Below are 137390 nucleotides of genomic sequence, written 5' to 3'. Positions count from 1 at the left end.
AGGAAGGCAGAAAGAGATTCTGTCATTGTCTGGCAGTAAATAAACATGTGGTCTGTCACGGGATCCAATGCGCACAGACCCTCAAGTCTCTGAGACTGGGGCTTTATAACACAGCCCTTAGGGGGACACTTAAGACCCAAGTTCTATGGCTCTATTGAGAGTCATAAATGACTTTCTGAGTCTCAGAAAGTCAGGAGTCACCCGGACCATGGACACAGCCACCCGGACCATGGACACAGTCACCTGGACCATGGACACAGTCACCCGGACCATGGACACAGCCACGTGGACCATGGACACAGCCACGCGGACCATGGACACAGCCACGCGGACCATGGACACAGTCACCCGGACCATGGACACAGTCACCTGGACCATGGACACAGCCACGCGGACCATGGACACAGCCACCCGGACCATGGACACAGCCACCCAGACCATGGACACAGCCACCCGGACCATGGACATGGCTTCCTGGCTGTTCTAATTTCTAAACTACAAAGCAGTTTCTTTCTTCCTATGCTGGAGATCAAACCCAGAGCAAGTACACAACGGGATAACAGGCAAGTACCCTACCACCCCAATCCCAGGGGAAAAAAAAAAGACCATCTCACTGTGGGATGCAGGCTAGCCTCAAATCCATGGTCCTCCTGCCTCCACTTCCAGAGTGCTGGGAATAGAGGTGTGGGCCACCATGCCTGGCTTCTTTACGGAACTTGACAAGGGCTAGAGTTGATGGTGCACACCTGGAACCTGAGCCTTACCTATTATCCCCACGCTTAGGAGTCTGAGGCAGGAAAACTGAAAGTCCAGGGACAACCTGGGCTACAGAACAAGATCTTGTCTCAAATAAAAGCCTAACGGTCACAATAAAACCCATCTACAATTTTTTCCCCTTTCTTGGTTTTTCAAGACGGGGCTTCTCTGTGTAGCTCTGGCTGTCCTTGGTTTTTCAAGACAGGGTTTCTCTGTGAGCTCGAGGCTATCCTGATCAACATGTCGAGCTCCAGCAAAGCCAGGGCTATGTTGAGGGATCCTGCTTCAGAAAGAGACAGAGAAACAGCGATTTTAAGGTGTCTGAAGATGGCAGAAAGGCAAGGGCACTCGCCATCAGGCCTGACCATCCAACAGCTTGATCCACGGAGCAGGCACAGCAGAAAGAGATCCGACTGCTGCAAACTATCCGCTGGCCTCCACACGCGAGTCATGGCACACATACACCTGCCCCTCCCACACAAACACAACACAGAAAAGAGTACTTATTTATTTTGTGTATGTGTGTTTATGCCTGATTGTATGTGCGTGGACGACACACATGCAGGAGACCGAGGGAGGGCAGAGTGGATCCCCTGGACCAGGAACACAGACTGGGGTCACCCCAAATACCATGTCCAGACTTAGTGTCAGTCTCATGGTGTTTCTGTAGAAGAGAGCAGAGAAATCCATACATCAAGAGCCCTGTAAAATGCAGTGGTGGAGACATGAGGTAGGCAGGTTGGAGGGAAGCTGGAGACCTCTGCTGTAGGGCTGGCTCTCTTGCTGCCTGGCTTCTCTGACTTCGTATTGGCAGAAGATAGGGGTCTGCCGGTACACACCGAAACCAGCGACAAGGCTGTTAGTCCACGGCTGTAAGCAACCATCGGCTATTTGGGGATTGGAGAAAATTCAAGATGATTTGTTTCTGGTCCTGCAACACTCCATCCAGCTCTCCTCCGCGAGCAAGAAAGTTTACTAAGCCAACGGGTCGAGGGTGAGGGGTGTGATGTCACCCTTGGGTGCCGGTTGGGGGCGTGGTCTATGCAGATGAGGGTCGCGCAGGGGCTGCTGGGTCCGCATCGGCTGCGGAAACGCCAACGATTTCTAGGATCTCTAGTGGCGTGGAAAGAAGGAAGCGCGGGTCCGCGGGTGGCATCAGGGCGCAAGAATTGGATGCGCGTCCGGGGAGAGCGTGGAGCAGGCATGGTTAAGTGACCGTGTGTTAAGAGTGCAGGGTCGGTGGGGCTGAGTGGGGGTTGTGATGAGGAAAAGCATACTTACCTGGCAGGGGAGATACCATGATCACGTAGGTGGTTTTCCCAGGGCGAGGCTCACCCATTGCACTTGGGGTGTGTTGACCCCTGCGATTTCCCCAAATGCGGGAAACTCGACTGCATAATTTTTGTTAGTGGGGGACTGCGTTCGCGCTCTCCCCTGGTATCCCTGGTGAAAAATAGCAGATTGGACTTTTCATACACACTTAGTTTATCTGAAGCAACTGTTTCTACCTACTATGAAACAGTTTGAAATAAGTAGTGAAGATCAAGATTTTTAGTTTAGGATCCTATTTCTCAGTCTTATTCTACTTGTAAAAACTGAGCAAGTAGGCTCTGTATGTACAGTGAAATATTTCAAGAGCTCAAGATTTTGTTAAGGTTGCCCCAACTGTCAAGAAAATTAAGACATTGGTTGGGCTTAGAAAGGAGTTTTACTCCTTGTAAACCATATTTCAACAACTTTACCAGCAAGACAAGTCAAATGACATAAACTAGAGTTGTCTGAAGAAGACTTGAGAAAATACGTATTGGTGTGGGGTGGTGCCACCTCTGGGCAGGTAGTCCCAAAACGTAAGGAAGCAGGCTGAGCAAACCTTGAATACGGAGAAATAAGCTTTATTTTTCCATATAAATACTGTGCAGGATCAGCAGAAGGGTACACAGATCCTAAAACAGGTTGATGACAGAGGCCTACAAGGAGAATCAACATAGGTCTCCGTGGAGAACATGGTTTGGTTTGGTTTCTGGTTTTTTCCCCCATGGTAATGCTATTTTTATTTCCATGTTAGCAATACAGATATTTGGTAATATTTTACACTTGACTTCAGTGCTCCCAGAGTCCTCTGTTTCTTTCAGCCTCTATGTATGTATCTGGTGGCGCAGGCCAGTAGGATTTGCTGATGGAGGCAGAGCCAGGAGAGTCTGGAGTTCCTTCCTTTCTTTCTTTCTTTCTTTCTTTCTTTCTTTCTTTCTTTCTTTCTTTCTTTCTTTCTTTCTTTCTTTCGGTTTTTCAAGACAGGGTTTCCCTGTAGCTTTTGAAGCCTGTCCTGGAACTAGCTCTTGTAGACCAGGCTGGCCTCGAACTCACAGAGATTCGCCTGCCTCTGCCTCCCGAGGCTGGGATTAAAGGTGTGTGCCACCACTGCCCAGTTTATCTTTCTGATTCTTAAAAGTTTCAAATTATAAAAATTATCCCCTGACTTCCAAAGAATCATTCCCTATGCCCTTTATCTTAAGTGTAGGAATTTAAAAATTAATCTTTTTGCCCTGTTCAAACTTCCTTTGTCTTCATTCACTGATCTCATTGTTTTCCTACCACTCAGAACCTCGCTCACTCTGAGCCTCCTCCGTATCTTCCTGTAAACTAGCAGGGAGGTTTGTGTAGCGTGTGTATTCCTAGGAACTTCTTCAGTCTCTAGTGAGCATTCTGCATGCTGTGAGGACACTCACCCCTCAGAGATGGGTGGGAATGGGGGTAGAGACTCACATGGATTGAATGATATATTTTTATTAAATTCTTGAAGCAAATTCACCAATCACGAAGTCTGTTCATTTAGTTCTTCAACTGAGGCTTCATTGATAAGTATTTCAGAATATAAGCAGCTTGAGTAAATTGCCAACTACTGTGTACTTTGTAAGTGCAGAATCAGGATTTATCCGGATTGTACCCCCGCCCCCCACAGAAACTGGACTTGAACTCCTGATGCGGAAGAGAAACACCAGCACACCGAGCTATAAGATGGCTTTTATTTCTATCTCTAGGGAAAGTCCATTAAATTAATGCTTGGTTTTCAACAAATATATATAAATATTTATGAAATGTTTTCTGTGACAGGCATTGTGTAAACACGCAGGTTATGAGGTAAACACGGAAGCCCTTCTTTTCAAACAAAGATACTCGGCACTATGTAAACATCTCATTGTCATTGTGTTCATTACTTGACAACTAAGAATAAACAATAAGCCTAAATAATGGTGCCCAGAATAATGAATAGGTCCTAGCTAAGACTCAGGGAGTACCTCAAAGTCAGACCAACGAGACACACAGCAATACAGTATTATATCGGGAGTGTCCACAAGTGGCAGAGGGTGTTGTCTTGTCTGGGACACACCTCACAACTGACGTGAAGATGTGCCTGCCTCTGCAAGGTCATGGTACGGAAGCTACACTAAGGGTGGGGGACCGGGGCATTAACCAGGGTGAGAAGGGTGGACCTTGGAGACCTAAGATCCCCCCACATCTTAAAGGAATCTGAAGGATGCAGGAACTGAGACAGCCAGGATAGAAAGCTGCATCAATGTTTGGCTCCAGGGCCCTCAACTGATCCAAGCTTCCCTCTCTCCACGATGCACCCGGCGCTCTTGCAGTCCTGGGCGCCCATTCTCCTCGAGTTTCTGTGAGAATCTAAGGCGCTGCTGCTGTTGTCCTCGGGGCATTTTCCATCAAGTGTGTAGATCTTTGTCCCCACAATCCCTCCGTTCGTGAACTCTAACTTTGAGCAAAAGCTTTAACTGGAGTCTAAATTGACCTTGGAAGCGGTTGAATTGGTGTTTTCTTTGAAATTCTGGCTCTGTTCCCTAGAACCAGCAAGGGGAAGGACAGAGGTCCATCCAAGCGGCTCCTCTCTGGAGCAGAACTGCATACAGCTGCCGTTTCAGCCCGCAAGCTCACCAAGTCTACGGAACATGAAGGGCCAGGTGTTGAAGTGGGAGCCTCTGGCAGTCTGTGATCTCCGGGCCCACCTCCCTTCCAGCTTAGGTAACAGAATGGGCATCTGCCACCTGTCTTGTCTTTGTTGGACCCCAAAGGACCTAGACGGGACCGAAGAGGAGACCTCTCTAGGTGGAAGTGGGTGTGGGGAGACAAACTATGAAGGGTAGGAGAGAAAAGTCCCTCTAGATTTCTCCATTTAAAGCTACCAGGAAGTTTCTTTGGGTACAGAGGAAAACAGGATTGGAGAAACTGGAGCGAGATGGACACATTGATTAATCTTCTCAGCTCGGCCTCTCTTTCCCTCTACTGGCAGCAGTTGCTGTAAGGTGAACTGTACTGGGTTAAAATTCTCATTTTATTCATAACCAGTTGAACGGGAAAATAACAAAATAGTAAATCAAAACAAGCAAACAAAAGGTGCTTCCAATTTTGTAAAGAATAAATTAAAGCTGTCATCGGAAAAAGAACCTCAAGACCAATTAAGTTCTGAAGTTGGCCTTAGGGATCCCAAAGTCTCCCAGTGACCTGGAGGCGGGATCCTAAAACCAGTACAATCCAGGCTGCAGACGCCTGGCTTGACCTGGCCTGGTGGTTGGCATTAAAATATATTTCTTAACTTGTAAGGTGATTGATTGAGTACTGGATTTTGAGTTGCACCGACTAAATGACCGCAACCGGAACCCAAGTGGGTCGCTAGGTGGAGGCACTAAAAGTTAAATTCGGACTTGAGAGTGTGGGGTCAGGCCACTCGAGTCAGGGGAGAGAGTGTGGGGTCAGGCCACTCGAGTCAGGGGAGAGAGCAGGGCCAGAGGAAGAATCCTACCGCTTCTGGGTGGAACGAACGCATCGATCTTAGCTCGAGAGTCAAGAACATTTATTGCTTGCTGGCGCCGTGAAAAAACGAACAAACGAAAGAACGAACGAACAAACAAACAAACAAATAAATAAACCACCCTGTAGCCGCCGGCTTCTCAGGAGCGGGAGATAGTGAAGTGCCCAGAAGCTGCGACACACCCAAATGCCCGGGCTCCACAGCTTCTGAGAGCTTCCGAGTCCACCCGGAGAATAACACCTATTTTCAGTCCATGAACGTGAACCCTGGTGAGCCGCAGTATTCCGACCCACAGTGTGCGGCCCCAAGGCCTGCGCCCTCGGCGTGGGCAGACTTTGAAGACAGAGCTGCTGGTAGGCTGCTGTCTGCCTGTCTGAGGGATTGCTGGTGTGAGCTGGCTGCTTCCATTAAAATTTAAAATGCCTAATCCTGCCTTGAAAAAACAAACAGACAAGAAATTTGAAATGCCTTTGGATTTCATCTGTTAGAAACTGATGGAGATAGCATGTACACCGTTTTCACGAAGTCTCTAAGGACCTTTCTCATGTGCAGTTTCCGTAGTGTAGTGGTTATCACGTTCGCCTCACACGCGAAAGGTCCCCGGTTCGAAACCGGGCGGAAACAGGTGGTTATTTTTAACAGGCTTAAATTGCAACCCTTTCATATAGTGAACAATACACAAAAGCTGGCCCACCACAGTAGGGAAAGCCCCCGCTAGGCTCTTTCTTGTGCAGCTTCTAAGTACTGGATGTTTTCTGGCGCCTTCAGTGTCCCTAAATGAGGAAAACCGCGGGAGCTGTCTCTCCCTCCCTGGGGTGGTCTTCCTATTGGGAATAGGAACCACAGCTAGTGTAAAAGCAGCCATTGCAGTTGTTTAAAGTGTAGCCTTTGGTATTTTGTTACGATAACCTGAGCTGAAAATCCGCTGTTCTCTAGAAAACCCGCTGGCGTGGCCCTATGGAAAGTTCGGGTCTCCAGTGGATTTCGGTACTGCTGAGAGGCTAAGACTGGGCCTGGGAAGAGGAAGGACGCCGTTGCTGGTGCACAGTTGGGGTATGCAAATGAGAGGGTCCCGGAGCTTAGCGTCCCGAGCCTCAGCTAAAACGTGGTCTGCTTGTCTGGACAGTGCGACATCACGTGAATGTCATGGAGTCTCCTGCACAGAGCGACCTGAAGCTATAATGACATTCGGATTGGAGGGAGAGTCGTGATCTTCAGGGAACATGACGATAGACGAGGCTTTAAAAGTGTCCCCAAGAGCTCTACTTACCTGGCTGGGGAATTCCACAATCAACAAGGTTGTTCTCCCCGGCGAAACCCGCACCTCTGTAACTCCGGAGGCACTGATCCATGCGGCTTCACCACATAAGGGAATCTCGGCTGCCTAATTTACGGTATTGGCGGACTGCAACAATACACTTTGAAGATCCACTCTGGCTGTGCTCCCCCCCACACACCCCAAACCAACTTGGTCAGGTATTGTCAGGTCTGTGTGGATGACTTGGGGGTTGAGGGGAGCGGGGAGTGGCGCTGCTCTGCAGGCTTCTGCAGGTCAAGTCGCTCTAGCTCTGGTCCAGTAGGGTGCAGCAAAGTACTGCCTGGAAATATCTGGGCGCATCGTGATCTCCCCAGTTCTGTGCCAGTGAGTTTAGTCCCAAGTGTCTATTCAAAAGTCTGTAGACTGGCCCAGGGCCCAGTGCACCAAACTGAGGCTCTCACCCAGTGTGGGGGTCTCCATCCTGCAGGCTCTGGCTGCTGGTACCAGAAAACAAGGCGCACGCTAGTCTGGGCATACTGGTTCATTCCCTTAGTTCTAGCACTCTGGAAGCAGTGTCGGTGAGTTCAAAGATAACCAAAAGAAAACAAACAAACAAAATCTACGCGGGGCAGTTCAGCTTTTTCCCACGTCTCTCCTCATTTTCTTATAGTCTCCCGACTTTAAGCCCGATACCACTTAATGAGGCTGTTTTCTTCCTTCTCACCACCGCATCCTCAACCCCCTTCCCTGTGCTCTTCCTTTTGTCTCAGAAGAGCAAAGCAGGCGCAGTTTCTCAAGAGTGCTCCTTTCTCCCCGCTCTCTATTCAGAAGCCAGAACAAGAGAGCTGGTGCAGTACTTGTTGCTATTTTCTACTTAAAGGAGACACACAGAGAAAATCCAAGGTTTCTCCCCACCAGAACCCTGACATGCGCGCGCACACACACACACACACACACCCTCCCGTCCTCCAGCCCTTTTCGGCTGCGACCAGTGGTGTGACGGGAGCTGGAAAAAGGCGAGAGGGGTAAAGGGGAGTCGAGAAGAGATGGGGGAAAGTAGGTCAGAGGCACCGACCAGGTTCAGAGAAATGAGTTCGGATGAGAAGAAGAAAAGGGAGATGTAAAACTTTAAGACAATTTTGAAGCCATTTCTGACAATTCTGAACCCTCTCAGCCTCCGTGCCATAGTGCTTCCCCTCCTCCCCTGGGAACCAAGGACCTAACAGCTACACATGCATGTATGTTCTCCAGAAATTGGGGCAAGATAACCTTTAAGATGTTGACTCAGTTCCTGAACACATACACATAGTATGTTTTGGTTCGGTCCCCTGGGAAACGGGGTCAAAATGTCCTCTTACCTCATCTGATCTGGCAACAGCTCTCCAGCCAATTATTGGTAATAGCCCTTTTGAATAAGCCAATCAGAATAGTCAAAGAACCGTGGCCTTCTCCTTTAAAAGTAGCCTGTACCCGCTATTCGAGGTCTCTCGGCTTCTGGCTTCCCGAATGCTGAGGGACCCTGTCATGACAGAATTAATAAAATCCCCATGCTTTTCCATCAGCTGTGGTGTGAGGGTGGTCTCTGGGGGTGACTCCTCCTCGGTGTTTGGACTGTAGGGTCCAACAGGAGATACCAGAGAAAATTGAGGCTCTCCATCTATAACATAGTAAAGTAGATTTTTTAAAGTATAAATTAAGTCTGGTGGTGGTGGCGGCACACGGCTTTAATCCCAGCACTTGGAAGGCAGAGGCAGGTGGATCTCTGTGAGTCTACAAGAGCTACGGCCACATCGATTCTGATCTGAGACCTGGTAGTGCCATATCCTCTCTTTGGCCCACTGGGGCTAACTCGGTATCTTTTGGTTTTCGTTCAGTCCACACGGCAGTCAGAGAGAGAGAGAGAGAGAGAGAGAGAGAGAGAGAGAGAGAGAGAGAGAGAATACTTTACCTCCTGCTGCCAAAATCCTAGCAAGAGCAGCAGGGCATGTGCAGGGAGAAAAGGCGGAGCCCAGCCGGAGGCAGGTGACCTGCTTCTTCAACAGTAGAACCTAGTACTCCCTGTCGCAATTGGTCAGCGAGTTTGGCCCATAACCAAAAGGTTGGTAGTTCGAGTTCACCTGGGGTCTCACTATTGAGAGGAGGAAAGTCTTGAGTACTTCTGGGAAGAGAGAGTACTTCTCTCCCTTAAAGCTTCCTTCTTTCTGGATGCCACCCTATTTTCCAAGTACAAACGCCTTTCAGGTCCTTAAAAACTAAGTTCTGTGGGTAGGCAGAACCAAAACTATAAGATTTCCTTCCTATTGTTTTGCATCTAATATCTCTTCCATGGACTTTTGACATTTGGTCTCGTGTTTCATTGTTATAAATCACGATAACAGCCATTCTTGTGCACACGCTTTGGTAAGGCAGTCCTGGAGAGCAATGCTAGTGGGTGGATTAAGACAAACAAACAAGCAATTATCTCTTCTGTTGCCTCAATAGCTGAGGCTCTTCTTTTCTTTTCCGAGGCAGGGTTTCTCTGTGGAGCTTTGGAGCTTGTCTGTAGGTAAACCAGGCTGTCCTGGAACTCACTCTGTAGACCAGGCTGGCCTCAAACTCAGAGATCCACCTGCCTCTCCCTCTCAAGTGCTGGGATTACAGGCGTCACCACCACTGCTCAGCTTCTTTCTCCATTTTTATTGTGTCCTTAATGACTCAATTGGATTTAGTCATTTTGAACTTATCTTAGTCGACCTTCAAGTGCTATTGCGTTGTGTATTTTTTCTTTAAAGATGCTGCAAGCCATCTTTTTATTACTTTTGTTTAGGGTTGCCAATGTTTAAGGGGATGGAAATAGCTAGACTAGAGATGCTATGCTCACCATTTTATTTGCATCGGTGTCCAACATGGAGACCATTTACATTGTTCCTCATTCTTAGTGTGCATACAGAGTCCCAGCTAGTGGCGGCTCCTGTCAGCTGGAAGACTCGGTTCTAGTGTGTAGAGCAGGAGGGCTGTCGCCCTTGACTCCCTCTCCCAGTCCTTTAAAGGTGAACCACTGATCTTTGTGCTTCGTGTATGTACCATCGCTTATCCCTCTGACTCATTTTGAGATTTTTTTTCCCTTTACCAATAAGTTTTAACCATTTAATTCTATGTGCTCAGATGTGGTTTTCCTTGAGTGTCTAGTGAGTAGGGTTGTTCAAATTCTTAGGTTGGTGAATCAATAATTCTCATTACAATTGGAAAATTTTCAATCACTGTTTCTAAAATTTTTTTGTCTTCTCCTTTGGTCCATTTAAGAGTCTTAGTTACTGGTTTTTAGGCCTCTTATACTGCTCTAATGTTCATTAATGCTCTTTCATAGACCATTCTCTCTCTCTCTCTCTCTCTCTCTCTCTCTCTCTCTCTCTCTTTTCTTTTCTTTTCTTTTGGTTTTCTGGGACAGGGTTTCTCTGTGCTGGAACTCACTTTGTAGACCAGGCTGGCCTCAGTCTCACAGATTCGCCAGCCTCCAAGTGAACTCCACTTGAACTGCAGAGAAACTAAAATCAACTGAATTCTGCAAAGTGGCAAGCCCATTTTTAAGGAGAGAGAGAGTGGTGGCGCATGCCTTTAATCCCAACACTTGGAAGGCAGAGGCAGGCAAATCTCTGTGAGTTCAAGGCCAGCCTGGTCTACAGAGCTAGTTCCAGGACAGGATCCAAAGCTACAGAGAAACCCTACCTTGAAAAACAAAACAAAACAAAACAAAGCAAAACAAAAAGGTCTGTTCCCTGGTCTAGAGGCCAGGATTTGGCACTTTCACCACTGTGACTCAAGTCTGGTTCCTAGTCAAGGGTGTGTGTTTTGTAAACTTAGTCCTGGGGAGTGTTAAAAATTTAGACAATTGAGACACCATCCATCTTTCAGGAAAGAAGAAATGGACCTGTTCCAAGAGACGGCCTTACTTCAAGCCCCTCTAGGTGCTATTATTCTCTGTTAAGCCTTTCCTGCTTCTGAATTCTAACTTTGTCTAACGGCCTCCTTCCCTTTCCGTCTCCCAGGATACTGGCTGAAACCCACGTATATGTGCCCTGACACATTGAACATTCTTTCTCGGTGTCTGCCCTTTTTCCATTCCCTTCTTGCCCCGTTCAGGCTTTCACAGCTTGGCAAGTATTCGCGAGGCTCTGGGTTAATTCTACATAATGAAAGGGAATACAAAGGGAAATATAACGGTAATCTATTTTAAAACAGGAAATCTTGGAGACAGGAACAATGAGGAACTAAATGCTCAGTCTGGAAGAATGTTCCAGACTTGATTACACGATGGAAATGACAGGAAGTTAATGCACTTGGGAGAAATAGAAATCACAGACACGAAGCAGAGAGGGGACTGGGACAACTTTCCTAAAAATTAACAAAACTTAGGGACCTGTGGGAGTGATAGCAAAAGTTTCAACATTCAGGAAGATGAAGGAAATGTGGAAAAATCGTTGCTCACTACCACATTAGTAGAGACCAGCTATTGGCTAGCGCCTCCAGAGTACCTTGTTCCAGGAGAGGGTGTATGACCACAAACAACTGCAGCCTTCACACAGTGGAGAACATGTGTCATGGGCCTCGCCTTTCCGGTGTCTGAAGGATCGCCTTCAGTCACGGCGTAATCTACACATAATCAAGTTGATGAGGTCGAATTTGAATATAAAGCCACATCAATCCGTGAATGACAGGGATGTGCAATAGAGCTGGAATAACTGCCGCACCAGGAGGCTGTGGTGACGGGATTTAGCAAAACCATTCAGAGAATATGCGAGCCCCAGGGAACTGCAAAAGTGTTCTAACAGGAGGAGGGCCATCTTCCCAGGGCTGTTCCTGCCTGGTCCCAGGTGAGTCTGGGAAAGGAGTTGCCTCTTCCTGGAACACAATTGACCTAGGGCTGTATTCTTCCAGAGCCCCACCCCAACTCACTGAAGAGAACTTAGTACTTTCTAGTCTTTGGGAACCTGCAGAACGCCTGGAAGGAGCAGCTAAACTCAGATCTTGCATGAACACAGAAATGAAATGAAGAAAAGGGAAGAGGTCCCACCGAGATTTGAACTCGGATCGCTGGATTCAGAGTCCAGAGTGCTAACCATTACACCATGGAACCTGCATATGTGGTATCTCTGTATCATCCTCTTGGTTGTGTGAGATAACATTTGTCCATTTTCTTATTTGTTTTGTGTATTTTATTTCATCTGTACCTCAGGAAATAAGGAACTAAAGTCAAGTCTCATATGGTCTTAAAACCAAACAAGAGCCCCCGTCAAAAGCAACAGGTTCTCCCTTCATTTACCACACTCTGTCCTGAGATGAAATTTCCGAAAACCAAGATGTTTATTTCCTTTGCCTGTCATTCTCTCCCTCTTCCTCCTCCAAGGATGCTGAGACGAAAGGGTGTGATCTGGGACTTCCTTCCTTCTTCTTTGGACAACTGGCCCTATTGATTCCATTCCAATTTCCTTATCAGAACTAAAAAATTTCATTAAAGTAGATACTATCCAAAGGTACCCAAATCCCTCACTGGAGAGCCAAAGGCTATATGTATCCAAGGCGTCATAGAACACATAGATAAAAATCAAAGTATCTCAAAAAAGTACTGTGCGCATATTGCAGGAACAGCCTCCAGGCGCCCTTGGATTGTTAAAGATAAGCCTGTGTTTGTTAAGGTTTTAAATAAAAACCCTTCCATCACTCACTTATCTTTAATCTGAGCAGAATGAGGCAATTTTGTGCTTTTCAGGGAGAGGAAAGAGAGGAGAGAGTGATCATGAGAAACAAAGCAAAATAAAAAATTATGCTTGATTGGTCAGAGTGGAAGCCACCTAGTTAGTCCTTTATGATGGAGAAAGTCCCTGCTTTTGTTTATATCTGGTCTGAACTGTCTGGTTTGGAGCTAGGCAGCTTCCACCTCCCAGCCCTCCTGCCTCAGCCACCAGTGTACTGGGATTGCTGACACGCACAATCAACTCTCGCTGTTTATCCTGGGCTTCCGTGAGCTTATGCAGGATCCCAGAGATCAAGGCTTTCTTTCACACCTACCACACTTGCTTTCTACATTGTGTGTGCGCACGCACACGAGTGCAGGCACCCATGGAAGGCCAGAGGCATTGGATCCCCTGGAGCTGGAATTATTAAGGGTTGTGAGCAGCTTGCCTGAATGCTGGGAACCCAAACTCTGGAAGAGCACTCAATAGATTCTTATTATTTATTTATATTGTATACATAATAAATAAATACAATGCAATATTCTGTGCTGGGATTAAAGGTGTGTGCCACCACTGCCCAGCCAGGAGAGTTTTAACAGTCACACTTTGACTGTCTCTGGTCATGACACGGGACAATCTCTGGATGGCCCATACAGTAGACCTAAAGAGTGTCCTCCACCTTTGTAATACAATTTCCAGACCCGTCTTGTGATGTTTCAGGAACTGGGAAGATTATAGTATATATCAAAATTGTAAGGCTCCTGGGCTGGACCAGAGCCTGGTATTTCCAGAGTGTACCTAGAAATACATCATCCACTGAGCCGTATTTTTTTTTCTAAAGTTGCCTAAATTTTTATTATGTGACATCAGAAATAATCTTTGCATGCAAAAATTGGGCTAGTGTTTATACAAGTACAGCAAGAAAATGATGGCCTGACAGGGCATGGGGGTACACACCTTTAATCCCGGTACCCAGGAGACAGAGGCAGAAGGCCTGGTCTAGACAGAGAGCTTTGGGAAAGCCAAAGCTACATAGTGAGGCCTTGTCTCAAAACAAAAGCAAAACAAACAAAACCAAAAGTTGATGGACTTTTGGCTCTTTTTCAATGACCTTTGATTTCTTTTTTTCTTTTGAGATGGGTCTTGCTGTGCGGCATAGGTGTGTGTGGTGGCTTGGATGAGGACGGTTCCCCACAGGCACACGTAATTTTGAATGTTTGTTTGCCAGTTGGTTAGAAATGCCTGGACCTGCTCTCTGCAGGCCCGAGAGACTGGAGAGGAGGTGCGGCACCGGTGCAGCTGGGCACACCCACAAGAGACTTTGCTTAATTCTTCGTTTTCTTTTCCTTTCTTCTGCTGTTCCTCCTCTCTTCTGTTTTTCTATCCTGTTGCGTCAGACACTGAGTTCTGAGAAACAAACCCATACGAGCAGTTTTTATTCCTCAAGAGCCGGATGTGGCATCTGTACCATGGAGCACAGCAAACACTGAGCTGTTTCCTAATTGCATTCGTATGTGCCTTGGTCTTATGGCTTGTTCCCCTCATAAGCTCCCAAAGGGGAAGGACCTGACATCTTACTCTTTTTCCATTATACTATACCATTCTGATTCCTTCAGTGTTTGCTTCTGTAATGGCAGAGGGGGATCAAGTCAGCCCAACTTCTTAACAGAATCTGTTCCTCGTGGGGTATACCAGATCTTGCCATTCATCCAGTAAGCCACTAGTCCTGGGCACTTTTCTATACTTTCTAACTGAATTCTTGCCCTTAATGGCCTCTGGTTCTGGAAAGCTTCGTCAGTATAAACAGAACCAGTATTTCCTGTAACACCCGATTTTGTGTTACCCCCTCGGTACAGTTCGCACGCCACTGTACCGTAGGTGAGTTGGGCAAGGGCCTGGAGATTGAAAGAACACACAAAGAGACCTGGGTCATTCGAAGGAGATCAGCCGAATGCCGTTTATTCAACCTTGGGGAAATCCTTATATACCTAGCTGCTGCACAAGGATTTCTGCCCAGGCAGGTGGGAAATTACCATGCCAAAGATGGAGTCAACAATGCCCTACAGCTAATCACCAGGCGGGGCAGAGGGAGCACAGGAACAAGCAGAATGCTTTAGTTAGCTGACCAGAAACTGTCCTCAAGAAGAACCCCAGGAACAAGGGTAGGCCTGGGCCCTACAATTTCCAGGTATGTTTTGTTACATTTACTTATTTGTGTGTACACCAGTGTGTTGTTCCCATGTTGAAAAGTCAGACGTGGTGGCCGAAGGCTGTAATCCTAGCACTCCGAAGATGAGATGCAAGGCAGAAGCTGGCCAGCGTGGGGCAGCAATAATGAGAAAGATTACAAGAAAGTTGCCCTCTGACCTTTACATGAATGTTGTAGCATGCATACCTATGAGTGTGCATACACTCTCTCACACACAAAAATAAATAAACAAATCAATATTTGTTCCCAAAGTTTATCCTTATATTTGGAGAACATGACATTAGAACAAAGTTTGAAACAAACACTACTCAAATGAATAATACTTCATCCAAAAAATTGGAAAAACCACTAATTATATTTCATCAGTTCATTTAGTCTCAGAGAATTTTTGTCCCATTTGATGTTGACTTAACAGATTTATGAACTATCTATCAATCCTGAAACCTTACCTGTCAAATGGTATGACATTTTCAAATGATTTATTTTACTTTATTTTATTTGTATGGTGTTTTGCATGCATGTATGTCTGTGTACTCTGTTCATGCTTGGTGCCCACGTTGGCCAGAAGAGGGTGTGACGTCATCTCTCCTGGAACTGCAGGTACAGATCATTGCTAACCTACTTGTGAGTTCTGGGAATCGAACCCTGGTCCTCTAGAAAGAGCTGCCAGTGCTCCTAACTGCTAAATAGTCTCTCCAGCCCCAAGCAGTATGATTTTAACTCTTAAAAAAAAATGCGTGTCAATCCATTCCATGAACTTCTTGTAAGAAGAAAGAGTTTACGTTGATAGATGCTTGGGAAAGCAACTGAACAAATCAATGAACTCTGTGGAAAAGATGACGTAACAGGGCCACGGCTAAAGATCTGGTGAGAATCCGTTACCGTGACAGTCCAGCTAACAAGAAAATTAGATTATTTCTGTGTCACACACTAGGTGAAGGTAATAGACTATGACTCTGTTATACCAAGACATAGTGGGTTTCTGAGGGATCACAGCAGTTCACAGAACCTGGTCACTAACGTGTTTGTTTGTGAGTATAACCCAAAGACAGTAAAATGCCATTTATTCTTCTGTGCTGAAGATGAACCCAAGGCTTCATGCAGGCTAGGAATTTAATCTACCATCAAAATATTTCACTAGGGGCTGGGCGATGGTGGCGCCTTTAATCCCGGCACTCGGGAGGCAGAGGCAGGCGGATCTCTGTGAGTTCGAGACCAGCCTGGTCTACAGAGCTAGTTCCAGGACAGGCTCCAAAAAGCACAGAGAAACCCTGTCTTGAAAAAACAACAAAAAAAAAACCCAAAAAAAAAATTTCACTAGGCCACACACCATGTCTTATCTAATACCACTTCCTATACAAATTAAATATAGCACGTAAGCATTATTTAGTGACTATTTTTATAAAGAAAAAGAATCATTTTTTGTTTGTTTGAGACAGTGTGTAGCTCTGATTGGGCTGGAGCTCACTGAGATCCTCCTGTCTCCGCCTTTAGTGATGGAATTAAAGGTGCGTGCCCCAAGCCTTTTGAAATTGTAACACATTTTTAGATCATTTGTGGACTCTTTAGAAATCCTCAAAATTAGTTAGATATCAGATTTCACTTAGAGTTTGATGTTAGGAAATTTGTCCAAAATATTAACAACCTTCCTCTGCCTCACTTTCTGTGCCCATGAAAACCCATTGTTCTGTCTGTGCAGCCCAGGCTGAGAGCTGAGAGCTGCCGAGGATCCAGCCACATCTGGGGTGGCCAGTACCTCGCTGTGCCTGCTCCGGGTCTTCGAAGGACCCAGCACTTGGACTCCTTCTCCAAGTCCTGCTGGGCGCCCTGGCTGTAACCAGGTCAGCTTAAATCCTGGGAATCTCTGGAGACAGCAGGATCCAGTAGCATCCGGGAGGTGCCGTCTAGTCTGTGGTGCGCACACCCTCTGTAAGAGTACAGCCCTGCAGAGGACGGTTAATCGAAATGTTCAAAGTTCACACCTACCTCGGGACATCTACTGTCATTTTAAACAGCTTTTTTTCCCCTCTATCAAGGTCTGACAGATAAACACAATCGTCAGTTACAGATGGATAAACACGAAAAATGATACCTTCCTAAGGTTCGGGCCACCTAACCCTGCTGGTGGGATATCCATGTTAAACCTGTGAGACTCACAAATTCCTGAAACTGCTGCCCTTCTGCCCAGTTCTAGATCAACAGATCTTTATCTCTTTGCTAAGCCTCAGACCCCTAAGGCATGTGCCCCCCCCCCCTTCATCTGCAAAATGAGGTGGTGGACAGAGACATTCCAAGAGTAGCAAGGTACCTGAATTTTAAGTGATTGCTCTGGCAACGATGTTACCAGCACAGAGAACATCAGCATGACCACTCAACTGCACAGTGCTACAGTACTGCCACATTTTATGTTAGATTTTGTGAATCCCACACTGGTCCGGAACTCAATTTTTCTTTCTTTCTTTCTTTTTTTTTTTTAAAGATTTATTTATCTACTATGTATACAGTATTCTGCTTGCATGTATGCCTGAAGAGGGCACCAGATCCCATTATAGATGGTTGTGAGCCACCATGTGGTTGCTGGGAATTGAACTCAGGACCTTTGGAAGAGCAGCCAGTGCTCTTAACCACTGAGCCATCTCTCCAGCCCTGGAGCTCAATTTTTCGACTTAGTCTCCGGGCCTACAAGTGTGGGCCACCACACCACGCCCCACTTTATTGCTTGGGAAAAGAGCACATCTTACTTAGTTTGCGCACTATGTTGCTTACACTGTTCCAAATTTTTTAAAAAACCGGATTGTTTTCCTGGTTATTTGGTGGCTTCCACAGATGTTTATTTCTATAGTGGAGATGCCTGCACCATAGCCACATGGTAGGGTTTATGTTACGGCTTGGCTGTACTCACACCAAGGGTCATTTCCAGCCTTTTGGACACTGCAGAAGAGCCATGGAGAGAGGGTCTAGGAGACAGTGCCTGTGAAATGACCAGGGGCATTTCTTCTTCCGTCTTCATCTTCCGTCTTAGTTGGTCCTCTCTTCACAACTGCTCCTGAACCAGCCTGGTTCCATCCTAGGCTCGAGAGCCATTGTACAGCAGAAAACAAACTCGGTTCATCCCTGTTTACAGTTATCCCTATTTCTCTAGGACGGGGCTACGCCCCACTGTAAGCTTAATTACAAATTGTTCTGGGCTGCCTGCTTCAGGAAATGACAGCCATACCTTTGCTTCAAAAAGTTATGACCACCTGTTACGACTACGTTGTAACCATGTCTTTGTTTCAGGAGGTTATTATGACCAACCTCTGTGACCCTACCTGTTTGGGACCCCCTACTTCTGAACTATAAAATCCCTTATCTTCCCCATGTCTCGTGCTGAACTCTTGAACCCTGTCTTTAGGGAGAAACAGCCCGTGTCCACAAATTTTAAAAGACTTCTAATTAATTTGGCCATGACTTGCTTTAGTGGTCTTTCTCCTCTAATCTACGGGATTTTCACGTGAGTACCCAGGCTTTCTAAAGGAGGGTGGGGCAGGGCTTCTGGTGTAAATGCTGTCTCACCAGGCTGCTGTGCTTGAGCTCTCTGCACATTGCTTCTCGTCCCCTTCCTCGCTGGAGAGACTGTGGCCAGGTCTGGAGTCACTGTGAATCTCCGGCATACTCTCCCACTGTCAAGCAGGATGTTGCTGCAGAAGGACCAGGAACCACAGTGGCACGTCTACTTTAATGGCAGCCAGAGTGCACACGGTGGAGGTTCAGTTTCATGGATGAATCCTCGAGGGATAGTGTGGGCTTTTTCTCCTGGTCCCCTCAATTTTTTTCCTAACACTTGAAAAATTCCTGAGAGGCACATGCTTGCTTTCCCTTCAGTAATGTTTACTTTAAAACAATTTTCTAAACGAAGAGACAGAGGAAAAGGGGACAGAGAAAAAGAAAGAGGAGGAAGAAAGGGGTGTGTGGGGAGGAGGAGAAAATGACAGACCCTCGGTAGCGGTGAAGCGAGCAGAAAAGGAATGACTATGGGCTCCCCACCCTCTGTGGCCCTGAAAGCACCACGATTAACTTCCGTCGCCCGCTGTGCTGTGCTGTGCATTGGGGCACAGCAGGAAGGACACATCCCTTGGCATTAGATCCAGGAATCTGCAGTTTTCATCTTCCCAAGTCGCCCAAAGTGTCTAGTGTCTAAAAACCAGAAAGGTTTTTTTTTTTTTCTGCTGAAACCCATTTGCTTTCTTCTTTCCCTAAGCGCAACCGCAGAGCATCTACTCAGGAAATCTCAAGATGACTAGCTGCTGTCATGACTGAGATGTTCAGAGAAGAAATGGAACTAGCATGCCAGTTGTTCCCTTGAGTCCGTTACCACATAAGGAACCTGAAAGACCGTGTTCACTAACACCCGAATTGTTGAGTCCCATCCAGGAATCCAAGGCGTCAAAGGTCCGGACGAGGAGCGAGGCGTTTTCTTGAGAGTCGAAGCCGTCGGTGGAGTTAGAGCGAAGTGAGAACTATGAAAATTAGGGGTGCATGTGGTGCCGTGTCCGCACTCACTTTGGAAGCGCGAGGAAATTCGCACGGTGTGGGAGAGAGCGTGGTTCGGTGGGTGACAGAGGAGCGCAGGAGAAGCGTGTGTGAGCGGGGAGGTCCGCTGGCTTGCGGGGCAAAGCGTCAGTGCGTTCAGAGGGCAGGGCTCGTGGGGTGAGTCGGGGCTGGGGATGGAAACAGAATACTCACTCGGTGGGGAAAGCACTGTTATCCCGAAGGGGATTTTCCTGGAGACTCAGTGCCATTGGCGTGTGCTGATACCTGAGACTTCCACAAAAGCGGGGAAGTCGGCTGCATAACTCATAGTATATTTGGAGCTGCGTTCAGGCTTTCTTCTTATCATTTGTCACGAAAGGTAGCTGATAGGAAAATAACTGATAGGAGTTCGGAAGGGTTTTGATGAGCTCGCGTGGCTGTTTGGGTCGTCACGCGGAGCTACAGGAAAGAGAGGAGATCGAGAATCTTTCTGTGGTTGCTGAGCATCAAACCTGGATTCTTCGAACAGTTCTCAGTCTGAACGCCCCCTCCTCCCGCTCCTTATTAGAGAATTTCTTGATGGAATTTAATCTGGGCTGTTGTCCTCGCCCAGAAGAATTTTTGCGCTGGTGAGACATTGGAACCCTTATCCAAAACTTCTTACTTAAAAGCTACAGTTCAGTAATACCGAAACCTCAGGACAGGATCCCTAGGGATGAAAACCTTTCTGGTTGTTTTTTTGAGATAGGACCGTACTATTTAGCTCTGGCTGGCCTAAATCAGGCTGATTTAGAACTCACAGAGATTCTCCTGTCTCTGACTCCAGAATGCTGGGGTTAAAGGCTTGTTTGTGTTGGTTTTAACTCCCACAAACCTGGTAGGAACCCCCTTCCCTGTTACGGTTTAAAAGAGATAGGCGGAAGCCTCTGAATAAAAATGTTTGAATGCCTTCTACCTGCCCGTCTTATCCTCTTTTTCCTGCCTAGAATGTCGGTGTGTGGGCATTTTCTGCCATGAGAATAAAAACCTCAGCTAAGGTATCTGAACGGAAACAGGAAGAACTTGAAAGCAATGAAAACAGCTGTGGTGGTGATATTCGATATTCTGTATCTGTAAGCTTGTGCCTGGACTCTGATACACAGAAGACATTACTTACCAGCTTGAGCCACTATTAGTCAAATTCGCTGCTAACGTTTCAGCCAAAAGCAGTCTGAAAGAATGGAACTGGGTCCTAGTCCTGTTTTCTCTGCTCACACCAGAAAACCTTGCAGGTGGGTGGTAGGCAGAAGGGAAAGAAGAAAAGATCTAGACTGCATTGGCCGGGAATCGAACCCGGATCTCCCGCGTGGGAGGCGAGAATTCTACCATTGAACCACCAATGCATCCTCCAGAGTACTTTGTAACAGCACATTGAGAAAAAGTAAGAGAAGCCATACATTTCAGTGAATTTCTACTGAAAAACAATGTAAACCAAGGATCCTTTAACTGAGTTTTCCAGTGTTAAGAAAAAAACACAGGTCCTTCTGCATGCTAGGCTGTGATAAACCACACCCCACAAACAGCCTCGCTGGCGCCAAGAAAACACCCTGGTGATAGGCCAAAAGGGGAAAGAAAGTGTTACACTGCATTGGCCGGGAATCGAACCCGGGTCTCCCGCGTGGGAGGCGAGAATTCTACCACTGAACCACCAATGCACCCTGCTGATGGTGCTTGACAGCACAATAAACAAAAGAATCCATCCCATCCATCTCCATTTTCACTGACAGCAATGCAAACCACTATCTCCATACGTAAACTGTAAATACAGTATCTTGTGTATTTCCCAGTGTTCAGGAGGAGGAAATGGCCTCCTACATGCTAGGCAATGAAAAAGCCCAAGTCCTCTCCACTATCAGTCTGGGCCAGGTTTGCCCCTCAAGGAGTTTTGGCGCTTGTCCTACTGAATTCCTTCAAATTCTGCCTGTCATGACCCTGAAGTTTCAGCTCCTTAGACGGGAAATGCTAATTCCAGTTCAAACTCGTGGCTCTGAAAAGCCTCCCTGGAAGTTTACCAGACCTAAGTAAGGATACCACTCAAGTCAGTGTTACAGGAGTGTGGGAAAGGGGTGACGGCTCATGAAAGCTAGAAGCCTTTCCTCTCCCTGTAGAGCGTCCTGTGTCTTAAGGAGTCCTCACCCCATGCCAGCCAGCATGGAATGTTTCTACCAGGAAGAAGTTGCTACATCCCTCAGAATGCAGCTGAGTGCACAGCGCAGCTGCCTGCAGGTAGCAACGCTGCATGTTTTGAGCAGAAACTAACAGGCACTTCGGAGCCCTCCTACAATCGCAATTGCTTTCTGGGGCGTCCTACACTAAGCTCCAAGGAAGCCTGGCCAGAGAGACCTCTTAGATTTCTGCCATGCTGCTTGTTCAGGGAGAAGAAAATCCAGCCGCCCGTCCTTACGAAGCCTGCTTTCCTTTCCAGTAGTTGAGAATAATCCAAGGCCAGGGTTTGCTTCCCTGCCGTGAGTAGGGTGGGAATCAGGATCTGGTTAGTGCCACTGCCCCATTCCTCTTCATCTACAGCGCTACCGGTTGACAGGAGTTCAGGGTCTCAGAACCAAGCAGTTCCTAAGGAAGCCCATTCAGCTCAGGCTCCCCCACAGCACAGCTTCAGAGAACAGAGAAACCAGACAGAAACAACCTAAGGAAAAGGACCCTAATTCTACACCTCGACTTTAGGAAGACGCACGAGGCATTCTTGAGTGGGGAACCACATTCTCAAACTCCCCTGGTTTTCCAGTTTACTTGCCTCTTATTAAACCTCTTATTATATATGTTGTGATCTAGCTGCCCTCACTCCCCCTGACCAACAGCGGAACTTCTTTGTGGTCCGTAATTGACAAGGATATTTCTGTTCTTTCTGGCGGTGGTTTTCCACAGAAGCAGTAGAGGTATGAAAGGCTGGGGCAAAATAAAGATAGCTGTTCTTTCACCTGAAAAGAAGCCTCCGTGTCTCAATCCCAGCACACACACACACACACACACACACACACACACACACACACACACACACGCCCCGCCAGTCTTGGCATCCAGGCTGCGCTGGCGTGGCAATTATACATACTCCTATTTCAAAGAGAAAGAAAAGGGCTGTGAGAGCAAGCCTTGAGTATGCAGTCCCTCTTAAACCTACAGTTAGCTAATCGCTGGGTAGCTCCAAATCAAAAGACTGCACGAGTGTACTAGACTCCCATGCTGCCTGTCCACTGGGTGATATAGGAATTACAGTGCATATCCCTATCCTACAGGAAAGTTCTAAGGGCCTGTACTTGAGTTCCAAAGATTCTGGTTGCATTTAAATAAATGCACTCTGCAGACGACTGTAGAAGCCACTCCTCCATTCGATACATTTCTAGGCAGCACCTTTTCACTTTTGGGAATAAACTGCTCACAGTCTGCACCCCATGGGAGGTGGCGGGGGGGGCACCTTTTCACTTTTGGGAATAAACTGCTCACAGTCTGCACCCTACGGGAGGTGGCGGGGGATGGTGATATTCCCTACACAACACACATCAGGAGTCCTGCCGCTTCATCTGTACCAAAAGCGAAAGCCACATTAGGTCCCTGATTTCATTTGCTTAAATAACAGAAGCATGCGTCTGCAGGTGACTCCCTGGTTGGTGCCCCCTCTTTCCCCTCACCCCCCAATTTATGTTTGTACTTTTGTTAGTTACAACAGACTTTTGGATACCTTGCTTTTTGTTTTAAAACGGAAACAAAATTGCCAGGCTGCCTCTGAGGGCTGAGATTAAAGGTGGACACCAGCCCACTCTTCCCAAGAAATTTCTTACCACATGTGCCATAGTTCAACGTGGTCTCATTTAATATGTTGTGGCTTTTGCCAACTCCCTGTTAAGATTTTAACAGCGATAACACTACAGCAGTGGTCTCAACCTTCCTAACGCTGGGACCCTTTAATACAGTTCCTCATGTTGTGGTGACTCCAGCCATACAATTATTTTCCTTACTACTTCATAATTGTAATTTTGCTACTGTTATGAATCGCAATGTAATTTTCGCTGTTTCCCGATGGTCGTAGGCGACCACTTAAGGGGTTGCGACCCACACGTTGAGAACCACTTCTCTGCAGGCTAAGATGTTGTGTTGCAGATTCTCTCCCAACTGCCTGACATAGGCGACTATTTAGGGGTTTGAGATAATTCAAGATGATTTGTCTCTGGGTCTTCAACACTCCAGCTCTCCGCAAGCAGACAAGTTCAACAAGGCAATGGAGTGAAGAGGAGGGGCATGGCATCTCCCCTGGGTCGGTGATGGGCGTCATCTATACAGATTAGGTACCAGAAGGAGCCGAGCAAGAGGACGTCGTTACCTCCCAGGTGGCGGATACGTTTGTTGGCCAGGGACAGGGATGACTTCCTTCTTGAGGCCACGAATGTGGGCGGAGCCTATGCAGATAAGGGTCGCGCAGGGGCTGCGGGGTCCCCACCGACTGCGAAAACGCGAACGATGTTTAGGATCTCTACTGGCGTGGAAGCCAAGAAGCGCGGGTCCGCGGGTGGGAGCGGGTCGCAAGAATCGAGTAGGCGTCCGGGGAGACCATGGAGCAGGCACGGTTAAGTGACCGTGTGTTAAGAGTGCAGGGTCGGTGGGGCTGAGTGGGGGTTGCGAAGGACGAAAGCATACTTACCTGGCAGGGGAGATACCATGATCACGTAGGTGGTTTTCCCAGGGCGAGGCTCACCCATTGCACTTAGGGTGTGTTGACCCCTGCGATTTCCCCAAATGCGGGAAACTCGACTGCGTAATTTCTGTTAGTGGGGGACTGCGTCCGCGCTCTCCCCCGGCAAATAGACTGTTATTGGGCACTACAAAGTTAAGTGTCCAGCGACGGAAAAGATTAGTTTCTCATTCCCTCTTACCCACACACAAGCCGCACCCATAAAAAGCACGCACAGACGTAAACTCAGAGAAGTCTACTCCGCGCAGCAACTCCATCGAAGGGCCTCCTGTGCCAAGATGGCTCTTCCTCGCAGGTCCCGCACTGGCCCCTGGCCTTCTGAGACCTAGACTCATGCAGGCTGCTCATTGGCAAGACGTCTGTCCAGGGAGCTTCCCTATCCGGGCCCAATCGACCGGTAAGGCTCAAAGCCTTCCCCAGCGAGCTCAGGGTGTCCAGATTCTGTGTTGCGCACCTTCTCCGGTCTCCCAAGCCTAGGACCGTGTGTCCCTTCCTTCTTTTTTGTCTAAAGAGAACCCAGGAACAGAACCAAGTGGGGCTCTTCAATTGACTCTTGTTGGCAGTCACAGCTCAAACAAGGTAGCCGAGCAAGAGAGACCCAACGTGGTGGCTTGGAAATGGGGTTTTTACCCTGGCTGCTGCTGCTGCTGCTGCTGCTGCTGGTGGTGGTGGTGGTGGTGGTTTTGAGGTATGGAAGCGTTGGGTTAAGGGGCGTTGGAAATGGATGGGAGCAGAGACAGCCTGATCTCCACTAGCAGGTCCTGAGACCATCTGCTGTGTTTCCTGCACATTTATTTCTGAGTAGGGATCTGGATCCCGTCATATTCTGATCAAATGTGTGACTTAGAGAAACCTTGAGGCCGGGCGGTGGTGGCGCACGCCTTTAATCCCAGTACTCGGGAGGCAGAGACAGGCGGATCTCTGTGAGTTCGAGTCCAGCCTGGTGTACAAAGTGAGTTCCAGGACAGGCTCCAAAGCTACAGAGAAACCCTGTCTCGAAAAACCAAAAAGAAAAAAAAAAGAAACCTTGAGGTGAGACGGTTTTATTTCTTCCTAGGAGTCCTTAATGCCACACTGGTGGAAGTGGGGATGGGTGGGGAAGGTGGGGCTGGAGTTCATGGGCATTAGGGGACAAGAGTTTGAGGTTTGGGGCTTATAAGCAGGGTGGGCTGAGAGACCTAGAGGCAGGAATTGGAGCAGAGGACTAGCATGAGGGCTGCTTACTGGCTCTCTTATCCGGTGCGAGACAAAAACACCTCCTTCCCTTCATGTGCCCTCCCACACCACTTGTGAATCAAGACAATACCCTACATGTTCGACTAAAGACCCATCATCTTTTAACAAGGAAGCAAAAAAAAAAATCAAATGGAAAAAGAAAGCATATTTAACAAATGGTGCTGGCATAACTGGATATCAACATGTACAAAAATGAAAATAAACCCCTATCTATCACCATGCACAAAACTCAAGTCCAAATGGATCAAAGACCTCAACATGAAGCCGGCCACACTGAACCTTATAGAAGAAAACGTGGGAAGTACACTTGAACGCATTGGCACAGGGAACCACTTCCTAAATAGAACCCCAGCAGCACAGACACTGAGAGAAACAATTAATAAATGGGACCTCCTGAAACTGAAAAGCTTCTGTAAAGCAAGGGACACGGTCAACAAGACAAAACGACAGCCTACAGAATGGGAAAAGATCTCCACTAGCCCCACATCAGACAGAGATCTGACCTCCAAAATATACAAAGGACTCAAGAAACTGGACACCACCGGGCGGTGGTGGCGCACGCCTTTAATCCCAGCACTCAGGAGGCAGAGGCAGGTGGATCTCTGTGAGTTCAAGGCCAGCCTAGTCTACAAGAGCTAGTTCCAGGACAGGCTCCAAAGCCACAGAGAAACCCTGTCTCGAAAAACCAAAAGAAATTGGACACCAAAACAACACATAACCCAATTAAAAAAAAAAAGGAATAAAGACATAAACAGAGAACTCTCAACAGAGGAATCTAAAATGGCTGAAAGACACTTAAGGAAATGCTCAACATCCTTAGTCATCAGAGAAATGCAAATCAAAACAACTCTGAGATTCCATCTTACACCTGTAAGAATGACTAAGATCAAAAACACTGATGACAACTTATGCTGGAGAGGTTGTGGGGAAAAGAGAACACTTGTGCATTGCTGGTGGGTACAACGCTTTGGATGTCAGTGTGGCGATTTCTCAGAAAATTAGGAAACAACCTTCCCCAAGACCCAGTAATACCACTTTTGGGTATATGTCCAAAAGATGCTCAATCGTGCCACAAGGACATGTGCTCAACTATGTTCATAGTAGCTTTGTTTGTCATAGCCAGAACCTGGAAACAACCTAAATGCCCCTCGACTGAAAAATGGGTAAGGAAAATGTGGTACATTTACACAATGGAGTACTACACAGCAGAAAGAAAAAAAAAACCCAACAGCTTGAATTTTGCAGGAAAATGGATGGAGCTAGAAAATGTAATTGAGAGTGAGGTAACCCAGACAAGAAAGCTTATCACATGTACTCACTCATAGGTGGTTTTTAAACATAAAGCAAAGAAAGCCAGCCTACAAACCACAGTCCCAGAGACCTTAGACAACAATGAGGACACTAAGAGAGACGTACATAGATCTAATCTATATGGGAAGTAGAGAGTAGAAAAAGACAAGACCTCCTGAGTAAATTGGGAGCATGGGGACCTTGGGGGAGGGCTGAAGGGGGGAAGGGAGAGGCAGAGAGGAGAGCAGAGAAAAATGCAGAGCTCACTGAATATCAATTTTAAAAAAGGAAAAAAAAAGACCACTCATCAGCTCAATTGAGAGTCTCTCTTCCCAGATGAGTGCAGGGTTTTGTTAAGTTCTCCAGAAACAAGCAGCACGGTTGACCCTGCCCCAACGTGGCACAGAAGCTGGCGGTTTTGTTTTGTTTTGTTTTTGTTTTTTCGAGACAGGGTTTCTCTGTAGCTTCGGAGCCTGTCCTGAAACTCCCTTTGTAGACCAGGCTGGCCTCGAACTCTCAGAGATCCGCCTGCCTCTGCCTCCCGAGTGCTGGGATTAAAGGCGTGCGCCACCACCGCCCGGCAAGCCGGCGTTTTTTGAACCATAACCATTCCTTTCTTGTTCATCCCCAAGAACTCCTTTTATTCCCGAAAGCACGGGATCGGCTCTGTCCCAGCAATACCCCACTCCTGGTACCTATTTCAGTCTGAGTCAGGCTTGGGATTGTTGCCATCAAACGCCACGACCAAAAGCAGCTTGAGCGGAGAAGTGTTGGTTTCTTGGGCTCCTAAGTTCCCGGTAGGAAAGCAGAGGCAGGACCTGATGCGGTAGGTAGCTGTCGGTGGGGGAGGTGCTCCCACCTGGCTTGCTCAGCCTGCTGCCCTACACCTCAGGACCACGTGCCCAAGGATGGCACGCCCCTGGCCACAACCACCCCGGCTCTGCCCCTGCACCCCAACCACCATCCCTACCGCCTGTCTGCTGTCTGTCCCACAGCAATCATTCGATCGTTCATCGCAGGCACATGCTAGAAAGACCTCTTCTCCAAGCAGAGTCCCTCTTTCCAGCCGGAAGGGCCGAGCTGAGGAGAAACCAGGGAGCACAGAGGCAAGCGTGGATCCTTGCCTTTGGCATGCGACGGCCCCATTCGGACACCTGCCAGCGTAGGCTTCTCCGATGTCTTTTTTCCCCATAGCCTTTTCATGGGAGCCAAACAACTGGCCCGGCAGCTTGCTGGACAGACCCTTCCCAGATCCAGCCCGACACGGGTATCTCTCCGTGTCCTCCATTGGGAAGGCTTCAGGGCGGGACTGGGTTGAGGTCGGGTGGGAAAAAGGCGTGTCTGCCCCCCCCCCACACACCCGGGTGGGCACAGACTATGCCTCCCATCGAGGCGGAGCTGAACCCAGCGGTAAGTACACCACCATCTGTCTCCGTGCCCCGGACCTGCTGACAGGGTCACGAACGAGGGGACCCACCCGGCAACGGACCCAAAACCTATTTGGGCAGAGGTTCCGCTCCAATTTCCCGACTCACACAGGTACCTGCACCGCTTGCCCGCGCACACAAGGAGCCGCAGAAACAGCTGCTTAAAACAGCCAGGCTTGGCCTCAGCTCCCCCAAGCCGCTCTGGGGGCTTTCGAGGAAATCGGGCCTAGGGTCGAGCACTGTCCGCCCTGCGGCGATGCGGAAGCTTAGTAACCACACCAGGTGCTTTCCGCATTCACCCTGTCTGTTATCAGCACGGAATCAACACCACCCCACAGAGCACCCCCACCCACGGACGGACACGCGCTCTCCTCCCGATCCCATATCAACACTGCCACCATAAACGATCACTTAGAGACCCTGGAGTTTTGTAAGATACGCATGCATGCATGCATACATATATACATGCCTACGCTCACACACATACACACAGAGGACAGAGAGAGACAGACATATTTACACACACACACACACACACACACACACATACACACACACTGTAGACTGGAACGAATCACTGCATTTGCTTGAAATCCGTGCTCAGTTGTGAAGAGCAGAGGAAAGGTCCCAGGGAGCGTGTGATGCAGGTGTGGCAGGTAGGGCAAGCAAGACTGTTTCTTGGAGACCTAAGAGCAGGCGATAGAGTGAGGTGGAGACTCAGTGGGCTCCATGAGTGGGTCGGAAGCTTGCGCGGGAGCGCTGCGTGTCGGGTGTTTGTGTGTCGTCGGCGTGATAATGGCAGTGTGTAGGCTGGGTGTGTCGGGCCGCAGCAGGGCTTAGCTGGACAGGCCCTGAGGATTTGGTGTGTGCAGGAAAAGACGGTGGGCGTGAGTGGGAAGCAAGGAAAAGGGTGGTGAGTGTGCGGGTAGAAAGCGCCGGTGAGGCTGCAGGCTGTTGGGTTGCAAGGGTGGGTGTACGTACGTACGAGTGGAGCGGAGCAGCAGGGACTGGCGGCGACGCTGTTGGGCAAAAGGTAAGAGAGGTGATGTGGGGGTAGTGCCTCCTCCCGTGCAGGGCAGGGCAGGGCAGGACAAGTGTCAAGAAGGGGGCGAGGTGGCGAGGTGGCGAGGTGTCCGGAAGCAAAGATGCCAGCAGGGTGTCGCGGCGACGCTGTTGGGCAAAAGGTTGAGGTGGGGGCCGGACAGGTGTCAAGAAGTGGGAGAGTTACAGAGTGGAAGAAAAGAAGCTTCCCTGACCGGGAATCGAACCCGGGCCGCGGCGGTGAGAGCGCCGAATCCTAACCACTAGACCACCAGGGAGCGACGGGCAGATTCTGACGGTGCGCGCCTCTCGTGGGCAGCCAGAATCTTAGCCAGTCTGCCAAGATGACTACCAGCCGCTCCCCCCAGCCGCCCTCCCGCCCGCCCGCCCGGCGATACGCGGCTGGCATTGGGCACCCATGCGATCGATCGGCGCCTGCCCGTGCCCCCTGGCCCTGCCCGTCCCCTCCCTGCCCTGTCTAGTGCCCGGTGCCCTCTGTCGCTTCTCCGGCAAGCCGGGCGCCACTTCCCGCTAAGACGCCACCCTCTCAAAAGGTCTAGAACCTCCTCCCATTGTGTGGTCGTTCGGCCCGCCACGGCGCAGTGCAGAGAGTCGCCGGAGAACAGGGCCACTGTCGGCCCTGAACCTTGGCAAAAGGCGGGCTCTGTGCGTTGGCCGGGAGTCGAACCCGGGTCAACTGCTTGGAAGGCAGCTATGCTCACCACTATACCACCAACGCCATACCGACGCAATGACACACACACACACACACACACACACACACACACACACACACACACACACACACACACACACACACACACACACACACACACACACACACACACACACACACACACACGATGCAAGGACTACCACCAGCCAGTGGACAGCGACGATGTGACGATGTCGCGGTCGCCTACCAGGTCTTCCCACCCTGCCCCAACCTCAAAGTCAAAGCCGAAGCCGACACCGACAGCCACGCCAACCCCAACCGGGCCTCCGCCGCCGAGCACGCGTTGTTCCTCACCGTCCCATGCCACCCGCGCTTCTCGCACGCACACACCTGTGCTGCGCGGCGCTCTCGCCTCCTGACTGCAGCAACCGGGCCAGGGCAGCGCACGCAACAAGGGCCACAGGAGCCAGGGAACAGCCGGGACAACACCGAGCGGGCACGTCACCACCCAGAGCCGCCTGGCACAGGGGTGGCTCAGGCACCGAGTGTCGCACGCCGTGTGTGTGTGTGTTTGTGTGTGTGTGTGTAAGTCGCCTCCCCAGGCGTCAGAGCCCTGGGCCAAGCGCCAGGCTAGGGACCCGCCGGCCGAGAGGCTTGTGGGCCAGCCTGGCAGTGGGCGGCCCGAGCCCGGCTCTTGGGCCAGAGGACCACTGTCCTGGTATTGGGTCGAGGGACCAAGCAAGCAAGGATGGCCAACGGGCCAAGGGCAGCCGTCTGGCTAAAAAGGATGTTGTGTCTCCCCGTCGGGGAATCGAACCCCGGTCTCCCGCGTGACAGGCGGGGATACTCACCACTATACTAACGAGGACGACGACGATGCTGTTGCCACCGAGACAGTCGGCCATCTCCAACGCGCTTCGAAGGCCCGCCACCCTCCCTCCCTCCGAAGCACCACCAACCTCCGCACTCATCCCCCAAGTCTCCCCGACGCGGCCAAACGCCCCTCCCACCAGGACGCAGACCCGCAGCCACTTGCGAACACCGCGTCCCAGCCCCCTGGTCCCGCCCATGCCCGCGGGAGATGCTTGTCCCGTTCCTGGGTGGTCCCGCCTGAGCTGGGGTGGTGTGGGGAGCCAAACCGGAAACGGGACAGGGACCGGGACAGGGAGCGACTTTGGCGCCTAGTAACGTCTCGACGTGGACCCGGTGGACACCGCTCCACGCCCGCAGCTTGATCACCCAGACCCGCACCAGCCCGGGAGCCCCGACACGACAGATCCGCCGCGTGCTCACACCCGTAGTCAGGATGGCCGAGCGGTCTAAGGCGCTGCGTTCAGGTCGCAGTCTCCTCTGGAGGCGTGGGTTCGAATCCCACTCCTGACAACCTTTCCTTTTTGCCCCACCCCACCAAACCCGTGACTGCCTCCTTCCACCGCCTCTCAGACGCCGCCCAAACTCCCCTCACGCCCGAAACCTTCTCTCATACGCCTGGGCCTGGAGGAGCGCCCTGCTCTGAATACCCGACACTTACTGGAGGGCAGCGGCAGCGGCGCGTGCTGGATGCCTTGCTAAATTAGCCACCTCCGGGGGGTGCGGAGGGAGAGGCTCGATTCCTTGAGGGCGCCGGTCCTGAGCACCCCGCCAGCCCAGCCGGCCTGCCCGGTGCCAACAGAGGACCTCATCCATCCCTACCTGACACCCGACACCCGCACTTCTTGGCCCGGCCCTCGAGCTCACCACCCCGTTCCCGCTCGTTCCTGCTCCTCCAGCTCCTGCGGGAGAAGCCCACCGCGCCCATCCTCTCGGGCTGTGCTCGTCCAGGCTTCTTCTGTGCGCAGGTGGCCGTCGCCAGCGCACACCTGCCGACACTTGCTGCGCGCACCACCGGCCCGCAAGCTCGCTGGCTCGCTAGCTCCTCGGCTGGCAGCAGGGAGAAGCAGGGTTGACGTGGGACCTAGGCGGCCCGGAGAGGGGAGAGTCGCGGCTCAGCCGCGAAACCTCAGTCTGGTCCCGGGACTCTCTTGTCCGTGGCCCTTGTGTTTGCCTGCTTGGTCCATGGGGCCAAGTCCCGGCATCTAGGTGTCAGGGGGAAAAGAGGAGCTAGCTGGCCCTGGAAACCAGGTGATAGACCAGGCCACGGCATGGGTGGTTCAGTGGTAGAATTCTCGCCTGCCACGCGGGAGGCCCGGGTTCGATTCCCGGCCCATGCAGAGTCTGGTCCCTTTTGGTCCTCATGCACGCACTGCCAAGTCCCCAATGCCCAGGGTGCCTACCCAGCAGCCTAGTCCTCTCTCCTCATCTGGGACGCCATCACCCGCCCTAACCATCGCTCTGCTACAGCTGCCTTACCACTCCACTTCAAAGCTCCTGACTCACCCTCCCAGGTCCACACAGTCGCAGCCGCCATCCAGCGCCTCCACCTTTCTTATAACTCCACCCCGCGGCACTCACACCCCACACCTCCAGCCTCCCACTCCACAGTGCCGTCCACGCACAGCCTGGCTCTCCCACAATCGACACTTACTTGGTGAACCTCTCTTGGCCAGGACCTCAAAAACCTCCCTAGCCCCAGACCCTGTTCTGCCTCCGTTGCCAAGGGACAGTCATGCAGGGGACCAGGTGCCTTCTCTCCCCTAATTCTTCGCCAACAGCAACTCTTGAAGAGCCCAGAGAGCTTCAGAGCTCCCGGGCGACGGCAGCCGGCAGGAGGTCTCTCTGAGGTCTCTCTCTCTCTCTCTCAAGAGTTACTTTTTTTTGCCGGGCGGTGGTGGCGCACACCTTTAATCCCAGCACTCGGGAGGCAGAGGCAGGCGGATCTCTGGGAGTCCGAGGCCAGCCTGGTCTACAAGAGCTAGTTCCAGGACAGGCACCAAAGCTACAGAGAAACCCTGTCTCGAAAAACCAAAAAAAAAAAAAATTGCTTCTTTTATCCTATGTGAAGTGAGTTTTTCTTGCATGTATGTTCCTGTACTACATGCTTGCCAGTATCTCCATGAAATTTGGAGTTCCAGAAGGTTGTGGTCACCATTTCCTCTGCAAACCGAGGTTCTCTGCAGGAACAACAAACCCTCTTAACTCTCTTGCCTCCCCTCTCTAGCTTTTCCGCTAGTTTTCTGTCTCCTGCTTTCTGGACCTTGAAGGGGGGGCAGAGCCCCCATTTTCTGGGTCTGACTCTGAGTCTCTTTTTCTTGGTGTCTGCTCACCACTCTCTGAGTGTAACCGCTGTACACCCTGTCTCTGTAGAGCCTAGACTGGTGGTCACTGGTTCCAGCACCGACTATGGCAAGGGAGGGAGGTGGGGAGAGGAATCAGGATGAAGACATCAAAGAAGACAGTGGCCAGAAAGTCTGGGAGCTCCTAACCACAGGCTGCATGTGAAGCAAAGGCCAGTGATGGCACAGGATATACAAATGTTGAAAACGGTAGGCTTCATAAGTTACACATGAACTCATGGCTCACGTGACTCTTGTGACCTTCTGTGATAGAGCTGGGAAGTGCTTTTAATAAATTCTTTTTTTCTGGTTCACACTGACTTGGGAATCCCAGCAGATGCTCTTTGAACTCCTAATTCATGCCTCTAACAGGACTCTGCTCCTTCCCAGTGCAGATTCTGCTCTCCCGCTGCTTAGGACCATATGCTGAGATGGCTGAGAACAAAACAGAGCAGGCTGTCACCTGTCAGATGTACCTGTTCTGTCCCTACTGATCCCCCTCTCCCGCAATCTCTCTGTCCTCTTTGACCACTACTGATCCCCCTCTCCCGCAATCTCTCTGTCCTCTTTGACCACTACTGATCCCCCTCTCCCGCAATCTCTCTGTCCTCTTTGACCACTACTGATCCCCCCTCTCCCGCAATCCCTCTGTCCACTTTGACCACTACTGATCCCCCTCTCCCGCAATCTCTCTGTCCTCTTTGACCACTGTTGCCTGTGCACACAACAGCTGCTGGTGCCGTGGCTTCCTGTCTCCCCACTGACACCCGCCCCTTCTGTCCATCCCCTTCCTCTTTCCTCTGCCCTCCTCCAACATCCCGGCTGCCATCCTGTGTGGATCCCTGTTCTCTACGAATATCCACACTCCTCTCTCTGCATCTCTGTGACTGCTCCTTTGGGGTCTTCCTCCCTGCCTCACATTAGCCAACCATACATACTTCCTCTTCTTCCCTGTCTCCTTAATTCTCTTAGCTGTGGACAGATCTCTTCCTGTGCAGGCGTTTCTTGGGGCCCGTCTTTCCTTGTTCCTCTAACATTTAAAGAAGCGTGCTGACAAGCCACTGTCCTATTGAAACCCCTGCTTGCCTCTGTACAAACTGGGAAACTTCATCGGCCCTATTTCCCCAACGCCTCCCACTCTGAGAAAACTGAACAAAGGAATGGTCCTAAAAACCCAGTTCTGAATTTCTGGCAGTAGATGGAATCCACCTTTTTGACGGAGCCAGTCCACCCAAGTGCCCGCCCAGCAGCTTAGCTTTTGAACATACTTGGGCACAGTCCCAGCTCCTGGCCGGCATATCACCCCTTGCCTATGATCTATAAAACCTCGCTGCCTTATCCCAGGCACTCGACTTCCCTAGTGCCATTCTCTGGGACTGGTGAACCTGCCTGGGAGCAATGTCCAATAAATCTGCATTTATCCGGTTTTAATTTGGTCTGATCTGGCCATTTGTGCTGGCAGAAACCTATCAACCTGTCGTAAGGAAGAAACGAATGAATGCACCCACAGCTCCTCAGCAGTGGCAGGCACCTGGCGTACTTACTGCATGGACTTGTTGAATGGGAACGTTCCTACTTAAGGCACGACGTCAGAGACAAGACATTATAAAAACTGATGGCATTTAGGTTACATCCTCAGTACTTAACCGTGTGGCAGACCCTGTGACACTTGTCCTTCCTGTTCTGCAGCCATTCCTGGGCTAGGGGAGTTCCAGAACCCAAGTCCCCAGCAGGTCTATCTGCTCTCATTATATCCCATCCCCCTCCCACCTTGTTCCTTTTTCCTGTCTTTGTCTCTTTATTATTGTTTTCTATGTGCATTGGTGTTTTGTCTGCATGTCTGTCTGTGTGAGGAGACCCCGGAACTGGAGCTACAGACAGTTGTGAGCTGCCATGTGGTTGCTGAGAGAAGTGAGCCGGGCCATCTCTCCAGCCTGCCCTGTCTTTATCTCTTATTCCCTGCCCTTTGTCCCTCTGGGGCAAATAATTATCCTCTGTTCTGAGAACTTACTCTTGGGGTGTCCTGTGCCAAATACCGGTCCCTTCAGTTGGCTCTGGGCTGAAGCGATGAAAATGGCTGGGGGTGCTGAGTGGCCCAGCCCAGTTCATTATCACAACAGAAGGGTCTCCGTCTCAGGAAGGAAGCAGGTGAAGCAGAGGATTCAGACAAGGGCTCTGATGAAGAGCAGACCGTGGGGAAGAAATATGACAGGGCCAGAGGTCTGTGACACACAGCTAACACTCAGGGAAACTCGACCAGGCTGGCGACTCCCTCCTGTGTTCCTGTCTTCAGGTCCTTGCTGTGTGACTCTCATCACCCCACAGAGTAAACCTACTCATCTCAGTCAGGGGACGGAGAGTAAAACAAAGCAGGGACACCACCAAGACCACAGGGCAAGCAGTGGACTTCACTGGGGATGCTTACAGAAGCAGAAACTGCTCAAAAGACAGCGGCAACCCAAAAGGCCATCACGGCAAGGATGACACTTCACAAAAGCGGGGAACCTGGAGTGCAGGAGCCTGCGGGCAGCTCAGGTGGTTTGAAAGTGTCTCTCTGCAGCCCTTACAGCTTGGTTGGATGCTTGTGGAGTGAGGGCCCTCGTGAATCTGCTCAGTTTCAGGGACTTCCTGAAGCGATTGGGCTGTTTACTCTTGAACTTCCTTGCAGGGATTTCCTTCCTTCACTGCCTTTTAACACCCTGTTTTAAGTTCCCCTTAGAACACCCACTGTTTCACTTCCCTTTTAAGTCCTATCTCTTAATCAAGTCCCTGCAACACTGAAGGTTTTAACAGCTACACAACAGCTCCTCTCCCTGGAGCCTTGGCACCTGCTTGGAGTGGGGAAAGGGGATGTGGGGGAGGAGTGAGTGCACTTCCAGCTTCTGCTTAATGTGATTAATGTATCAAGGTGCCATGCTTAGGGCCCGTGTGTCCCAAACCCAGCATACCTAAGGTGCAAACCCTAGAATCCAAAACAGCAATATAAGTCTCTGAAAAGATTAATTCAAGTGCTTACATTTATACAAAGGAATGAGTTTGTATTTACTATACATTCTTTTCTCTCAAGTTTATGCGTTCAGCCGGGCGGTGGTGGCGCTCGCCTTTAATCCCAGCACTCGGGAGGCAGAGACAGGCGGATCTTTGTGAGTTCGAGGCCAGCCTGGTCTACAAGAGCTAGTTCCAGGACAGGCTCCGTAGCTACAGAGAAACCCTGTCTAGAAAAAAAAAAAAGTTTATGCGTCCAAATCTTATTATGAAAACAGCAGTCCCCTGAACACTTGAACACGTCCCCTAAGAGATGCTGTTATCCAAGAGTGCAGTCGTCATGTTGTTTGGTATTCATCTCATCTCTGAAAACTATTGTTTTTTTCTTGGGCCTGCAGAGGTAACTTGGGAGTTTGTGGGTTCCCTCCCTAGGCCGTGCCAAGGGAGCCAGCAAGGAGTCTACTGCATGGAAACCTCTGAGCCCCGGCCAAGTGAGGAGGCTTTCGAGGCAAAAGCCGTTGACACATGCCTAGGTGGTTGGTTCCAGAGGACCGCTGGGCCATAGCCGCTCAGCTCTTCTCCCAGCACTACCCGAAAACAGTTAGTAAACCAAGATACAGGACAATATAAACAGACTGCAGAAAGGCAGCCACAGTCTCTGCTCCCGCTTGAACCGCAGCAAAACCTGCTCCTGGGCATCCAAGGACTCAAGAGCTTTGCAGGGAACCCAGGATCTCCTCATTTAAATGAAAGAAAACTTTTCTCCCAAGGCAAACATAAAGGTCCCACCGAGATTTGAACTCGGATCGCTGGATTCAGAGTCCAGAGTGCTCACCATTACACCATGGAACCCACACACTGTGACCTTTCCCTGTCTAACATTTCCTGGGTTGTGGAATGGATTGTCGACCATCCAATCTTTCCTGCTGACTGCCCTACTGTATTTCATCTGCACCTGGGAAAAGATGGGGACCCCCTCAGCTCAGAGCTGGGAAGGAGTTCTTCCAGCCTGCATCATCTGTCTTAGATTGCCACTCCCTCCCATCGGCCTGACATCTGCAATAAATGGTGTGAGTCTCGTTGTTTGCCTTTTCCCCTCCACCCAGGAACACCAAGAGCAAGATTTGGAAGTTCCTGCCTTGCTTGGTCACCTAGGAGCTACAGTGGTCCTCCGCCACTTCCTATAATCTGTAAAAGTGGGTCAGAAGTGGAGGGAGAGTTGGGACACGGGGAGCTTCTTATTTTTTGTTATATATACACATGTATACACATTTGCGTACCTTTGGGTTTTGTGTTTTCTACAACAAATGTTTAAAAAAACAAAGTTAAACACAAGCAGTTACATAAAGCATTCAAGATAGCGTTAATCCCAAAAAAAGTGAGGAGAAAGACCACCTACTTAAATCATCATGGCCAAATGAATTAAAGCATGCAATTAATCAAAGCAAGCTTTTTTGATTATTTATGCCTTCTGCCTCCCTCGAATGTGGGCTTCAAGAGGTCAGCATTGGACATGAGGAAGACAAGGATTTTATAGTTTGGGGGGTTTACAAATGGGGGATTTGGGGGCAAAATAGGTGGCGTTATAGAAATAGAACTTAACAAGGTGTCCATAACAACCTTGAAACAAAGACAGGGTTGCAAGATGGGCATTCCATTCCAGCGTTTTGAAGCAAAGGCATGGCTTCTGTTTCCTGGAACAGACAGCACAGGACCACTTGTTAAGGTGGGGCATCGCCCAGTCCTTGAGAAACAGAGGGTTAATCACGAACAGGAATGAACCTAGTTCGCCTTTACTATAAGATGGCTCTAAGAGACCAGTATTGGCTCAGGAGCCCAAAGACCAACTTCCCAGCACAAAAGAGATTTATTTGCCCCAGAAAAAGGGAAGGGAACAAGGGAAAGGAGAGAAAAGGGCAAGGGAGAGGGGGCAGGAATATTTGTCCCAGAGGGACAAAGGACCGTCTCTGGATAGACAGGAGATGGACATGGCCCACAGGCAAATGGTAGTTTATAAAGGTAAAAGGGGAATGCCCATGTCAGGGTGAAGAGTTTAATTTTAATTGGGTATGTTAATTAGGTGAGTCAAATAGGGATTTTGATTGGTGGACTTTAATACTTTGATAGCTGGACCTTGGTAGTCAGCCTCAGGAGGAGGAGGAAGTGGCCAAATAAGGGACCAGACAGACCTTGGTGGCTAGCTTTAGGAATGTAATCTAAAGGTTTTTTTAGCAAGGCAGAGGGAATGGGGGAGAAGAGCAAGGCCTGCCAGAGCCATCGGCTCAAGGGGGCTGGTTTCCTTCCAATGGCACGAGATGGAGGCACGAGATGATGGAGGCACGAGATGGAGGCGCGAGATGATGGAGGCACGAGATGATGGAGGCGCGAGATGATGGAGGCGCGAGATGATGGAGGCACGAGATGATGGAGGCACGAGATGATGGAGGCACGAGATGGAGGCATGAGATGATGGAGGCAGGCTGGCTCATCATCAGTCCATACTTGCCCGTGTTAAAACACCATATGTCAAACTGGAAAGGCTGACTATTATTTTCTGACTTACTTTTAATAATTGATTATAAACCTAGTGTGGAGGCATTTACCTTTTATCCCAGTACTTGGGAGGCAGAAGCAGGCAGATCTCTACAGAATCAATTCCAGGTCAGCCTGAGCTACATGGCTAGATATTCTCTCAAAATAACATAAATAAATTCAAAATTATTACATTGTAGTGTATTTGCTCATGCTTTGCAAAAAAAAACCATTTTTCAATAACAATACACACATTCGTCTCTTGAACAAATAGCTGTGTGACTCGCTGTGCGAGACAAAGGCCTGCTCACTCCCGGGTCTCCACAGGTCCTCACTCCTGACTGCTGGGAGCCACGCTGCCTAGTTTCAGACCAGTATATGAGTGTTTGTCCAACAGGTCTCCGGATGAGGCAAAGCCCCCGGGGACAGTCTCCCTCAGCAAGGACCAGTGGACTTCGGGACAGCGCAGAAGGCTGCTGGGACCACGCGGCCTGTACGCTGTTCTCTCTTACAAGGATTGGTGATTCTTTTGGCGGTTCTGGTATCATTTTGTTAATCACGCATGGGACAGACATGATCATTTCTGGAAACCTCAGTTTTTCTCTAATATCTTCCCCTAATATTCCTTGGGAGTTGATGCTTCCCCGGGTTCTTGTCTGGAGGTGTCAGTTGTCACTGCAGCCCCCAGCAGCTGTTCTAATTCAGGGCTGACAGATGGGAGGCAGAGCACCCCGTTTGCTGTAAATGTGTTTTGAACGGCACTGTTATTCTTGAAAATGTGTGCCTATGTCAATCACCAGTTTTGTAAAGACAGGATGTACCTGGCTCCATATTCGGCCAAACTAACAAAATTTTTGGTTTAAAGATGTTTTGATGTAAAAGTTGGAAGAAAACATATTTCGCATATTTCTCTTGGTTTTTCGAGACAGGGCTTAATCTGTAGCTTTGGAGCCTCTCCTGGCACTAGCTCTTGTAGACCAGGCTGGCCTCGAACTCCCAGAGATCCACCTGCCACTGCCTCCCAAGTGCTGGCATTAAAGGAATGCGCCATCAACCTCCCGGTTTGCATATCCTTTTTCTGCGGGAGATTAACGTTGGAGGATGGGGAAATTTGTTAATGTGGAAAAACATGCTTGTTTTGATGTATAAATAAAGACGGCTAAAGTTATTCGGGGCCAGCCACTGTGTGAAACTCATATGGCAGTCGGACAATTTATTTCTCGCGCCGAGCCCCTTTCTGACTCAGGACCTGAACCCAGGTTGGACCGCGGCACCTGTTCTCCACTTCCTACCACCCATGGCCTTTCCTACGCTTGCCTCCCAGGCCCAAGCCCTGGACAGTGCAGTGACTCAGACACACGCTCTGAATGACCAGCCCCAGGGAACGATCGATCCTAAAGCGTACGGGGGCATCTTCACCCCGACAGCGTGGGGCCCCCCAGACTCCCGAGTGGCGGCGCGACCCCAGCATCGGAAGGTGCGGGCAGGACATGCGGGGTTCATGACGTCCGGGTGAGCTCGGGAAGCAGGCGGGGCTGCGTCCCAACTGCTGCAACGCAGCGAGCACCGCGAGCCTCTACTGAGGACCGAATTCTCTCCTGTGATCATCCCAAGGCGTGGTGGACTTGGTGACGCATCACTCAGCATCCTGTCAACCTACCCTTCTCCTTCAGTGTCTCTGTGGCGCAATCGGTTAGCGCGTTCGGCTGTTAACCGAGAGGTTGGTGGTTCAAGCCCACCCAGGGACGGCTACACCTAGTTTTAATACATTCCTTAACTGACTGAAGCACTTAGGGTCAACAGAACATAACACTTCTCATCTACACAAAGGAAGTTTACAGAAGTATCCAGGGCAGGGTTTAGACTGTGGGGGAGTGTTCATTGCTTACACTGTTCCTGTCCATTTTATTTAGTTTCTTTTAGACAGGGCTGGAAATTTCTCACCAGGCTTTCTCAAGTCGCTGATGCCTCCACCGCAGCAGATGTGATTAGAGGCAGGAAACATCACACCTGACAGAGACCTACTGTGAACCAGTTATTCCCCTGGTATTGTGCCCAGATTACGACCCCCAGAGAGAGACCACCAGATAGGTCCAGACTGTAACTAATGTGTGTTACATTTGTGTGTTACTAATGTGTGTTACATTTGTTTATGTTGTGTGTCACTAATGTGTGTTACATTTGTTTATGTTGTGTGTTACTAATGTGTGTCACTAATGTGTGTTACATTTGTTTATGTTGTGTGTTACTAATGTGTGTCACTAATGTGTGTTACATTTGTTTATGTTGTGTTACTAATGTGTGTCACTAATGTGTGTTACATTTGTTTATGTTGTGTGTTACTAATGTGTGTCACTAATGTGTGTTATATTTGTTTATGTTGTGTTACTAATGTGTGTCACTAATGTGTGTTACCTTTGTTTATGTTGTGTGTTACTAATGTGTGTTACATTTGTTTACGTTGTATTTCTTTAATTTTGAAAAGAAGTGTTGCTGTTTCACCTTGCCTGCCTAAGGCTATTGTAATAAAAAGCAGACTGGCCATGGCTAGGTGGGAGAAAAGATAGGAAGGACTGGCAGCAGAGAGAATTAGCAGGAGAATGAGAGAGACAGAGGGAGATTCCTAGGGCTAGAAGTCAGGCAGGCCAGCCAGCCAGACGGAGAGCAGTGCTAGCAAGATACACAGGAAGAAAGGAAAGAAAGGTGAAAAGCCCCAAGGCAAAACATAGATAACGAGAAACAGATCAGAATAAGAGCTAAGTTAGACGGAGCATTCATTTTTTATTTTTATTTGTTTTATTTTATTATTTGGTTTATCGAGACAGCCAGTTCTGGAACTAGCAAATGTAGATTAGGCTGGCCTTGAACTCACAGAGATCTGCCTGCGTCTGCCTCCCCGAGTGCTGGAATTAAAAGGCGTGCACCACCACTGCCAGCAACCGAGCATTCGTAACAAATAAAAAATCTCCATGTCAGGATTTGGGAGCTGGGTGGTGACCCAAAAGAAAAAGCTTCTGGGTGATTCTCCTTTTTCTGCCTCCACCCTGCTGCAGGAGTGCTTTGATCACATGCGTGCCGCCACATCAAGCCTTTTAAGCTGGGGACATAGTCAGGTCTAGATCTGCAGGGCAAGTACTTTTACCTTCTCTTTCTCCCCCCCTTCTCTCTCATTTTATGGACAATTTTATTGCGTTTATTTATTTACTAACTGGGGTTGGGGTGGGGGACACAGCAGGGCTATGGAGGTTAAAAAACAGCTTGCAGCAGGGAGGTGGTGGCCGGCACCTTTAATCCCAGCACTCGGGAGAGGCGAGTGGATCTCTGAGTTCAAGGCCAGGCTGGTCTACAGAGTGGCTCCAGGACAAAGAATCAGCCCTCTCCTCCACCAGTCCAGGGCAGGAAACTCTGCTCATCAGACTTTGCTTTGCTTCTTTCCTACTGCGATCCCGTGTGATGACAGAAGCAAAACGAGGGAGGGAAGGCTGACTCTGGCTCACAGTTCAAGGTCCATCATGGTGGGGAAGCCTGAGACAGGGACTTGAAGCAGCTGGCCCTGTCAGGAAACAAAGAGGAATGAGTGCCTGCGGTCACCCAGCTCCTCCCTTCTCTCGTGTAGTCCAGGACCCCAGGCAGGGACTGGTGTCACACACAGTGAGCTGGTCTCATCATCCCAGCACAATCACAATAACCTCCATATATATTTCCTAGATTATCATAGATTGTGCCAAGTGACAATCATCCCTGTCCATCACAGACATCGACACAGGAGCCTCAGCTCAGCCCTCCAAGATATTAAGCAGCTTGTAAATGGTGGAGGACATTCCTGGGAGGTTTGCCCCTTGTGTATGTATTTCTGTATGTTTCAGGGATCCTTCTGCTGTCTCTTCCTGTTGGGGGCTGCAGACCCTTAGACCCTTGACTTTCTCTGCCTGCCCCAGAACCCTTTGCCTGCCGGAGTGAACGGCTTGTTTTCCTGTGCCTGCAGCTGCTCTGAGCACGAGACCCTCATGGGTTCCTGATGGCAGGGGAGTGGTTTCTGGTGGGTTTACAGCTGAAAATCCCAAGAGCTGGGGTTAAGGATCCATATATGTTTCCCTGGAGCACAATAAAGTTGGCATTCTTGTTTCAAGGATGACCCTTGTTTCTGTCTGTGTGTGTATGTGTTTCAATCTCCAGCCCCTTGCCTGGCTCACGAACTGTCCAGTAGTCTGGGCGCTGCAACTTTCTATTTAGAGCACTTTCAGCCAATCCTTTGGGCTAGAGGTAGAGCCCCTGATTTTCCTAATTCCAAGAATCCTTTGATTTTTCTTTGGTTTTTGAAAACTGTTTTTGCTGAATCCATGAATTTGCGGTGATGATGTTGGGTCGGGGAGGGTCACACAAATGATTGAGGGACAGTCCACCGAGTCTGTTACATCAGGAGCAAACTTTACCCAGAAAAAGAAAAAAAATCTCCACGGACACACAAAATGTATCAGCTATAGCTGTGACCACAGCCAGAGATGGGTTTGCATGGCTGTGGCAATGGGTGGTTTCCGAACTCCGCTTTTTATAGCAAGAAGCAAGCATTCGGCGTGAACAAATGAATTCCTACAATCTCGAGGTAATACTCAGATACAAATTGCTTTTTGTACCACGTTCACTAACAGGGTTTTCAGTTAAACTGTGTTTGTATCTAGCCCATTGTTTCTCTCTGGCCGTAATGGCCTGGGGTGGGGAGGAATCTATAAAAGCTGACCCTCAGTTTGCCCAAATCCCCAAAGTGTAATTGGATATTATTCATAAGCCAGAGCTGTGGGAATCTCTGTGGACCAAGGGCTAGAGCTCTTCAGGCCGCGGATGTGAGGAGGAGAACCGGGTCTGAGGTTCTCACTGCTGGAAGCGATCATCCCAGGAAAAGCTCCAGGACGCCCGCGGCCGCAGTTCTCACCTGGTCCCCCTCCGCCGAGGAACCCAAACTGGTCCACTGTCATTGGCGGCCGCCATTACCCTGGGTTCGGAAGTGGGGCCCGGCGGTTCAAGTAAGCGGTGCAAGCTTGGTGCAAGCGTGTGACCACTTCGTTGTGGAACGGGAAACATTCTTGACAGTCGGGACCGCAGGCCAGAGCGGGAGTTCCTAGATACGGTCTTGCGAGGAGGAGGAAGGGCGGTCTCTCCTGGGTGGGTTCCTCCGGTGCCGGCCCGGGGTCCATCGGGTCCCCAGTCTCCTGGTCTGGAAAGATTGTCAGGCACCTGGCGCACGCTTCAGCTGGAGAGCACCTGCTCTATCGAACCTGGACACGAAGTGGCAGGAGCTTTGCGGGCAGCCAGAGTTGCACTGGGTACAACACAAGACTTTCCTGGCGACAAATTCACCAGGGACAGCGTCGGCTTGTTCTCCTGACCCCTTAGCAGTTTCCATACATGCCAAACAGGACCTTGTTCGCTATCCCACAGACACAGTCGCTCAAAAAACGACTTTGTGGGACTCGATGGGGGACACGACCCTCGGGAGGCAGAGGAAGGCGGAGCTGGGTGAGCTGGAGGTCCAACCTGGTCTAAAGGGGCGTTCTAGACCAGTCAGAGTTACGAGGTGAGATCTGTCTCAAAAACAGAAAAGAATAATTTTCTAAAAGAGACTGAGAAAGATAGAAGAGGCAGGAAGATGAGGGAGTGGAAAGGAATGTGAAGATTAATGAACATTGCGACACCGACAGCAACTTGCTCCCCGCTGGGATCCATCTGGCTTTCCGCTGTAAGACGGGGACCAAGGTTCAGCAGCCGGAGTCATCCCCGCAGCCTTAGATCCAGAAATCCATCTCCTTCCCCTCCGCTTAAATCCCTCCAGGCTGACAGGCATCCGGGGTCTGAAAACCAAGGGGGTCTTCCTCCTGAAGTCCGTTCGCCTGGATCTCACCCTGAGATCTCACAGCTAGGGGTCAGGCTGGCTGGAGCCGCAGAGAAACCAACACGGTGAGAGGAACGAGCCCAGTCTGACCCTAGAGTACATCGGTGCCTGTCCGCTGTGTGATGGAGGTGACAGGGAAGGAAAGGAGCGCCCTGTGTGAGCGTCCCGTGAGCCGGTTCCCACGACAGGAACCAAGAGGACTCGGCTCACTACGCTTACCCGACAGCTTCCCCACTAGGACGCCGAAGGTCGGAGGAAGAGACGTGCCATCCAGGCGCACTTGGTGCGAAGGCTGGAGTGGAGTGGGTTCCATATGCGCTCCCTGTCTGTGGGTTTCAGAGACAGACCTGTACCCAGTAACCAGGCAGTAAATGGGAGAGACGATGATGATGGCCAGGGAAGGTAGGAGCGGACACAGTGCTTAGCTCACCAACCTAAAAAAAACGAGTAAGGTTTCCTCTTTGGCGTTTCCTCAAGGAGGTCAAGTTAACAGGATGTCTGTGTCCCTGGTGGTCTAGTGGTTAGGATTCGGCGCTCTCACCGCCGCGGCCCGGGTTCGATTCCCGGTCAGGGAATATTTTTTAAGCAGTTTCTCCGCGGTTTTCTTTAACTTGTTAAACTGTGCTCAGAACAGGATTACAATAGTCTTGTGGATCTGCAATGAGTTTCAAATAAAGGGGTTGAGAGAGGAGAATTGGGTGGTGGGGGGTAGTCCCAACTTTTCATTTTCAAACAGGAGGAAAACGAAACCTCTGAAACAACGAAAGTTGCGGGAACAGTGGCTCTTTAATTCCCATAAACTCCCAACTTTGGAGTCTGCTTTGGAGTCTTCTCCATTTTACAGATTTGCCCCGGGGGCATTGGAGAGTAATTCCCACCATCAAGATCTCTGGGTTGGGCTATCGTGGCCCCTTTCCTTTGCCAGTGTCATTTCAAAGTCAGTGTCATTTCCTCTAAGACCAGGGGAAGGCTGTGTCCTCCTAGAGAAGCCCCCTCGTGTCCCTCAGAACCCGGCACCCACTTGGTCCAGACTCTAGGATAACACTGGCCTGAGCTCTATCCTTTTGTGATTTCTAGATTTCCTAATTTTGTAGAACTTACTGGTGGCATTTTATCTTAGCTTACAGAAGTCTTAACTTTATTTCCAACTCAAAATCCTAATCATGCTGAATTTGCTAAATTTACGATACCAACTTTACCTGTCAAAGGAGCACATGAACTGTGTGTACGTCAATGTAGAACATGTGTTTGGTATGTGTAAGGTCCTAATTGAACACTCAACATCCCTGCTCCCCTGAAGAAGCTGAACAAATAGGTGAATGTTTAAGTTTTGTTGATGCCAAAACACATCTCTTACCTCAAAGGGAAAGAGTTCAGTTAATAAATACAGAGAAATCAGAATGGTACAGAATAATGGGAAAGAGTAAGACAGCAGGACCTTCCCTCTGGGGAGCATTGGAGGGGAACAGACCTGTACAGTAAGACTTAGAAATGGTTGTTTAGTGTCTGCTCCCCAGGAGAAGTCCTTTTCCCAAGGTCAGGCATTTGGATAAGGGTCTCCTTTCCCTTGGGGGCTTGAGGAAAGTTCCTGTTTATTAAAGTGAGCATTCTTTAACCCTGGCCAGAACTTTCAGCCCTTAATTAACAGCAGGGCTGGTGCCCACTGTCAAGGTCAAGGCTAGCTTCCTCAAGCCCCGATTTCAAGCCACACCCCAGCTCACGGTCTCACAGTTAATCCTAAAGACAACTACAGAGTATAAAAGGTGTAGTCGCCCCCCCCCCCAATTAAACGCTGCTGGCAGCCATCCTGATTCACCCTCAGATCCTGTCGCCTCCCGAACTCCACACTTGGTCTTTGGGACCTGAACACCATTCCCCCACCCCCTCACCCCTCTCACCCCCACTGCCTGCTGGAGCCCCTCTTCTCTACACTAAACAACAGCTGAAGCAAATCCAGGGCCACGCTGTCTAATTAGTCCCTGCTGGGTGCTGTAAGGGGATTGGAAAGATCCAGCATCTGAAAACTCCCTTCATAGTGTAGAGAGGCTCCATCTGTTGGATCAGGTGTCTGCCCCTCTGAGATCTGAAGACACACTGGGAGCTGGCACACTGGGAGGAGGAAGAGCTCCCTGATGAGATGGGAAAACTCTGACCCAGGCCTGCTTAAGCCTTTCAGACTCAAGCCTATGCTTCCGGTCATTTGTCACATTGATTTAAAGCTGGGTCTCACTGAGGGAAGCCAAGCCGGGAACTGAAGCTATGGAAGACCACTGCTTTCTGTTCTTCCCAGGATTTGTTGGCCTGCTGGCTTCTCATTCATTCTTTCCTCTTTATTTTTACTTACTGGAGACAGGGGTCTCACTATGTAGTCCCAGCTGTCCTGGAACTCACTGCTCCCAGATTCACCTTCCTCTGCTAGGATGAAACGTGAGTTGGCACCGAGCCCATCGGAGGCATTTTCTTGATTTAAATATTTTCTTGATTTACAGATATTCGTATGGAAAAACATGCTTGTTTTTGAAATATAAATAAAGACAGCTGGAGCTTTTCCCACCGGTCTCTTGTGTAAACCCATCTGGTGGTTAGACAGTTCATTTCTTTGTTCCCAAGCCCCTCTTCGACTCAGGACCTGCAGCGGCGGAATCGTGGGGCATTCACACATTGGAAAAATTCTCATCAAAGCAAAGCTCCGCAGCCACTCACCCGTGCAACAAGTACCTGCCTATAAGCAAGCGGTTGCCTTGACAACACAAACACTCCGACAAAAAGCTATGATGCTCGGTTACGTGGATTTTAAGAGTAAGAAAAGTTAATCCTGGGCAGAGAAATCAGAATGGTGACTGTGACGAGGCTTGGGGTTGGGATGACAAGAAAGGACTTAGACTTTCTAGGCTGTTTTAAATCACTGATAGGAACTAGAAGATGATGGTTTGTCTTATCACAATCCATCAGGCTAAACTCTAGATATCTGTGCCCTGCAATCTGTATGAATTATACTCCAATCACTCACTGTGAAGAAAAAAATAGTTGGGAAGTGTCTTGGCGTTTAATTTTAGTGTATTGGTAAGATCATTTAAAATATCGCCATTGCGTGAGAACTCCGATCTCACTTCTAACTTAGAAGTCGAATATGGCTCGAGATAACAAAACGGAAACAAAACTTAAAAATGGATCTGGCCGCATCAAGGCATTAAAGCGCTTTGCAGCGAGACTGACCGAGAGGCAGCCCCTCCTCCCTTGAGCCCAAACCAATTCTCTTGCCTGGGCTTGGGTGTGTACCAGGCAGTTTCCTTTCGTTCTTCTGCCTCAGAATCCTAGGCAAGACTTGCATTGTAGTCGGAGGCAAATGCTGCAGTAACTGGATATAAGAAAGCAAAAGAAAACCATAGTCGCTCCGAAAAAGCCCATTCCCCCGTCTCGGATTCGAACAACAGTTGCAGTGTTACTCGCAAATTACTAAGAGCTACGCAATAGCTCGCGGATCCGGGCATCTAGGCAAGCATGAACTGCATGCAGTTCTTGAGTTTTCTTAGCGTGTGAGTGTAATGATCGTCGGCTTAGTTTAAAAATTCAGACAGGTAAAGTGCTCCGTCGTTCCTTCCCCTGCCGGCTCTTCTGCCCTCCTCTCGCTAGCCTTGGGTGCCCACAGAAACCCATTCGCGAAACCTCGCCAGCCAACGAAGTTATCTGGCCTGAGGTTTGGACTCCAGCAGCTCCTGCCGTGTTTTAACCTAGCACAGCGTTCCCTCTCTTCTTCCCCTCCTCCCGCCCTTCCATCTGATCAACCTTTCCCACGATCGCCCCAGGCAAAGAGTGGTGCCAAGGCTCCAGTCCACAGCCCCGGCCTCCCCAGAGCAGGCTCTCGTGTGTATGCACTCTGGATCTGCGAAGGACTGGACCCTAAAACGCACGTGGTTTCCTTCGACAAGTCCTGTCGGGGCCCCGGTCGCGCCCTGGTCGGCGTGGAGACCCCGGCAGCTAGGTGACTTTGGGCGGTGTCTTCGGGGTGTTGTCGGGTTCCCAGCGCCAGGGAAGGGTCGAGGGAGAGCGCGGGACTCATACACTTTGGGAGACTAAATAGCTATCACTGGATTCTTGGTTAGTTTCTTCCTGGCAGTTATCCTGAGTTCGTGTTGAACCGCGGAGCGATATTTTTGTTTGCCACCGTGTAACCCTGGCTGGCCGAGAACTCACTATCTGACCAGGCTAATCGAGGACCAGAAAGTCTCTTCCTGGCTTGTCCGATGACATTAAAGGAGTTCACCACCACGCCCCACCATTTCTTCTTCATTCTCTTAAAAGTAGTTCTATGAAAGAGACGGAAGGGAGACAGAAAAGCAAAAAGGAAAGGAAATTGAAAGGAAACTCGAAGGAACGCAAACCGGAGATGCGGTCACAAGAATTTTTTTTTTCCTGAAAGACTGAAAGGAAGAGACCGGGAAATGAGTCAGGTAGGGAGAGTATGCAGAGGCGAAGGAGGTAACAGACCTGCGGTCACATACAGGCGTTCTGCATCGGCTGCTTCCCACTCACTATCCGGGGAATCCATGTGGCTCACCGCTGTAAGACGGGGACCAAGGTTCAGCAGCCGGAGCCGTCCCCGCAGCCTTAGATCCAGAAACCCACCTCTCTCACCTCAGCCTAAATCCCTCCAGGCTGACAGGCACCCGGGGTCTGAAAACCAAAGGGGTCTTCCTCCTGAAGTCCGTTCGCCTGGATTTCACCCTAAGATCTCACAGCTGGGGGGCAGGCTGGCTGGAGCCGCAGAGAAACCAACACGGTGAGAGGAACGAGCCCAGTCTGACCCTAGAGTACATCGGTGCCTGTCCGCTGTGTGATGGAGGTGACAGGGAAGGAAAGGAGCGCCCTGTGTGAGCGTCCCGTGAGCCGGTTCCCACGACAGGAACCAAGAGGACTCGGCTCACCACGCTTATCCGACAGCTTCACCACTAGGACGCCGAAGGTCGGAGGAAGAGACGTGCCATCCAGGCGCACTTGGTGCGAAGGCTGGAGTGGAGTGGGTTCCATATGCGCTCCCTGTCTGTGGGTTTCAGAGACAGACCTGTACCCAGTAACCAGGCAGTAAATGGGAGAGACGATGATGATGGCCAGGTACGGGAGGAGCGGGCGCAATGCCTGGCGTCAGCCTTAGAAAGTAAGGTTTCCTCTTTGGAGTTTCCTCAAGGGGACCAACTTGATGGGTCATCCGTGTCCCTGGTGGTCTAGTGGCTAGGATTCGGCGCTTTCACCGCCGCGGCCCGGGTTCGATTCCCGGTCAGGGAATGTCATTTTAGCAGCCTCTTATTCATTCCATGGTTTCTCCTCCAGTCTTTAAACAGCATTTTGGGGACACAAAATCCCCGGTCTTGGCCTCAGAAGACCCCAGAAGTGTTGTCTTTGCTGAGTTTGAAATAAAGGGATTGAGAGAAGGGGAAATGGGATGTTAGTTCCAATTTTTCATTTTCAAACAAGAGGAAAACGAAACCTCTGAAACAACGAAATTGCGGGAACAGTGGCTCTTTAATTCCCATAAACTCCCAACTCAGCATCTTTGAGAGTCTTTGGAGTCTTCTCCATTTTACAGATTTGCCCTGGGGGCATTGGAGAGTAATTCCCACCATCAAGATCTCTGGGTTGGGCTATCGTGGCCCCTTTCCTATGCCAGTGTCATTTCAAAGTCTAGAGAAGCCCTCTCGTGTCCCTCAGAACCCGGCACCCACTTGGTCCAGACTCTTAGAGAAGCTTCAGGTAGATGCTATTTGGATTTCCCTGGACAGGACAGACCCACTTTTCCAATGAGCCTATTTTAGTCACGGTTTCTGTGGCTCTGATGAAACCCAATGACCCAAGCAGTTTGAGGAGGGAAGGGTTTGTTTGGCTTACACACCCACATCGTGGTCCTTCATTTGAAGGACGCCGAGACAGGATCTCCTCAGAACAGGAACCTGGAGGCACGTGCGACTAAGGCGCCGACAGACACGTGCACTCGGTGCAGCTCCCAAAGCAGCAGGGAGAAGTCACTTCTGTTTAGGACAGCGAAGCCTCGGAAACCAGCAGAGACCGATCGGGAGGGCGGCTCACCCCTCCCTACCCAGCGCTCGGCGAAAACAAACAAAGAGAGCAGGGCAGAACCAGGCTGAATGGGACAGAGGCTTGGTCAACAGCACCAGCGCCAATGGGGCAACCATCGCCGGGCGCGTGGCACGCCGTGATCGTATAGTGGTTAGTACTCTGCGTTGTGGCCGCAGCAACCTCGGTTCGAATCCGAGTCACGGCACTATCGTCCTTCTGCCCAGCGATATTTTGCTACAAGTTCACCTGACCTGCGCGATTCTGGGATCACTGCATTTGTGCAGCTCACAACAGCCTGTTTCCAGAATTGCCCCCGGAGGGGGGGGGGGGTTTCCAAATTAAACGGGATAAACGGGACGAAACTGAACGCCTTCCAACAGAGCTGTGTGTGCGTTCTATTATACTTCTGCCGTGTTTTTGACAAACGTTATTCACACCCAGGTCAGGCTACTTTTAGTTACTTTACTACAGCAAGACCATTAGTGACTACTGACCTATTCATGACCGACTTCCCTCCCTTCCCTCTTCCTCTCTTCACCTTCCTTAATACAGGGTCTCACTATTTAGCCCTGATGGACTTGCAAGTAGTTCAGGCTGGACTCAGACTCAACGGAGATCCACTAGCTTCTGCCTCTCAAACGGTGGGACTAAAGTCTGTGCCACCATGCCTAACCTAAGTCTTATTTCTTGATAGTAGCATGAATATATGGACCATCCTCCTTGATTCTCAAGAAATGTCATGTTACTTCCACGCGTTTGAAGTCCGTTTGTGTTGGTGTACTTATCACGCCTTCATTTGATATCCTTTTTGTTTTGTGGGGTGTGTGTGTGTGTGTGCGCGTGTGCGCGTGTGTGCGCTTACCTGCACACTGTGCATTCATCAAAAGGTCTGGGGCATGCTAAGTACTTTCTTCACCCTGTATCTTTCTCCGTCTTCTATTTGAGTAATGTCGCCCTCCTCTGTCTGGTGCTGGAATGTGGAGTTTCCTCCGTCAGCTCAAGCCCCAGGAGAAACAGTGTACGTACAGACTTCTGCTCTTGATGAAGGGCAACCCATGCTACTTTAAATATATATTCTGTTTTGGTTTTTGTTATTTGTTTTTTTAGAGACAGGGTTTCGGGGCTGGAGAGATGGCTTAGTGGTTAAGAGCATTGCCTACTCTTCCAAAGGTTCTGAGTTCAATTCCCAGCAACCACATGGTGGCTCACAATCATCTGGTGCCCTCTTCTGGCCTACAGACATACACACAGACAGAATATTGTATACATAATAAAGAAATAAATCAATATTTAGAGACAGGGTTTCTTTTTGTAGCCCTGACTGTCCTAGAACTCACTCTGTAGAGCAGGCTGGCCTTGAATTCAGAAATATACCTCTAGATCCAGAGTGCTGGGATTAAAGGCGTGCACCACCACCTCTCAGTTAAATAGAGCCATGAAGGGAACAAGCACATCGGGGTAGATGCATGGGACTGAGACATTGTATGGGGTGGTGGGGGATTCGGAGTGTCCTGTCAGAACAACAATAAATCATGTGGGTAATAATAAAAGATTTGTCAAAAGCTTCAGAAGAATACTTTCCAGCCCTCACAATGTTAGCAAAGGCATGACCAACTGTTTGTAGTTAAGGCTGAATATACCTAAGCCTGGGCATCCCAAGGGAGCACCATCACAACAGGAACAAACACTGACAGAAAGAGTGATGGCCCATGCCTGCACTCTAGCTAGAAGGGAGATGATTGGCTAGCGAGAGGAGAGGATTCTACCTTAGGGGTCACTGACATGCAGCAATAATTGGTGGCTCCTGCCCTGCAAGAGGTTGTGATGTAAAAGGTGAGAACCTCCTGCTTTGTCTGGGGGACGTTACTCTCCCTCTTTTTAGTGTCGCACAAGCAAAAGAAATCCAGTGACGGTGAAGGGCAGGGCTGGAACTGGAACCACTGTGGTCCCTCTGTGCTTCCCACGCAAAGGCTGAAGGAAAGAACAACACAACAGTTGAAGCCTTGACCATCCCTGGCTCTCTGCCACACACTCCATCAGAAATCCTCGACTCTGGGTCTGCTCTTTAGTAACTCAGAAAAGCAGAAGAGGACATCGCTTCCCAGGGCCTGTGCCATACCTCCCATCTACAGCCAGAGCCTACCTGCTTGTCATGGTCTGACCCGTGCCACTGTTGGCACCTGCAGACACCACTGCATGGGACCTTGCTCCTCCAGACCCTCCATCAATCCCCACAGTGTCCCTATCTGATACAAGTGGCTGTCCAGCTCCTTCCCACTTTTGTGGAGTCTCAGGATCTGACCCTGTCTCTTTGGCTCCTCTTATGTCCACTCTCATGTCCACTCCTCTTATGTCCACTCTGTTACCAAACTAGCCCCAGCTGGCCTGTGCCTCACATTCCCTTTACATTGGTCTTAGGAATGACATCTTTAAGAAATTATGTCCTGAATTAGTTAGAACATCCCTTCGGGTCTGGAGTTTTTGTCTTAAAGTCCAGGAGCAATTGTAGGAAACTATGTTTCAAATTTTGGTTTGAGACTCCAGAATTTCCTTAATTCGTTTCTGCACTTAACACGCACCAGACCCGGGCTCGGGACCAGCACACCCCTAGCTGAAAGACAGAAGCCGTTGCTAGGAAGCAATTCTTCTGGTTAATTCAAAACAAAATAAAACACGCCTCATGATTTTATTGTCTTCCTAACGTAAATTGGCTTCAAGCTGCAACAGCTCAGTTCAAAGAAACCATTCTCTCGGACATGGACTCCGCCAGGCTCAGCCTCCTCTGGTCTCCGCGATGCGAAGTCCCCAATCCCACCCCCAGACCACCCTCGCCACCGCCGGTACCTCTCCACTCCAGGTCAAGTTCGTCCATCTCCATCCCGTCTGGACTCCCTGAGCACTGGCACCGCACTCGCCGCCTTTCCCACACGTGTCCCGCTGAGGTTCCAGCACACACCTGGGGTGACTAATCTTCGCGCGTCCGTGCTCGGGGTCTGCAAAGGACCGGACCCTAAAGCGCACTTGGGTTCCTTCGCGGAGTCCTGATGGTCTCCGAGACCGCGAGTACGCCAGCGTGGAGTCCACGGAGGCCACGACCCCCGGGTGACGGCGGGGTCCCAGCGCCCCGGAGTCTCCGGGTTCATAACGTTCGCGCGAGTTTGGGAAGCGGCCGTGGGACACGCGGGGCGCCCGGCCAGTTTGCTTCAGGTCTCCTGTTCCGGATACTCGGCCGCGGCACGGTGAGTATCCCACGTGTGGGAGCCGCGGTGACGGTTGACTGACCAAGGCGACCGGTCAACGTACTGAGCACCGTCTCTGTGGCGCAATCGGTTAGCGCGTTCGGCTGTTAACCGAAAGGTTGGTGGTTCAAGCCCACCCAGGGACGATGGCTTTTAGCCGACAACATGCATCCTCTTACATCCTTCTTACAAACTCGCGAAGGGCACGAAAAGCCCTACATCACGTGTCTACTAAGCACTGTTTATGGCCGGGCCTCTGGTAGTGAAAACAAAAGAGTCAGTTTTTATTTTGGCGGAAAGGGGGACACCTGTCTACAACCCTCTCCTGCTGTCTTTGGTTTATGGGGATGGCTAGAGTGGGAATCCTTTCTTAATAAAGGAAAATTATGGACAAGTCACCAAAGCACAGGAAACCAGACCAGATTTTAATAAAACAGGTAAACTACTATACACCACTGGCTAAAGATACGCTTATGACAAGAGCGACCGCAACGTAATTCGTAATCACAAAATCCTAGAACCGATTTGGAAACACACACACACACACACAAACACACACACACACACACACACACACACACACATCACAAAAATGGGCAGGCCGGGTCGTGTTTGGTAAGGAGTCTAGGGACTGGCAGGAAAGGTTTTGGCCTCTGCAGGTGAGCAGCATCTACGGAGGCTCTGGACCGCTAGGTGGTTTGCTCCCCAGCTCTTCCGAAGAACCCCCAGAGCAGTGCGTGCCCTCCCCAGGGGCCCCAGACACCGCGGAGAGGAGGGTGATGGGGGGAGGGCTATCAGGTGCTGGAGGGAAATACTGCACCTGCAAGAGTGGCATCGACCCACCGACTTCACCGTTAGCGACGGCCCTCACCACCCAACCGAGGCACGGGCGCCTGCACCCTGTGCCGCTCCAAACCTCACTGGCATTGGGAAAAAAACACTTCTGCAGGACAGGCCGGTTGAGGGAAGCCTCGGAAACCTGTCCGCGCCGGGCTGAGCTTGACTGAGGCTCAAGCGAGCACCTACCACAGTCAGGCGCGTGGCTGGCCGTGATCGTATAGTGGTTAGTACTCTGCGTTGTGGCCGCAGCAACCTCGGTTCGAATCCGAGTCACGGCAATTGTTGTTCTGTCTGGTGTGCTGCTCTCTTGCCCCCATGCACCCAACCCAGTCTCCCTAGTTCAGAACACTATTATTACAGTTTGCCGATTCACGCTGTCTCGGGTGGACTCACAAAATCACCTTCACTGTCAGTCACCCTAGGCCCAGGACATAGTAAGCACCATCTTTGAGCAACACCACTACCTCTAGTTTTGGTCCTGTCAGCATGATGCAGGGTCTGAATGTTCCTATCTGGTATTAGTCTTAGTAATAACACATTAGTGGGAAATCTTGTTTTCTATGTCCTGCCCTCCCTTTATGTGTCCTCCCCCATTCCTAGTGATGGCTCCTAGTAATGGAGTCTCAACTGGCCATCTCTTTCACCAGGCAAGGATTCCAGTGGTAGGACTGGGTTGCATTCAATTCAGTTGTTGGTCAAGGGTGCCCCATGGAAATCTCCAAACCACCCAGGCTGCTGCTAAGACACAGGGCTGCTCTCCAGAAATTGCCAACAGGTCCCATTGCTGAGGTAACATCCACACATGACATGGGGATCATCTGGGTCATACAGGAAGCCTGCATCCCTACCTTCTAGTCTCTTGGGTAAGGGAGGGTACCCTACGGGCTATCGAAAGAGAAAAGCAGACGCCAACCAACCCAGTCACAAAACCCTTCACCTACAAAATGTCCTGCCTAGAAAATATGAAGGACAATGGTGGCCCAGAACTTGTGGGAATAGCAAACCAGTGTCTGAATTGACTTAAGGCCCACTCCACAAGAAGGAACTCACACCCAACAAACGCCTGGGTAACCAAGAACCAGAGTAGATAGGTAGATAGTAGATAGCCCAGTAGTAGTCATCGCAGAGACAGAGACCAAGGGAAAACCATACATTACTGGTCTCTGGGTTTCAACTATTGGGCTACCAACTATCTGTCTATCTATCTATCTATCTATCTATCTATCTATCTATCTATCGTCTGTCTATCTACCCTATCTCTCCTTGTTTATAGTCTTGCACAGAAACACTCTCCACAGGAGGTATGTGGCCCCGATACAGGCTCCTTTTACTCCAGTTAGTCATAAGGCTCCTCATAATATTGCTTACTTAGACTATCAAGAAGGGTTCCTTACACCACCTCTTTACCCACAATACAGTATTCTCAAATTCTGCCTTTGATTAGACAGTCCTAACCTGTATTGTCAACCTAGATGAGAGATGAAGAAATCCATTCCAATCAGACAGTCAGCGATGCTGGGGCTGGGTCCGGAACCAATGTGAGCCCTGCATGGATGTGTGGCAGCCTAAGACAATTAGCATGCCTGCTTCATGTGCCTGTCCCTACAGGTCTCAAGAAACTTCTGTCTTTGGTTGGGGGTGATCCAATCTACTGATAGAACACATATGACTGGGAGGACAAAGTCAAGTGCAGGGACTGGAGAGATGGCTCATGCATTAAGAGCTCTTTTGGCTGTCTCGGAAACACATGACAGCAAACAAACCTCTTTAATGTGCTTTCCAGGTGGAATCCACTGCCCTCATCTGGACACTGTGGGAATTGTATGTATGTGGTGGCAAAACACCCACAAGTAGAAATAAAAGCACCACAAAATGACCCAACATGTCTTGGAGGACATTATTTCTGCTGTGCAGTTATAACTTCTGCATATCACTCATATTTCAAGAAGAACAGAGGCAGATTGCTTTGCATTTCCTGATTTCTTTTGTACATTCCTTTGTTGAATGTTTTCATTTCCTGAGAGGCCAGAAACAATGTAGTTGTGTGATGTCAGACTCTCTTCTGTATGCTGTGAATATGTTTTACTACTATTGGTTAATAAGGAGGCTGATTTTGCCAAGAGTCAGGCAGAATATAGCTACACAAATCCTAACAGAGAAACAGAGAGAAGGAAGGCAGAGTCCAGGAGATGTCATGAAGCCAGCGGAGGAGTGGGATGCCAGAGAATTAGAGATAAATCATAGCCATGTGGCAATACACAGCTTATAGAAATGGGTTAATTTAAAGTAAGAACTAGCTATTAATAAGCCTGAGTTATTAGCCAAACAATTATAATTAATATTAGGCCTCAGAGTAATTACTAAACAGTCATGGGACAGGGCAGAACACAGAAAAGCTTCCGGCTACAGTTAGTTGTGTTTCCCTTCAGTTTGCTCTGCGTGATGATGTCATGAACATGTTGTACAGTGTGTGTACCACATTCTACTGAAGCTAAATATATGAGCTCAGGGATGCAATATGTCTAGATTCTCTGTAGACTAGTGGGCACACATGGAGCAGGCCATGCCATCTGTATCCATATCCGAGGTGCCATTTGCCTGTGCAGGCCATGACTGGAAAATCATTGTGCAGCCCAAGCTACCTGGAACTTGCAGTTACAGATCCACGCCTGTGAGTTGTGGGTTTACAGGAGTGTGACAGCTCATCTGACTAAAGAAGAGTCTTAAGAGTGAAATGTTGGAAATAGCTTTTTACTCATAAAACATTCATTTTATTCAATGGGGGCTTCAAAATAGCAGTCATTACAGATGGTGTATGGCCTTAGCAAACTATTAAAACAATGGAAATTATAAAAGAAATAACAAAAACTTACACTAAAATGAAGAAAACCAAAAAACTAATGCACAGATATCCCAAGATATAAATGAAACCAAACCAAACAATCTAAAACATAACAAAAACAACCAACCAAATAAAATTAAGCGAATTTCCCACTTTCCCTTGGAATATTAAGAAAAAGCAAATCAATAACATAAGACACGAGGAAGTGGATTAGTCTCTGTAGTGAATTATCATCACCAACACTTGTGTGTGATATGGGGTCAGTGTCAGCTCTGCACTAGAGAGAGAATCCTGGGCTTTAGGGTGTGGTCTGTCTGGATAGCAGTGTGACAGAGTCTTCCTTGTCAGATTCCACATCACATATGCAGTCAGCTTGCCAAAGCCTTGACAGTAGCTGACAGAATGACTCTTGTTCACCCAAGTATCTCCCTCCATGTTGTTTTGCCAACACTGGGGCCACTTGGTGATGTATGTTCAGCTTCTGAGTAATTTGTGGGGTGTCGTCTGAATCTCAAGCTTATTTCTGATGCAGTCTTTTCTCTGGAAATTGTGAGCCAACAGAGGTGGATCAGATTGTGGCTGGATCCTCTGATGATTGGTTGATATTTGCCTCAATGTTGTGCTCACAGCAGAAAGGGACATGGCTTTTTCAGAGGAGGCCTGGATCCTGGAGTGTAGAATGTCATGCCTTCAAGGTGTCTCTGGTTTCCTTTGGGCTTCTCAGTTCTCTTACGAGGTGCTGTCAGAGAAGAAATAGAAATCAGACATAGAAAGAGTCTCTCTGGGGCACTGGCAAGAACAAAATTGGGGCTATTCATCCCCAATAGTAAAGAAAAGTCAAGGAAGAAAACCCACACCGTGAACCCCTGGTTGGTGGGAATGGGGCTCAATGGTGGCTCACTTGCCTGGCACATAGCGCTCCTGCTGCAGAAGCTCCATCTGCAGGAGGCTCTCCTCCTGGGCTGTGGTCTGTTCCAGTTCATGCTGGAGATGTTCAAGCCTAGAAGAGGAAGGCAGCTGGAACACAGGCCTGGTGGGGCCCTGCCATGTCAGCTTTTGAGCCCCCACCAGCTAGAAATTCCATTGCCTTTTAGCTGAGCTCAATGACTGCTTCCTCAAGGGAAAAGGGTCAGAGGCCCCTGGACTGGATTTTTTCCTCAACGTTTAAAAACTGCTATAAGTTGAACTGGAAAATACACTGTTAACAACATATTTTTCCAACAGTCCAAAAACTTTATTTTGGAGGAGTATCAATGTCTGAGTCAGATATTCCTGGCCTTGATTGAATACCAGGTGAAATGTGAGCAACCTGTAAAACTCTATGTCTGCCCTCTAGTGGAGCCCACACAACACTGCAGAGAAGGCTCTGATTATTCCTACAGCCCAGAACCTGCATGGGCTAATTTGTCAACTCCTAATCTGTTTATGGCAGAGTAAATCTTCTCACAGGAAACTGACGAACCCTGCAGAGAGCCTGCATCCAGCAGGAGTGTGCTGCGTTCAAATCAGTCAAAGACTAGAAACTTCTCTCTAATGTGATGTTTCTGAAGGAAAATAAAGTGGCAGAGGACACACTGTCCTTCACAATTTACCTGCCGCTTCTCACAGAAGAAGAAGGGGACACAAACCCCAGAAGACCAAAACCAAACATATTGTTTTCTGGAAAAAAGTTCCCGGTGATTAGCCAACTTGATACTCTGAGATATTTTTTCCCTGAATGTGGATGGGAGCCTTGCCAAATAGACCAAAACCCAGACAGGTCAGAGACCCCAAAACAGAGAATCCACTAGACCACAACTGCTTCTGTCAGTCCGTGTTCCTACCTCGTCTGGGACTCAGTGAAGTGATGCTGCAGCTTTCCTGCCAAGTCCCTTTGCTGGGTAACCAGTTCCTTCTGCTTCAGCAGGAATTGAAGGTGTTCCTCCAGTCTTTGGTGTTCCTATTCATTAGAGGATTGTGTTCTTAGGGCAGGGTCATCTGTGCACACGTACACATGTGTGCATGCATGTTAACAAACACAAACACACTTACACAGTCCTGATCATCACAAGTACATGGATGCTCACATACAAGCACACTGCATTGCATCCACATGTGTAGTTCCTAGCTAACAATATGGAAGAAGAGATCACCTGGGATCCTATGAAGAAGAGAGTTAACTTTCATTAGCCCACACCCTCTCTCCCCGTATTATAAACCAGGTTCAGGGATGTGTTGATATGATGAGGAATGTGTACTTTGTCTCTGTTTTGATAATTTTCATTATATGTCTACTTTATATGTGTGGGTGTTTTGCCTGCCTGTGTGTCTATGCACCACATGTACGCCAGGTCCCTGGGAGAAGAACACAGTGGGCAGAGCAGTCAATGTAGTGCTTGCCTTGTGCACCCAGGCCACAAATGGTGGATGCCAGGGTTCCTTGATCAGTTATCTAAGCTTGCATACAAGTTTTCCAGTCTGTTCATTAAAGTCTTAGTTCCGTGGTCCAGGACCATTGCCTCATGGTGGACCAGCCCCTTCCTCTCACTCCGTGCTTTCCCGTGGCTCCAAGAAGGGCAGCTTCCTCCAACAAGAACTCACTAAACCACAGGTTACCTCATTTTCTGCTCAAGGAGTTCGAGCAATAAGCTCAGAAAGCCTGAAAATCTCTACAAGCAGGAGTCAAAATAAACCTTTCCGTCCAGTAAGATGATTGTGTCAGGGATTTCTCTAAGTAAGAGAAGGCTGACTGACTCCTGGTCAAATAGCACATCTATTACTTCATACTTAACAATATTCCATGGAAGGACTTGACTTCATTGAATTTTTACTCATCAATGTTGGGCATTTGAATATTTTCTGGATTGGGTTGCTCTGAGGAATGCTTCTATAACCCATGTGTCCCCTAGATTCTCTGTGGACCCTTAATTCTCATTTTGAGATTACTGGATCATTTGGAGACTGCAATTCAAGTTTCTGAAAAATTATACATAGCTTCTAACAGGGCTACATAATTTTCCTTCCTAGCAATATCTGAGGATCCTCATTTCTCCCAACCCCCATCAGGCCAACTTTAACTCAGTGTAAAGAAGCTTGGAATGAAAGCAGCTTCTGAGCGCTGCAGACACAACATGCAGTGAGTGCTCTAGACGATGATGAGCCTGAGTGGGCTGCACTAAGACAGCCTGTTCTCACAGCTCAGCATGGCCATGGGACTTCTGCTGGGGGAGACACCTCTGCAGTTCAGCATCTCTTTAATGACAAAATCCACGCCAAGATCCAGAAACAAAGTGAACCAACTCAAGATTGGACAAAGGTGAAAGGAAAATGGCAGCAGGCAATGATGAGGAGAACAAAACAGGATGCAGAAGTCATTATGGGCAGTCACCTTTCACCCAGAGCACAGAAGGACACACATGCTCACCCCGGCTTTCCTGCTCTCAGGCACCTTGATTCGCCTCAGCAGCCTCTTTCTCACCTCCATGCCCTGCATTACCTTGGTTTTCTGCAAAGGATTTCTTTGCAGATGAATATTTATGTATCTACAAACACCTGACAACCTTTTAGCTGCATGAGTTTTGTGGTCCTTTGTTCTACTTATCTGGGTGGACATGCCAAAGATGGTAGCTCCATGTGCTCTGTGACTGATGCAAACTGATGCTGACCACAGCAGGAACAGTACTTTCTATTAACACTGGTCTCCATCATCCTTAAAGATGTCCATCACAGCCGGGCGGTGGTGGCGCACGCCTTTAATCCCAGCACTCGGGAGGCAGAGGCAGGCGGATCTCTGTGAGTTCGAGACCAGCCTGGTCTACAGAGCTAGTTCCAGGACAGGCTCCAAAGCCACAGAGAAACCCTGTCTCGAAAACCCAAAAAAAAAAAAAAAAAAAAAAAAAAAAAAAAAAAAAAAAAAGATGTCCATCACTCCATAAGTGAACATACATATATTGTCTCAAACACATATTCTTAAACCCACAAACATACATAAAAGCACAACACGAACACACACACACACACACACACACACACACACACACACACACCCTATCTGTACCCAGAAAAGCAAAGGAGACTACAGTTTTGCAGCACCTTTCCTGCTGCAGGGAGACAGCGGTCCTCAGTGCTGTCTCTCATTGCTCTTAGACTCAGTCAGGCTTCTGCCTTAGTCTGAACTTCTTTCCCCTTCCAGGAAAGTCCTTCATCTCAAGACTCACTGATCATACAGGTGTGAAAACCTCTGCACACCTGAGCTTGACCACACAAGACCAAGTCCCAAAGGAAGACACTGCACATGAAGCCTCCTGATAGCTCTAAGCTGACCCATTCTAGTCTCCTAAGGAACCTTACCCAGGCTACTCCAGAGAAGACCTTGATAGCACCAGAGAATGAGACTGACCCGTGGTCATGACCCAACAACTTTGGACCATAACACGGGGCATATAATATGAAAATAGCCCCAGATCAGTCAGTAGGAACCCAGTGAAGTCAGCACAGTGTTGGTCTGAAATGCAGCTCTCTGAACAACTATGAGGGATCTGTACTAAGACATAAGCATGCGCATGATAGAGTGAGCATCACATGTCAGCAGAGAGACTGACTGCAGGTTCCTTGTTGTGAAGCCAATGAGACAAACCAGACATTTCGTGGGAGGTTGCCTCAGTTCGGTGAAAGGAAAGATCTACTTTTTATTTTCAAAATAGCTCTGGGGTTTGAATTTTCTATTACAAAACACATTAATCCCAAAATAGTTCTTTGTCTTCCTTATAAAACAAAGCAGTTAGCAATAAGATGAGACAGAAAAAGATAGGAATCTCTGCCTGTGAGGAGACAGGAGATCCAAAGAGCTCTGGCCTGGTAGCTTAAGCAGAACAAAAATATTATGTTCTAGCAAAGAAATGATCCCCAGGTCCTTGTACTCATTCACTCACTCACTCACTCACTCACTCACTCACTCACTCACTCACTCAAAGCTCTGTGATTCTCCCTATGTGACTCCCAGGATAAACCCCTTCCTACCATACTGACATGTAGGTGTGTGATATGTGATTTACAAATCTCCCTCAAAGAACTGCAGCTTCTACCAGAGCGGGATGGTTTGTTTTCCAGTCAGGTTGTGTCTTCCCAGAGGTTACTCCCCAGAAAGACTTGTGAAGGATCCCAAAAATGAACTTTTAGATGGAATGGAGGTGGTCAGCTGGGTAACTGAGGGGATGGTTACATGACAGTATACATATATGTGTGTGTGTTAGATAGGTTAGCAGCTTGCTCCTGCTGCCTCAGCTTACCTGCTGCTGCTTTGTAAAGAGGTCACAGATCTTCTCAAGGGCCTCCTCACAGAGCCTCTTTGTCTCCTCACAGGACTCTTGCAGGAGGATCTGCTCCTGCTGCAGCTTTCTGTTGTCCTCTCTCAATATGCCCACTTTTTCCTTCATCTGTGTCTTTTCCCTCAGAAGCCGGCTGTGGAGGGTGCTTAACCATCACAGAAAATGATGAGCTCCAGTCCACCTCCATCTGCCACTCCTACCTACTAATACCACCTTCCCTGCAAGGTCCCATGTCCTCAGCCAGCCCCAGTCTACAGCCCACATTAGCCATGTCAGTATCACCCAGGTGATGTACCTCTGAGAGCAGGATTCTGCACCCCAACACACACCGGTCCTACACTGATCATGGTTTTGGGAGAACATTATCAGGTATAGAGCCAACCTTCTGAGGGAGGACAGAGGACCCAAGAGGAATACATTCCACATCTGTGTCCCGTATCAACAGGCTCTTTAAGCCCCTGTTAAAGTCCCAGACACCATTCATGGTACAAACCATGTTTTCTATCTAGAGACAGGACAATGTTGGGAGGGGCTCTCAAACTCCTTGCACTTGGGAGAAATCAGTATTGGAGGACAAGCTAGAAGCACAGCCCTCACTCTGGTTCAAAGGGAAATAAGTGCGGCAGCTGTCCTTCCAAACTGCGGGGTCGCATCCAATCAGACACTCACCTGTATGAGTTTGTCTTCTCAGTCAACTCCTTGCACTTGGAAGAGTCCCCACTAATTTCCTTGGGGAAATTCTCCAACTCTGACGTCTCCTTTTGATGATCTATTTTCAGCTCCTCAAGCTCAGCATTCAGCCTGTGGTAGAACATGGGCCCAGGAACAAAGAACCCCATGAACACAGTCATCAGACCCCATGAACACATGAATTACGGCTGTGTCTGGATTATCCTAGTACACTGGCTGTCACATCCTGAATCCTAGGTACTAGGACCTGTTGATGTTATTAGACTTGCTAAGCTGCCTCACGGCCAGAAAGGCAGAGCATCAGGATGGAGACAGACAGGGATACATGAGCTTCCTCATAGGCCTGGAGGAACAAACTAGCTCTTTTTAAGATGTCCCAGGATTCTGTGCTATGGGTCTGGGCCTACCTGAACCCTGTGATGTCATGTCTCCTGTCTTCAGGAAAAAAATGTATATTTTGTGTTCCTTTTATCAAAAGGATACTCAGAACTCATAATCAGTATTTCCATTGAGGAGACCGTACAGTACAATGACTTTATAAACTCTCCAGGGAATTCCATTCAGTCACCAAGGCGAGCACAAAGAATGGGGGCAGGGATGCTCAAAGTGGGACTCCAGGGCCTGAGCACTTATATCACCTGAGACTCTGAGACAGACAAATCCTCAGCCCTGCTACCAATCTCTGACTCACAGGGTCTGGATAACACACACACACACACACACACACACACACACACACACACACACACTGTAGGGGAACCCCTCAGAGACAGTACAGAACACACCAGACACCACAGCACAAAGGAGATTTATTGACTCAGAAGAGCAATCATGGAAAAGGTACGCTGCCTCTGAATCAGGCAAGAATTGAGAGCAAACAACCGGTGTTTTTTCTCAGCAGTGGGTTTTTAAGAAGATAAGGGGAAGTCTATGCTAGGATGAGTTGATGAGACCTGATTGGACAGCTTAGCCAGAATAGCCAAATAGTGAATTTTGATTGCTGGACCTTGGTGTTTGGCTTCAGGAATGAGTCAGTGGCCAAATAATGGTATGAACCTTGAGGACAAATTTTAGAAATTCGATTTAACGTTATATCAAGTGAGAGGGAAGTGAAAAGGTCAAAATCTGCCACTGCCATATTGGCAATGTTTGGGCCTGTTAGCTCTTCACACACATAAACCCATACACAAGTAGGATGCCAGAGACATGCAGGTAGGTGGCATTATCTCAGAGTATAAGGAACAAGAGCAGAGAGATGCCAGGATGAGCTCTAGGCCTTCTAGTCACACACTGAGATAAACCAAGTGGGACCAGGCCATGCTCCCAGAGCAACCAGCTAGAAATCCCCCAGTCAAATACAAAGACTCCCATGAACTCAGCACCCAGCATATCTCACCACCTGTCAAGGCCTCTTTGAAATGCGTGTTGTGAGCTCACACACTGCTGCCTCATACATAGAATGTGACTCAGGACACAGGCTCTGCTTTTCATTTGGAGGAAGCAGAACAGCCTGTGTCCCCATCTCACTCCTACCCCGGCTTCAGTTCTGCCTCTCAGATGCACTCGGGAAAAGCACTTTGGGCAGGAGGACACCTTGGAGGTGCAGCCTCAAGTGCCATGAGGAATGCTGGGGTTACACAGGAGGGTCAAGACATCACCAGAGAACTGGACATAATGACTACCTGTTGTTCACATCATTGTTGGTATAGTTGGCCAGGCTTGCACGAAGTTCATTCCTCTCATTGGTCATCATCTGGAGCTGAAGGGTCAGTTCATCGACCTTGTTCATCTGCTGCTCCTGCTCAGTGAGGGAGGCTGAGGTCCGTGCCTCTCCAGTACTCCCTGTAGGTAGATAAACATCAGTGAATTTGTACAGTTAGATGGTACGGGGCCATGAGAGACCATGTTGAGTCCCCAGAAGAGGCCTGAGGAAGAGGGAATGCATGAACCCACTGAAGACCTCACAGAGCAGAACAACTATCCTCAAGTTGGGACCCTCACCATTGCTCAATATGTCCATCAGTGTTGGGAAATATTATTTTCGGGTGTATAACTTTTCTTCTTCTTTGTTTTTTTTTTCCGAGACAGGGTTTCTCTGTGGTTTTGGAGCCTGTCCTGGAACTAGCTCTTGTATACCAGGCTGGTCTCGAACTCACAGAGATCTGCCTGCCTCTGTCTCCTGAGTGCTGGGATTAAAGGCGTGCACCACCACCGCCCGGCTGTATAACTTTTCTTATACTGCATTTGTTTAACTCTGTGAAGCTGTGTTACTGTGCTTTTCTAAAACACCTGATGGTCCTAATAAAGAGATGGACAGCCAATAGTGAGATAGGAGCAGGGATAGGTGGAACTAGCAGGCAGAGAGTGTAAATAGAAGGTGAACTCTGAGAGGAGAATAAGCAGGACCCCAAGAACAAGAGAGGAGGACTCCAGGGGTCACACACCAGCTCACTCAGCAGCCATGGAGTAAGAGTGCAAGTAAGAGTTACAGAAGAGAAAGATCAAAGCCCAGAGGCCAAAGGTAGTCTGGGTAATTTAAGTCAAGAAGGGGGCTGGAGAGATGGCTCAGTGGTTAAGAGCATTTCCTGCTCTTCCAAAGGTCCTGAGTTCAATTCCCACCAGCAACCACATGGTGGCTCACATGGTGGCTCACAACCATCTGTAAAAAGGTCTGGCGCCCTCTTCTGGCCTTCAAGCATACAGACAGAATATTATATATATAATAAATAAATAATTAAATAAGTAAGTTTAAAAAAAAATTTAAGTCAAGAAGAGCTGACAAGAAACACGCCAAGCTAAGGGCAGGCATTCATAAGAAAGAAGAAGCCTCTGTGTGTGATTTATTTGGGAGCTTGTCTGGGGGACGTGACTCTCCCTCTTTTTAGTGACACACAAACAAAAGAAATCCAGTGACGGTGAAGGGCAGGGCTGGAACTGGAACCACTGTGGTCCCTCTGTGCTTCCCACGCAGAGGCCGAGGGAAAGCAGAGGGCCCTCAGCACAGCAGTTGAAGCCTTGACCATCCCTGGCTCTGCCACACACACCATCAGAAATCCTCGACTCTGGGTCTGCTCTTTAGTAACTCAGAAAAGCAGAAGAGGACATCGCTTCCCAGGAACTCCCACCTCCTGAGTCCACTCCTGAAAGGATCAACTGAAGCCTTCATCCTTCAGGAATCTCTATCCCCTGCCCAGGACTCACTGCGCTTTCTCCAGAACCATTTATTTCTTGATGTGTGACTCGGAGACTGAAGGCCATCTTCCCCGTGCCTCTCTCTGGCCTCCCTGCGCTCTCCATCCTGTCTCCCAAGCAGCCTGTTCAGTCGTGTCAGCATGGCTGTGGGTGAACCACACAGGCACTGAACGAATGCCTCAAGGGCAGTTGGCGTTGCCACAACACAGGTGACATCACAGAATTCCAGGCTCTCCAGGATACAGTAGAATGTCCAGGTGGGGGACTGCTGATGTCATATGATACAGCTCTTAACCCCTGCTAGCTACTTCACCCAAAAGTGACCTGAAACTAAGGTGCCATTTCCAAGAGCCTCTCTGGGGTCACCGGGGAAGCCTTTAGGCACATTGTCTTTCTAAAGCCAGACATCTAGCCCTCTGCTTCTCAGGTGTTATGTGAGAAACTGAACGATCACTTCCCAACCATTGCCCAGGGATGGCTTTTCCCTCCTTAAGATCCATACTCAAGTAACGTGGGAAACAAAGGATGCTTAGAAATGAGGTCAGGATAAAGGGAGTAGAACAGCTGAGATCTCTGAAATGAACAAGCACTGGTGCAGATCCTCAGACTTTTAGAGACTGCAGGGTTCAAAACAAAGAGAAGACACATAGGAAGTGATGAAAATTTCACTCAGAATGTCACTAGAGCTCACTCTGTTATGCCCAAATCCGAGAGTCCCCCCGAAAGCCAACGAAGGAGACCGAGTCCCGTATGTAAAAGCAAAAGGCCTTTATTTTAATCAAGTTTGCAAACTCGGTCTCTCTGCATGTCCAACATATTGGAATATCTGGAGAGCCCCGAGCTCAATTAGAATTGGGTTTTTATAGTATACTGTAAAGGTGGGGGTGAGGGGTCTCTGAGGTTCAGGACCCCTCATTGGCTGACATTTATCTAGGGGTGTCCTGGGGAAGTGCTGGCAGGTGTTTCCTATCTACAGTGCTTGGAATGCCAGGAATTTCCTTTGAATGGTCTGCTCTTGGGTAGGGGTCAGGTAATCTCGGCCTGCTAGGCATTGTCTCAGGGTAAACTATTAAGACTCCAGACTCCATTTAAATTCATCGATGGCCAGAGTCCCAGGTGATAATGGTTGGAGGAAGTAAAGAACTTCCTTTCTGCCCAGACTTAGATTATCATGGCTGGATCTCACAACTCAAGCTATGAGGTTGGTAGTGAAGATGTGACTAGCTCTTGACAGGTCTACCTGGATCGACTGAGCCCAGGTGAGCTTCAGATACGGAAAGCAAACAGTCGTAGAAAGAGTATGATGACCCCAACCTTGAATCAATAGACTGAGGAGAGAGTAGTGGTACCCAGAGGTCAGTGTGCACCATCTAGAGGAGTCGTTAGCTATGCAGATGCAAGCACACACACACACACACACACACACACACACTCACACACATACATACAATTACAATTATGGTGCAAAACATGCTGTAGATCACTGCTATGCTGTGTCAACCAGCAAACAAAAGCCAAGTTCCTTGGTCTGGAGCCACCTGTTCCAATTCCCATGCTCTTCAAAAGGTGGCGCTGCTAGCTTTGAGTGAGCATGGGAAGGGCAGGGAAGGGGAGAGACTCAGAGTTGTTGCACCATACAAGTGTTTTATAGCCATCACCAACTTTCTAAGTATCCTGACCGTCCTTGTAAGGGAAGCCAATCCGTGGTCAGCCTGAATTGCTTGTTCTCCAGATCTCTGGGCGTTCTCCACCAAAATATGGTCTTGCATCTTAGGATTGATGAGTCTGTCAAGTGATCTGTGTTATTTCAGGTGGTGAAGCTCTAATTAATAAATGTCTACCTTCCTGGGCACCTAGAAGTGGGTGTTGGGTTGTTATAAGTGGCTACAATCCACATCACTTAAAGCAGCAGGGATGGAATTTCTGGTTCTGGTGACCCAAAGTCCCAAATCCTGGAGACTGCTTTCTTTAGAGGGTCCAAGTAGAGGCTCCTTCCTGCCTCTTCCAGGATCTGGGACGTGGATGGCCTGAGTCTCAGGTCACATCCCACCAGTCTCCATCTCTGCCTTCCTCTGAATTTGTGTGTTCTTTATTATGTCTTCGTTTGAGACTTGGTCTTGATGAGTAGCCCTCCTGGTCTGAACTTCTAACCCCCTGCCTCAGCTTCGCTAGTGCAGGGTCAGTCGTGGGCTATAGCTCAGAGGTAGAGTGCCCAGTGTGTGTGAGGTTTGGTTTCCTTTCCCAGTGCTGGAGAAAATCCCAAAAGGTATGTTCCCTTATGTGACCTTTTCCTCCTTCTGAGGTTGACCACCCACCAAGGTCTAGCAATCAATTATTAAAGTCCAGTCATCCAAAGCCCCCTTTTGCTCACCAAATCTACCTGCCCAATTAAAATTAAAGACCTCATCCTAACACGCCCTCGGTCCTAGGGTGAATGACAGTGAAGGTGATTTTGTGAGCCTGCCTGAGAGAGAGAGCAAACTGTAATAATACTATCTTGAGTTCCCTCCATGTCGCGGGACTTGAACTAGGGAGACTGGAGTCTGTGTCAAGACGTTAGCTAGGCATGGGGTGCAGGGGGCAAGAAAGCAGCACGCCAGACTGACAGGACAACAACTGCCGTGACTCGGATTCGAACCGAGGTTGCTGCGGCCACAACGCAGAGTACTAACCACTATACGATCACGGCGAGCCACGCGCCTGACTGTGGCAGGTGCTCGCTTGAGCCTCAGTCAAGCTCAGCCCGGCACAGATCGGTTTCCGAGGCTTCCTTCAACCGGCCTGTCCTACAGAAGTGATTTTTTTCCAAAGCCACTGAGGTTGGGAGCGGCACAGGGTGCAGGCGTCGGTGCCTCGGTTGGGTGGTGAGGGCAGTCGCTACCTGTGAAGTCGGTGGGTCGATGCCACTCTTGCAGGTGCAGTATTTCCCTCCAGCACCTGATAGCCCTCCATCGCCCTCCTCTCCGCGGTGTCTGGGGCACCTGCGGAGGGCACGCACTGCTCTGTGGTTCTTCCGAAGAGCTGGGGAGCAAACCAGCGGTCTAGAGCCTTCCGTAGACGCCGCCCGCCTACAGAGGCCAAAACCATCACTGCCAGTCCCTGGACTCCTTACTAAACATGGCTTGGCTTTAGGAATAAATCGGTTCTAGGGTTCGTGATTACGAATAACGTTGTCGTCGCCCTTGTCATATGTGTATCTTTAGCCGGTAGGGTAAAGTTTACCCGTTTTATTAAAATCTGGTCCGTTTCCTGTGCTTTGGTAACTTGTTTTCCATAATTTTCTTTTATTAAGAAAGGATTTCCACTATATCAATCCCAAAATAAACCAAAGACAGCAGGTGGGGGTTGTCCACAGGTGTCCTCCTCCCCCTCTCCCCTCCAAAATAAAAATTGGCTTTATTGTTTACCCTGCCTCAGTACAGGCCATAAATAACGTGTGACAGAAAGGTAAGGCCTTAGGTACCTTAAGTCCATAAGGCTTTTTTCTTTCTTATTTAGTGGGCTTCCGGTATTTCAGAGAAGTGGGAGTGTTTCCATTGCCAAGTCAGCACACAAGGAACTGTAAATATAGAAAGCTCTTTGTTAAACGCCCAAAGATCGTAGTACCTGAGTGGGCTCGAACGACCAACCTCCCGGTTAACAGCATAACGCACTAACGCATTGCTCCACAGAGACTTTGACATGACAAAGCCGCCTCTCCTTGGTGAGTCAGACATCACCATGGCAGTCACACCTGTGATGTCCACCGTGTCGCGGCCGAGCATCCGGAACAGGAGCCCTCGAAGCCAAACTGCCGGGCTCCCTGCCGGCCCCACGGCCGCTTCCCGAGCTCGCGCGAACGTTATGAACCCGGCGCCTCCGGGACGCTGGGACGGGGCCGCCTAGGACTCCATGCTGGCGGAGTCGCGTTCAGGGCGCCCATCAGGACTCCGTGAAGGAGCCCAAGTGAACCTCAGGGTTCGGTCCTTTGCAGACCTCGAGCACGGACGCCCGACGGCTGGTCACCCCTGGTGTGTGCTGAAGCCTCCGCGTGGACGGCGTGGGAAAGGCGGCGAGTGCAGTGCCAGTGCTCAGGGAGTTAGGACGGGAGGGAGATGGACGAACTTGACCCGGAGTGGAGAGGGACCGACGGGGGCGAGGGTGGCCTGGGGGTGGGATTGGGGGATACGCACCGAGGAGACCTGCGGAGAAGCCAGGTGGAGCCCTAGGACACGTCAGAGAGAACGGTGCGTTTAAACTGAGCTGATGTAGTTTGAAGGCAATTTATGTTAGGAAGACAATAAAATCATGAGGGGTGTTTTGTTTTGAATGAATCAGAAGAATGAATTCCTAGCAACGATATCTGTCTGTCAGCTAGGGGTGTGCTGGTCCCGAGCCCGGGTCTGGTGCGGGTTAAGAGCAGAAAAGAATTAAGGAGAGTTTGGAGTCTCAAAGCAAAGTTTAAGACAAGTACTCCTGGACTTTAAGACAAAAAGCTCAAAATTGAAGAAATGTTCTCCTGAGTCTAAGGACCAACTTCCTAAAGATGTCACTTCTAAGGTTATTTTGACCACATATTTAGACGCATAGAAGAGAATAAAAAAAGACCAAGAGGAAAAACAGCTGTAGAAAGAAAAAGGTCTTTTCTTAAACAAGAGGTATCAGGGGAGAGCGCGAACGCAGTCCCCCACTAACAGAAATTATGCAGTCGAGTTTCCCGCATTTGGGGAAATCGCAGGGGTCAACACACCCTAAGTGCAATGGGTGAGCCTCGCCCTGGGGAAGCCACCTACGTGATCATGGTATCTCCCCTGCCAGGTAAGTATGCTTTGCAGGCCTGCAGCCCAGACTCAGCTGCACCGGCCCTGCACTCTGAACACACGGTCACTTCGCCGCGCATACTCCAGGACCTTATTGGACACGCACCCCATTCCTTCGACTCGATGCTCTCCGCGGGCCAAGGCACCCTTTCACTCCGCGCTGGAAATCCAGCGTGTTCCCGCAGAGTTTGCCAACAGGACAGCCCCTGCGCGCCCCTCATCTGCATAGACCACGCCTCCAACCGGCACCCACGGGTGACATCACACCCATCCTCTTTTCCCGTTTGCTTAGTGAATTTTTTGGCTTGCGGAGAGCTGGATGGAGTGTTGCAGGATCAGAGACAAATCATCTTGAATTATCTCCAATTCCCAAATAGTCGATGGCTGCTCACTGCCGTGACATAACAGCCTTGTAGCTGGTTCCGTGTGTAGCAACAAACCCCTATCTTCAATCAACACGAAGTCAGAGAAGTCAGGCAGCAAGGGTAGCCAGCCCTGCAGCTGAGGTCTCCAGCTTCGCTGGAACCTGCCTGCCTCATGTCTCCACCACTGCATTTTACAAGGCTCTTGATGTATGGATTTCTCTGCTCTCTTCTACAGAAACACCATGAGACTGACACTAAGTCTGGACATGGTATTCGGGGTGACCCCAGTCTGTGTTCCTGGTCCAGGGGATCCACTCTGCCCTCCCTCGGTCTCCTGCATGTGTGTCGTCCACGCACATACAATCAGGCATAAACACACATACACAAAATAAAAGTACTCTTTTCTGTGTTGTGTTTGTGGGGGAGGGGCAGGTGTATGTGTGCCATGACTCGCGTGTGGAGGCCAGCGGACAGTTTGCAGCAGTCGGATCTCTTTCTGCTGTGCCTGCTCCGTGGATCAAGCTCTTGGATGGTCAGGCCTGATGGCAAGTGTCCTCGCCCTTGCCTATGAGCCATCTCTATGTCCCTATAAAATCTCTCCCTCTCTGTCCTTCTCTGCCTCTCTGCATTCCCCCACAAGGCACCACCACCACCACCACCCCAGACAGGGTCTGTCTACATAGTGATGGCAATAAGAGCTTGGTGCCACCGTGCCTGACCCCCTTAAAACCTCTTTAGCCCACGTGCAGACATAACACAGCATTTTAAGGATTACAGATGATCATACTGTTTATCATGACGTCATACATGCACTTTCTCTTCTACAATGTTTTTGGAACAAGAATTTATCTGTAGCTTCAGGTGCAAAGAAGGATAGAATGATTCAGCTGAAATACTCAACCAATGATGAACATACACATCACAAAGGTAAAATTACCGGCCGCAAGAACGGATCACAAGACATACAAGTGAATCCACTTTAAGAGTTTATTAGAGGGGCTGGAGAGATGGCTCAGTGGTTAAGAGCACTGACTGCTCTTCCAAAGGTCCTGAGTTCAATTCCCAGCAACCACATGGTGGCTCACAACCATCTAAAATGAGGTCTGGTGCTCTCTTCTGGCCTTCAGGCATACACACAAACAGAATATTGTATACATAATAAGTAAATAAATAAATATTAAAAAAAAAGAGTTTATTAGAGGGGGCTGGAGAGATGGCTCAGAGGTTAAGAGCACTGATTGCTCTTCCAGAACTCTTCCTGAGTTCAATTCCCAGCAACCACATGGTGGCTCACAACCATCTGTAATGGAGTCTGGTGCCCTCTTCTGGCTTGCAGGCAACACACAGAATATTGTATACATAATAAATAAACAAATATTTTTTAAAAAAGAGTTTACGAGAAAGAGAGAGAGAGAGAGAGAGAGAGAGAGGTGCGTGCAGGCCTGGGGAGAGCTGATGCTGAGAAGAAAACACGGAGTGGGCGGGTCCAGTGGTTAGACACTGACACTGCCTGGCGCGTGCGCATAGGGTCATAGCGTTTGTTGCTGTAGCTTTGACAGGAGCAGATGAAGATCACACAGGGCTTGAGGGTCCTGGGTGGCTATGTAAGTTGCCAGAATGTTTGATGATGCATGCGTGGCCGTGGATCCCGGAAGTGCCTACTCTTGGGGTGGCTCGACATTTGCCATAACGCTAAGTGACGGAAATGCTGACATTTCACCCTTTTGTTTATTATAAAGATTCGGGGGTTAAGGGTAGCAGATGGGTGGGAATGAGGTGTCGCGTCTCTCAAGACTGCTTCCTGTTGGTTTGTGTGCATTGGGAAGTTGGAGTGCTTGGCCACATCCTGGGAGTAGCTGGTTACTTCAGTGTTTTCCAGGCTTTGTGGAACTAGCTGGCTGGCAGCTTGACCCTGACAAGATGCTGGCAATGCGGAAGGTTACGTTTAGATCCTGGGGATACAATCTGAGATCCTGGTGATCAGGGGAGGAAGGTTCCAAGATGGAAGGGGGTCCCCAGAGTCCCCAAGATAGAGGAGGGAGTTTCCCAGGAGTCCCAAGATCAAGGAAAGAAATGATACTTATTCTGGGCGAGTCTGGTCTGTTCATTTGGGTCCAATTTGGCTCTCTGGAGTTCGTGGGAATGTTTGCATTTTTAAAAAGAAATAAATTTCAGACACATCAAGAAGCTTGTGGTAATGATTCTATAGCATTGGAATAGTTTATTAGGATTTTATTGGTTAGTGTTAAGATTGTGGACAGTTATATAGTGAGGGGGGAGAAAGGAGAATTATATTTAGTTAAGCCCACAAACATACAAGTCTTGATATTTGACAGGTCTCACCTCTCATTGCTATCCATGCTATTAATATTTGGTACATTAAAAAAAGGAATTTTGTTAAAAGAAAATTTAAAACTACTGTATTGGGAGCTAGAGACGTGGCTCAGCTGTTAGGAGCAGTTGCTGTCTGCAGGGACCCAGCTATATTCTCCAGCATCCACACACTGTCCCGCAAAAGGCCACGACTCCAGTTGCAAGAAATCCAGAGCCCTCTTCTGGCCTCTGTAGGCATTTGGCATATAATCGGTATGCTACACACGTCAGGCAAAACACTTGTACACGTAAAACAGAAATCACATAGCCCACAGGGTGTGCCCGGCCTTAATCCCAGCGCTCAGAAGCAGAGATAAGTAGATTTGTGTGATTTCGAGGCCAGCCTGGTCTGTAGAGTGAGCTCCACGCTAGCCAGGGCTACAAAGTGAGATGCTGTCTCTAAAGCCAAAACAAGTCCTCTGTAAACAAAACAACAACCTAGTTATGTGATTTTTGTCTCTAATGTGACTTTCTCTTTATTCCCCAAACAAAGATTTGGTAATTCACACAATCACGTGGAAAGGTTACTAACTTCAGTACTTGGGAGAGACAGGATTGCCCATTCAGTCAGAGGATTTGTTAGAGGTAAGAACCAGGGGCTTTCTGCTCTACTTCTTTGATCTTTCAGCATTTACTTCCATATCGGACTTGGGTTTTTATTTATTAAAACCAATTAGAATTTTACTGTGTATGTCGTGTACGTGTGTGCCCGTGGAGGCTGTGTGTCGTGTATGTGTGTGCCCGTGGAGGCTGTGTGTCGTGTATGTGTGCCCGTGGAGGCTGTGTGTCGTGTACGTGTGTGCCCGTGGAGGCTGTGTGTCGTGTACATGTGTGCCTGTGGAGGCTGTGTGTCGTGTACATGTGTGTCTGTGGAGGCTGTGTGTCATGTGCATGTGTGCCTGTGGAGGCTGTGTGTACATGTGTGTCTGTGGAGGCTGTCTGTCATGTGCGTGTGTGTCTGTGGAGGCTGTGTGTCATGTGCATGTGTGTCTGAGGAGGCTGTGTGTCGTGTACATGTGTGCCCGTGGAGGCTGTGTGTCGTGTGCATGTGTGTCTGTGGAGGCTGTGTGTCGTGTACGTGTGTGCCCGTGGAGGCTGTGTGTCGTGTGCATGTGTGCCCGTGGAGGCTGTGTGTCGTGTACGTGTGTGCCTGTGGAGGCTGTGTGTCGTGTATGTGTGTGCCTGTGGAGGCTGTGTGTCGTGTACTGAGCATGTAACTTAAACATGGTCAGTTTTATGATGTCCTGATTCTGCAGTGTGGGATCGAAGTAGGAGCGCTTCCCCTCCACAAGTCAGTGCCCTGTGCTGCATCCCGGCCACTGCTGAAGGGACAGTTTTTGTGTTTGGCTGGTTTGATCCTCATCACAGGTTGTGCCTTATTATTGAGAGCTAAGGAGAGACAGACTCTGGGGCCCGAAAAAGTGAGCTTATTTTCACCTTGAGCAAAGGTCAGAGAGTTGGAACTTAGCTCTTTTCCTTCAAGGCGACCGTCTGATTCTACCTCAGATAAACATCCCGTCTAGATTTAGAGCCTAGAGTTCTGCTCTCTCAAGGTTATTGTCTGCAGGTGTGGCTAATATGCAGACCTTGTATTTCAGGAATAGAGAAATAGATGTGTTTCTATCCCAAACGAAAGTCTAAGGATCTGACTAAGGTCCTACCCTAAGGAGATAAAAATTGATTCCACCCAGGGAGTGGTTTGCCTACAGAATATTTTGGTCTAGGGTGTGAGCTGAGCCTTCTTTGTCTTGTTCTAGCGTCAGAATGTTTACCTAAGAATGTAGCCCACGACTTTCAATTGGTGTATTCTTTTTCTTGTTTCACAGTCTCTCAGGAGTTCCTGGGGCAGGGGGGGGGGGTTAATGTTATTCCAGAATTGAGTGAGAGTCTCCCCGACCCAGAGGTCTTTCATTTGCTCAAAGATGGTGTTTACTATGCCCTGGGTCTTATGGTGATTGACAGTGAAGGCAATTTTGTGAGTTCACCTGAGACGGTGTGATTGACAGAGAAGACTGCAAGCAGCAAACCATAATGATAATGTTTGAGTTCCTCGGTCAACTGGGCTTGAACAAGGGAGACTGGAGTCTGTGGCAAGACATTAAATTAGCTTGGCGTGGGGTGCAGGGGGTAAGAGAGCAGTATGCTGGGATGGGCAAGAGAGACAGTAGTGCCATGACTCGAATTCGAACCCAGATTGCTGCAGCCACAACACAGAGTACTATAAGACCGTGGCTCAGTCCAGATGTGCATCTGTTCCCTTCTGGCATCGGTGCGGGGGCGGAGTAGTCCGCCTTGCTTGGGCACAGGTCAGCGCTGAGAGCAGGCCAGCCTGAGCTGGTTTTCGAGACTTCTGACCGGCCTGTCCTGCAGAAGTGATTTCTCCAACGCAGCTGGGTTGGGAGCTTGGGAGCGGCGCCCGGGCGAGTGAACGCGTCTGTGCCTCAGTTGGGTGGTGAGGGCCGTCGCTAACTGTGAAGTCGGTGGGTCGATGCCACTCTTGCAGGTGCAGTATTTCCCTCCAGCACCTGATAGCCCTCCATCGCCCTCCTCTTCGCGGTGACTGGGGTACCTGGGTAGGGGGGAACTGTCCTGGGGTCCTTCCGAAGAGCTGGGGAGCAAACCAGCGGTCCAGAGCCTTCCTAGACGCTGCCCGCCTACAGAGGCCAAAACCATCACCGCCAGTTCCCGGATTCCTTTACCAAACACCGCCGGGCCTGCCCGTTTCTGCGGTCTATTTTGGTGTTTCCACACCACATGGTTTTCGAAATCGGTTCTAAGGTTTGTGATTAGGAATTACGTTGAGATCGCCCTTGTCGTATGCAAATCTTTAGCCGGTGGTGTACTTTACCTGTTTTATTAAAGTCTGGTCCGTTTCCTGTGCTTTGGTGACTTGTTTTCCATAATTTTCCTTTATTAAGAAAGGGTTCCCATTCTACCCATCCCCAAGTCAACTAAAGACAGCAGGTGGGGGTTGTCCACAGGTGTCACCCTTCCCACCCAAAATAAAAATTAGTTTTGTTGTTTTTCCTGCCAGCGGGCCGGGCCAGGCCGTAAAGAACGTACGACAGGCACTTTAGTTAGGGATTTTCGGAGGCTTGCTGAGAAAGCGGTAGAAGCGTGCACTTTCTTTTTTTTTTAAATTTATTTATTTATTTATTAATTAAGGATTTCTGCCTCCTCCCCTCAACCGCCTCCCATTTCCCTCCCCCTCCCCCGATCAAGTCACCTCCCTCATCTGCTCGAAGAGCAATCAGGGTTCCCTGACCTGTGGGAAGCCCAAGGACCGCCCACCTCTATCCAGGTCTCCAAAGGTGAGCATCCAAACTGCCTAGGCTCCCCCAAGGTCATGCTCAACTTCCCTAGCGATCAGGGAAATGCAAATCAAGACAACTTTAAGATACCATCTTACACCTGTCAGAATGGCTAAAATAAAAAACACCAATGATAGCCTTTGTTGGAGAGGTTGTGGAGAAAGGGGGACACTCACCCATTGCTGGTGGGAATGCAAACTTGTGCAACCACTCTGGAAAGCAGTGTTTCGGTTTCTCAGGAAATTCGGAATCAACCTACCCCTGGATCCAGCAATACCACTCTTGGGAATATACCCAAGAGAGGCCCTATCATACAACAAAAGCGTGCACTTTCAAACTAACAATCGCTCGCACACAAGCGACTAACCTGTGTACTTAGACTGTTTAAAGCCTGAGAGCCTTCGTCCCTGGGTGGGCTCGAACCACCAACCTTTCGGTTAACAGCCGAACGCGCTAACCGATTGCGCCACAGAGACGATGCACAAGCGAATGCCCTGTCTCCTTAGTGAATCCGACAACAGGCAACCGGAGCTGGAAGATTCAAAGCCAACAGGCCGGACGCCCGGACGCCCCGCTTCCCGACCTCGCGCGTACGTTAAGACCCCGCCGCCACCCGGGGGTCGGGGAAGGAGCCCAAGTGTGCTTTAGGGTCCGGTCCTTTGCAGACCCCGAGCACGGACGTGAGAGGGGCTGGTGTGTGCTGGAACCTCGGCGTGGCCTGCGTGGGAAAGGCGGCGAGTGTGGTGCCCGTGCTCAGAAAGTCCGGACGGGAGAGGTGGACGAACTTGACCCGGAGTGGAGAGGGACCGGCGAGGCGAGGGTTGGTTGGGGGTGTACGTGTGGCTACGCAGCGCGGGGATCAGAGGATCCGGAGCCCGGTGGAGCCCCAAGGCATATCCGAGAGAATGGCGACTATTAAGCGACGGGAGCGTGTTGAGAAGATGATATTCCACTAGGATGAGGGGTGTGTGTGTGTGTGTGTAACAGTAAAAACACCTGAGGAGGGACAGAAAGAGAGAGAGAGAATTGCTTCCTAACAACGGTATCAATTAGGGGTAATTTAAAACACTCTTTGAGAAGGGGTGGGCTGTTCCCGAGTGAGGGTCTGGTGCATGTTAAGTGGAGTGGAGTACCAACCTAGATTTTGACAGTTGCCAAAAGTACTCAGGCTTTCAGGTAAGAAAACACATAATTTCAAAGCTTTCGACGTTTTCTCATTAACATAATACTTGATTTCCTAAGGATAACTTCTATAAAGCCAATAATAATTTTCTTTTTTTTTAAAGCTGTTTTCATTTTTTTATTGCTGTTAATTCAAGGAAAAAGGTTGCATAAAATCCAATCTGTCCTAGAAATATAAGTGGCCTTTCCAGTACATAACATTTCAACATCAAAGTGTATGGTAAACGTACAAACGAGAAGGCAGCACACCTCCTATGTACAGCATGCCAATAATAATTTTCTTATCAAATAGGAAAAAGGTGCATGCGAAGAGAAAAATAAAAATCCGGGAGTACGTATTTCCCACGTCTATTTCAGTTAGCTAGAGGCACGAACGCGACTTGTTTAGCCTTTTCTTTAGAACAATATCAGGGGAGAGCGCGAACGCAGTCCCCCACTAACAGAAATTATGCAGTCGAGTTTCCCGCATTTGGGGAAATCGCAGGGGTCAACACACCCCAAGTGCAATGGGTGAGCCTCGCCCTGGGGAAACCACCTACGTGATCATGGTATCTCCCCTGCCAGGTAAGTATGCTCTGCTGATCTGCAGCCCAGACTCAGCCCCACCGGTCCTGCGCTCTGAACATACGGTCGTTTCGCCGTGCATACTTCAGGACTTGCCCGGACGCGCACCCCATTCCTGGGCACCGCTGCTACTCGTGAACCCGCGGTGACTTCCACGCCGCGCTGGAAATCCCTCGCGGTTCCGCAGAGTTTGCGGATGTGACAGTCCCTGCGCGCTCCTCATCTGCATAGACCCCGCCTCCAACCTGCACCCAGGGGTAACATCACACTCCTCCCCTTTGCCCCGTTGGCTTGGTGAACTTTTTTGCTAGCGGAGAGCTGGATGGAGTGTTGCAGGATCAGAGACAAATAACCTAGAATTATCTCCAATCCCAAATAGCCGATGGTTGCTCGCCGCTATGGCCTCACAGCCTTGTCGCTGGTTTTGGTGTGTACCAGCAGACCCCTATCTTCCACCAACACGAAGTACATGAGATCATTCGACCCCTGTAGAGAGAAAATTCTCTAAGTTGCTGGGCAGGTTTTACAAATCTCATTCACCTGTGATAAGTGGTAGCTGAGTTACAACACAGCAAAAATAGCCCCATAGGCCATTCTGAGAAATCTTGTACAACCAAGGGCAATTCTTAAACTAAAATAAATAGCCACAGGTACCAGACCTATGTACCTTAAGATGGAGCCAGTGCTGTGCCCCAAGGCGCAGAGACAGAAGCTACTTGAACAGCAGATCTGTTTTCTTTACATGTGTTAGACGAGTTAAATTCCTCACCTGGGTCTGGGATGACCCCCATGTTTGCCAAAGGAGTCAGTGAATCTCTCTAAGTAAAGCAGGAGATAAAACATTTGCTTCCTGGAAAACATGTAGTTATACTTTCTCATCAGGTTCAGCAGCCCTCAAGTAACTACATGAAGACTTATTAACACTTATAAAAAGCCTGGCTATTAGCTTAGACTTGTCCCACTAACTCTTATAACTTAAATTAACCTGTTTCTTTTCTTTTTTCTTTCTTTCTTTTTTTTTCTTTCGAGATAGGGTTTCTCTGTCATTTACGAGGCTGTCCTGGAACTAGCTCTCATAGACCAGGCTGGTCTCGAACTCACAGAGATCTGCCTGCCTCTGCCTCTGCAGTGCTGGGATTCAAGGCGTGTGCCACCACAGCCCAGCTTAACCTGTTTCTTTTAGTCTGCATTCTTCCACGTGGCTTGGTTACCTCTGATCTGTACCTTATGTCTGACTTTTTAAGAGTCTTTGGTGAAATCCAGTTGCCTAGATTCCTCTTCCTCTCTCTCCCGGGAAATCCTCCTATCCTCTCCTGCCTAGCTATTGGCCATTCAACTCTTTCTTTCTTTTGTTTGGTTGATTGTTTTGTTTGTTTGTTTTCCGACAAGGTTTCTCTGTGTAGCTTTGGAGCCTGTTCTGTGCTAGGATTAAAAGCACGCTTCACCACTGCCTGACTGGCCATTCAGCTCTTTCTTACACCGTCACACAGTGTACAGATATCCCACAACAGAAACATGGACTTGTAAAGTCCGTCATAGTGCGGTTGTAACCTTAGAGGTGGTTAAAAAGCATGAGGTTGTAAAACCTGTCACAATGATGATTAAGGAATGATACCAAGTGTGTCCTACTCTTAAGGTTATAAACATGCCGCCTATTCCAGTTGGCTGATCCTTCGCTAAACTCTTCTGTAAACAGGCAGTTCTGCTTTTGTGATGTTGTGGATATTCTGTCCGTCCTGATTGGCTGACCTATGGTTGACCCCTGCATCTCTGTATTCCCCCATCAATTGTGTGTGTATCCCAATATTGCTGCCACTTCCCCCCTCTTCCAGTGGGGAGTGCCTAGGCCCGGTGCCATAATAAAGATTTTTACTTTGCAGCTCTACTGCTTCTAAGAGTTCTTTGCTCTAAAATCGGGGACACAAGAGTTTATTGCAAAAATGTATTTAACTTGACAAGTATGGTGACCCATGTTGTAATCCCAGCGCTCAGGAGACAGAGGCAGGTGGATCAATGAGTTGAGGCCAGCCTGGTCTACCAAACAAGTTCCAGGATAACGGGGATCACACAGAGAAACGCTGCCTTGGAAAACATTAACAAACAAACAAAACCAAACGTTTGCCACATATTGGGGTCACCATATTTACAAAAATAGAAAAAAAAAAGAATCTCATGTAAAGGAAAACTATAAAGTGTCCTTCATTTATCTGCTGCTTCCAGTGACCTGTCTGCATGTGCCCATCGGTGTCCTCCAAAACCAGGTGTCCAGACTCAGGCCCTAAGTTCAGCTTGCTGAGTCTAGCCTATGCCTCCTCCTTGTATCTCTGCTCGCACCACTCACTTTCCTCACTGAAGTGACAAGGACCCGGCAGAGCACCCTAAGGGAAGAGAGGTTTACTCTTGTTTGTTTCAGAGACTGCAGAGCATTGCAGGGGAGAAGGCAGGGCAGCTACAGTGGCTCAGTCCTTGCACTGTGCGTATCTGTATCCACATCTTGGTGGACGGAGAAAGACAAGCTCTCTGGATAGCCCCTTAACAGGGGAACATGTGCTCCATCCCGAGAGCCTGGAGCGGATATTTTATATTCACGCCGGAACATTCTGCTCCTCCTCCATCAGAGACATTTCATATAGCAAAGGGCATTCAATTCACCTTCAAGAGTCCCGTAGTCTCAACAGTCCTAGCACCGTACAGCAGCTCAGTCACTTTTGAGACTCAAGACAATTCTTAACTATTGTTGGGCCCATAGGGGTAGCGCAAAGATGGGGACAGACCACCAAAGTCTAGTAAGCCAGAAGCAGACTTTATTCCAGGAAAAAAAAATAAAAATTAAAAAAAAAATCTCCATGGGGCACAAAAGCTTACCAGCTAGCTGAGGCCACAGCCAGAGATGGCTGTGGTCATGGGCTGTTTCCTGGCTCCCCTTTTCATAACAAGAAGCAACAAGAAATTTTTACAATTTCGAGGTAAAACTCAGATACAAATTGCCCTTTTTTACTATTTCCATTGGCAGGGATTTTAGTTACAGGAGCGTTTGTCTTTACGTTGTTGTTCTCCCTGGCGCTCCCCAACAGTGTCCACTGAAGTACTGCCCTCCTCCGATGCTGCCAGTTTTACAGAGCAGGGACAGTGTATAACCGAAAAGTCACATACACCCCATCCTTTCAAGGCTAACTCAGCTCATGAGTGGCTGGGGTTATCTAAAAGCTGACCCTTGGTTTGCAGAGGGCCGCTTCAGCCTTGCAGACAGAGCTATGGGTTGTAAAGCAAAGTACCCCACTGTTAACAATTAATCCTTAAGCTGTTGAAAAGGCTGCTAACATTCTTCTGGGCTTACAACTTTATACTTCTGTATTTCTACATTTTTACTTGTGGGACCTATATTTCTTTATTCTTTTTTTTTTTTTTTTTTTTTTTTTTTTTTTTTTTTTGGTTTTTCGAGACAGGGTTTCTCTGTGGTTTTGGAGCCTGTCCTGGAACTAGCTCTTGTAGACCAGGCTGGCCTCGAACTCACAGATATCCGCCTGCCTCTGCCTCCCAAGTGCTGGGATTAAAGGTGTGCGCCACCACCGCCCGGCTATTTCTTTATTCTTATTCTTGGATTCTTCACTATGAAATCAAAATCTCAAGTTACACACTTTCAATATACAATGGCAAACCATAAACATCCCCATTCCAAAAGGGTGAAGTGAGTATAATTGACTGGACAGAGAAACTACCCAATTGGACTACTCTGTGGGTAGAAAAAGTCTATTGGGGATCACCCTACCAAGGCCTACTGGGGAGGGGGGACAGAGAGAGGAGCAAAAAGGCAGAAAGCAAGCAGATTTATATGACAGCAGGGTGGGAATCTGAGCTGCTATAGGCTGCTGGATTGATCCGGAGCTTTGTGCCTGTCCTTGCTGACGGTAGGCCTACCAGCCTGGCATCTCCAACATCTTTGGCTCTCCATTCCAACTTAGGATTCACCAATACAGCATTATATATTGGTCTGTAAGTGTGTTCCATGTTGTGGATGTTTTACTCTTGGGGGACTCGCCACCCAGCTCCTAAATAAATCACACATACACAGGCTTATTCTGAGTTATGAATGCCAGCCTTAGCTTGACTTTTTTCTTAAATTATTCTGACTACCTTTTGCCTCTGTGCTATTTCCTTTTCTTCTATATATCTTACCTCCACTCTTACTCCATGGCTGGCCGTATAGCTGGCCTGATGTCCTCCTTCCCTTGTTCTCTCATTGCTCCTTTCCTTCCAGATTTCTCCTTCTATTTATTCTCTCTGCCTACCAGCCCTGCCGATCCTTGCTTCTGCCTCACTATTGGCCGTTCATCTCTAGAGAGCTTGTTTGGAGGTTCTAGCAGGAGAGCGCAGCTACTCATATACCCTTGATTGAAGACCCATCCTCCTCTATTCGGGGAAGGTCGTCCTCTTTGACTGAGCGCAGCTTCTGGAGGGACGCACATGGAGCGGTGAGGGAGGAAGGGGACACCCGCCTAGCCATCCAGATCAGCCGAATCAACCCTGGCGATCAAGGGGGTTACAGATGTTGCAGCCAGATCGCCCTTACATCCAACTGTTCATCTCTTTATTAGACTATCAGGTGTTTTACACAGGCAAAGAACCACAGCTTCACAGAGTTAAACAAATGCAGTATAAACAAAAGTCACACACCTGAAAATAATAATTCTCCAACAGTCCCTGCCTGGCCTACTGGAGTTTTTGGCCACAGGGGACAACCAGCCCATATTGAAAGGCATGTACTCACAATGATTTTGAAGGGTAAGATCCCAGAATATTTTGAACTATATAAGAAGATGAAATATAGGTAGACATAATGGCACAACTTTTTCCATACAATGTATTTTTTTTTTTTTTTGGTTTTTCGAGACAGGGTTTCTCTGTGGCTTTGGAGCCTGTCCTGGAACTAGCTCTTCTAGACCAGGCTGGCCTCGAACTCACAGATATCCGCCTGCCTCTGCCTCCCGAGTGCTGGGATTAAAGGCGTGCGCCACCACCGCCCGGCTCCATACAATGTATTTTTATTGTTTTTCCCTCCCATGACTCCTCCCGAATCCTCCCAACCACTCACGTTCATGCCCTTTCTCTCTCACATTCTTCAAAACAAAACACTGAAAATAAAAACAGATAAACACAATAAGACAAAAAACACACAATAAGACAAAAGATGCCAAAACAAAACAAAAAGTCCACAAAACAAATGAGAAATTCATTTTTGCTGGACAACTATTTCTGAACACGGGCCTGCTCAGGAGTGTGGTTGCTATGCCCAGTGGTGTGTCGTTGGAGGAAAAGGACAAACTACTTGACTTTAGAGTTAGTGAAAGCCACGTCAGACTAGACAATGGGTGAGTAGCAACAGGAGGCACAAATACATAAAGGATGAATAATGAGATTTGAAATCAATTCGTAGTTATTTAATCAATTGGGTTTCAGCTGAAGTAGTTCAGAGAGGGAAAGAAAATAGCGTTAATACATGGTGTCAGAACAACTTAACACGGTGTCCATGGTGGAGAGCAAAATGTCATCAACTTTATTTCTGTAGAACACTATACATAAACATGAATTTGAGGCTGTGGGTATAAGGTAATATAGGGCTTGCCTAGCATGTACAAGGTCCTGGGTTTGAACCCTAGTATCATCCAACTTAATTTGATGTGTCATAGACCAAACCTTAAAATTTTACTGATAAAGTACTTCAAGGAGATGGTGATGTATGCTAAATAGCACCTAAGAAAATATAAATACAAAAAATGGAGCTGAATTTGGAAATCTGCCTGAATCTCAGATCTTGGGAGGTGATTCTAGGAACATATCTGTGAGGCTGTGAGTGCCTGCTGGCCCTAGTGTAAGGTTGCCACCTGCTGGCCGCTATTGTAGATAATGGAGTGGAGGAAATGGAGAGGGGGAGTGTTGTTGTCCCTCCCAGAGCTTGAGAGAGCAGTTCCCGGTGTTTGTGCTCTGCAGAGCAGAGGAGAGCATTGGCAGGGACAAGCTCAGAGCTGGAGCAAAAGATCGCCGGGCAGAAGGACGATAGTGCCGTGACTCGGATTCGAACCGAGGTTGCTGCGGCCACAACGCAGAGTACTAACCACTATACGATCACGGCGAGCCACACACCGAACGACGCGGACATCGCCGGCGCTTGTACAATTGGCCAAGCTTCGGTTCAGTTCGCCTCACTGACCCTGGCGCCCGCTTCTCCCGGGATGCCTGCTCGGTAACTCGACTACCCGCTGCTCCGCTGGAAGCGAGCGGGGCGCGGATGGATCTGTTTCTAGTTATCGTCTCCTTTGAGTGGCCTGTGACACCGAAGGCTGTGGCTGCGGCTAGCATCGAGCTAGAGACTTCCTCTTGCTGCAATGAGAGAAAGTACTCCTGTTTTCTTCTGTGGTTCAGTTGGCTAGTGAGGGTGTGTGATGAGATGAAGGTAAAAAGTTCGGTCCTCACTACTTTCATTTTCTTTTTTGTGCTTTTGTTCGCAAGACATTTTCATTGCCTTCCAAGTCTTTGCTGTGTCTGGTGCACTTCGAGAAGCTACGACCAGCCTGGCCTACACAGTGAGTTCAGCCCTAGGTACACAGTAAGACCCTACTCAAAACAACAACGGGATAATCAAATAAAAAATAAAAGTTAAAAGTCATTCCCTGGGATCCTTTCAAAGAGCCAACGAGGAAACCCGCTGCACACAGACTCTTTGAAATAACAAAACAGTCACCGCAGTCACCTCTTTGAAATAACAAAACAGTCACCGCAGTCACCGGCAGTCTCGGAGTCTCGGAGTTCTTCACAATGCAGGCATTCTTTTTTTTTTCTTTTTTCTCTTTTTTTTCTTTTCTTTTTCTTTCTTTTTTTGCCATTTTTCTGTGTCAATTTGAATTAATTTGGTTCTGACATGAGCTTTGGTTCCCATTCTTGTCCCCATGTCTTTGACCAATGATCTAAGTTTTTCTGGGGGTGAGGGAGCCCAGTTGCCCTATTTTAGTGTTTATATACTTTACTTTTTAAAACATTCATTAATTTTTTTCTCTCCTTTGGAGGTGTATTTTCTAAAACTCTTTTAGTACTTGCTATAGGGTTGTCTGACATCCTTTTGTTTTCCACAGACCATGTTTAAGTGACATTCTTCCCTTTCCAATTTAAGCAGTGTGTCATCTCTCAGTGAAATATTTCAGCACCTCTGGAAATGCCCTTCTTTAGATGAATTATTTTTTAAAGTAGGACCTTATGTAGCCCAGGCTGGCCTCAGTTCCTTATGTGTAGAACATGGCCTTGAACTCCCCATCTTCCTGCCTCAGCTTTTCCAATGTTGGGATTTCAGGTTTATGCCTGAATTTTTTTTATCAATTTTTAGAAGATAAATATTATTTTAATAAGTCTTTTTCTGTTCTGCCAGCCAACTCCCAAATAATGACATGGGTTTATTCATTATGAGAGCTCAGCCTACAGCTCAGGCTTGTCCCACTAGCTCTTAGAACTTAAATTAACCTACAATTGCCCTGTGACTTCTTACCTCTCTTCCATCTTGTACCTTCTGTTTCCTCTCTATGTCCTCTGATGTCTCTCCAGCGCCTAAGTTCATCTCCTCTTCCTCTCTCTAACTGGAAGTCCCAACTAACCTCTTCCTATCTCTCTTTCCTTCTCTCCGCCCCCCACTCTTCCTGCCTAGCTACTGGCTCTTTATTAAAGCAATCAGAAGGCACCTCGGCAAAGACACATCTTCACAGTGGACAAAAAGATTATAGCATAAAAGATTATGTTATAGCGTAGGTTTTCCTTGCTGTGTCCTCTTTTACATGCCGTCAGATGGAGTCTTGGGAATTGCAGAAAGAAATCTGACATGCGTTTCCTCTCTGTTCCCGTGCATATACAACACTGTTTTCCCTGGAGTTGACTATAGCCTGTCTGGGGCTTATTCCGCACAATGACTCCTGGACTGAGTTTCTCAAGTCTTTGCATCTCTTCCTTCAATTGCAACAGGCCCAGACCTCCGTTAGCCTAGGTGATGCCCTGGGGGAAGTCCATTCAAGTCGTAAACTCCGCTAGTAGACAGCTGCGCTTGCCAAAACGAAAACAATGACCTAGTCCATCAAAGTCCACAGGTCTGAGAAAGTCTCTAAATGTACTAACCTTGCTTTTCAGATTCTGTGGTTCTGCTTCTGGCGAACTGTTCTTGTTAACTTAGGCGTGTCACCCCAGAATGAGGTTTTTGTGCTTAAAAGCTCACCCTGAGAAAGGTTCCATCTACACTGGGATCCTGAACACCCAGTGTGGTCACCACCAGCTCCTAATCATGACTTCCTTTCTTGTTTTTGTTTTGTGAGACAGAGCTTTTCTTGTGTAACAATTGTTATGGAACTCATTCTATAGATCAGGTTGTCCTCAAACTCACAGAGACCCGCCTGGCTCTTTTCCCCAAGTACTGTAATTAAAGGCCTGCACCACCATGCCTGGCTTACTAATGCCTTTCTATTGGTCTAAACCCACGTCTGAGTAGTATTGGAGAAGGGGTTGCTTGTTGGTTCCCGGCTACCTGGCTAGCTTAGACCTGAAATAATCACATAGAAACTGTATTAATTAAATCACTGCTTGGCCCATTAGCTCTAGCTTCTTATTGGCTAACTCTTATATTAATTTAACCCATTTCTTTTTATCTGTATATTGCCATGTGGCTGTGGCTTACTGGCTAAAGTTCTGATGTCTATCTCTGGCAGCTCCATGGTTTCTGTCTGACTTTGCCCTTCTTTCTCCCAGCATACATCCTAGCTTTCCCTGCCTAGTTCTGTTCTTCCCTGCCATAGGCTCAAAGCAGTTCTTTATTCATTAAGCAATAAGAGCAACACACAGTCAGAAGGACCTCCCACACCAGAGTAATCTTCTCTGGCAGATACTCCACACTATAATCTTTGCCATGGCTGGGGTTTTCAGCCATTGTTTCTTCAAACATTTTTCATTCTCCTCTACCCACAGTTTTCATGAGGCCCAGTTTTCCCATATTAGATCATTTAAGTTTGTCTTAGAATTCATGAATCTGTCCATTTTTTAAAAATTCTTTTTTGTCCTTAAATCTCAGTTTGAATATTTTTTTACATTTTTAAGTTTTTTATATATGTATAGGGTTTTGCCAACATATATAAATGCACAACCCATGTGTGCCTGATGCCCTAGGAGGCCGGAAGAAGGCACCAGACCCTGAGACTGGAGTAAGAGTTATGGGTGACTGTGTGGATGCTAGGAATTGAACGTGGGTCCTTTGGAAGAGCAGTCAGTGGCTTTAACCCCTGAGCCATCTCCAGCCCCAGATTGGGCATTCTCAATTGCTCAAGGATATATTTCCCTGATCAGGTGTTCTGCGATGTGTAACTTGCTACTAATCCCTCTAGGGAAGCTGCCTTCTCTAACATCTTACTTTTAATCTCTGCTGTCTCACTTGGTTGATTTTACTCATTCTGAATCTCCTTTTGAAGATCTGGGCCTATGGAATTTAGGCATAATAACTGAAAGTCCTGTCTCCTAATGCTAACCCCAGGACATGTCTGATTCTGTTTCACTGATGGAAATGGCTCCCTGGGCCTTGGCATGCCTGGTATTCCATGGTTGCTTTCCAGTGATGATAACTGAGTCCTTGGGGTTGGCACAGGCCCAGAGAAGACTGACTGAAGTCAGCCCACCTCCCTCCTGCAAACAGCTTGTCCAACAGAAAGGGGAAATTTGATGGTCCCAGACATTTGTTCCTCATCTTTTTCCTTTTTCTTTTCTCCTTTTTTTGGGGGGGGGGGGACAAGGTCATGGAGATCTGCTTCCCAAATGCTAGGATTAAAGGTGTAAGCCATGCCCAGTGCTCTTCTGTTTTCTTTATGACTTGCTTTTGTCTGTGTTAGATGTGGGGATGCATGTTCTCTCCGTACAAGCAGAAGTATCATGCTGACAACCTTCTCTATTATTCCTCGGATTGGTTATTTTCCTTGTTGCTTTGACCAAACACCTGACATTAGGAAAATTAAGAGAGGAAGGGTTCTTTTGGGCTTACAGTACAAGGGGACACAATTCGTAATAGAGGTGAGGGCAGGATGGTGCCTGAGATGCCCCATTGTACTGAGTACAAACCAGGAAGCATATGCAGAGAGGAAGTAGGCTCAGGCTTCGTTCACAACTCAACCTCTTCCTGTCTACTCCAGTGGACCGAGAGTGAGGACTGCCCGAGAAGGGTGTTCCTCCGTCTGTTCACACAGATAGGGTGTGGTATAGAATTGTCCCCAGGATCTACGTCCAGTGTGTTTCCACGACGTCTGAACTGAGCATGGTTTGGGCACTGGCAAACTTAAAGGGAGGCTTTTCAGAGCCACGTGCGAGTTTGGAACCGGAATTAGCATTTCCTTTCTAATGAGCTGAAAGTCATGCCCCGAAAGTCCTTGGGTGGCAAATCTGGCCCAGATTTATCACAGTCTAGCATGTAGGAGGACATGTGTTTCCTTGTCAGGACTGGAAAATTCAAAAAGTCATGAGGAAACGGTTTACATAGCTGTTTTCAGTAAAAATTCACTGAGACACGTGGTTTCTCTTACCTTTTCTCAATGTGCTGTCACAGAGCCTTCTCAAGGATGCATTGGTGGTTCAATGGTAGAATTCTCGCCTCCCACGCGGGAGACCCGGGTTCGATTCCCGGCCAATGCAGCTTGTTCTTTTTCTCCTCTTCTGCCTGCCACCAATGCAGCTTGTTCTTTTCTCCTCTTCTGCCTGCCACCCTCGCAATTTTTCTGTGCGACCAGAGAATGAACCAGTACTCTATCCTTTCAGACTGATTTTGGAAATGTTAACAGTGAACTTAATTAGCAATGGCTCAAACAGCTAAGTACTCTCATTTGTCAATGAGTACCGGCACAAATTTGTGAATATCGAATATCGCTACCACAGCTGTAATTAAACAGAGTCTTCCTGTTTCCGTTCAGACACCTTACCCTGAGGTTTTTATTCTCATAGCAGAAGATGACTTCACACCGATATTCTGGGCAGGAAAGAGACTAGGATGGGCAGGCAGAAGGTATGCAAACAGTTTGTTCAGGGAAGAGTACCATCCCCAGAGGCTTCTGCCTATGTGCTCTAGACTGTAACTGAGTTATAGGGTAACACCAGGCTGCAAGACAGCCAGAAAAGGGAGGTGACTGTCAAATTTATTGGGGTTAAAATGGACTGTGAAGCTGGATGTGGTAGCACACATCTTTAGTTTCAGCATTCAGGAAATTTAAACTCAGCAGAGACAGGAGAATCTCTGTGAGTTTGAGATCATTCTTACCTACATAGTGAGCTCCAGGCCAGGAAAAACTGAAGAGTGAGAGCTTGTCTTAAAAACCACAACAAAAGCCTTTCATGTCTAGGAACCCTGTCCCTAAAAGGCAAAAACCAAAAAAAAAAAAAAAAAAAAAAAAAAAAAAAATCTCCACCACCACCACCCAAAAACAACAATAACAAAAAAGTAAGAAAAAAAAAGGAAAAGAAAAAGAAAAAAATAGTGGAATGATTTGGAAGGCTTTTCAAGTCTGTGGATCCTGTCCTGGTTTTTCTCAGCATCCCTGAACTGCAGTTAATGGAGCCAAATAGAAGTCTCAGAGCTGGATGTCTCTCACTGCAACCATCCTTTCTGATGACAATTTTGTAGAGGACAGCAACTAAATAGTATCCTAAACGCAGACTTGGAAAAAAATAGGTTAGAAGACACAAACCGCAGAGCCCTAGGACTATTGTAATGCCAACTACACACTTGGTTAAAACTTACAGTCCCCACCAGGATTAACTCAGCATTCTCTCAACCCACATAAGGATTCTCTTCCGACCTCTACGGTACCAGTGTTACAGCTGAGAAGTATTTCATGTGCAAAGTAGGCAAAATATTCATACACAAAAGCTTCAAAAGCAAAACCTTTGTTGGTTTGTTTTATTATGTTCTCATTTCAAGCGTTACAGACCGGAAAAGACAAACAAAAGCAGGCACTTGCCAGTGACAGAAACATCTTTACCGTCTTTTGGGGACGTTAGGATTGCTTTCGCTCCTTTTGTACACATCAAACGTACACCCACACAGGACGTTAGATGGAACTCGCATTAATATGATCACCGCAAGGACAAGAAAGCAAAGAGAAGCGCATCCACGAGAGAACACGTGTCGAGCAGTGCTGTAGTTAAACATCAGCCTCCCCCCCTTGAACAAAATCAGACCACCTCTTTTTAACTACAAGGAAAACTAGGGGAGAGAGCGAACACATTTCCCCACTGCCACAAATTATGCAGTCCAGTTTCGCGCACTTGGGAGCTAAACCACAGAGGTTAGCACACCCCAAGTACAATGGGTGAGCCTCAGCCTGGGAAAGCCCACCCACCTGATCATGGTATCTCTCCTGCTTTCCCCCTCCGCAGCCCCGACTCAGCCCCACCCACCCTGTGCTCTGAACACGCAGTCACTTCTCCGCATGCGTGTGCTAGCTTTCTCGGACGCACATTTATGTTCTAAGTCTATCTGCCACGTACAGCCCGGCTTTTCTTCCCGCGTCCTGAGAAATCTCCACGGTCTCCAAAGAGATGCAGACCCTGAGGCTCGTGCGCACCACTTACCTGCAAACATCACGCCCCTCTCGCAATGGGTCCTGCTTTTAGCCTGTGGGTTTACCCTCATGACATTTTCGCTATTTTATTGGCTCATTGGCCATGATAAATTTTGAAATTTTGCTTTAAGGTTTACAGCACCACCTTTTACTTTCCCACAGCCTGTGCTCAAGGACTATTCTCCCTTCCCGGTGCTTATGCGGTTCTTACCGTGAAGTTTGCTTCTTCCAAGTTTGTAGACCCCACAATTTATTGTTACTATTTTTGTCTAAACAGTCAATTTTTAAACTTTTTGTTTTATTGTTTTAAGACAGGGTTTCTCTGTGTAGCCTCGGCTGTCCTGAAACTCTGTAGACCAGGCTGGCCTCGAACTCAGAGATTCTCCTGCTTCTGCCTCCCGAGTGCTTGGATTAAAGGCCTGTACCACTACTTCCTGGCATCAGTAATTTTCCCCCCAAACAAAATTTCAGTAATACCCTCATTTTTTTCCTTTCTTTTTTCTTTTTTCTCCAGAGACAGGGTTTCTCTGTAGCTTCCGAGCCTGTCTGTCCTAGAACTAGCTCTTATAGACCAGGCTGGCCTTGAACTCACAGAGATCTGCCTGCCTTTGCCTCCCAAGTGCTGGGATTAAAAGCCTGCGCCACCACAAATGCTGGTAAGAGATGTGTAGCACCATGCCTGACTTCCAACAGTAATACTGGTGATAATAAATACAGGGACCACATCCATGTCTGTGATGAGAAAATATCTAGATAAATGTGCTTCGCTCTCACTACAAAGAGAACGTATTTATCTGAGAAGTTGTTGATGTCAACTCTCGAAACAGGAATGGCAGCACCCACATTAATAATAACAACAAATACTAAGAAAACATTTCTTCCACTGAGTCCTCAGACTCCTTTAATATTTGGGACCCCGTGTGAAGCCAGAGCTCCTACCAGTCTGCTTTACCGTCTAGATCTTGTCTGTGATTTTTGCCGGGGAATAAGGCAAGTAGACAGAATGACAACCATATTTTTTTATCTGCAGATTTGTTAACCATTAAGGAAGCCAAATAAAAGAAAATTGAACTTGTCAAGCTAACAGACGCTCTCAGGACAGTTAGCAATGGACAGAGATCACCTCTGTTTCCAAGTCCTAACAATAAACTCAAACTGGGGCCATCCTCTCCTCATGTTGTGGGTTTGAAACCACAGCTGTACAATGTCTGGGCTTTCTCTGAGGGTGCGGGTAGGCGTGGGTAGGTGCGGGTAGGTCCTTATGGCCCAGAAATGTGTTGCTCCCTAAGGTGACGGCCATTGCTTGGTCTCAGCTCTGGGCCTGAGATCCTTTTCCTTGGCCCTGTTTCATTTCTGTTGTTAAAAGTCAGGCAGCAAGATGTGAGGCATGGAAACCACAGACATGACATCTGAAGCATCCCACAGCCGTGAATGTGTACACAGGAAGGATGCTTATTAGAGAGAGGAAAAGACACGTGCGTGCACAGGCCTGGGGAGAGCTGGTGCTGAGAAGAAAACACGGAGTGGGCGGGTCCAGCTTTGAAACCGCCTAGCATATGTGCATACTGACGTGGCTTACATAGCTGTAGCTTCTGCAGGGTAGATCAAGATCACAGGCTTTGAGGCCCTGGATGGCTATGTACGTTGCCACAACACTTGATGGTGTATGCTTCGCTCTGGAACCCAGAAGTGCCAGTGCTTCAGGTGTCTAGACATTTTGGCAGAACTATGGGTGATAGAAATGATAACATTTCACCCTTATATTTATTATGAAAATTGGGAGGTTAAAGGTAACAGATGGGCAGGAATGGGCATCACGTCTAACAAGACTACTTCCTGCTGATGCGTGGGCGTCAGACAGTTGGGGTGCTTGACCACGTCTTGGGGTAGCTGGTTACTTCAGGGTTTTCTGGTCTTTGGGGAACTGGCTGACAGGCAGCTTGGACCTGACAAGATGCTGGCAATGCTGAAGATTGTGTCTAGAAAAATTTTTCTCCTGGTGATAAAATTTGAGATCCTGGTGATTGAGGGAGGAAGGTCCCAAGATAGAAGGTGGGGGGGGGGTCCCCAGAGTCCTCAATAAAAAATATATGGTACAGACCTAAACCAACAATTCTCAACAGATGAATCTTAAAATGTCTGAAAGACACTTAAAAATGCTCAAGTATAATATCCTTAACCATTAGAGATGCAAATCAAAACTCTGAGATTCCATCTTATCCCTGTAGAAATTGCCAAGATTAAAAACAACGTTGACAATTTGTGCTTAAGAGAATGTGCGGTAAAGGAAAAAAAAAAACAACAAACTCCCCCATTGCTGGTGGAAGTGCAAACTGGCACAGCCACTTTGGATACTAGTGTGGTGATTTTTCAGAAAATTAAGCAACAATCTACCTTAAAACTCAGCAATACCAGTTTTGCGCCTATGCAACAAAGATGCTCAACCAATAAGGACATGCGCCAAACTATGTTCATAGCAAAATTACTTTGTCATAGACAGAATTTGAAAACTACCCAAAATGCACCTCTTCTACAATATGATAAATGAGAGGCATCACCCTTTACAATAGCCATAAATACCATAAAATATCTTGGAGTAGCTTTAACCAAACAAGTAGAAAATTCTATACGATAAGAATTTTAAATCTTTCAAGAAGAAATTTCAGACACCAGAAAATGGAAAGATCTCCTATTCTCTTGTGAAGGTAGAACCAACACAGCAAAAATGACAATCTTACTGAAACCTACAGATTCAGTGCAATGCCCATTAAAATTATAGCAAAATTCTTCACAGACCTCAAAAGAACAATCTTCAACTTTGTAAGAAAAAAATACTCAGGATAGCCTAAACAATCTTATAAATCCTGTAAATCAAGGAACTTCTGAATGCATCACAATCCATGGTTTTAAACTTCACTACAGAGCCACAGTACTGAAAACACATTGAAAAGGTATGAGGATCAAAAGAACTGGTATCAGTTCACCTTGGATATAAATCCACATGCCTACAAACAGCAGATTTTTGACAAAGAAGCAAAATTGTGAACTGGAAAAAGAAGCATATTTAACCTGCTTGTTTATTTTTAATTGTCCTGAAGCTGCAGCTTTCTGAGGCTACTTTTTCAAACCTGCCTTTCAACTCCCTGCTGAAGCCAGGACACTTGGCAGGGGGCAGGACACAGGCTCCCCCACCCCCCCACCCCCCTCACCCCCCCACCCCCCGTCTGCCAGCCTGCCATCACAAGCTCTGGTGCATATAGCCATACCAATTTTAAACTATTTTTTTTTATTTTAACTTGTAATCGTAAAATTAGGAGAATTCCTGAATCCTCTCCGCTGTTCTATTAGACAACTCTGGGCTACCGACTGTGTGGGGTAAAATTTGTTCTCTAAACGTACTCCCGCAGGTGGGTTAGATTCAGCTGGTTACTGTGTGCCGCTGGCGCCTGGCGTCTCAATCTCAGCAGTAACCTAGGCGATTCTTGGGCCAAATGCCATAGTTCCTTTACTTCTCCTACCTGTTTAGCTAGCGATAAAAGTTGCATTTCTGCGGCTAGCATGCTTACAGGCTCTAAATCTCTCTGCCTCTGTTTCTGCTCCATTTTAACTCCCTTTAGCTATCAACATATCTAACTGAATACTCTTTCCTTATCCCATATATGAAACTCATTATTTACAAATTTTTGCTCCTGCTTTAAACTCCCCACTTCTCTATACTTCTTGAAACTCTATTCTTTATTTCTGAGTGCACATTACTCACATATGCACCTGTGCTGCAATTTTTTATCTCGTGGGTTCCTCACGTTCTCCTCTGTACGTCTGGTCACTTCTTCCATGTTTTTTGGGGTTCACCAATCAGTCTCGCATACGGGCACCATTATGTCAGGGTCTGGTGCCAGCCCGGAGCCTAAATTATTTCTCCTGGACCTGAGGAGAGGAGTGGGAATAAACTCACAACTCAAATGGCTTTATCGGGAGGGAGATTCTCAGGGATCCCTCATGAAATCCTGAGTTCACATTCTGAAAATTCCTCTGCATTTTTTCTCCAAACAGACTTATATACCAGAACATAAACTGAGGGGGAAATTCATTGGCATTCTGCTTCCGAGGTAACCAGGCGACTGTCTCTGGTCTCGTCCCCACCTTTGACCACACCTTTCTATGCCCATTTTGTCTCCCTATCTTCCTGCTCTGGATGCCAGCTCTGTCACATAGGCAAAATTAGCATCTCTATCCCAGGCACCCTCCACATTACAAAGAAGGAGCAGAACAACATTAGCATATCCTGACCCTTTGTTAGGGAGGTGACCACCTCCTGTGCTGCAGGTGCAAACTGTGGCCTGGGATTCTGGTCGCCATACCATGTAGAAATATGGGTCTACAGTATGGAATATGAGAATGCCAGGGAATGTTAAGAGCCTTAGATAAAGTTTGAGAGATCTGGGAGGTAAACCCTGGACCATTATCTGACTGAAGAGAGGTTTGGATTTCAATCTGGGGCTATTTTCCTGGAGAAGAACATCAAAAGCTGTCTGGACCCTCTTGTTAGTGGCAGGAAACACTTCAATCCACCCAGACATGGTATCTAACAAAACCAAGAGATATTTAACCCATCTGACTGTGAGCATATGAGTAAAATCAAGCTGCCACTCAGTCCCTAGAAGGGAAACCCTGACCTGGTGGGTGGGAAAAGGGAAGTTACCATACTTGGACTTGGAATCTAACCTTTGACAGATTTTATAAGACACAGTGATAGTTTTTAGGAACTTTAAGTCTTCCAGGTGGATTGGAGATGAGCCTTGACAAAGTGAGACAGAGCCTGACTATTTGGATGAAGAGTTGATGTAGGTTGGACAAAATTGGCCAAGTGTCAGGTGGTGACTGTGAGAATGTGGGGTGTACTGTATGAACCCCCTGAGGTGATTGGGGTAAGTCTGGCCCTGGAAGGCTGCTGCACTGGCTGCTTGGTCAGCTCGGTTATTTCCCTTAGACATGATGGAGTCTGATCCCTTAGAGATGATTAGATTCTGATGAGACCGGCAGTGAATAATTCCTATAGCTCTGCGGAGATGGGAGGCCTTTAACATGGCCATAATGTAGCCTAGTTAATTATGGATCCTCCTTTTGTTGTAAGAAGCCCTTGCTCTTTCTAGATAGCAGAGTAGGCAGGGAAAATAAAAAAGCCAATTTTTATTTGGTGTGGGAAGAGAGGGGACACCTGTGGAAACCTCCACCTGCTGTCTGGTTTATTTGGGAATGGGGAGAATTGGACTCCTTTCTTTTTTTTTTTTTTTTTCAAGACAGGGTTTCTCTGTGGCTTTGGAGCCTGTCCTGGAACTAGCTCTTGTAGACCAGGCTGTCCTCGAACTCACAGAGATCCGCCTGTCTCTGCCTCCCGAGTGCTGGGATTAAAGGCGTGCGCCACCACTGCCCGGCTGGGACTCCTTTCTTAATAATAAAAGAAAATGATTATGGACAGCAAGTCACCAAAGCACAGGAAAAACGGGTAAACTTTACACCACTGGCTAAAGATACGCATATCACAGGGCAACCAATATGTAATTTGTAAACACAAAACCCTAGAACCAAGTTATTTAAAACAACCATTTGGTGTGGGAATACCAAAATAAATCCAAGAGATGCAGGTAAGTAGTATCGATGGAAGGAAGGCTCGGGGCCACTGGTTTGCTCCACAGTTCTTCAGAAGGACCACAGAGCAGTGCGTGCCCTACCCAGGTACCCCAGCCACCGTGGAGAGAAGAGCGATGGAGGGCTTTCATGTGCTTGGGGGAAAATACTGCACCTGCAAGAGTGGCATTGACCCATGGACTTCTCAGTTAGTGACTGCCCTCACCAACCAACCAAGGCACAGATGCCTGCACTCGGTACTGCTCACAGTGCATAGGCGTTGGAGAAATCACTTCTGCAGAACAGGCTGGTCTAAAGAAAGCCACCCGGCATGAGCCAATCTGAACTTGACTGAGCCTCTGGTGAGCACCCACCATCAGGCACGAGGCTCATTGCGATACTATGAGTGGTTAGTACTCTGCATTGTAGCCACAGCAACCTCGGTTCAAATCCGAGACACAGCAATCAACATCCTTCCCATCTGGCATGCTGCTTTCTTGTCCCCTGCACCCCACGCCTAGCTAATGTCTTGACACAGACCCCAGCCTCCCTAGTTCAACTCCCGCGGACACGGAGGAACTCAAACACTGTTAGTACAGTTTGCTGCTTGGAGTCTTCACTGTCAATCACGCTGTCTCGGGTGGACTCACAACATCACCTTCACTGTCAATCACCCTAGGCCCAGGGCATAGTAAGCACCATCTTTGAGCAACACCCCTAGCCCAGGTTTTGGTCATGTCAGCATGATGCAGGGTCTGAATGTTCCTATCTGGTATTAGTCTTAGTAATAACACATTAGTGGGAAATCCTGTTTTCTATGTCCTGCCCTCCCTTTATGTGTCCTCCCCCATTCCTAGTGATGGCTCCTAGTAATGGAGTCTCAACTGGCCATCTCCTTCACCAGGCAAGGGTTCCAGTGGTAGGACTGGGCTGCACTCAATTCAGTTGTTGGTCAAGGTGCCCCATGGAAATCTCCAAACCACCCAGGCTGCTGCTAAGACACAGGGCTGCTCTCCAGAAACTGCCAACAGGACCCATTGCTGAGGTAACACCACACATGGAACATGGGGAAGTCAAGCTTAGTCATACAGGAATCCTGCATCCCACCTTCTAGTCTCTATAGGAAAAGAAAAGCAGACACCAACCAACCCATTCACAAAACCATTGACCTACAAAATGTCCTGCCTACAAAATAAGAAGGGTAATCGGGGCACAGAACTTGTGTGAATAGCCAACCAGTGTCTGATTTGACTTAAGGCCCACTCCACAAAAAGGAACCCACATCCAGCACTTGCTTGTGTAGCCAAGAACCAGAGTAGCTATTATATATATATATATATATATATTATACATATATTATATATATATATGAATGATAGATAGATAAAAAGATATGAAAGACCTGGATAAATTCAGACCCCTCTAGCAGAAAAAATAGAGCCAAAAATCTAAGCAGGGAGAGAAGAATCAAAAATCTAGATTAACTGTTTCAGTGAAGATAAAGTTAGATTATATTCTTGAGAAACAGGGAGTTACCCCCTTGTGATTATCGCTGGTATTTTCAGAATTTTCAATGACCACTGGTATTTTTGGAATTTTCCAATGATGCCCTCCCTATCCCTTTTGGATAGTTTCTTCCCTTAAATACTTCTTCTCCCAGTTACTCGGGGTCAAACTCTCTATCACTGCGTGGGAAATGAATTTTGGCCCCAGTGCACTGGTTCCTGTCCTGTGAATAAACCTCGTGTGATTGCAGCAAGGACGGTCTCTCGTGAGTTACTGGGGAGGTCGTGTTATCCTGAGAGTTGAGAGTCTCCCTGCTCTAGAGGTCTTTCAGATAGATAGATAGTTAGAGAGATAGTAGATAGCCCAGTAGTAGACAGTCCAGAGACCTAGGATAAAATCAAACACTACTAGTTTATGAAAAAATATTTTACCCTATGTCTCTGGGCTATCATCTATCTATCTATCTATCTATCTATCTATCTATCTATCTATCTACCTACCTATCAACCATCTCTCTCACTTTTTTATAGTCTTGCACAGAAACACTCTCCACAGGAGGTATGTGGCCACTGATACAGGATTCTTTTACTCCAGCTAGTCATAAGGCTCCTCATAATATTGCTTACTTAGACTATCAAGAGGGGTTCCTTACCCCACCTCTCTATTCACAATAGGGTCTTCTCAGATTCTGCATAGGATTACGCAGTCCTAACCTGTATTGTCAACCTAGATGAGAGGTGAAGAAATCCATTCCAATCAGACAGTCAGCGATGCTGGGGCTGGGTCCGGGACCTATGTGAGCCCTGCATGGATGTGTGGCAGCCTAAGACAATTAGCATGCCTGCTTCATGTGCCTGTCTCTACAGGTCTCAAGAAACGTCTGTCTTTGGTTGGAGGTGATCCAATCTACTGATAGAACACATATGACTGGGAGGACAGAGTCAAGGGCAGGGACTGGAGAGATGGCTCATGCATTAAGAGCACTTTTGGCTGTCTCAGGAGACCTACCTAAATAAAGCATATACTTTATAAGCAGTCGGGACCAGGCAGAACACAGAAAAGCTTCCGACTACAGTTAGTTGTGTTTCCCTTCAGTTTGCTCTGCATGATGATGTCATGAACATGTTGTACCGTGTGTGTACCACATTCTACTGAAGCTAAATATATGACCTCAGGGATGCAATATGTCTAAATTTTCTGTAGACTTGTGGGCACACATGGAGCAGGCCATGCCATCCGTATCCATATCCGAGGTGCCATCTGCCCGTGCAGGCCATGACTGGAAAATCACTGTGCAGCCCGAGCTACCTGGAACTTGCAGTTACAGATCCACGCCTGTGAGTTGTGGGTTTACAGGAGTGTGACAGCTCATCTGACTAAAGAAGACTCTGAAGAGTGAAAAGTTGGAAATAGCTTTTTATTCATAAAACATTCATTTTATTCAATGGGGGCTTTAAGACAGCGATCATTTAAGACAGTGTGTAACCTTAGCAAACTATTAAAACAATGGTAATAATAAAAGAAATAACAAAAACTTACACTAAAATGAAGAAAACCAAAAAACTAATGCACAGATATACTTAGATATAAACCAACCAAACCAAAACAATCTAAAACATAACAAAAACAACCAACCAAATAAAATTAAACAAAATTCCCACTTTCCCTTGAAATATTCTTTAAGAAAAAGCAAATCAATAACATGAGACACGAGGAAGTGGATTAGTCTCTAGTGAATTATCATCACCAACACTTGTGTGTGATAAGGGGTCAAGGTCAGCTCTGCACTAGAGAGAATCCTGGGCCTTTGGGTGTGGTCTGTCTGGATAGCAGTGTGACAGAGTCTTCCTTGTCAGATTCCACATCACATATGCAGTCAGCTTGCAAAGCACTTGACAGTAGCTGACAGAATGACTCTTGTTCACCCACATATCTCCCTCCATGATGTTTTGCCCACAGTAGGACCACTTGGTGATGGATGTTCGGCTTCTGAGTAATTTTTGGGGTTTCCTCTGAATCTCAATCTTATTTCTGATGCAGTCTTTTCTCTGAAAATTGTGAGCCAACAGTGGTGAAACGGATTGTGGCTGGATCCTCTGATGATTGGTTGATATTGGCCTCAATATTGAATTCACAGCAGAAAGGGACATGGCTTTTTCAGAGGAGGCCTGGATCCTGGAGTGTAGAATGTCATGCCTTCAAGGTGTGTCTGGTTTCCTCCAGGCTTCTCAGTTCTCTTACGAGGTGCTGTCAGAGAAGAAATGGAAATCAGACATAGAAACAGTCTCTCTGGGGCACAGGCAAGAACAAAATCAGGGCCTTTTCACCCCTAGTAAAGAAAAGTCAAGGAAGGAAACCCACACCGTGAACCCCTTGTTTGTGGGAATAGGCTCAATGGTGGCTCACTTGCCTGGCACATAGCGCTCCTGCTGCAGCAGCTCCATCTGCAGGAGGCTCTCCTCCTGGGCTGTGGTCTGTTCCAGTTCATGCTGGAGATGTTCAAACCTAGAGGAGGAAGGCAGCTGGAACACAGGCCTGGTGGGGCCCTGCAATGTCAGCTTTTGAGCCCCCATCAGCCAGACAATCCAGCATCACCTTTTAGCTGAGCTCATTGACTGCTTCCCCAAGGGAAAAGTGTCAGAGCAACCCTGGGCTGGATGTTTTTCTCAATGTTTAAAAACTGCTATAAGTTGAACTGAAAAAGTACACAGTGCTGGGCTTGAAAAAACAGAATTTTTTAAGAGTCCAAAATATTATTTTGGAAAGATATCAATACCCGAGTCACATTCAGTAAAGATATTCCTGGCTTTAATTAGATACCAGGTGAAAGTGAGCAACCTGTCAAACTCTATGTCTGCCCTCTAGTGGAGCCCACACAACACTGCAGATCAGGCTCTGATGATCCTACAGCCAGAACCTGCATGGGGTTAATTTGTCAACTCCTAATCTGTTTATGGCCAGAGTAAATCTTCTCACAGGAAATTGATGAACCCTGCAGAGAGCCTGCAATCAGCAGGAGTGTGCTGCATCCAAGTTAGCAAGAAGACTAGAAACTTCTCTCTAAATGTGATGTTCCTGTAGGAAAATAAACTGGCAGAGGACACACTGTCCTTCACAGTTGACCTCCTGCTTCTCACAAGAGAAGGAGGGGACACAATCCCCAGAAGAATAATAACCAAGCATATTTTCCTGGACAAATGCTTCTGGTGATTAGCCAAATCATATTCTGTGGTATTTTGTACAACGGTGTGGGTGTGAGCCTTGCCAAATAGACTAAAACCCAAACAGGTCAGGGACCCCAAAACAGAGAATCCACTAGACCACAACTGCTTCTGTCAGTCCGTGCTCCTACCTCGTCTGGGACTCAGTGAAGCGATGCTGCTGCTTTCCTGCCAAGTCCCTTAGATGGGTAACCAGTTCCTTCTGCTTCCTTAGGAGTCGAAGGTTTTCCTCCAGTCTTCGATGTTTCTATTCATCAGAGGATTGTGTTCTTAGGTCAGGGTTGTCTGCATCCAGGTACACATGTGTGCTTGAATGTACACAAACTCAAACAAACACAATTACACAGTCCTGATCATCACAAGTACATGGATGCTCACATGCAAGCACACTGCATTGCATGCGCATGTGTAGTTCCTAGCTAACAAGATGGAAGAAGAGATCACCTGGGATCCTATAAAGAAGAGAGTTAACTTTCATTAGCCCACACCCTCTCCCCCCGTATTCTAAACCAGGCACAGGGATGTGGTGATGTGGTGAGGATCGTGTACCTTTGCTCTGTTTTGATGAATTTTCACTCTATTTCCACTTTATATGTGTGGGTGTTTTGCCTGCCTGTGTGTCTATGCACCACATGCACGCCAGGTCCCTGGGAGAAGAACACAGTGGGCAGAGCAGTCAATGTAGTGCTTGCCTTGTGCACCCAGGCACCAATGGTGGATGCCAGGGTTCCTTGATCAGTTATCTAAGCTTGCATACAAGTTTTCCAGTCTGTTCATTAAAGGCTTAGTTCCGTGGTACAGGACCACTGCCTGATGGTAGACCAGCCCCTTCCTCTCACTCAGTGCTTCCCCGTGGCTCCAAGGAGGGCAGCTTCCTCCAACAGGAATTCTCTAAACCACAGGTTACCTCATTTTCGGCAAAATGAGTTCAAGAAAACCAGAAAATCTCTACAACCAGAATTCAAATAAACCTTTGCATCCAGTAAGATGATTATGTCAGAAATTTGTCTAAGTAAGAGAAGAAGGCTGACTCATGGCCTAATGAGGGCATGTATTGCTTCATGCTTAACAATATTCCATGGAAGGGCTTGACTTCATTGAATGTTTACTCATCAATGAAGGGTATTTGAATATTTTCTGGTTTGGTGGTACTCTGAGAAATGCTTCTATAACCCAGGTGTCTCCTAGATTCTTTGTGAACCCTTACTTCTCATTCTGGGATCACTGGGCCATCTGGGGACTGCAATCCATGTTTCTGAAAAATTATACATAGCTTCTCATAGGGATGCAGAAGTCGTTAGTGGGCAGTCACCTTTCACCCAGAGCACAGAAGGACACACATGCTCACCCCGGCTTTCCTGCTCTCAGGCACCTTGTTTTGCCTCAGCAGCCTCTTTCTTGCCTTCATAACCTGTATTACATTGGTTTTCTGCAAAGGTTTTATTTGCAGATGAATATTTATGCCTCTACAAACACCTGAAAACTATTAGTTTGTTCAGTATTATGGTCCTTTGTTCTAGGTAGCTGTTTGGACATGCCAAAAGATTGGCAGCTCCATGTGATTTATGGCTGATGCAAATTAATGCTAACCACAGCAGGAACAGTACTTTCTATTAACACTGGTCTCCATCGTCCTTAAAGATGTCCATCATTCCATGAGTGGACATACATATATTGTCTCAAACACATATTCTGAAACCCACAAAGATACATAAAAGCACAACACAAACACACACACACACACACACACACACACACACACACACACACACACACACACCATCTTGAACGCGGAAAAGCAAAGAAGACTAGAGTGTTGCAGCACCTTTCCTGCTGCAGGGAGACAGCGGTCCTCAGTGCTGTCTCTCATTGCTCTTAGACTCAGTCAGGCTTCTGCCCTAGTCTGAACTTCTTTCCCCTTCCAGGAAAGTCCTTCATCTCAGGACTCACTGATCATACAGGTGTGAAAACCTCTGCACACCTGAGCTTGACCACAAAAGACCAAGTCCCAAAGGAAGACACTGCACATGAAGCCTCTCGATAGCTGTAAGCTGACCCATTCTAGTCTCCTAAGAAACCTTACATAGGCTCCTCCAAAGACCTTGATGGCACTAGAGAATGAGACTGACCCATGGTCATGACAAAACAACTTTGGACCATAACAGAAGGCATATAATATGAAAATAGCCCCAGATCAGTCAGTAGGAGTAGAACAAAATTATTTCGTTCAAGCAAACAAATGATCCACAGGCCCTTGTCCTCACTCACTCAAAGCTCTGTGATTCTCCCTATGTGGCTTCCAGCATAGAACCTTTCCTACTGTATTGACATGTAGGTGTGTGATATGTGATTTACCAATCTCTCTTAAAGAACTGCAGCTTCTACCAGAGCGAGATGGTTTGTTTTCCAGTTAGGTTGTGTCTTCCCAAAGGAGAACTCCCTAGGAAGACGTGTGAAGGTTCCCAGAAGTGAACTCTTAGATGGAATGGAGGTGGTCAGCTGGGTAACTGAGGGGACGGTTAAGTGACGATGTACGTGTGTGTGTGTGTGTTTAGATAGGTGGGCAGCTTGATCCTGCTGCCTCAGCTTACCTGCAGGTGCGTTGTAAAGAGGTCACAGATCTTCTCGAGGGCCTCCTCACAGAGCCTCTTTGTCTCCTCACAGGACTCTTGCAGGAAGGTCTGCTCCTGCTGCAACTTTCTGTTGTCCTCTCTCAACATGGCCACTTTTTCCTTCATCTGTGTCTTTTCCCTCAGAAGCCGGCTGTGGAGGGTGCTTAACCATCACAAAAAATGATGAGCTCCAGTCCACCTCCATCTGCCACTCCTACCTACTAATACTACCTTCCCTGCAAGGTCCCATGTCCTCAGCCAGCCCCAGACTGCAGCCCACATTAGCCATGTCAGTATCACCCAGGTGATGTACCTCTGAGAGCAGGATTCTGCACCCCAACACACACCGGTCCAACACTGATCATGGTATTGGGAGACCATCATCAGGTATAGAGAAACATGGTCTGAGAGAGGACAGAGGACCCAAGAGGAATACATTCCACATCTGTTTCCCATAGCAACAGGCTCTGTAAACCCCTCTCAGAGTCCTAGAGACCATTCATGGTGCAAACCATGTTTTTTTTATCTAGGAGCTCTGGAAGCTGACAAGACAATGTTGGGAGGGGCTCTCCGACTCCTTGCACTTGGGAGAAATCAGTCTGGGAGGACAAGGACAAGGTAAACAAGCTAGAGCCACAGCCCTCACTTTGGTTCAAAGAGAAACAAGTGCAGCCGCTGTCCATTTCAAGTACGGGGTCCCATCCAATCAGACGTCACTCACCTGTAGGAGTTGGTCTTCTCAGTGAGCTCCTTGCATTTGGAAGAGGCCTCACTAATTTCCTTGGGGAAATTCTCCAGCTCTGACATCTCCTTCTGATGATCAATATTCAGCTCCTTAAGCTCAGCATTCAGCCTGTGGTAGAACATGGGACCAGTACCAAAGAACCCCATGAACACAGTCATCAAAACCCCATGAACACATGAATTAAGGCTGTGTCTTGGATTATCCTAGTCCACTGGGTGGCACATCCTGAATCCTTCCTTGGTAGTAGGACCTGTTGATGTTATTAGACTTGCTAAGCTGCCCCAGGGCCAGAATGGCAGGGCATCAAGAGGAAGACAGACAGGGATACATGAGCTTCCTCAGTCAGCCTGGAGGAAGAAACTAGCTCTTTATAAGATGTCCCAGGAGTCTGTGCGAGGGGTCTGGGCCTACCTGAACCTGTGATGTCACGTCTCCTGTCTTCAGGAAAAAAATGTATATTTTGTGTTCTTGTTATCAAAAGGATACTCAGAACTCATAATCAGGATTTCCATGGAGGAGACCGTACAGTACAATGACTTTATAAACTCCCCAGGGAATTGCATTCAGTTACCAAGGCGAGCACAAAGAATGAGGGCAGGGATGCTCAAAGTGGGACTCCAGGGCCTGAGCACTTCTATCACCTGAGACTCTGAGTCAGACAGATCCTCAGCCCTGCTGCCAATCTCTGACTCACAGGATCTGGACAGATACACACATGAACACACACACTGTCAGGGAACCCCTCAGAGACAGTACAGGACACACCAGACACCACAGCACAAAGGAGATTTATTGACTCAGAAAAGCATTCATAGAATTGGGGGCCTTCCTCTGTAACAGGCAATAGCTGAGAACAAGCAATGGGTGTTTTATTCAACTGTGGGTTTTTAAGGAGATAAGGGGAAATCTTTGCTAGGATGAGTTGGTGTGAGCTGATTGGATAGCTAAGCCATAATTGCCAAATAATGAATTTTAATTACTGGATGTTGGTGTTTGGTTTCAGAGATGAGTCAGTGGCCAAATAAGGGTATGAACCTTGGAGATAAATTTTAGGAATTCAATTTAATGTTTACCAAGGGAGAGGGAAGTGAAAAGGGTAAAATCTGCCACTGCCATATTGGCAATGTTTGGGCCCGTTTGCTCCTCACACACATAACCCCACAAACAATTGGGATGTCAGAGACATGCAGGTAGAGGACATTATCTCAGAGTACAAGGAACAAGGGCAGAGAGATGCCAGGATGAGATCCAGGCCTTCCTGTCACACACTGAGATGGAACAATAAAACCAGGCCCAACTCCCAGAGCAACCAGCTAGAAATCCCGCAGTCAAATACAAAGACTCCCAGTGAACTCAGCACCCAGCATATCCCACAAGCCAACACTTGTCCAGGTCTCTTTGAAATGCGTGTTGTGAACTCACACACAGCTGCCCTATCCATAGAATGTGACTCAGGACACAGGCTCTGCTTTTCATTGGGAGGAAGCAGAACAGCCTGTGTCCCCATCTCACTCCTACCCAGGCTTCAGTTCTGCCTCTCAGATGCACTCGGGAAAAGTAGTTGGGGCAGGAGGACACCTTGGAGGTGCAGCGTCAAGTGACATGAGGAATGCTGGGGTTGACACAGGAGGGTCAAGACAGTCACCAGAGATCTGGACATAATGACTACCTGTTGTTCACATCATTGTTGGTGTAATTGGCCAGGATTGCACGAAGTTCATTCCTCTCATTGGTCATCATCTGAAGTTGAAGGGTCAGTTCATCCACCTTGTTCATCGGCTGCTCCTGCTCAGTGAGGGAGGCTGAGGTCCGTGCCTTTCCAGTACTCCCTGTAGGTAGATAAACATCAGTCAATTTGTACAGTTAGATGGTACGTGGCCATGAGAGACCATGTTAAGTCCCTAAAAGAGGCCTGAGGTAGAGGGAACGCATGGAATCCACTGAAGACCTCACAGAGTAGACAGCTATCCTCTAGTTGAGACCCATAGCCATGTCTCCATCCCCAGTCACTATTGTTCGATATGTCCATCAATGATGGGAAATATTATTTTCAGGTGTGGGACTTTTTTTTATGCTGCATTTGTTTATTTTGTGAAACTGTGTTACTGTTCCTGTCTAAAACACCTGATGGTCCTAATAAAGAGATGGACAGCCAATAGGGAGACAGAAGCAAGGATAGGTGGGCCTAGCAGACAGAGAGTATAAGTAAAAGGTGAAGGCCGAGAGGAGAATAACGAGGAGCCCTAGAACAAGAGAGGAGGACTCAGGTGGCCATTCACCAACTCACTCAGCAGCCATGGAATAAGAGTGGAAGTAAGATTTACAGAAGGGAAAGATAAAAAGCCAGAGGCCAAAGGTAGTCTGGATAATTTAAGTCAAGAAGAGCTCACAAGAAACATGCCAAGCTAAGGGCAGGCATTCAGAAGAAAGAAGAAGCCTCTGTGTGTGATTTATTTGGGAGCTTGTCTGGGGGACGTTACTCTCCCTCTTTTTAGTGACACACAAGCAAAAGAAATCCAGTGACGGTGAAGGGCAGGGCTGGAACTGGAACCACTGTGGTCCCTCTGTGCTTCCCACGCAGAGGCCGAGGGAAAGCAGAGGGCCCTCAGCACAGCAGTTGAAGCCTTGACCATCCCTGGCTCTGCCACACACACCATCAGAAATCCTCGACTCTGGGTCTGCTCTTGAGTAACTCAGAAAAGCAGAAGAGGACATCGCTTCCCAGGAACTCCCACCTCCTGAGTCCACTCCTGAAAGGATCAACTTAAGCCTTCATCCTTCAGGAATCTCTATCCCCTGCCCAGGACTCACTGCGCTTTCTCCAGAACCATTTATTTCTTGATGTGTGACTCAGAGACTGAAGGCCATCTTCCCCGTGCCTCTCTCTGGTCTCCCTGCGCTCTCCATCCTGTCTCCCAAGCAGCCTGTTCAGTCGTGTCAGCATGGCTGTGGGTGAACCACACAGGCACTGAACGAATGCCTCAAGGGCAGTTGGCGTTGCCACAACACAGGTGACATCACAGAATTCCAGGCTCTCCAGGATACAGTAGAATGTCCAGGTGGGGGACTGCTGATGTCATATGATACAGATATTAACCCCTGCTAACTACTTCACCCAAAAGTGACCTGAAACTAAGGTGCCATTTCCAAGAGCCTCTCTGGGGCCACCGGGGAAGCCTTTAGGCACATTGTCTTCATAAAGCCAGAAATCTAGCTCTCTGCTTCTCACGTTTTATGTGAAAGTTGAAAGCTAACTTCCCAACCACTGCCCAGGGATGGCTTTTCCCTCCTGAAGATCCACACTCAAGTAACATGAGAAACAAAGTATGCTTAGAAATGAGGTCAGGATAAAGGATAAAGTAGAACAGATGAGGTCTCTGAAATGAACAAGCACTGGTGCAGATCCTCAGACTTCTAGAGTTTGGAGGGTTCAAAACAAAGAGAAGATACATAGGAAGTGATGAAAATTTCACTCAGAGTGTCCCTAGAGCTCACTCAAGCTATGAGGTTGGTAGTGAAGATGTGACTAGCTCTTGGCAGGTCTATCTGGATGGACTGAGCCCAGGTGAGCTTCAGATACGGAAAGCAAACAGTCGTAGAAAGAGTATGATGGCCCCAACCTTGAATCAATAGACTGAGGAGAGAGTAGTGGCACCCAGAGGTCAGTGTGCAGTATCTAGAGGTGTCGCTAGCGATGGAGACAAAAGCACACAAACACACACACACACAAACACGGAAACAGGAAAACCTGCACACAATCACACGCTGCCTAATAACTGTGTGACTGTGGGAATGCGCCTTTGCATGGCATCCCAGGTGGTTAGTGTCATTCACCTTCCTCGTGGCCACATTCTCATGGTAGTGACCCAATACCAGACCCTGGGATGCTGGAGAGGTGTTCATTGATTGGAAAAAAGATGTGTGAGACACAAGCCTGTCATGCCAGTGTTGGGGACAACAGCACAGGAAGATCAGGAGTTCCAGACCATCCTGGACTAAGAAACTCTGGTACAAAGAAGACAGGCAGACCAGGATGGGAGCTCAGGTGGTGGAGGGCTTCCCTAGGAGACATTAAACCCCAAGTTCCATTTCAGCACCATGTAAACATGCCTTGACATCCAGGAAGACAGGGAGAGCAGAGCTTGCAGGTTATTCTTAGCTCCAGGGTGAGATGGAGGCCAGCCTGGGCTACATGGGAGCTGTTGGAAGAGAGACAGAAAGAGGGAGACAACTGTCTTATCAGGATACTGTTAGGGAGACCCCAGACGGGAGGTCTGCCTTGAGAGATGGAGAGATGGGTGGCAGAGTTGGTGGCAGATGATAATTAGCGTGACCCAGCACAGTCTTGGAGGGCTGCTGTCTTCAGGGTACCTTATCCCCGAGATGGCGAGAGTGGTCTCAGGAAGGAAGAACCAAGTGATCTGAGCCCTGTTGTGCGGTTAGAGGAGGCTCCACAGGGACCTTCTCTGCATGTTTCAGGTGGGAGAGACAGAAGACCAGAGAGAACTTCAGGACTTGTTGGTAGTATCTCAGAACCACTGCATGGAGAACTCACCTGTGTGTCTTCTTGGGCACCAGATATGGATGCTGGTTTGTCATAAGTGGCTATAATCCAGATGGATTGAAGGAGCAAGGATGGAATTTTCTGGTTCTGGCGGTCCAAAGTTTCAAATCCTCAACACCACCTTCTTCAGAGTCTTTAGAAGAAGGCTCCTTCCTCTCTCTTTGAAAACCTTGGACTTCGATGATATGGCTCAGGACCCTTAGGCACAGGGAGCACACATAAAGGAAGGGCAGGACATAGAAAACAAGCTTTCCCACTAATGTGTTATTACTAAGACTAATACCAGATAGGAACATTCAGACCCTGCACCATGCTGACATGACCAAAACCTGGGCTAGGGGTGTTGCTCAAAGATGGTTCTTACTATGTCCTGGGCCTAGGGTGATTGACAGTGAAGGTGATTTTGTGAGTCCACCCGAGACAGCGTGATTGACAGTGAAGACTCCAAGCAGCAAACTGTACTAACAGTGTTTGAGTTCCTCCGTGTCCGCGGGACTTGAAATAGAGAGTCTGGAGTCTGTGTCAAGACATTAGCTAGGTGTAGGTTTATGGTGGCAAGAAGCAGCACACCAGACAGCAAGGGCGATGATTGCTGTGACTGGGATTTGAACCGAGGTCGCTGCGGCAACAATGCAGAGTACTAACCACTAGACAATCACAGCGAGCCATGTGCCTGATGTTGGGTGCTCACCAGAGTCTCTGTCAAGTTCTGCCCTTCTCAGACTGGGAGGCTTCCTTCTGACTGGCCTGTCCTGCAGAAGTGATTTCTCCAATGCCTATGTATTGTGAGCTGCACCGAGTAAATGCATCTGTGCCTTGGTTAGGTGGTGAGGGCAGTCACTGTGAAGTCCGTGGATCGATGCTACTCTTGCAGGTGCAGTATTTTCCCCAAGCACATGATAGCCCTCAATGGCACTTCTCTCCATGGTGGCTGGGTACCTGGGGAGGAAGCGAACTGCTCTGGGTTCCGTCTGGAGAGCTCGGGAGTAAACCAGCCGCCCTGCACCTTCCGCAGATGCTACTCACCTGCAGAGGCCAAAACAGTCACTACCTGGACTCCTTACTAAATACGACAGAGGCTGGTGGTTTATTGGATTTATTTTGGTCTTTCCACACCAAGTGGTTTTTGAAATAACTTGGTTCTAGGGTTTTGTGATTATGAATTACATTTTGGTCATTCTGCCATATGGATATCTTTAGCCAGTGGTGTAAAGTTTACCTGTTTTGTTACATTCTGGTTCATTTCTTGTGCTTTGGTTACTTGTCCACTTGTAGGAAACTATATCCCAAATTTTGGCTTGAGACTTCAGACTTTCCTTAATTCGTTCCTGCATTTAACATGCACCAGACGCGGGCTCGGGACCAGTGGTGGAGACATGAGGTAGGCAGTTGCAGCGAAGCTGGAGACTCTGCAATAGGGCTGGCTACCTTTGCTGCCTGGCTTCTCTGACTTCCTATTGGCAGAAGATAGGGGTCTGTGGGTACACAAACCAGCAACAAGGCTGTTAGTACAGGGCTGTGAGCAGCCCTGGGCTATTTGTGAGTTAGAGAAAATTCAAGATGATTTGTCTCTGGTCCTGCAACACTCCATCCAGCTCTCAGCAAGGAAGAAAATCCATCAGGCCAAAAGGACAAATGGGATGGGTGTGATGGCACCCTTGGGCGCCGGTTGGGGGGGCGGTAAATGCAAATGAGGGTCGCGCAGGGATGCTGCATCCACAGGCTTTGCGGAAAGGCTAGGGATTTCCAGTGCAGCATGAATGGAGCGGTGATCCGCAGGTGGCAGCGGGGCGCAGGAATCAGGTGTGCCTCCAGGGACATCCTGAAGTCTGAGCAGCCAAGTGACCATGTATTCAAACACAGGCCCGGTGGGGCTGAGTCATGGCCACGGGAAGTAAAGCACAATCACCCAGCTAAGTGAGCACTGTCAACACGTCTTTGGTTTATTCAGGCAAGGGTGACCGAATTGCACTAGTGTTGTGCTGGCCCCTTTGATTTCCCCAAATTCGGGAAACTTGACTGCATAATTTTTATTAATTTGCGACCTCGTTTGTGGTCTAGGCTTCTGCCATTTTCTCATATTTGGTTCCCTTTGTTCCTTTCTCTTTTTTTCTTATGTTTCTTTTTCTGTATTTCTTTTTGGCGCAAGCCTTTAATCCCAGCACTCGGGAGGCAGAGGCAGGCGTATCTCTGTGAGTTCGAGAACAGCCAAGTCTACAGAGCTAGTTCCAGGACAGGCTCCAAAGCCACAGAGAAACCCTGTCTCGAAAAAACCAAAAAAAAAAAAAAAGAAAGAAAAAAAAAGTCTGTATTTTTGCCCATCCTTGTCAAGAAAACAAAAACATCGGCCTTAGAATTGGCATCTTTAGGAAATTATGTCCTGGGTTAATGAGAACATCCCTTCAGGTCTGGAGTTTTTGTCTTAATGTTCAGGAGCACTTGTAGGAAACTATGTCCCAAATTTTGGCTTGAGACTCCAGAATTTCCTTTATTCGTTCCTGCACTTCACATGCACCAGACGTGGGCTCGGGACCAGCACACCCCTAGCTGAAAGACTGAAGCCTCTGGTAGAAAGCCATTCTTCTGATTCATTCAAAACAAAACAAAACACCCCTCGTCATTTTATTATCTTCCTAACTTAAATTGGCTTCCAACTGCATTAGCTCAGTTCAAAGAAATCTCTAGGATATGCCCTGAGGCACCCCCGGGCTCCACCTCCTCTGGTCTCTGCGGTTCACAGCTCCCAATCCCACCCCAGGCCATCCTGGCCCTCGTAGGTCCCTCTCCACTCCGGGTCAAGTTCGTCCATCTCCATCCCGTCCGGACTCCCTGAGCACTGGCACCGCACTCGCCGCCTTTCCCACACGGGTCCCACTGAGGTTCCAGCACACACCTGGGGTGACTAATCTTCGCGCGTCCGTGCTCGGGGTCTCAAAGGACAGGACCCTAAAGCGGACTTGGGCTCCTTACCGGAGTCCGGCTGGGCGCCGGGAACGCGCGTCTGCCAGCGTGGAGTCCATGGGAGTCCACGAATTCCGGGTGACGGCCAGGTCTCAGCGTCCTCGAGTATCCAGGTTAAAAACTTTCGTGGGAGCTGGGGAAGCTTTGGCGGGACACTCAGGACACAGGGCCTTTGGCTTTGAGGCCTCCTGCTCCGGATGCTCCGCCATGGACCTGTGGGTATCCCAGGTGTGGCCGCTGCCATGATGCCTGGATCACCAAGGCGACCCGTCAGATATCTGTGCACTGTCTCTGTGTCGCAATCGGTTAGTGCGTTCGGCTGTTAACTGAAAGGTTGGTGCTTCAATCCCACCCAGGGACGATGCCCTTTAGGCTTTTAACAAACAACTTTCCATATTGACAGCCACTTGTGTGCTGACTTGACAACTGGAGAGAGCACACTCATACATTCTTCTCAGAATTTACAAAGCCCACGCAAAACCCTAGCTCCTGTATTTAAGGGATTTATTAACTTGCCTGTCACATGCTGTCTGGTAGGGAAATCAGCAGAGTCAATTTGTATTTTTTTTGATGGAATGAGGTGCGGTGGGGAGGGGGACACCTGTGTACAACCACCTCCTATTGTCTTTGGTTTACTTGGGGGTTGGATACTGTGAGAATCCTTTCTTATTAAAGGAAAATTATGAATAGCAAGTCACCAAAGCGCAGGAAACAGACCAGGTTTTAATAAAACGGGTAAACTTTACACCACTAAGTTGAAGTGGAAAATACACTGTGCTGACTAGAATAAAACAGCATACTTTTCCAATAGTCCAAAAGTATTTTTTTGGAAGAATATCAATGTCTGAGTCAGATATTCCTGGCATTAACTAACACCAGGTGAATGTGAGCAACCTGTAAAACTCTATGTCTGCCCTCTCGTGGAGCCCACACAACACTGCAGGGAGGGCTCTGATGATCCCTACAGCCCAGAACGTGCATTTTTATTTTAAAAAAAGTTTTATTTTTCTAAATAAATTGAACCTATTTATGTATCTTCACCAGCAGCTGGGGCGTCCCCGCCCTTTGTGTTTCTGGTGGAAATTACTTGGGCTCTGTGCTCTGAAACCAGCTTGATGAGCCCTTTACTAAGCAGCTCCTGAAGGGCTGCCCTGGTCAAGGAACCCTGAACCTTGAGTCTCTCAGGGACCACAGCTGGAGTAATAAGCTTACAGTTAGGAACGTCCTTACAGCATTTGTCATATGGAGCCTTGTCAAACAGGACTAGATTGTTGCGCTTGCCCTGAACTTTGCCTTTGGACAACTTCTTCCCTTTGGCCTTGCCACCAGACTTATTTACTGGGCCTGTGTCCTTTTGGGCAGACTTTCTGTCATATTTCTTCTTGTTGTCATCCTTGGGCTGCATGATGAAGCTCGGAGAGTGGAAAGGACATTGCAGCCTCCCTGAGATGTCGGGAAAAAGTCAGAGGTAGACAAGAGAAATATATGCTCACCAGACTCATTTTGTCATCCCACAAAGAAACAAAGAACACTTTTTATTTTGCTCTTCACACACACCCTGCTTTTTACCTGATATTTGTTAAGAATATTGGTATTGGAATAATTTCAACTCAAAGGCTCAAAAATATATTCAACAAAATTATAGAAGAAAACTTTCCCAACCTAAAGAAGGATATTCCTGTGAAGGTACAAGAAGCTTAGAGAACACCAAATAGACTGGATCAAAAAACAAGAATCAAAAAATATCCCCTCACCATAAAATAATCAAAACACAAAACATACAGAATAAAGAAAGAATATTAATAGTTGCAAACGTAAAAGGTCAAGTAACATATAAAGGTAAACCTAGCAAAATTACATGTGACTTCTCTATGGAGAACTTGAAAGCCAGAGTGTCCTGGATAGATGTGCTGCAGACACTAAGAGACCATGGATGCAAGCTCAGACTACTATACCCAGGTCAGCTTTCTTTAACCATCAATGGAGAAATAAATTTATTTCAGAACAAAAACAGATTTAAGCAATACGTATCCACAAACCCAGCCTTACAGAAAGTACTAGGAGGTAAACCTCAAAACAAGGAAGCCAACAATACCCACTATATCACAGACATCTGATAACCCTCCACCAAAACAACTCAAAGAAAGGAAACATACAAACACTACCACCAAAATAAATAAATAAATAACTGGTGTTAACAACCACTGGTTATTAATATCACCTAATATCAATGAACTCAATTCACCTATAAAAAGGCACAGGTTAACAGAATGGATACAAAAACAGGATCCATCATTCTGCTGTTTACGAGAAACACTCCTCAACATCAAAGACAGACACTACCTCAGAGTAAACGGCTGGGAAAAGGTTTTCCAATCAAACAGAACTAAGAAACAAGCAGTTGTGGCTGTCCTAATATCTAACAAAATTGATTTCAAACTAAAATCAATCAGAAGAGATGAAGAAGGACACTTTAAAGTCATAACAGGAACGATTCATCAAGATGCAGTCTCAATCCTGAATATCTATGTCCCTAATATAAAAGCACCCACATATGCAAAAGAACTAGAACTCAAACCCACAAACTAATAGTAGGAGATGGACAGGTCAACCAGACAGAAACTTAAGAGAGAAATAAGAGAACTAATAGATGTAATGAGTCAAATGGACTTAACAGACATCTATAGAACATTCCACCCAAATAGGAAATAAACCATCTTCTCAGCACCTCCTGAAACTTTCTCAAAAACTGACCTCAGACTTAGTAACAAAGCAAACATCCACAGATACAAAGAAATTGGAGTAAACCACCTGTGTCTTATCGGCTCACCATGGAGTAAAGTTAGAAATTAACAACAATACAACCCCAGAAAGCCTACAAACTTGTGAAAAGTGAACAGTCAACTACTGAACCACCCCTGGGTCAAGGAAAAATTAAGAAAGAAATTAAAGTTTTCCTTGAATTCAACGAAAATGAAGACACAACATACCCAAACCTATGGGACACTATGAAAGCAGTGCTAAGAAGGAAGTTCATAGCACTAGGTGCCCATATAAAAAAAACGGAGAAGGCTCACATCAGACTTAACAGCACACCTGAAAGCTCTAGAAAAAAAAAAGGCAGACTTACCCAGGAGAAGTAGAAGACTGGAAATAATCAAACTGATGGCTGAAATCAACTAAATAGAAACACAGAAAACAATACAAAGAATCAATGAAACAAAGAGCTAGTTTTTTTTTTTAAGAAAATCAACAAAAGGGTTGGAGAGATGGCTCAGAGGTTAAGAGCACTGACTGCTCTTCCAGAGGTCCTGAGTTCAATTTCCAGAAACCACATAGTGGCTCACAGTCATCTGTAATGAGATCTGGCGCCCTCTTTTGGTATGTGGGAAGCAGAATGTTGTACACATGATAAATAAAATTTCAAAAAAAAAATCAACAAAACAGACAAACTCTTATCCAAACTAGTCAAAAGGCAGAGAGAACATGCAAATTAACAAGATCAGAACCGCAAAGGGGGACATAACAACAGATACTGAGGAAATTCAGAGAGTTATTAGGTCTTACTACAAAAACCTATAAGCCACAAAATTGGAAAATACAAAAGAAATGGATTTTTTAGATAAATACAATATACCAAAATTAATTCAAGACCCAGGTAAACAATTTAAATAGCCCTATAAGTCACGAGGAAATAGAAGCTGTCATCAAAACCCCCACCCCCAAAAAAGCCCAGGGCCAGATGGTTTTAGTGCAGAATTCTACCAGAACTTCCAAGAAGAGCTAATACCTATATTCCTTAATGTGTTCCACATAATAGAAACAGAAGAGCCATTGTCAAACTCTTCTTATGAAGCTACAGTTACCTTGATACCAAAACCACACACTCAAACAAGAAAGAGAATTACAGAACAATCAACTCATGAACATCAATGAAAAAATTCTCAATAAAAAAATGGCAAACCGAATCCAAGAACACACAAAACATTATCCATTATGATCAAGTAGGCTTCATCCCCAGAGATGCAGGGCTGGCTCAACATACGAACATCTATCAATGTAATTCATCATATAAATAAACTATAAGAAAAACCATATGATCATTTCATTACATGCCAAAAAAGCATTTGATACAATTCAACACCTTTTATGATAAAGGTCTTGGAGAGATTAGGGATACAAGGATCATATAAAATAATAATAAATATAATAAAACAATATACAGCAAGCCAACAGCTAACATCAAATTAATGGAGAGAAACTCAAAGCAATTTCACTAAAATCAGGAACAAGACAATGCTGTCCACTCTCTCCATATCTCTTCAACATAGTGCTTGAAGTTCTAGCAATAGCAATAAGACAATATAAGGAGATCAAGGGGATTCGAATTGGAAAGGAAAAAGCCAAACTTTCATTATTTGCAGATGATATGATAGTGTACATAAGTGACCCCAAAAATTCTACCAGAATACTGCTACTGCTCATAAATGCCTTTAGTGATGTGATAGGATACAAGATCAACTCAAAAAAAAAAAAATAAAAAAACAGTAGCCCTCCTATACACAAAGGATAAAGAAGCAGACATGGAAATCAGAGAAACATCACCTTTCACTATAGCCACGAATAGCATGAAGTATCTTTGGGTAACACTAACCAAAGAAATGAAAGACCTATTTGACAGGAACTTGAAGTCTTTGAAGAAAGAAATTGAAGAGGACACCAGAAAATGGAAAGATCTCCTATGCTCCTGGATGGGTAGGATCAAATAGTAAAAAAATGGCAATTCTACTAAAGGCAATCTATAGATTCAATGCAATCCCCATCACAATGCCAACAAAATTCTTCACAGACCTTGAGGTAACAATAATCAACTTTATGTGGAAAAACAAAAAACCCAGGATAGCCAAAACAATTCTATAGAATAAAGGAACTTCCAGAGGCATTACCATCCCTGACATCAAACTCTATTATAGAGCAACAGTAATGAAAACAGATACATTGACCAATGGAATCGAATTGAATACCTGGTTATTAATCCACAAACCTATGAACATCTTATTTTTGACAAAGCAGCTAAACATTATACAATGGAAAAAAAGAAAGCATCTTTAACATATGGTGCTAGAATAAATGGATTTCAACTTGTAGAAGAATGAAACTAGATCCATACCTATCCCCATGCACAAAACTCAAGTAAGTCCAAATGGATTAAAGACCTAAATATAAATCTGACCACACTGAACCTGATAGAAGAGAAAATGAGAAGTAGCCTCCAATATACGGGCACAGGATACCACTTCCTACATATAACCCTAGTAGCACAGTCAATAATAGCAACAATGAATAAATGGGAGCTCCTAACACTGAGAAGCTTCTATAAAGCAAAGAACACTGTCATTAAGACAAAAGGGCAACCTATGGAATGGGAGAAGATCTTCACCAACCCCACATCAGACAAAGGTCTGATCGCCAAAATATATAAAGAACTCAAGAAACTAGACATTACAATTCTAAATAACCCAATTACTGAACTGAACGGAGAATTCTCAACAGAAGAATTTCAAATGGCCAAAAGATTCTTAAGGACATGTTCAACTTCCTTAGCTATCAGGGAAATGCAAATCAAAACAACTTACACCTGTCAGAATGGCTAAAATCAAAACCACCAATGATAGCCTATGCTGGAGAGGATGTGGAGTAAGGGGAACACTCCTCCATTGCTGGTGGGAATGCAAACTTGTGCAACCACTTTGCAAATCAGTGTGGTAGATTTTCAGAAAGTTGGGAGTCAACCTACCTCAGGTTCCAGCAATACCACTCTTGGGAATATATACCCAAGAGATGCCCAATCATACTACAAAAGCATTTGTTCAACTATGTTTATAACAGCATTATTTATAATAAAAAGAACCTGGAAAAAACCTAGATGCCCCTCAATGGAATAATGGATTCAGAAAGTGTGGCACATCTACACATTAGAGTACTACTCAGTGGTTAAAAAAAATGACATCTTGAATTTTGCATGCAAATGGATGGAAATAGAAAACACTATGCTGAGTGTGAATACCCAGACCCAGTAATATGAATATGGTATGTACTCACTCATTAGTGACGTCTAGCTATAAACAAAGGACACAGAGCGTACAGTTCACAATCCAATAAAAGCTAAGTAATATGGTGAACCTATAGAAAAACATATATAGATTTTCCTAGAAATTGGAATCAGAGGTGGCCAGACAGAAGTTGAAAGCATGAGGATGGGGGTGGGTGGGAGGAAGGGAAGAGGGAGAAAGGGGGATAGAGAAGGGAGAAGGGGAGGGCTGTGGAGAGCTTGGAGGAGGGGGAGGGTTGAGATGGAGGAAGGATGGATATGTGAGCAGGGAAGGAGATATCTTAATTGAGGGAGCCATTTTGGGGTTGGCAAGACGCTTCGCTCTGGAGAGGTCCCCAGAAGTCCACGGGGATGACCCCAGCTAGGACCCTGAGCAGTGGAGGAGAGGGTGCCTGAACTGGCCTTGTCCTGTAGGCAGACTGATGACTATCTTAATATGACCATAGACCTTCGACCAGAGACCGATGGAGATAGATAGAGACAGAGACCCACATCAGAGCACTGGACTGAGCTCTTAATGTCCAGTTGAAGAGTGGAAGGAGGGAGAATATGAGCAAGGAATTCAGGACCACAAGGGTTTGGCCTTCCCCTGAGACAGTGTGCTAATGGGAGCTCACCAAATCCAGCTGGACTGGGACTGAACGAGCATGGGATTAAACTGGCCCCTCTGATGTGGCTGACAAATGGTCAGAATGAGAAGCCAATGATAATGGCACTGGGATTTGCCTCTACTGCATGGACTTGCTTTTTGGGATCCTATTCTATTTGGATGCACACCTTCCTAAGCCTGGATGGAGGGAGGAGGGCCTTGGACTTTGCACAGGGCAGAGTGCCTTACCCTCTCTTAGAACTGGAGGGATAGAGGGGAAGGGAGTGAAAATTTTGATTGGTATTATTTATAAAGTAATAAAAAAGAAAGTTGTTACTAAGAAATAATGAAAACAAAAAGAAAATAGGTATTGGCTTTCAGAAATTATTCCTTAGGAAATTAGATACGGTGTTAATGAGAAAACTCTGAAAGACTTGAAATTTGGAATTTTCTGCCTGAAAGCCAGAGTACTTTTTGGCAACTGTCAAAATCTAGGTTGGTACTGCACTCCAGACTTTTTCCCCCTGAGGTTCCTGTACATAACAGGCACCAGACCCTGACTCGGGAACAGCACATCCCTTCTCAAAGCATGTTTTAAATTCAGTATTCACTAAATGAATTGATGCAGTTGTTAGACAGCAATTTTTCTCCTCCTTCTCCTTTCCTTTTTTTTTTGGGGGGGGGGTTGAGGCTGGCTGACTTGCTGCTGACTTCTCTGACTTCGAGTTGATGGAAGATAGGGGTCTGTCGCTACACAGGGAAACCAGCGACAGGGCTGTTAGGCTGTGGCAGTGAGCAGCCATGGATTATTTGGAAGTTGCAGATAATTCAAGATGATTTGTCTCTGATCCTGCAACACTCCATCCAGCTCTCTGCATTCAAGAAAGTTCACCAAGCAAAAGGGGCAAAGAGGATGCCTGTGACGTCACCCCTGGGTGCTGCTTGGAGGCGTGGTCTATGAAGATGAGGAGCACGCAGGGATTGTCGCATCAGCACCATTTGAGGATTTCCAGCGTGGCGTGGAAGGGTGAGCTGGTCCACGGGGAGCATTGAATCGAAGGAATTGGGTGCGCGTCCAATTAGGTCCTGGAGTATGCGTGGCAAAGTGACCGTGTGTTCAGAGTGTAGAGCCGGTTGTGCTGAGTCTGGTCTGCAGGATAGCAAAGCATACTTACCTGGCAGGGGAGATACCATGATCACGTAGGTGGTTTTCCCAGGGCGAGGCTCACCCATTGCACTTGGGGTGCGTTGACCCCTGCTATTTCCCCAAATGCGGGAAACTTGACTGCATAATTTCTGTTAGTGGGGGATTGCGTTCGCACTCTCCCCTGATCTTTTCTGTTTAAAAAGGTAGACAACTTCTTCCTACTGCTTTGTTTTTCCCTCTCTTTCTTAACTTCTATATCTGTGTTCAATCTTTCCAGGAAAATTTAAAGCCTCGGCCTCAGAAAATATGTTTAGGAGTTTAGTTCCTGGAGTAATGAGAACATTTCTTAAAGTCTGGAGTTTTTGCCTTAAAGTCCAGGAGTAGGTCCACGGTGCATAGTCTCCAATCTCATCCCAGGCTATCCTCGCCCCTGTCCGTCCCTCTACATAGTCTCCAATCCCACCCCCAGACCACCCTTGCCCCTGTAAATCCCTCTCCACCATATGTCAAGTTATTCCATCTCCCTCCTGTCTGGACTCCCTGAGCACTGGACCGCCCTCGCCGCCTTTCTCGCAATCGTCCAGACAAGGCTCCAGCACACACCTGGGGTGACCACCCCTTTGCGCGTCCTTGCTCGGGTCTGCAAAAAACCTGACCCTAAAGCTCACTTGGGCTTCTTAGCGGAGTCCTGATGGGCTGGGAAGGCGACTCTGCCAGTGTGGAGTACAGGGAGGCCCCGACTCCCAGGTGGCCTCGGGGTCCAAGCGTCCTGGAGGCGCCTGCATCCCTATGTTCTAGATTTTTGGATGAGAAAGGGTACTCTGACCACTATTGAAAGAGAAAAGCAGACATCAACCAACGCAGTCATAAAATCCTTGACCTACAAAATGTCCTGTCTACAAAATATGAAGGACAAAAAGAAGGTGGCACAAATCTTTGGGAATAGCCAACCAGTGTCTGAAGTGACTAAAGGCCCACTCTACAAGTAGGAACTCACACCAAACACTTGCTTGAGTAACTAAGAATCAGAGTAGATAGATAATCAGAGTAGATAGATAGATAGATAGATAGATAGATAGCCCAAAGACCAAGGGTAAAAGCTTACTAAATAAATAAATAAATTAGTATTTGGTTTTAACTAAGGTCTCTGGACTATCTGCTACTATTTACCTAAATCTTTCCAGACATTGAACTTAAGTCTTCAGTCTTAATGGAAACACCTTTACCATTTTTTATCCAGCACAATATGAAAACATACACACATCACATAGCATATATGTGGGCCTCATGGTAGTTTGGTGCCTGTGCAGATCAGAAAAAGGAGGAGGATCCCCAGGATCTGGAGTTAAATAGGTGTGAGCCTCCATGTAGGTGGTGGGATTCTAACCTGGATCCTCTGCAAAAACAGTGAGTGCTCTTAACCAAAAACCAATCTCTTTAGCTGTTTACTGTGAAGGCACTTTTCCCTCTGAGAAGCCCTGTCTGTTCTGTAACTCACAATGCACACCAGGCTGGCCTGGAACTTAAACATCTGCCTGTCTCTGCCTCCTGAGTGCTAGGATGAAAGATGTACATCCCGAGGACTCTGAAGAATATAAATGTTTTTACGGCAGTGAAGGGCAACTAAAAACAGCTGAAAGTTTATTTGTGTATTTATCACAATTGAAATAATTGTGTGTGGAATAGTGTCTTGCTATGTAGCCCAGGCTAGTATCAATTTCCTGCCCCTGCAGCCATTACATTTTGTGTGCTGGGCTGACCTGACCCCAGTCCTACAATCAGACTCATTTTCAAAGAGCACCTGGGGTGTATGGTGAAGCAAACATCACAAAGACAGAGTTGGCACTCATGGGGGCTGTGGGAAGCCCATTTCTTCTGCAGGGTCTGAACACCCACTGAAAGGTAAAGTTTCAAATCATGGCACACCAAGACCAAGTTCTTAGCACACAAGAGACTTATTTTCCCCAGAGGAACAGAGGGCAGGAAGTAAGAATGAGATATAGGAGATTAATAGATGAGGGAGAAGGGACAGGAACAAGGAAAGGGAACAGGGATATTTTTCTGGAGACACAAAGAACTTGTTTTTGATACAGACGACACAGACTTGGCATATAGAGAAATGATGGTTTATGAAGGTGAAATGGGAAACCCTATGTTAGGATGAGGTCTTTAATTTTAATTGGACAGGTTGATTTGATGAGCCAACAGGGGCTTGGATGACTGGACTTCAATAATTGATTGCTGGACCTTGGTGGGAGTCAGGCTCAGAAGCGGGGAATGGCCATATAAAACAATAGACCTTTTGGGGTTTTCTCCAACACTGGGAATGGAAACCAAACCTCACACACACTGGACTAACACTCTACCTCTGAGCTATAGCCCCAGGACTGACCCTGCACTAGCGAGGCTGAGGCAGGGGGTGTAGAAGTTCAGACCAGCAGGGCTACTCATGAAGACCATGTCTCACATAAAGACATAATAAAGAGCACACAAATTCAGAGGAAGGCAGAGATGGAGACTGGTGGGATGTGACCTGAGACTCAGGCCACCCATGTCCCAGATCCTGGAAGAGGCAGGGAGGAGCCTCCACTTGGACCCTCTGAAGAATGCAGTCTCCAGGATTTAGAACTCTGGGTTTCCAGAACCAGGAAATTCCATCCCTGCTGCTTTATGCGATGTGGATTGTAGCCACTTAAGGCAACCCAGTTCCCACATCTAGGTACCCAGGAAAGTACCCGGAGTGTTCTACTATGCAGTGGTTCTGAGAGACTACCATCAAGTCCTCAAGGTCACTGTGGCCTTCTGTCTCTCCCAGATGAACATGGTGAGAAGGTCCCTGTGGAGCCTCCCCTAACTCCACAACAATGGCTCTGATAATTTCATTCTTCCTTCCTGAGACTACTCTCGCAATCTGCGGGATAAGGTACCCTGAAGACAGCAGTCCTCCGAGAACGTGCTGGGCCACCCTAATTACCAACTGCCACAAATTCAGTCACACATCTCTCCATCTCTCAAGGCAGATCTCCCTGCCTGGGGTCTCCCTGCCAGTACCCCGATAAGGCAGTTGTCTCCCTCTTTCTGTCTCTCTCCAAACAGCTCCCATGTAGCCCAGGCTGGCCTCCATCTCACCCTGCAGCTAAGGCTAACCTGCAAGCTCTGATCTTCCTTTCTGCCTAGATGTCAAGGAATGTTTACATGGTGCTGAAAAGGAACTTGGGGTTTAATGTCTCCTAGAGAAGCCCTTCACCACCTGAGCTCCCATCCTGGTCTGCCTGTCTTCTTTGAACCAGAGTTTCTGTAGTCCAGGATGGACTGGAACTCCTGATCTTCTATGCTGTTGTCCCCAACACTGGCATGACAGGCTTGTGTCTCACACATCTTCCTTCTGATCAATGAACACCTCTCCAGGATCCCATGGTCTGGTATTGGGTCACTATCATGAGAATGTGGTCATGAGGGAGGTGAATGACACTAACCACCTGGGATGCCATGCAAAGGCACATTCCCACAGGCACACAGTTATTAGGCAGCGTGTGATTGTGTGCAGGTTTTCCTGTTTACGTGTATGTGTGTGTGTGTGTGTGTTGTGTCTCCATTATAACGACTCCTCTAGATGGTGCACACTGAACTCTGATTGCCACTACTCTTTCCTCAGTCTATTGATTCAAGGTTGGGGCCATCATACTCTTTCTATGACTACTTGCTTTCCGTATTGGCTCAGTTATTCAGGGTAGACCTGCCTAGAGCTAGTCACATCTTCACTATCAACCTCATAGCTTGAGTGAGCTCTAGTGACATTCTGAGTGAAATTTTCATCACTTCCTATGTGTCTTCTCTTTGTTTTGAACCCTCCAGTCTCTAAAAGTCTGAGGATCTGAACCAGGTGCTCGTTCACTTCAGAGACCTCTTCTGTTCTACTTTATCCTTTATCCTGACCTCATTTCTAAGCATACTTTGTTTCTCACGTTACTTGAGTATGGATCTTAAGGAGGGAAAAGCCATCCCTGGGCAGTGGTTGGGAAGTGAGCTTTCAACTTCTCACATAAAACGTGAGAAGCAGAGGGCTCGATTTCTGGCATAAGGAAGACAATGTGCCTAAAGGCTTCCCCAGTGACCCCAGAGAGGCTCTTGGAAATGGCACCTTAGTTTCAGGTCACTTTTGGGTGAAGTAGTTAGCAAGGGTTAATATCTGTATCATATGACATCAGCAGTCCCCCACCTGGACATTCTACTGTATCCTGGAGAGCCTGGAATTCTGTGATGTCACCTGTGTTGTGGCAACGCCAACTGCCCTTGAGGCATTCGTTCAGTGCCTGTGTGGTTCACCCACAGCCATGCTGACACGACTGAACAGGCTGCTTGGGAGACAGGATGGAGAGCGCAGGGAGACCAGAGAGAGGCACGGGGAAGATGGCCTTCAGTCTCCGAGTCACACATCAAGAAATAAATGGTTCTGGAGAAAGCGCAGTGAGTCCTGGGCAGGGGATAGAGATTCCTGAAGGATGAAGGCTTCAGTTGATCCTTTCAGGAGTGGACTCAGGAGGTGGGAGTTCCTGGGAAGCGATGTCCTCTTCTGCTTTTCTGAGTGACTCAAGAGCAGACCAGAGTCGAGGATTTCTGATGGTGTGTGTGGCAGAGAACCAGGGATGGTCAAGGCTTCAACTGCTGTGCTGAGGGCCCTCTGCTTTCCCTCGGCCTCTGCGTGGGAAGCACAGACGGACCACAGTGGTTCCAGTTCCAGCCCTGCCCTTCACCGTCACTGGATTTCTTTGGCTTGTGTGTCACTAAAAAGAGGGAGAGTCACGTCCCCCAGACAAGCTCCCAAATAAATCACACACAGAGGCTTCTTCTTTCTTCTGAATGCCTGCCCTTAGCTTGGCATGTTTCTTCTCAGTTCTTCTTGACTTAAATTATCCTGACTACCTTTGGCCTCTGGGGTTTGATCTTTCTCTTCTGTAAGTCCTACACGCACTCTTACTCCATGGCTGCTGAGTGAGCTGGTGGCTGACCCCTGGAGTCCTCCTCTCTTGTTCTTGATCTCCTCTTTATTCTTCTCCTAGAGTTCACCTTCTGTTTATACTCTCTGCCTGCTAGTCCCAACTATTTCTGCTCCTGTCTCGGTACTGGCTGTCCATCTCTTTATTAGGACCATTAGGTATTTTAGATAAGCACAGTAACGTAGCTTCACAGAGTTAAACAAATGCAGTATAAGAAAAATATACACCCGAAAATAATATTTCCCAACATTGATGGACATATCGAGCAATGGTGAGGGTCCCAACTTGAGGATAGTTGTTCTGCTCTGTGAGGTCTTCAGTGGGCTCCATGCGTTCCCTCTTCCTCAGGCCTCTTGTGGGGAATCAACATGGTCTCTTATGGCACCGTACCATCTAACTGTACAAATTGACTGATGTTTATCTACCTACAGGGAGTACTGGAAAGGCACGGACCTCAGCCTCCCTCACTGAGCAGGAGCAGCAGATGAATAAGGTTGATGAACTGACCCTTCAGCTTCAGATGATGACCAATGAGAGGAATGAACTTCATGCAATCCTGGCCAACTATACCAACAATGATGTGAACAACAGGTAGTCATTATGTCCAGTTCTCTGATGATGACTGTCTTGACCCTCCTATGTCAACCGCAGCATTCCTGAGGGCACTTGAGGCTGCACCTCCAAGGTGTCCTCCTGGCCAGTGTGCTTTTCCCAAGTGCATCTGAGAGGCAGAACTGAAGCCTGGGTAGGAGTGAGATGGGGACACAGGCTGTTCTGCTTCCTCCCAATGAAAAGCAGAGCCTGTGGCCTGAGTCACATTCTATGGATGGGGAAGCAGTGTGTGAGCTCACAACATGCAATTCAAAGAGACCTTGACAGGTGTTGGCTTGTGTCAGATGCTGGGTGCAGAGTTCATGGGAGTCTTTGTGTTTGACTGGGGGATTTTTTGCTGGTTGCTCTGAAGCAGGGTCTGGTCCCACTTCATTTTTCTCAATGTGAGACTGGAAGAACTGGATCTCAACCCTGCACCTCTCTGCTCTTGTTCCTTGTACTCTGAAATAACGCCACCTACCTGCATGTCTCTGGCATCCTAATTGTGTATGGGTTTACGTGTGTGAAGAGCTAACGGGCCCAAACATTGCCAATATGGCAGTGGCAGACTTTTCCCTTTTCACTTCCCTCTCCCTTGGTAAAACATTAAATTGAAGTTCCAAAATTTGGCCCCAAGGTTCATACCCTTATTTGGCCACTGACTCATTCCTGATAACAAATACCAGGGTCCAGCAATCAAAGTTCATTATTTGGCTATTCTGGCTTAGCTGTCCAATCAGGTCTCAGAAACTCTTCCTAGCACAGACTTCCCCTTATCTCCTTAAATACCCACTGCTGAAATAAACACCCATTGCTTTCTCTCAGCCCTTGCCTGATTCAGAGGAAGCCCCCTCCCCAATTCCATGATTGCTTTTCTGAGTAAATAAATCTCCTTTGTGCTATGGTGTCTGGGTGTGTTCTGAACTGTCTCTGAGGGGTTCCTTTATAGTGTGTGTTCATGTGTGTATCTGTCCAGATCCTGTGAGTCAGAGATTGGCAGCAGGGCTGAGGATCTGTCTGACTCAGAGTCTCAGGTGATAGAAGTGCTCAGGCCCTGGAGTCCCACTTTGAGCATCCCTGCCCTCATTCTCTGTGCTCACCTTGGTGACAGAATGGAATTCCCTGCGGAGATTATAAAGTCATTGTACTGTATGGTCTCCTCTACGGAAATCCTGATTATGAGTTCTGGACATCCGTGTGATAACAGGAACACAGAATAAACACTTTTTTTCCTGAAGACAAGAGAAATGTCATATAAGTTTTCAGGTAGGCACAGACACATACCACAGACTCCTGGGACATCTTAAAAAGAGCTAGTTTGTTTCTCCAAGCCTACTGAGGAAGCTCCTGTAGCCTTGTGTGTCTCCCTCTTGACGCTCTGCCTTTCTGACCCTGAGGCAGCTTAGCAAGTCTAATAACATCAACAGGTCCTAGTACCTAGGATTCAGGATGTGACATCCGGTGCACTAGGATAATCCAGACACAGCCGTAATTCATGTGTTCATGGGGTCTGATGACTGTGTTCATGGGGTTCTTTGTTCCTGGGTCCATGCTCTACCACAGGCTGAATGCTGAGCTTGAGGAGCTGAATATTGATCATCAGAAGATGTCAGAGGTGGAGAAATTCCCCAAGGAAATTAGTGGGGACTCTTCCAACTACAAGGAGCTGACTGAGAAGACAATCTCATACAGGTGAGTGTCTGATTGGATGAAACCCTGCACTAGGGAAGGACAGCTGCTGCACTTATTTCTCTTTGAACCAAAGTGGGGGCTCTGCTTCTAGCTTGTTTACCTTGTCCGTGTCCTCCCAGACTGATTTCTCCCAAGTGCAAGGAGTCGGAAAGGCCCTCCCAACATTGTCTTGTCAGCTTCCAGAGCTCCTAGGTAAAAAACATGGTTTGCACCATGAATGGTGTCTGGGACTCTGACAGGGGCTTACAGCGCCTGTTGTTATGGGACACTTATGTGGAATGTATTCCTCTTGGGTCCTCTGTCCTCCCTCAGACCATGTTTGCTCTATACCTGATGATGGTCTCCCAATACCATGATCAGTGTAGGACCGGTGTGTGTTGGGGTGCAGAATCCTGCTCTCAGAGGTACATCACCTGGGTGATACTGGCATGGCTAATGTGGGCTGCAGTCTGGGGCTGGCTGAGGACATGGGACCTTGCAGGGAAGGTGGTATTAGTAGGTAGGAGTGGCAGATGGAGGTGGACTGGAGCTCATCATTTTCTGTGATGGTTAAGCACCCTCCACAGCCGGCTTCTGAGGGAAAAGACACAGATGAAGGAAAAAGTGGGCATGTTGAGAGAGGACAACAGAAAGCTGCAGCAGGAGCAGATCCTCCTGCAAGAGTCCTGTGAGGAGACAAAGAGGCTCTGTGAGGAGGCCCTTGAGAATATCTGTGACCTGTTGACAAAGCAGCAGCAGGTAAGCTGAGGCAACAGAAGCAAGCTGCCCACCTGTCTAGCCACACACCCACACCCATGTACACCGCCATGTAACCATCCACTCAGTTACCCAGCTGACCACCTCCATTCCATCTAAGAGTTCATCTGGGATCCTTCACAAGTCTTTCTGGGGAGTTCACCTCTTGGAAGATACAACCTGACTGGCAAACAAACCATTCAGATGGATAGAAGCTGCAGTTCTCTGAGGGATATCAGTAAATCACATATCATACACCTACCTGTCAGTACTGGAAGAAGGGTTCTATGCTGGGAGCCACAAGAGAGAATCACAGAGCTTTGAGTGACTGAGTGAGTGAGGACAAGGGCCTGTGGATCATTTGTTTGCTTGAACAGAATATTTTTGTTCTGCTTAGGCTACCTGTCCATAGCTCTTTGGATCTCCTGTCTCCTCACAGGTAGAGATTCCTATCTTTTTCTGTCTCATCTTATTGCTAACTGCTTTGTTTAGTAAGAAAGAGAAAGGACTTGGTGTATTTCTCAATTTTCATATTTTCACTATTTTGGAATTAATGAGTCTTTAATAAAAAAATTCAAGCCCCATAGCTATTTTGAAAGATAAAAGTAGACTTCTTTCCTTTCACCGAACTAAGGTAACCTCCCAGGAATGTCTCGTTTGTCTCATTGGCCTCACAACAAGGAACCTGCAGTCAGTCTCTCTGCTGACATGTGATGCTCACTCTATCATGTGCATGCTTATGTCTTAGTACAGATCCCTCATAGTTGTACAGAGAGCTGCATTTCAGAACAACACTGTGCTGACCTCACTGGGCTCCTACTGACTGATCTGGGGCTATTTTCATATTATATGTTCTGTGTTATTGTCCAAAGTTGTTTTGTCATGACCATGGGTCAGTCTCATAATCTGGTGCTATCAAGGTCTTCTCTGGAGTAGCCTGGGTAAGGTTCCTTAGGAGACTATAATGGGTCAGCTTAGAGCTATCAGGAGGCTTCATGTGCAACCCTCTTCCTTTGGGACTTGGTCTTTTGTGGTCGAACTCAGGTGTCCAGAGGTTTTCCCGCACCTGTATGATCAGTGCATCTTGAGTTGAAGATCTTTCCTTAGGGGAAAGACGTTCAGACTACAGCAGAAGCCTGACTGAATCTAAGAGCAATGAGAGACAGCACTGAGCACCCGCTGCCTCCCCCTGCAACAGGAAAGGTGCTGCAACATTTTAGTCTTCTTCTTTGCTTTTCTGGGTTCAAGATGGTGTGTGTGTGTGTGTGTGTGTGTGTGTGTGTGTGTGCGTGTGTGTATGTGTGTGGTGTGTGTGTGTGTTGTGTTTATATGTATCTTTGTGGGTTTGAGGATATGTGTTTGAGCCTTTATATGTGTGTCCACTCATGGAGTGATGGACATCTTTAAGGATGATGGAGACCAATGCTAATAGAAAGCACCATTACTGCTGTGGTCAGCATTTATTTGTCACAGAGCACAAGGAGATGCCCATCTTTTGCACAGCTAACTAGAACCAAGGACCACAAAACAGATGTTTGTAGAGACATAAATATTCATATGCCAAGAAATCCTTTGCAGAAAACCAAGGTAATGTAGGACATGAAGGTGAGAAAGAGGCTGCTGAGGTGAATCAAGGTGCCTGAGAGCAGGAAAGCCGGGGTGAGCATGTGTGTCCTTCTGTGCTCTGGGTGAAAGGTGACTGCCCATAACGACTTCTGCATCCTGTTTTGTTCTCCTCATCAGTGCCTGCTGCCATTTTCCTTTCACCTTTGTCTAATCTTGGCTCATTTGAATCTTGGATCTTGGCCTTGATTTTGTGTTGTAGGAGCTGTGGGCCGCGTCCCGCCACCAGGCTAGCTTTACCCGAAATTATTACACGGAAACCGTGTTCTTTTAAACACTGCTGGGCCCATTAGTTCAAACCTCTTATTGGCTAGCTTTTACATATTGATCTAACCCATTTCTAATATTCTGTGTAGCACCATGAGGTGGCTTACCAGGGAAGATCTTCACCTGCATTTGTGTCTGGTGGGAGAATCATGGCGACTGCCTGACTTGGCTTCATTCTCACAGCAATTTTGTTCTGTTTACCCTGCCTACCTAATTTTCTGTCCTATTAAAGGGCCAAGGCAGTCTCTTTATTTAACCAATGAAATTAACACAAAACAGAAGACTCCCACATTAATTTTACCATTTAAGAGATGCTGAACTGCAGAGGTGTCTCCCCCAGCAGAAGTCCCATGGCCATGCTGAGCTGTGAGAACAGGCTGTCTTAGTGCAGCCCACTCGGGCTCATCATCGTCTAGAGCACTCACTGCATGTTGTGTCTGCAGCGCTCAGAAGCTGCTTTCATTCCAAGCTTCTTTACACTGAGACAAATTTGGCCTGAGGGGGTTGGAAGAAATGAGGACCCCCAGTTATTGCTAGTGGTGTAAAATGGTGTAGCCCTATGAGAAGCTATGTATAATTTTTCAGAAACATGGATTGCAGTACCCAGATGGCCCAGTGATCCCAGAATGAGAAGTAAGGATCACAGAGAATCTAGGGGACACCCGGGTTATAGAAGCATTCCTCAGAGCACCGCCAAACCAGAAAATATTCAAATACCCTTCATTGATGAGTAAACATTCAATGAAGTCAAGCCCTTCCATGGAATATTGTTAAGCATGAAGCAATACATGCCCTCATTAGGCCATGAGTCAGCCTTCTTCTCTTACTTAGACAAATTCCTGACATAATCATCTCACCAGATGCAAAGATATATTTGAATTCTGGTTGTAGAGATTTTCTGGTTTTCTGAACTCATTTCTTGAACTAATTGGGCCCAAAATGAGGTAACCTGTGGTTTAGAGAGCTCCTATTGGAGGAAGCTGCTGTCTTTGGAGCCACGGAGAAGAACTGAATGAAAGGAAGAGACTGGTCCACCATCAGGCAGTGGTCCTGTACCACGGAATAAGCCTATAATGTACACACTCGAAAACTTGTATGCAAGCTTAGATAACTGATCAAGGAACCCTGGCATCCACCATTGGTGCCTGGGTGCACAAGGCAAGCACTACATTGACTGCTCTGCCCACTGTGTTCTTCTCCCAGGGACCTGGCGTGCATGTGGTGCATAGACACACAGGCAGGCAAAACACCCACACATATAAAGTAGAAATAGAGTGAAAATTCATCAAAACAGAGACAAAGTACACAATCCTCATCATATCACCATATCTCTGGACCTGGTTTATAATACGGGAGGAGAGGGTGTGGGCTAATGAAAGTTAACTCTCTTCTTCATAGGATCCCAGGTGATCTCTTCTTCCATCTTGTTAGCTAGGAACTACACATGAGCATGCAATGCAGTGTGCTTGTATGTGAGCATCCATGTCCTTGTGATGATCAGGACTGTGTAAGCACATTTGTTTGTGTTGGTGTACATGCATGCACACATGTGTACGTGTGCACAGATGACCCTGCCCTAAAAACACAATCCTCTAATGAATAGGAACATCAAAGACTGGAGGAACACCTTCATTTCCTCAGGAAGCAGAAAGAACTGGTTACCCATCTAATGGACTTGGCAAGAAAGCAGCAGCATCGCTTCACTGAGTCCCAGACGAGGTAGGAGCACAGACTGACAGAAACAGTTGTAGTCTAGTGGATTCTCTGTTTCGGGGTCTCTGACCTGTTTTGGGTTTTAGTCTATTTGGCAAGGCTCACCCACACCCTGGTACAAAATACCTCAGAATATGATTTGGCTAAAACCAGAAACTTTTGTCCAGGAATCTATATGCTTGGTTATTATTCTTCTGGGGATTGTGTCCCCTCCTTCTCTTGTGAGAAGCAGGAGGTCAACTGTGAAGACAGTGTGTCCTCTGCCAGTTTATTTTCCTTCAGGAACATCACATTTAGAGAGAAGTTTCTAGTCTTTGACTGACTTGGATGCAGTGCACCCCTGCTGGATGCAGGCTCTCTGCAGGGTTCCTCAGTTTCCTGTGAGAAGATTTACTCTGGCCATGAACAGATTAGCAGTTGAGAAATTTACTCCATGCAGGTTCTGGGCTGTAGGGATAATCAGAGCCTTCCCAGAAGTGTGTGGGCTCCACTACAAGGCAGACATAGAGTTTTACAGGTTGATCACATTCACCTGGTGTCTAATTCAGGCCAGGAATAACTTTACTGAACTGTGACTCTGATATTGATATTTCTCAAAAATAATGTTTTTGGACTGTTGAAAAAAATGCTGTTTTTTCAAGCCCAGCACAGTGTATTTTTCAGTTCAACTAATAGCATTTTTTAAACGCTGAGAAAAAAAAACCATCCCAGGGGCACTCCGACTTTTTCCCTTAGGGAAGCAGTCAATGAGCTCAGCTAAAAGGCAAGGGATTTTCTAGCTGGTGGGGGCTAAAAAATTGACATGTCAGGGCTCCACCAGGCCTGTGTTCCAGCTGTCTTCCTCTTCTAGGTTTGAACATCTCCAGCATGAACTGGAACAGACCACAGCCCAGGAGGAGAGCCTCCTGCAGATGGAGCTGCTGCAGCAGGAGCGCTATGTGCCAGGCAAGTGAGCCACCATTGAGCCCATTCCCACCAACCAGGGGTTCACGGTGTGGATTTTCTTCCTTGACTTTTCCTTACTAGGGGTGAATAGCCGTTATTTGCTTCTTGCCTGTGCCCCAGAGAGAATCTTTATATGTCTGATTTCCATTTCTTCTCTGACAGCACCTCGTAAGAGAACTGAGAAGCCTGGAGGAAACCAGACACACCTTGAAGGCATGACATTCTACACTCCAGGATCCAGGCCTCCTCTGAAAAAGCCATGTCCCTTTCTGCTGTGAATTCAATATTGAGGCCAATATCAACCAATCATCAGAGGATCCAGCAACAATCTGATTCACCTCTGTTGACTCACGATTTTCAGAGAAAAGACTGCCTCAGAAATAAGCTTGAGATTCAGAGAACACCCCAAAAATTACTCAGAAGCAGAACATCCATCACCAAGTGGTCCTAGTGTGGGCAAAACATCATGGAGGGAGATATGTCGGTGAACAAGAGTCATTCTGTCAGCTACTGTCAAGGGCTTTGGCAAGCTGACTGCATATGTGATGTGAAATCTGACAAGGAAGACTCTGTCACACTGCTATCCAGACAGACCACACCCTAAAGCCCAGGATTCTCTCTCTAGTGCAGAGCTGACGCTGACCCCATATCACTCACAAGTGTTGGTGATGATAATTCACTACAGAGACAAATCTACTTCCTCGTGTCTCGTGCTATTGATTTGTTTTTTTCTTAAAGAATATTTCAAGGGAAAGTGGGGATTTTAATTTTGTTTGTTTGGTTGTTTTTGCTATGTTTTAGATTGTTTTGTTTTGTTTTGGTTTATATCTTGGGATATCTGTGCATTAGTTTTGTGGTTTCCTACATTTTAGTGTAAGTTTTTGTTATATTTTGTTATTTCTTTCATTATTTCCATAGTTTAGTAGTTTGCTAAGGCTATACACTGTCTGTAATGACCGCTGTTTTGAAGCGCCCATAGAATACAATGAATGTTTTATGAATAAAAAACAGTTTTCAACTTTTCACTCTTAAGACTCTTTTTGGTCAGATAAGCTGTCACAATCCTGCAAACACACAACTCACAAGCATGGATCAATATCAGCAAGTTCCAGGCAATATGGAACACACAATGATTTTCCAACCATGGTCTACACAGGCAGATGGCACCTTGGATATGGATACGGATGGCATGGCCTCCTCCTTGTCTATAGAACATTAGACAAACTGCATCCCTGAGGTCATATATTTCCCTACCATTAAAATGTGGTGCACACACGGTACAACATGTTCATGACATCATCATGCAGTGCAAACTGAAGGGAAACACAACTAACTGTAGTCGGAAGCTTTTCTGTGTTCTGCCAGGTCCCATGACTGCTTATAAAGAATACTCTGAGGCTTAATATTAATTATAATTATTTAGCCAACGACTCAGATTATTACTAGCTAGTTCTTACTTTAACCCATTTCTATTAATCTGTGTATTGCCACATGGCTATGATTTAGCACTAATTCTCTGACATCCCACTCCTCTGGTGGCTTCATTACATCTCCTGGACTCTGCCTTCCTTCTCTCTATATCTCTGTTAGGATTTGCATAGCTATATTCTCCCTTACCCTTGGCCAAATCAGCCTCTTTATTAAGAAATGATAGTAAAACATATTCACAACATACAGAGGGGCGTCTTATATCACACAACTACATTGTTCCTGGCCTCTCAGGAAATGAGAACATTCAACAAAGGAATGTACAATAGAAATCAGGAAATGCAAAGCAATCTGCCTCTGGTTTTCATGAATTGTGTGTGATACGCAAAAATGATAACCGCACAGTAGAATTAATGTCCTTCAAGACATGTTGGGTCTTTTTGCGGTGTTTTGCCACCACGTACATGCAATTCCCTCAGTGACCAGAGGAGGGCAGTGGATTCCACCTGTAAAGCACATTAAAGAGGTTTGTTTGCTGTCATGTGGGTCTCAGGAGACAGCCAGTGCTCTTAATGCATGAGCCATCTCTCCAGTCCCTGCACTTGACTTTGTCCTCCCAGTCCTGTGTGCTCTATCAATAGATTGGATCAGCTCCAACCAAAGACACAAGTTTTTTGAGACCTGTATGGACAGGTTCATGAAGTAGGCATGCTAATTTTCTTAGGCTGCCACACATCCATGCATGGCTCACATAGGGTTCCGGATGCAGAACCAGCATCGCTGACTGTCTGATTGGAATGGATTTCTTTACTTTCATCTAGGTTAACAATACAGGTTAGGACTGTCTAATCACATGCAGAATTTGAGACAAACATTCTATGGGTAGAGGTGGCGTAAGGAACCCCTCTTGATAGTCTAAGTAAGCAATATTATGAGGAGCCTCATGTCTAGCTGGAGTAAAAGAAGCCTGTATCAGTGGCCACATATCTCCTGTGGAGAGTGTTTCTCTGCAAGACTATAAAAAAGGGATAAAGATGATTCATAGGTTGATAGGTATATATAGAAAGATAGATAGATAGATAGATAGATAGATAGATAGATAGATAGATAGATAGATAGTTGATAGCCCAGGAGATACATAGATAGATAGTTGATAGCCCAATAGATAGTTGGATAGACAGATAGATGATAGCACAGTAGATAGGTGAATTGATAGATGTATAGATATTTGATAGCCCAGTAGTAGATATCCAGAGACATATATATATAGTAAACCAGTAGTGTTTGGTTTTACCCTTGGTCTGTGGCCTGTCTACTACTGGGCTATCTATCTATCTATCTATCTATCTATCTATCTATCTATCTATCTATCTATCATCTATCTATTCTGGTTCTTGGCTACACAAGCAAGTGTTGGGTGTGGGTTCCTTCTTGTGGAGTGGGCCTTAATCTATTCAGACACCGGTTGGCTATTCTCACAAGTTCTGTGCCACCATTGTCCTTCATATTTTGTAGGCAGGACATTTTGAAGGTCAAGGGCTTTGTGACTCAGTTGGTTGTCATCTGCTTTTCTCTTTCAATAGGCCACAGAGTACCCTCCCACACCGAAATACTAGAACATAGGGATGCAGTCTTCCTGTATGAGCCAGCTTGACTTCACCATGTTCCACGTGTGGATGTTAACTCAGCAATGGGACCTGCTGGCAGTTTCTGGAGAGCAGCGCTGTGTCTTAGCAGCAGCCTGGGTGGTTTGGAGATTTCCATGGGGCACCCTTGACCAACAACTGAATTGAGTGCAGACCAGTCCTACCACTGGAACCCTTGCCTGGTGAAGGAGATGGCCAGTTGAGACTCCATTACTAGGAGCCATCACTAGTAATGGGGGAGGACACATAAAGGGAGGGCAGGACATAGAAAACAAGATTTCCCACTAATGTGTTATTACTAAGACAAATACCAGATAGGAACATTCAGACCCTGCACCATGCTGACATGACCAAAACCTGGGCTAGGGGTGTTGCTCAAAGATGGTGCTTACTATGCCCTGGGTCTAGGGTGATTGACAGTGAAGGTGATTTTGTGAGTCCACCCGAGACAGCGTGATTGACAGTGAAGACTCCAAGCAGCAAACTGTACTAACAGTGTTTGAGTCCCTCCGTGTCCGCGGGACTTGAACTAGAGAGTCTGGAGTCTGTGTCAGGACATTAGCTAGGCGTAGGTTTATGGGGAAAAGAAAGCAGCACACCAGACAGGAAGGACAATGATTGCCGTGACTCGGATTCGAATCAAGGTTGCTGCGTCCACAATGATGAGTACTAACCACTATATGATCACGGCCAGCCACGCACCAGATGTTGAGTGCTCACCAGAGTCTCAGTCAAGTACAGTCCTGTTCAGAATGGATAGCTTCCTTCTGACTGGCCTGTCCTGCAGAAGTGATTTCTCCAACGCCTATGCATTGTGAGCTGCACTGAGTAAATGCCTCTGTGCCTTGGTAGGGTGGTGAGGGCAGTCACTTACTGAGAAGTCTATGGGTTGATGCCACTCTTGTAGGTGTGCAGTATTTTCCCCAAGCACGTGATAGCCCTCTATGGCTCTTCTCTCCATGGTGGTTGGGGACCTGGAGA

At 47.4% G+C, this 137390-nt stretch overlaps 26 non-coding genes and 1 pseudogene across 26 annotated transcripts; 13 read left to right on the top strand and 14 right to left on the bottom strand.

The window, feature by feature from the left end:
• Positions 1 to 2029: 2029 nt before the first annotated feature.
• On the top strand, positions 2030 to 2193 carry LOC142855196 (U1 spliceosomal RNA). Its single transcript, XR_012911459.1, has one exon. It is a non-coding gene; the product is annotated as a U1 spliceosomal RNA (small nuclear RNA).
• A 3936-nt stretch (positions 2194 to 6129) lies between these two features.
• Positions 6130 to 6202, top strand: Trnav-cac (transfer RNA valine (anticodon CAC)). Its single transcript has one exon. It is a non-coding gene; the product is annotated as a tRNA-Val (tRNA).
• A 5675-nt stretch (positions 6203 to 11877) lies between these two features.
• Trnaq-cug (transfer RNA glutamine (anticodon CUG)) lies at positions 11878 to 11949 on the bottom strand. The gene has a single exon. It is a non-coding gene; the product is annotated as a tRNA-Gln (tRNA).
• Positions 11950 to 20579: 8630 nt separating this feature from the next.
• Positions 20580 to 20650, bottom strand: Trnag-ccc (transfer RNA glycine (anticodon CCC)). The gene has a single exon. It is a non-coding gene; the product is annotated as a tRNA-Gly (tRNA).
• A 241-nt stretch (positions 20651 to 20891) lies between these two features.
• Positions 20892 to 20962, bottom strand: Trnag-ccc (transfer RNA glycine (anticodon CCC)). The gene has a single exon. It is a non-coding gene; the product is annotated as a tRNA-Gly (tRNA).
• Positions 20963 to 23950: 2988 nt separating this feature from the next.
• On the top strand, positions 23951 to 24114 carry LOC142855206 (U1 spliceosomal RNA). Its single transcript, XR_012911469.1, has one exon. It is a non-coding gene; the product is annotated as a U1 spliceosomal RNA (small nuclear RNA).
• Positions 24115 to 29209: 5095 nt separating this feature from the next.
• Trnae-cuc (transfer RNA glutamic acid (anticodon CUC)) lies at positions 29210 to 29281 on the bottom strand. The gene has a single exon. It is a non-coding gene; the product is annotated as a tRNA-Glu (tRNA).
• A 389-nt stretch (positions 29282 to 29670) lies between these two features.
• On the bottom strand, positions 29671 to 29742 carry Trnag-ucc (transfer RNA glycine (anticodon UCC)). Its single transcript has one exon. It is a non-coding gene; the product is annotated as a tRNA-Gly (tRNA).
• A 733-nt stretch (positions 29743 to 30475) lies between these two features.
• On the bottom strand, positions 30476 to 30547 carry Trnad-guc (transfer RNA aspartic acid (anticodon GUC)). Its single transcript has one exon. It is a non-coding gene; the product is annotated as a tRNA-Asp (tRNA).
• A 432-nt stretch (positions 30548 to 30979) lies between these two features.
• Trnal-cag (transfer RNA leucine (anticodon CAG)) lies at positions 30980 to 31062 on the top strand. The gene has a single exon. It is a non-coding gene; the product is annotated as a tRNA-Leu (tRNA).
• Positions 31063 to 31818: 756 nt separating this feature from the next.
• Positions 31819 to 31889, top strand: Trnag-gcc (transfer RNA glycine (anticodon GCC)). Its single transcript has one exon. It is a non-coding gene; the product is annotated as a tRNA-Gly (tRNA).
• A 4767-nt stretch (positions 31890 to 36656) lies between these two features.
• On the bottom strand, positions 36657 to 36728 carry Trnaq-cug (transfer RNA glutamine (anticodon CUG)). Its single transcript has one exon. It is a non-coding gene; the product is annotated as a tRNA-Gln (tRNA).
• A 3354-nt stretch (positions 36729 to 40082) lies between these two features.
• Positions 40083 to 40156, top strand: Trnan-guu (transfer RNA asparagine (anticodon GUU)). The gene has a single exon. It is a non-coding gene; the product is annotated as a tRNA-Asn (tRNA).
• Positions 40157 to 44798: 4642 nt separating this feature from the next.
• Positions 44799 to 44870, top strand: Trnae-cuc (transfer RNA glutamic acid (anticodon CUC)). The gene has a single exon. It is a non-coding gene; the product is annotated as a tRNA-Glu (tRNA).
• Positions 44871 to 49506: 4636 nt separating this feature from the next.
• Positions 49507 to 49578, top strand: Trnae-uuc (transfer RNA glutamic acid (anticodon UUC)). Its single transcript has one exon. It is a non-coding gene; the product is annotated as a tRNA-Glu (tRNA).
• Positions 49579 to 50500: 922 nt separating this feature from the next.
• On the top strand, positions 50501 to 50572 carry Trnah-gug (transfer RNA histidin (anticodon GUG)). Its single transcript has one exon. It is a non-coding gene; the product is annotated as a tRNA-His (tRNA).
• A 3106-nt stretch (positions 50573 to 53678) lies between these two features.
• On the top strand, positions 53679 to 53752 carry Trnan-guu (transfer RNA asparagine (anticodon GUU)). The gene has a single exon. It is a non-coding gene; the product is annotated as a tRNA-Asn (tRNA).
• A 900-nt stretch (positions 53753 to 54652) lies between these two features.
• Trnah-gug (transfer RNA histidin (anticodon GUG)) lies at positions 54653 to 54724 on the top strand. The gene has a single exon. It is a non-coding gene; the product is annotated as a tRNA-His (tRNA).
• A 14369-nt stretch (positions 54725 to 69093) lies between these two features.
• Trnah-gug (transfer RNA histidin (anticodon GUG)) lies at positions 69094 to 69165 on the bottom strand. Its single transcript has one exon. It is a non-coding gene; the product is annotated as a tRNA-His (tRNA).
• Positions 69166 to 71117: 1952 nt separating this feature from the next.
• On the bottom strand, positions 71118 to 71281 carry LOC142855207 (U1 spliceosomal RNA). Its single transcript, XR_012911470.1, has one exon. It is a non-coding gene; the product is annotated as a U1 spliceosomal RNA (small nuclear RNA).
• Positions 71282 to 77726: 6445 nt separating this feature from the next.
• Trnan-guu (transfer RNA asparagine (anticodon GUU)) lies at positions 77727 to 77800 on the bottom strand. The gene has a single exon. It is a non-coding gene; the product is annotated as a tRNA-Asn (tRNA).
• A 1114-nt stretch (positions 77801 to 78914) lies between these two features.
• LOC142855205 (U1 spliceosomal RNA) lies at positions 78915 to 79078 on the bottom strand. The gene has a single exon (XR_012911468.1). It is a non-coding gene; the product is annotated as a U1 spliceosomal RNA (small nuclear RNA).
• A 6050-nt stretch (positions 79079 to 85128) lies between these two features.
• Trnah-gug (transfer RNA histidin (anticodon GUG)) lies at positions 85129 to 85200 on the bottom strand. The gene has a single exon. It is a non-coding gene; the product is annotated as a tRNA-His (tRNA).
• A 4494-nt stretch (positions 85201 to 89694) lies between these two features.
• On the top strand, positions 89695 to 89765 carry Trnag-ccc (transfer RNA glycine (anticodon CCC)). The gene has a single exon. It is a non-coding gene; the product is annotated as a tRNA-Gly (tRNA).
• A 1565-nt stretch (positions 89766 to 91330) lies between these two features.
• Positions 91331 to 91490, bottom strand: LOC142855221 (U1 spliceosomal RNA). The gene has a single exon (XR_012911481.1). It is a non-coding gene; the product is annotated as a U1 spliceosomal RNA (small nuclear RNA).
• Positions 91491 to 113951: 22461 nt separating this feature from the next.
• On the bottom strand, positions 113952 to 114329 carry LOC142854074 (small ribosomal subunit protein eS25 pseudogene; annotated as a pseudogene).
• A 6463-nt stretch (positions 114330 to 120792) lies between these two features.
• On the top strand, positions 120793 to 120956 carry LOC142855208 (U1 spliceosomal RNA). The gene has a single exon (XR_012911471.1). It is a non-coding gene; the product is annotated as a U1 spliceosomal RNA (small nuclear RNA).
• Positions 120957 to 137390: the final 16434 nt, after the last annotated feature.

This window comes from Microtus pennsylvanicus, chromosome 7 (genome assembly GCF_037038515.1).
Source record: "Microtus pennsylvanicus isolate mMicPen1 chromosome 7, mMicPen1.hap1, whole genome shotgun sequence".
NCBI lineage: Eukaryota > Metazoa > Chordata > Mammalia > Rodentia > Cricetidae > Microtus > Microtus pennsylvanicus.
The sequence above is the reverse complement of the archived record's forward strand: the minus strand, read 5'-3'. Positions and strand labels throughout refer to the sequence as shown.